At 43.3% G+C, this 141,485-nt stretch overlaps 7 protein-coding genes across 16 annotated transcripts; 1 reads left to right on the top strand and 6 right to left on the bottom strand.

The window, feature by feature from the left end:
• Nucleotides 1-25,833: 25,833 nt before the first annotated feature.
• LOC310846219 (vitamin D3 hydroxylase-associated protein-like) lies at nt 25,834-47,786 on the bottom strand. Of its 4 annotated transcripts, none has more exons than XM_083742432.1 (17): nt 47,555-47,786; nt 46,283-46,576; nt 44,013-44,279; nt 42,361-42,474; nt 41,169-41,312; nt 40,621-40,754; nt 38,952-39,158; nt 36,948-36,988; nt 36,296-36,420; nt 35,222-35,347; nt 33,925-34,022; nt 33,034-33,133; nt 31,742-31,785; nt 30,648-30,687; nt 28,766-28,874; nt 28,260-28,405; nt 25,834-26,373 (listed from the first exon to the last, which is right to left on the bottom strand). In XM_083742432.1, the coding sequence occupies exons 3-17, from the start codon at nt 44,220-44,222 to the stop codon at nt 26,239-26,241; spliced, it is 1,773 nt and encodes a 590-aa protein (XP_083598558.1). In that variant the 5' UTR covers nt 44,223-44,279; nt 46,283-46,576; nt 47,555-47,786; the 3' UTR covers nt 25,834-26,238. The 4 variants fall into 4 exon arrangements, 2 of the variants coding, with proteins under 2 accessions (XP_083598558.1, XP_083598557.1); XM_083742431.1 differs by lacking the exon at nt 47,555-47,786 and having other exon boundaries at nt 25,834-25,959; nt 26,204-26,373; nt 46,283-46,876; XR_014565202.1 differs by lacking the exons at nt 28,766-28,874; nt 47,555-47,786 and having other exon boundaries at nt 26,251-26,373; nt 46,283-46,876.
• On the bottom strand, nt 47,010-72,735 carry LOC310846215 (vitamin D3 hydroxylase-associated protein-like). 2 transcript variants are annotated; one of them, XR_014565201.1, is made up of 16 exons: nt 71,998-72,735; nt 70,249-70,362; nt 67,977-68,117; nt 67,302-67,435; nt 65,583-65,789; nt 64,343-64,383; nt 62,825-62,949; nt 61,358-61,483; nt 59,952-60,049; nt 59,130-59,229; nt 52,050-52,093; nt 51,730-51,769; nt 50,639-50,747; nt 48,760-48,905; nt 47,458-47,932; nt 47,010-47,410 (listed from the first exon to the last, which is right to left on the bottom strand). XR_014565201.1 is itself a non-coding variant. In XM_083742410.1 (15 exons), the coding sequence occupies exons 1-15, from the start codon at nt 72,403-72,405 to the stop codon at nt 47,798-47,800; spliced, it is 1,968 nt and encodes a 655-aa protein (XP_083598536.1). In that variant the 5' UTR covers nt 72,406-72,735; the 3' UTR covers nt 47,010-47,797. The 2 variants fall into 2 exon arrangements, 1 of the variants encoding a protein (XP_083598536.1); XM_083742410.1 differs by having other exon boundaries at nt 47,010-47,932.
• Nucleotides 72,736-72,837: 102 nt separating this feature from the next.
• LOC310846220 (vitamin D3 hydroxylase-associated protein-like) lies at nt 72,838-92,972 on the bottom strand. Of its 3 annotated transcripts, none has more exons than XM_083742434.1 (16): nt 92,644-92,972; nt 90,632-90,745; nt 89,337-89,480; nt 88,089-88,222; nt 86,281-86,487; nt 85,370-85,410; nt 84,570-84,694; nt 83,295-83,420; nt 82,253-82,350; nt 81,388-81,487; nt 80,930-80,973; nt 79,884-79,923; nt 78,975-79,083; nt 78,321-78,466; nt 78,024-78,198; nt 72,838-73,109 (listed from the first exon to the last, which is right to left on the bottom strand). In XM_083742434.1, the coding sequence occupies exons 1-15, from the start codon at nt 92,851-92,853 to the stop codon at nt 78,070-78,072; spliced, it is 1,767 nt and encodes a 588-aa protein (XP_083598560.1). In that variant the 5' UTR covers nt 92,854-92,972; the 3' UTR covers nt 72,838-73,109; nt 78,024-78,069. The 3 variants fall into 3 exon arrangements, with proteins under 3 accessions (XP_083598560.1, XP_083598561.1, XP_083598559.1); XM_083742435.1 differs by having other exon boundaries at nt 78,030-78,198; XM_083742433.1 differs by lacking the exon at nt 72,838-73,109 and having other exon boundaries at nt 77,289-78,198.
• A 939-nt stretch (nt 92,973-93,911) lies between these two features.
• Nucleotides 93,912-113,989, bottom strand: LOC310846223 (fatty-acid amide hydrolase 1-like). Its single transcript, XM_083742442.1, has 15 exons — nt 113,677-113,989; nt 110,317-110,430; nt 108,994-109,137; nt 107,866-107,999; nt 105,590-105,796; nt 104,926-104,966; nt 104,149-104,273; nt 102,640-102,765; nt 101,628-101,725; nt 100,355-100,454; nt 99,898-99,938; nt 98,514-98,553; nt 97,147-97,255; nt 94,252-94,397; nt 93,912-94,149 (listed from the first exon to the last, which is right to left on the bottom strand). The coding sequence occupies exons 1-15, from the start codon at nt 113,842-113,844 to the stop codon at nt 94,021-94,023; spliced, it is 1,722 nt and encodes a 573-aa protein (XP_083598568.1). The 5' UTR covers nt 113,845-113,989; the 3' UTR covers nt 93,912-94,020.
• A 3,546-nt stretch (nt 113,990-117,535) lies between these two features.
• On the bottom strand, nt 117,536-123,495 carry NSUN4 (NOP2/Sun RNA methyltransferase 4). Its single transcript, XM_083742465.1, has 6 exons — nt 123,059-123,495; nt 121,755-122,158; nt 120,554-120,708; nt 119,659-119,813; nt 118,523-118,647; nt 117,536-117,913 (listed from the first exon to the last, which is right to left on the bottom strand). Exons 1-6 carry the CDS (start codon nt 123,392-123,394, stop codon nt 117,637-117,639), a joined length of 1,452 nt encoding a protein of 483 aa, XP_083598591.1. The 5' UTR covers nt 123,395-123,495; the 3' UTR covers nt 117,536-117,636.
• A 1,990-nt stretch (nt 123,496-125,485) lies between these two features.
• On the bottom strand, nt 125,486-130,551 carry UQCRH (ubiquinol-cytochrome c reductase hinge protein). Of its 3 annotated transcripts, none has more exons than XM_083742586.1 (4): nt 130,324-130,551; nt 128,734-128,760; nt 126,797-126,958; nt 125,486-125,752 (listed from the first exon to the last, which is right to left on the bottom strand). In XM_083742586.1, the coding sequence occupies exons 1-4, from the start codon at nt 130,372-130,374 to the stop codon at nt 125,720-125,722; spliced, it is 273 nt and encodes a 90-aa protein (XP_083598712.1). In that variant the 5' UTR covers nt 130,375-130,551; the 3' UTR covers nt 125,486-125,719. The 3 variants fall into 3 exon arrangements, with proteins under 3 accessions (XP_083598712.1, XP_083598713.1, XP_083598714.1); XM_083742587.1 differs by having other exon boundaries at nt 128,734-128,757; nt 130,324-130,459; XM_083742588.1 differs by lacking the exon at nt 128,734-128,760 and having other exon boundaries at nt 130,324-130,436.
• Nucleotides 130,552-130,718: 167 nt separating this feature from the next.
• LRRC41 (leucine rich repeat containing 41) lies at nt 130,719-141,209 on the top strand. Of its 2 annotated transcripts, XM_083742364.1 has the most exons (10): nt 130,719-130,862; nt 131,071-131,157; nt 133,589-133,659; nt 134,746-135,943; nt 136,658-136,909; nt 137,484-137,648; nt 137,894-137,992; nt 139,409-139,531; nt 140,505-140,580; nt 140,941-141,209. In XM_083742364.1, the coding sequence occupies exons 1-10, from the start codon at nt 130,751-130,753 to the stop codon at nt 141,173-141,175; spliced, it is 2,418 nt and encodes an 805-aa protein (XP_083598490.1). In that variant the 5' UTR covers nt 130,719-130,750; the 3' UTR covers nt 141,176-141,209. The 2 variants fall into 2 exon arrangements, with proteins under 2 accessions (XP_083598490.1, XP_083598491.1); XM_083742365.1 differs by lacking the exons at nt 130,719-130,862; nt 131,071-131,157 and adding an exon at nt 131,182-131,525.
• Nucleotides 141,210-141,485: the final 276 nt, after the last annotated feature.

Genomic DNA, 141,485 nt, shown 5'->3' with positions numbered 1-141,485 from the left:
AAAGAAATTCAATTGTATTCATTTGAAACAGGCCACAGCATGATGCCATGTACCCAAGTTGTGTCTGTCTTAACTTTATGTAAAATTGCCTGTTTTCATATTCTGATAATAATAATAAAATGTGAGGGGAAATGGTTTGCAAGTTGTTCATCAGGATAATTTTTTGCTTTCTTTGACTAAAGATTAGGAGAATCTCCAAGGGCTCAAAAGAAAAGAAGCTGGATGGTATTTTCTGACCCAAGGAATTCCTCAAGTCAGGACCAAACAAGGTGTTAGGCGATTTACATTGTTAAGGCTTGCCTGAATGATGTTGGGGTTTTTAGGGAGGAAATGGCAGGTATAGGGGAAGGGTGCTGAACTGGAAATGTGACATGGCAAAAGGGCTTTAACTCTTTGTCTCTCTCATGACCTCAGCTGGAAAACTTCTACCACCACCCAGCAATGGAAGGGGTAGTGGCATATCTAGGTCTGACCCTCAGTTTCCTGAAAACGCAAATTTAGTCTGTTAGGGAATTGAAGTTATTAATGTTCATATTTTATAGTTCCTCAAATAATATCCCATTAATAACTTCAGTTTTTGCAAGTGTAAATACTGCTCCTTTTTCTGAAAGAATAAACAAACAAAAAAACCCTCATTGATCTCTCTCCAAAAAGCTGATCCCATGCAGAACAAATCCAGTTCCAACTATCAAGCTCACAGAAGCAGTACCTAGAGTACTTTTCCTTGGAAGAGGTATAATGATGATGATGATGATCTAAGAATTTGTGCCCTAAAGTGCCTTGTCTAATAGTGAAGATCAACTGATCATTGGTGCAACAGTTGGCTCTAGAGCAACGTGCTGACACTGACCTTTGCTGGTATGGAAAATCACGGCATTTTGCCAAAATCACAGCTAGCCCAACAAGCTGCAGTGCAGAGCGGGGAGATGTTACGAAGACTTGCTCTGAGCAATTCACAATTTAGAATTAACCAGCAGATATGGATAATTTACATCAAGGTAAGGATAAGATCATCTGAAGAAATATGTACATAATGGGAAAGGTATGGGGGAAGAATCAGCATTAATACTCTTCAAAGTACACTCCACTTGAGATTACTCGGCAAACGGTGTAATTGGGTGTCCCCGGCAACATGATGAAATGTGCCATAAACATCAGAAAACCGATGCTGTATTAAACCTGCTTTTCATAATCTTCTCTCATTTCCCAGACCTGAGATGCTTTTATTCAATTTCTCCTGACTAACTTGATATGTAAAGCCCCATAAACACAGCAATACGTAAAGCTCAGGAAAATGCACTTATTACTGATGTTTCTCTCCAGCGGCTAAGTTGCTGGCGCAATTGAGAGTAATTCCATTATTTCTAAAAGGTTGCCTCATTTCTGTGAAATGCTAAGTGGGGTAGCATGTTACAAATTTATTTTTGATTGCCAATCTTGATGCATCGTTTTTCACCTTGATCTGCATTGGATCCATTAAAGCCTGGCCAGCTGCATTAGCATCAGAAATAATAACCAAACAAAATTCACATTGCATAGTAGTAAAACTGTTATACAGGCTTTCCCCTGCATGCGCGGGATCAATTTGTGCACAACGGCATATACATTCGGTGCTGGGAAATAAATAAACAATTCAATTCATACCCAGAAATAGCAGAAGAAAGCTGGCAAATATGCTTGGCTTGTGAGGACACCCTCCCCAGAGCCTGGAGAGGATGTTGGTGAGGGTGGAGGAAGCCCTGAAGATACCCAAGGTGCAGCAGGATTTTGTTTAGGCTGCTCAGCCTTCCTGCCTAACACTGATGTGTGGGGTAGTGCAACAGCAGCGGCAACTGCGCATCCACCAGCTTCCTGCTGCCCCCAGAGCTTCAGGTCTAGTTGTGGATATTTTAGGATGCAGTATTTTTTGGTATAGATGATGAGAGAGCAGCAGAAAAGGAGTTTAAAGGGTTTTAGAGGGTGCTCTCCTCTTTATGTGATTTTGCTTAAAAGTGCAGGGGACTGGGACATAATCCCCACATAAATTGGGGGGGGGGTGCATGTATAAAGTGAGGAATTCAGCACAGTGCTATGGCAATGGTTTCATCAGCACAAGCTTCTCAGCTTGCCAGAATGACCCCTCTGTCCTCCGCCCCAAACACCCGTTCTGGGGCTTACCTCCCCCTTGAGCCTTGAGGTGGGGGAAAGGAAAGAGGGAAACTCATTGTTCTGGTAGGACCCCTTGTTCTGGCTGCTAGTAGTGGGACTTGTAAGTAGACTGGGATAGACAGTGCAGAAAGCAGAGTCTCTTAGCAAGCAGATGCTCACAGAAGATGTATTTTTGTAGGTTCTTTTCACATTAACAGCAGTGGAGCCAGCAAACGCAATCCTTCTCACCTTTCCGCATGCTATTTCTGAGTGAGTATGTGAAGCCTCCTATAGCTTGATACCAAAGGAGAGTATCTGAATAAAAACAAGTGGCACCTGCAACAAGATAATTTGGAGTGTCCCTAACCAGGATCCCAGCCACCCCATCCCATCTCCCTCCCACCCCGCATTTTTCCATTTCATCATAATCAGCATTCCACTGCCACTTAGCTCAGACCACATTGGGCTGTTTGAGGTTGCGTCCTCCATCTGCAAATCTCATACTTTTGTGAATTTGTGAATTTGTGCTGTGCCAGTCTGAGCACAGAAGTATCAAGATAGGGAAATGAGATCAGTGATAACAACACTCCAGCCCTGAAAGAGTGCCAAATAAATACTATAAGGGTTCTCTGGACCAGAAAGAAGCCTCGATGGCATTGTATCATTTGATGCCTTTGGTCAACCAGGATGTGAAGAAACACGGGAAGCTTGCACCAGAAATGCATGTGTGCATTGTGTTACATCAAAAGATTCCAAGATGTTTTGTGAACATTTGACAATGAAGTAAAATGACAAAAGCTTTTGAAATGTGTTCAAGGAGGATCTTTGCTTCACACAGATGTAGATCTTTCTTTTGGTGTAACAGAGACATGAGTTTGAGGAATATTGCAACGTTGTAGAATGTTCAGAGCTGGAAGGCCTCCAATTCCAGCTCCAGCCTCTAGGCAAGACCTGGAATGGAGGTTGCAACTGCTACATACCTGACCATTGGCTGTCCAGTTAAAATTGAAGGAGCACCTACCACCTCCAAGACCATCAAACAGCATTCAAGTGGAGGGAGGGGTGGAGGGACAAAACTCCCTGCCAACAGAAATGGCATCATAGTGAGGGGCAACCATCTGTGTTTTCGTGGCAAGTATAATGCAAGCCCTTATCTCCCTACCTGAGACCCTTGTCTGCAACTAAATGAACAATAATATTGGAAGTGCTGCTTTAGGGATTTTAAACTTTATAAAGCACTACATAAATGCTCAATACAGCTCGTTTTAAGGATCATCACATTTTCTGATTTTCATTAAAGATGGCAATAGTTTCTCAAAAGCTTATTTTCATATTATTCACCTGCAAATATCATCTTGCTCCATGGTTGTTTTCAGAGAGGATTTGCTGGCCAGCTCTGCACCATGATAATGAGGCTTCCCTGCCTTCAGCTGAAATTCATTATAAATGCATCCTGTTGCCAATACTAGACAAGATTGTCCCCGCATTAGATTGCACTGTATCCACAAGAAAACACATGGATGATACAATAAGCAGGAAATCATGTTTAATGCCCAGCCATCTCTGTAAAAGCTGTGCTTGTTTTAGTTTCTTTGCTGATTTGTAATTCCATCTTTAACAAATTGAAAAGGCAAGCTCATTCTTGGTTGGGAAATAGCTAAGGCATTGTGCAGCACAATTTCTTTTGAGAAAGAAAGGGGGGAAGTCCTCAGAGCCTTCATAAATTTTGGAACGTTTTGGTCAATATCAGTTTCACATTGGGCAGCTGACCATAGCTTCTTAAAATATAAAGTTCTGAGAATTTACATTTTCAGCAACAATAACAAAAGTTTCTAGTTTGCCCAGACAACAGCAAAACAAACAAACAAACAAACAAAAAACCAAGATTGCTTTGGTTAGTTTAATCCTACAACCTGAAGCATAATAGTTAAAGAGACTGAGCTATGAACCAGTAAGTCTCTGGCTTGAACCTGTCTTCTGCCAGGAACTCACAAGATGGCCGATGACCATCTTCAGTCCCCCTCCCACTGTGATATGGGAAATAATGATACCGACTTACCTTACAGGGTTGTTGTAAAGATGACTAGACAATGTGTGTGAAGCAATCTGGACACCTGAAAGCGCTATACAGTGTAAGTATTTATTTAGTCATAAAAGCTATTTGGCACAAGGAAGACAGTGGCATTGCCTCCATTGCCAAATCCCCTCCTATGCCAAATAGCAACCAGGTGCTTTGGGTCCAGATGATGCCACAAGAGAAAAGGATTATAGCTAGCAGTGGCCCATGGGGTGCGTTTATGACCCTGGCTTCCCAATGCCTTGAATCACTGCTAGAGACTGAGAGGAGAAGGGGCAAGGGAGCAGGAAGACTGGCCAGCAGATCCTGATCTACCTTCTGCCCCCCCTTCTAACAGACCCTGTTGCCCCCAAGCTTTCCCAGTCCTGTTCACAGGAAGGACCCAGAGCTAATCCATCTCTCAAGCACTGCTGCCACAGCTCTCCTGCTCCAGTCCTCTTCCAGTTCCAGACATGACATTTAAGGAAAGAAAAAATAAATGCACAAAGATAAATGCACAAAAATAAATGCACATTGCAAAAGTTATCCAGAGCTGAAATTTATCCCTTACAAAAAAGTATTATTATTATTATTATTATTATTATTATTATTATTATTATTATTATTATTTGTGCATAGTATTTTGTATTCTAGCTTGGTAATGCCACCTGAAGCTGTGTTCTGTTCACTTTTCTGCTTTGTTTTGTTGTAAATCACCAGACTGGAAATTTTAAAAGAAACAAATATATATATATTTCATAGCTAGCAGCCAGTATTTTAAGAAAACAAAACCAGCAGATATGGCCATGGTTTCACCCTTCACAGAGCTCTGGCAGCAGCAATATGGAGTTTGTCTTGCACTATATATGTGTTCAGGATGTGACCCTGGCAAGAAGCAGTGACCCTGCTGTAGGAAAGAAACCACCTTTCTATGCTGGCTGCTCCTGAACCACCATAAACTAAAAATACTGTAAACAACTCACAATGCTGTATTACTGCAGTCCGATGTATATGATTCAGCAAAAGCTGCAGAAAATAGGTGAATCTTCTCTTTAAGGCCCATATGAAAAATGTAAATTTTCTCTTGAAAGTTGAAATCATAGTTGAGCTTTAACAACCTTTTTACTTTCACATTATTCTCATTATTATCAAACCATATATCCGTTGGGGACGTATTTTCAAGTGCAGTTCAAAGCGCTTTCTATTTTCCACCCAAGTCTTGCAATATGGAAAGAAGGATGTCACTTTTCTCAAAAGGATATGTTTCAAATCAGTGGGGAGCTGATCAGAAACACTTTTGCTTTTGCTCACTGCACTTTGCTGTTTGACAGGAGAACATGAACGTACAATTCTCGACACAAAAATCAAAACTTATGAAAATTCGTCTCAGCTCCAGTTGATACACAAGAACCAATAGGACTGATATGCAGAAAATTCCTTCAGGGTCACACTTAACTAATACATCTTTAAACTATGCACTCTATTCAGAATTATTTTGTTTTAAATATTCCCCTTTCCCCCCCAGTATTCATGCCAAATTATAGTTGGCTCAGAGAAGATTCTAAACAGTTCTAAACCATAAAAGACCCCCAGATTGGTGGAATCTGCTTTCTGACATGTTATCGCTGATGCCAAATGAGACAGAAATACAAGTAATCTTGTAAAATGAAAGCCAAGGACAGACCTGTCCCTGTCTTAGATGAATAAGTATCCCATTACATTGAGGAATGACAGCCTCGAGCTATGATTAGGCCACTATTATATTCTAAGCATCATGGTTTGTCAGACTGAATACATTCTAGTAAAATAAAATAAAAAGCATCCAATTTATAGTCAAGCATATAATCTATTATTTTGCTTAATATCTCTTTGCTTGGCTTTACAGATTATTGGACAAAATAACACTATGTTTAAGCATGTGTTTAGAATCTGATATAATACATGCTCTCGCCAACCCTTGTACTTAAAAAGACATAAATAACCCCGTTGAACTCTATGAGTTACACTGGTAGGAAAGTCAGCATGAGGAAGATTACAAACAAGATCAAGGGTATTTGAGAATGATGCATGTACATTCCCCCATTTTGTTTATAGACAATTCCATGGAGAATGTTTCTTTAAATATCCCCCTGGTCTCATAGGCAGATGTGTTTTTTATGGTACACTAACAACAGCAAAACACAAGCAGAAACATTTCCATGTCAAGCAACTATTCAAAATACACTTCAATTTAAAGAGGCACAATTAAGCACACTCAGATTTCAAACTCTTTAATATGCCATTTTTGCTTTACAAACGAACTGCATGGCATTAAGTGAATTTATTCAGAAGCAAGCATGTAATAGATGCGAGCAAATAATGGGAGGCATAGAGTAGCATTGGGTTAAAGGATTAAGCCTTTAAAAATGTAAACATAAAGGGCATAAGGATATCTAGGCAATGATGTGCCCCCCAAAAACATGGTTTTAAAAAACCAAAGAAGATGTAGGCCACTAGGCATTCAAGCAATGGTACTGAAAATCTGTGAGATAGTATGTTGCTGAATGTCAGATTCTGAAATACCAAGTGAATGTTCTATAATGAGATGCTCACAGTTCTGATGAGGTGGATGGAGGGACCAAACATGGCAAACTTTGCTGATTTACATATGTTCACTCTGAAGAAGTGAAAGTAGAGATTTTGCCAAACCCTGTACTATGCATCTAGCCTGCCCATAAGTCTTTTATGTGCAAGAATCCCTGGCTCTGATGTACCAAAACTTCAATATGTCTGAGATCAGAACCCAGATTTATTACTGGCGCCATTGCTGTGTCTGCCCACTTTCCTTCAACCTAAGGCTCCCTGCCCATCTGTTTGTAAACAAAGCCTATGTGGGCCAATGAGGGAATGATGGCTTGTGACACATGATGTCAAGCTGCCCAGGGATGGGAAGGTGACATTGGGCTACACATGCCATGTTCCCAAGGTGCACTTCAGAAATGTGCATGTGCTAAAATTCAACCGTGGTTCAAAAGCTGAGAATATAGAAGAGAATGCAGAGAGATCCTGTACTAGTCACTGTAGACAATGTAGAGCCAGATGAACCAGGGGTTTGATTTAGTATAAAGCACTATCCCATACTTCTAAATGTTCCCAGGACAACTTGCATACAAATTTATGCAACAGACTCAGAAAATTGCTACTGAGCACCAAATTGCAACAGCAGTCAGGGCAGTATTCTGTGACCATGTCCTGTTATCATCTATCTATCTATCTATCATCTATCTATCTATCTATCTATCTATCTATCTATCTATCTATCTATCATCTCTATCTATCTATCATCTATCTAGATAGATAGATATAGATAGATAGATAGATGATAGATAGATGATAGATAGATAGATAGATAGATAGATAGATAGATATAGATGATAGATAGATAGATGATAGATAGAGATAAATAGATGATAGATAGATAGATAGATAGATAGATAGATAGATAGATAGATGATAGATAGATAGATAGATAGATAGATAGATAGATAGATAGATGATAGATAGATAGATGATAGATGATAGATAGATGATAGATAGATATAGATAGATAGATAGATAGATAGATAGATAGATAGATAGATAGATAGATGATAGATGATAGATGATAGATAGATAGATAGATAGATAGATAGATAGATAGATAGATATAGATAGATAGATGATGATAGATAGATAGATAGATAGATAGATAGATAGATAGATAGATAGATAGATGATAGATAGATCATAGAATCATAGAGTTGGAAGAGACCACAAGGGCCATCGAGTCCAACCCCCTGCCAAGCAGGAAACACCATCAGAGCACTCCTGACATATGGTTGTCAAGCCTCTGCTTAAAGACCTCCAAAGAAGGAGACTCCACCACACTCCTTGGCAGCAAATTCCACTGTCGAACAGCTCTTACTGTCAGGAAGTTCTTCCTAATGTTTAGGTGGAATCTTCTTTCTTGTAGTTTGGATCCATTGCTCAGTGTCCGCTTCTCTGGAGCAGCAGAAAACAACCTTTCTCCCTCCTCTATGTGACATCCTTTTATATATTTGAACATGGCTATCATATCACCCCTTAACCTCCTCTTCTCCAGGCTAAACATGCCCAGCTCCCTTAGCCGTTTCCTCATAATATAGATGATAGATATAGATGATAGATAGATAGATGATAGATAGATAGATGATAGATGGATAGATTAGATAGATAGATAGATGATAGATAGATAGATGATAGATAGATAGATAGATAGATAGATAGATAGATAGATAGATATAGATAGATATAGATAGATAGATAGATAGATAGATAGATAGATATAGATAGATGATAGATTAGATAGATAGATAGATAGATAGATAGATAGATATAGATAGATAGATATAGATAGATAGATAGATAGATGATAGATGATTGATAGATTGATAGATTGATAGATAGATAGATGATAGATAGATGATTGATAGCTAGATAGATGATAGATAGATGATAGATATAGATGATAGATAGATGTGGCCCCCAACAACACCACAATGACATAAACTCCATTGAACCCAGTGGGATTTTCAATAAACATGCGTAAGATTGGGCTATACACTGGCTAGCATCCTGGGTGGGGAAATTATTTGCAGCAACACTCACCATAAAATTTTACCTATTAACACAGCTGATAGAATTCCCTTTGGCTCCTTTGTAATTGCTGTCACCTCCCAGCCTTTCCACCTTATTTTAAGGAGAGGTTCTTTCCATGCAAAGCTGCAGCTATGACAACTAGAGTACATTACTAACAGAGCCCGAAGCTTCACTTTGTCTCGGTCCTGAGCCACAGGGGTAGGATTTGGAACAGCACATCTCTCTACTCCTGTGTTCCCTCGTCATGTGAAAGGGAGGGCAAAAGGCAAAATCCCCACCAGGACAAAAGGAACTTGAACCCCATTCAGAGTCTTGACAAGCGCTAGCAGAATATGATCCTAATCCCATTTCCAGCATTCTTCTTGCTGCTTGGCCTCTCTGTTCTCTGCTGTATTCTTCTAACTGTCACCGTGGCAAATCCCCCAAATGGAAATAACCGGGCAGATAACCATCAAAGGGAAGCAGAGAAATCTACAGTAATTTCACAGAGTTATGGGAAAGAAAAGTAAGTGGGTGGTGGAGTTGATAAAAAGATGGTCTACAAGACTTGCCTGCCATCCTTCTCCTATTGTATTCCCAAGCATTTTCTCTCTCTAAGCAATAGCGTTTGAGGCCTGTCTAGGATTATAGTAATATTTCATTAACAGTTGTGCATAGCTGCATAGGCTATCCTTGTCGGGCTAGAAGCACAGACACCAATTTCATTTTTCTCCTAGCTGGGCCCTTGTGTCTTTGACATAGGAAGAGCAGAAATCCAACAGGTGATGGTTTTCCTACTGCTACATCTGTGTGGAGGATGGCTGTGTGTCCTAATTTATGGCATCCTGTATTTCAAGGGCTGTCTGGTCCAATAAAATAAAAAATACTATGGGAGAACAGGAGGGGCCCTGAAGTTGCCCACCAACAGCAAATGCCAAGACAACATTTTGAGCACACACAGAGGTCATTTGGGCAGAGTATTCACTACAGTGAGATGTACTGAAATTCCATAGCTGTATGTAAATGAGTACATGAACATTTTATGCTGTCACCGTCCTATTTAGTATTTTTTTTGGGGGGGTGATGCATTTCCTCTGGGGGTGAAGTGTAGCACAAGCCACCTGATCTGCCTGCTAAGGAAAGCTTTGACAGCTGGATTTCACTTTGCCACATAAAAAGGTACCACAGGAGCCTTCCTAAAAGGTATGTTGGCAACCCTAGTGCACACACATTTGTGTGGTCATCATTTCCCCCTGACAAATGCCTTTAGAGGCGTGCAACACATTTATTCAGTTCATCCCCCAAACTCAGAGAGAACAGCTGCCAAAGCAGAATTAAACAAATGGTCCCAGTGCTATGGTAGGAAATTGTATGAACAGCTACCATGATTCAAAATCCAACACTCAGTGGCAGCTTCAACTTTAAGTAGAGAAAAGCAAACAAACCATCAACTCATGGCGCTTGAATTTTGTCACTTTCCATTTAAATTTGTCTTCAGCAGAGCTCCTTTAATCATTGCATTGTTGAGGTTTACAGTCTCTTTCATGCAGATTTTAATTTAGTTGGTTGTTTAATAGTTTTCTTAAATTTCAGCAATATAGTATTTTCATTGATAAAAGGGCATTGTCTCTGCTTCAGCAAGGAAAAACTGAAACATCAGATTTCCATTCTAGTAGCCTTATAGCCTTGGTGTTCAATCTACTTCTAAATCCTTCCAGAAAAAGTGCAAATCTTATCTATGCCCCATTGAGTTCAATGTGGCTACCTTCCAGGTAAGAGGCTCTAGGACTGCAGCCTCCAGTCACCCATCAGCTACCTGAGCAGAGAGCACATTCCGTTCTTTGGTGTCTCATGTTTCCCCATCAAACAGGCACAGCTAATCCTTCAGGACCCTTCCCAAAAGTCAAAAGTTCTCAAGGGGCTTGCGGCCTGTTTTGAATGCTTTCCTGAAGAACAGGGGAGGGAAAAGGAGGGAACCAAGAGATTTCATACATTCACATCTAAAAGGGAAACAAAAGGTCACCTTTTAGGGATGTAATTGACTGGAACAGTAAAAGTTCATCTCAAATCTTGACTCTTTGGGTGCCTATAGCCAGCAGAGCTGCAGGATCAGTCCTGCCCAGTTCTGAAAACACACTAGGGGCCTTTCCACACTTACCATTTATAGTGCAATGGTAACTGTTTGATCCAATGGTTTTAAGAGTGAATTTGCAGCTGATTGCCTGCACCCTTGGTATCCTATTGCTGCTATTCGGTGCAGAGTTTCCCTTTTACACCAGTTGCGTGTGATGCCCAAACTGTAAGAAAGTTCCATCCCTTGAATACCCTCCAGCCAGTAAATGTTAGAGTTATGAGCATGCACATGGGATAGCCTTTCTGCAACTTAAGAAAAATGCACTGTCCAGTACTGCAGAATTCTAATCTTGTTGGAGTACAGGAGATTGGAAGGAGAATTGCATGTCTGTCTGAGCTATTGGGATAAGATTTGCTGTCATGAGCAGTAATTGACTCAGTAACATCCTCTTTAGTGCCCATACCTCTCTTCTGAACTGAGCTCACAGATTGGCAGATCATACCAGTCAGAGGGAAGTGGCACAAAGTATGAGAAGGATCCTAAGAGTAACAGAAACATTAGGCACATTATCCAGGAGTTTTTGTTGCAGGATGTAGAGAGGTACTCCTTGTGGTGGCACAGATTTTGGAGATCTTTGAGCTATGGCTATACATTCACAGCACAGATCTTCAGCATCAATATCTTTGTTTCCATTGTGCATCAATGATTTTCCCTAACGCTTGCAGGCTTTAAGTACATCTTCAATAGATATTTTTGCTGATACTGTATCAACAGGAAGCCAAACAGGGAATCATATTGTTGCAGCTGTGCAGGTTGTATCTTCCACAGATTGAATGACTATGCCTAAATCAGCATAGCAGAAACTTACTTTGAATTTCTGCTTTGGACCTTGCAGTGCCTCTTCTTGGGTCTCATATTCAACTGTCATTTCTTTCTCCCTTTTCTAGCTTGTTCTGTCTCAATTTGGTAGTATTTCTAGCTCCCTTGCAATCCCAGAAGTATCTACGAAAGCTCTCATCACACATGCAGCCCACAAATTAATTCTTGGCTATTTGCAATTGGCTTGCAGCTGAATTTAAATCAGCTTCCCTACTTTTGTAGCAGCTTGCTTGTAAAGTTGACTTCAAAATGGATGTTCTACTATGTAACAAGGCCTACCACAAACTTGAACTTACAGATTGTGTCATCAAGGGCCTTTGCTTCAATTTGGGAAGTATTTCCAGACACATCTTTTCGATTTGTCTCATCAAAGATCTCCATTAAAGCATCATATAATCTACCAAGATGCTATCTCGGTGGTTTCAAAGCATCAATCTGTCAAAGCACTGACCAGTCCAAGAAGAGTTTCTGACATAAAGGCACCTGTTGTCTCTTTTAGTGGAACAAATCCCAAGAAATGGCACAAATCCCAATAGCCTCAGATGTTCCATGCTGTATCATGCTACCTAGTTGCTTATTAAGAGATCCTGACAGCAGATTGGTACAGGCATGCTGCTGCTGCAAGTATCAACACACTGCTTCTTCTATTTTTAGGCTTGCCACGATGGAGGAGGAAAAGGCAGCCTCAGGTAACCTCCAAAGACAGGTGACCAAAAGCCCTTGCTTCTGATTGGCCCCTTCTTCCTATGGCTGCAAGTAGGCCTATTAAGCCTATGACTGTCAGGTTCTAATTCATCTCTTTAATGTTGTACAGTGGGAGGAATGTAGACCCTCTGCTGCGGTGTAATTTCACACTGAGGAGTCTGATGGGGTCCCCTGCAGTCTTATCCTTTATGGATCAGAAAGCCCACTTTCTCTTTGTGTTGGAGAGCCCACAGATTATCTCCTTAACCCTTTTTGTGCCAGAACGAGAATGAACCAGAGGTACTGCTCCTTGCTTTTGACAAGCCTCCTACCTTGTGGGTGCTTTTAGGTGCACTTCATGGAGGGAGGGTGGGCTCTGCGCATAACAACTTTATTTCTCCCAAGTTCTGAAAATCACAACAGCATGCAGTTGTATATTTTCCCCCACTGCATTATAATTCAGTCCCCCCTCCCCAATCTACATATAGTCAAACAGGCCTTCACTGAGAATCATGCCTCCCCCCACAGTAAAAATCTCTCTCTCCACAAACTACTACTGATATCCCTCCTTAAGCACCTTAAGACCTTTTTAAGCCTTGTTGGCTTCCCAGATGTGCTTCTCTTCCTCATTCCTTGCACGGGTGCTCTTCTCTTGAAGATAAAGCTGTAGCTCAGCAGCACAGCACAAACTGAGAAAGGCTCCTGTCTGAAACCCTAGACAGCCAGTCAGTGATGTTATTGAGCTTGATGGACCAATGGGCCTGACTCAGTAACAACAACAACAACAACAACAACAACAACAACAATTTATTTATTTATATGCCGCCCATCTGACGGGGTTTCCCCAGCCGCTTTGAGTGGCGTCCAACAAATTAAACACATTAGGCACGGTAAAACACCAAACATTAAAAGCTTCCCTATACAGGGCTGCCTTCAGATGTCTTCCAAAAGTCAGATACAGTGGTACCTCGGGTTAAGTACTTAATTCATTCCGGAGGTCGGTTCTTAACCTGAAACTGTTCTTAACCTGAGGCACCACTTTAGCTAATGGGGCCTCCCGCTGCTGCCGCGCTGCCGGAGCACGATTTCTGTTCTCATCCTGAAGCAAAGTTCTTAACATGAGGTAATATTTCTGGGTTAGCGGAGTCTGTAACCTGAAGCGTATGTAACCTGAAGCGTATGTAACCCGAGGTACCACTGTAGTTGTTTATTTCATCTTCCTACATTTCTTTCTATATTTGTCCTGGAGACAAAGACAACCATACACTAAGAGTGCCCTGTAGGGTGGACACTTTATGGCAAGTCAAGCACAATAAGCTCTCTCTCTCTCTCTCTCTCTCTCTCTCTCTCTCTCTCTGACACACACACTATGTTTACTTGCTGTGGCACAAACTGCTATTTACACTATGGAAGCTAAGCCTGGTCCTAGGATGCACTCACAGTTATGACTCAGCATGCTTCCTGTGTGGTTGATGGAATAGAGGAAGTCAAACTGGCCCAATAATTATCCTGTGTTAAGCCAATCCAATTTGGGTTTTCAGGGAGAGTACTTGACTTTCAGCTCTAAAAAGCATGCAGTCTCTCACAGTATACGGTATAGAGGTTAAAAAACCTTTTCTATAAGCGGAAGTTACAATCAACCAGCCAACGCTCATAAGTGTGATACCTTGAAATGCAGAGGTATGCCAACATCTCCTTTCTCTGTGCACCATCCTAATGTCATTAGCTATATCTGCCTCCTGTTTAGGGATGGAGGAAAAATTCAATTCAGTATGCATTTAAAGCCAAATCTCTCAAATCCACACTTTTGGAGGGCAAGGGAATGTGAACAGAAGCACACACATCTTTGAAAGTTAATTTAGAGATGCAGTCTTCCCATCAAGCAATGTTTATAAAAATATTAAGGGATTTGTGCATAAAAATGTGGCTATTAGTGAAAATAAAACAAAAACACAGTATATTGAAGAAAATGTGTACACTGGTCAAAACTGCATCAAAAAAATTCTTTATTAGGAGAAATTTGCACACACAAAAAAACCTTTATTTAGAAGCATTTATTAACTACTGGATATTTTTAAAAAATCTCTAAGCAGCACACACTATGTATGATATTAAAACAAAACTCATTAAAACAATAGGGTTGTCGTGTGTGCTTGGTTACAATGTATGCCTGTGATGTCCATAGCATTTTCTCTGCTTTGCAAATGTGCCCAAAGGCTCCCAAAATCCTGGAGTTGGCCCTGCTGTTAGTTCATATGGACTAGTTCAAAAGACAGGTAAACGGAATAAAAGAAGCAAAAGCATGTGTGATAATTTATCAGAAAGAAGCAGGCAAAAGGAAAGAGTGAAGCACCTCATCTCCACACATTAACTTTCAATGAGCATCACTTGACTTTGACCCTTAGGACAGAGGATTCCATAGACATTGTATTCTTTCAGTCATCGTCCCGCATCTATGTCATGAAGGGTGACATCACATAGGCCAGTAACACTGCAGCTTCTTAAGGGTAATAAAAATAAATTCACACATCTTGATCTTCTATTGGCTGAAACAGCTCAATAATTTCACAGCTCTCTCAGGCTTGAAATAATCCACCCAAATCACCAGGGTTGGAAAATCCGTCCCAGCTGCTTCCCAGATGGATTAGGCACTGTCGCTATGTCCTAGTGTCAAGTATCAAGTGTCTCATTGGAGGGCTTGGAGAAATCTAATAGGAGCATGTTTTCTCTTCCCTATCTCTGCTTAGACCACATAATCTGCTCTGCCTTTTCCCTTGGTACCAGAACCAACTATGCAAGGCATCTGCATCAAGGCAAGAGGTGTAGCTAGTACTCATGAAGCTGAAGATAAGCACAGTCACTGAATGCGTCCAACAGGGCTGTTTCCATCTCCAACCTAGTTTACATTGGTGGAGCTGGAGGAAATGCCATTGTCTATTATTCTGCAAATGCTACTTCGAAAACTTTATACTAAGAGGATTGTAGGAGTGGATTTGCTCATATGCCTAACATGCTTCCTTTCTTCCATCACTATGCAAAGGTGACTTTCAAATATAATATAAATTTGTTCCAGTCCTTTTGGGATGCTTGGTCTCATTGGTTCCGCATTCTTCTCGTCAGTTTTGCTAGATCCGCAAAGTCCATCATTTTCATCTGCCTCTCTTCTTTGGTTGGTAGCTCCTGTTGTTTCCATCTTTGGGCTAACAAAAGTCTTGCCACAGTTGTTGCATATAAGAACAATTTTTTATCTTGTCTCAGTATGTCTCTCCCCACTATACCTAATAAAAAGGCTTCTGGTTTTTTTAACAAAGGTGTTTTTAACTCATTATATATCATTTCCCAGAAAGCATTTACCTCTTTGCATGTCTGCCACATATGTTAAAAAGTACCTTCCTTTCCCGTCTCTGCTTTATCCTTCTGGATAACAGAAAGTCAATGGATATGTGGACATTTTTAGAAGAGAAAATAATTGGCCCGGAATGCATGTTGCATTGCAACCATGAATAAATTGGGAAAGGGGCATTGTGCTTACTAATTATTACTGTCCATTCTATTTGGGACACACAAACACACAAAATGAACAAATTAAACATCAGGGGATATTACAATAAGATGGCCAAGAAATAAATCATGTTAAGAAAGGTAAGGGACGCAGGTGGCACTGTGGGTTAAAGCCTCAGTGTCTAGGACTTGCCGATCGAAAGGTCGGCGGTTCGAATCCCTGCGGCGGGGTGCGCTCCCACTGCTCGGTCCCAGCGCCTGCCAACCTAGCAGTTCGAAAGCACCTCCGGGTGCAAGTAGATAAATAGGGACCGCTTACCAGCGGGAAGGTAAACGGCGTTTCCATGTGCGGCTCTGGCTCGCCAGAGCAGCGATGTCACGCTGGCCACGTGACCCGGAAGTGTCTCCGGACAGCGCTGGCCCCTGGCCTCTTAAGTGAGATGGGCGCACAACCCCAGAGTCTGTCAAGACTGGCCCGTACGGGCAGGGGTACCTTTACCTTTACCTTTAACAAAGGTAAAGGTAAAGGGACCCCTGACCATTAGGTCCAGCCGTGACCAACTCTGGGGTTGTGGCACTCATCTCGCTTTATTGGCTGAGGGAGCTGGCATACAACTTCCAGGTCATGTGGTCAGCATGACTAAGCCACTTCTGGCGAACCAAAGCAGCACACAGAAACGCCGTTTACCTTCCCGCCGGAGTGGTACCTATTTATCTACTTGCACTTTGACATGCTTTTGAACTGCTAGGTTGGCAGGAGCAGGGCTGAGCAACAGGAGCTCACCTCGTTGTGGGGATTCGAACCACCAACCTTCTGATCAGCAAGTCCTAAGCTCTGTGGTTTAACCCACAGCGCCACCTGCATCCCAGTAACAAAGTATGCCCCCAAATATTCAGACCATTATACACATTCAACAGGAGGTGCTGTAGCTCCTTGTGGTGTGATACACTTTGACTACAATCCACAGGAAGCTAGGTGTATCTACATCCCATTGAAATCAGTGGGAGAGGAGACAGTTCTCTTCATTTCAGTAAGATTTAGGCATGACTCAATTGCACTCCCCCTGGATTCCAGTCCTCCCTCTGTAATCCAAGACTGACTACAGCCACAGGCTGATGGTACAGCCTAGTAAGGCCTGCTCTCCTTTCAGACAATCATCCGCCTCATCAAATTAATGCTTACAAAGCACTTTGCAGCTTGCCCAAAGTTCTGGAAAGCCCCATCCCATTGGCCAAAGGTAAGACTGTTTGTTTGGGCCTATGTGGCTTAGCCAGCTTTGCTCCAGACTTTAGTCTCCCATTTTGATAGGCTCCTAAATGAAAATCCAATAATATTTTAAGCAGAATGAGTTCCCATGAAAGACATTTTAAATCCCTTGGCTCATCATACCTGTCGAGGAAGCAGAGAGATAGAGGGAGGAGGGGGGAAGAGAGAGGGAGGGAGATAAAAGCACCACACTCTCTTCTCTTCCTAGAGGGGTAACTCTTCCTGTAACTGTAGTTTTACTCCTCTGAGCAGAATCCGTCCCTTTCCCATCTTGCCGATGGAGGACAGCGGCGGCTGCATCCCACTTAATAATGAACATGTAAATAGGACTATGGGCTTTTGAGTGGCATAACCCCTAAGTCAGGGAAGTTCTCCAAAGCAGCTACAGAAGGAATAAGACTTTATTCCCAGCAGTGAGAATAACTGATAGGGAACTGAATGAGAGCAGCTCATGCAAATGCTTTCCGAATTAAGCTCCATCTGAAGTTAGAAAGGACGGATGATAAACACCCTCAGCTTTAAAATGGCAAAATATGCTTTGCAGGCATGAAGCTGGAGCAGTAACAAAACAATCTGACATAATATTAACAGCAAAGCATTTCTTAGGCGCTGGGCTGCGGTTACCTAAAACTAAAGTCCATTAAAGAGCCCTAACTGTTATTTACACTTCTAAATCTTAAAACCATTAACAAAAGCCACTTAATTCAATTACTTTCCCAGGGCACCGCCATTATTACATTATCGGAGCAATGCTGGGTTACACACTCTGTGCGCGTGCAGGCGTCCCCTCCTCCTCCCTCCCGCTCCTTCCCTCCTCCCACCGCCCAGACCCTGCTTCCCCTTCTCTGCTGCTGTTGCGTCGAGCTAATGGGGTAAAGTGAAATGATGCCTGTCCCCATTGACAGGTTTATGAGAATTTAATAAAGCGTGGTATGGATAAAATGAGATATTACAAGGTCGCGCAAAGCTGATTGTCTCCGACACGTCAGCATTTTTATGCCCAGATATTGGCAATTCCCAGCCTAATCAGGCTATTTGGCTGGAAATATGTTTTTTATTATTATTTTATTTTGTGTGCTGAAGGGGCTTCTGGGCTTTGCCCATCCTTACTGGGGCCTGGAAAGTTGGAGAAGGGCTGCACCTCAGCAGCAGAGAGCATGCTTTGTGTGTAGAAGAGGCAGCATCTCCTGGTAGGCCTGGGAATGTCTGCTGTGTAAAACCTTAGAAAGCCACGGTCAGTCAGTGCATACAAAACTGAGCAAGGTGGACCAGTGGTCAGCCTCTAGTCCTCGCTATATTGTCCTTGAAACTCTCCACAGGCCACAGTTCCTCTTCAGCTAGGCCTACTTTGCAGCCTCCATCAGTGGTTGTGCCTGGCTGGAATATGTCCTTGAGCCTCTTGCTTGTCTGGATGGTGAACACTTTAAATGTTGGGATGCAACTCAAGTTTGCATTGGAAGCTGATGTGTCTGCATAGAAACAAGTAGACAGGGGACCCTCCAAGTTTTCTAGACTGCTCTTTCTGACTGAACTTGTGCTGACCTTTCTAGGGTTGCTGACCTCATTTTTTCCTTCCTTCCTTCCTTCCTTCTTCATTCTTCCCTTTGAAGAGGTGACATCTTGCTGAGATGCAAGAGTGAATACAGTTCAAGGTACCTTCCCCTTAATTAGCTAGAACTAGGATATTTCATGTCAATGCATTTCCCATAATGAACATAGATTTCTTATTTTCCTAAACTCAGAGTCTTGGTGTGATTATACCCAGAGTCAAGTGTCCCCCTCCAAAAGGGATTCAATATTAAAATGTTCAGCAGAACAGAACTTAACTCCAAACTCCAACACATAAAATGTAAAAGTACCAAGGGGCATTGCTTATGTCCCAATCGCTGCTGCACCTGACATCCCTTAAGTGTCCAAGCAAACAGAGAAGTCTTTGCATGAAGCTGCAATGCCCAAGGTATTGGCATCACATGGGCATAGCCAAGGGGGGCAGCTGCCCCCAAAATCAATACATATCAATACAAATATGAGGTTCTGCCCCCTTAATGAAAGCCTGTACCCCCTAACAAAACACCTGGCTACGCCCATGTGGTATGAGACTATTTTCTGTGCCTCAGTGCTATAATACTGTGGGAAATGAAGCTGGAACCACAAAGAGATGAGAGACGAGTTTCTCTCCCAGCCCCACGTGGAGATACGTGGGACTTCCTGCATGCAAAGCAGATTACCACTGAGCTACTGCCTTTTCCTAAACTCACTCCAGCCTTAAAGTGCTTCAAGTGTGCCATCTGTACATTTAAAGAAGGAATACTTGCAGCTCTGTGTAGTGCCAGTTTATAATAAAGCAATCTAGTCTTATGTTCTCCCCACTCTTTTCATATATGCCAAATTCCCTGGGATGGAGACTTCCCCTCTACCAAAAATTTAAAATTAACACCCCCTGCTCCATTAACAACTTTTGTTCAGCCCTTCTTCAGCAGACAGCAATTCTGGAAGGAATTTTTTTTTGTTTTAGCAATTCTGAAGTTTGGCAAGACTCGCTGCACAACCTTGTTTCATTTCAGAAACTCAAGTTCGCCCCCTAGTGATATAAATTGAGAAATAACTCCGTGCTTTCTGAGTATGAATGAAAAAAGTCTGTGCCCTTCCCTCAGTGAGACGGCCATTCATATCTTTCAGCATCACACAGATATGCCTATAACGGTGTGTGTTTTGAGAGTGGGAATAACCATGCGAATATATTGCAGCCTCATCCTATGCTATAACATGCACTTCTTCCCTTGCCTTGCTTGCACTGGGGCATGGAGCCAATCTATATCCTTGCAGCAGCAGCAGCAGCCTCATAAAGAACATCAATAAGAGCCATGCTGTAGACTAGCATCCTGCTTCTCATAATGGCCAATCAGATCCCCAGGAAACTTGCAAGTCGGACTTGAAGGAGAAAGTCCTCTTCTGCTGTTGCACCCCAGGATCTGTAGTTCAGTCTCAGACTGCTTCTTTAGCTTGGAGCATTAGTGCTGTTACCCCACCAGTGGGGAAAAGGTGCTGGAGCAATGCTATGCAATGGGCCTGGGGTGGGTGGGTGTTCAAATGGGTGGAATCACCAGCAGCACCTTTCAGTTTGCATTAGAGCCTAAGGTGGAAAGATATTGTAGCAAAGGACTGTTGGCAACAAGCAAACAATATAATCTGCTTCTGACCCCTTGCATCATCTCCACCCTTTAAATCCACATTTAAGGAAGGGGTTGCTATTCAAATCCATTATAATAATGGTGAAACATAGAACCAAATTAATAATAAATATCTATTATTTATTTTGGATCAATGTATGCAAAGGATTAGATCTATGAAAACCAAGTCATACACACAAGGGGGTATGCTACCAGTATTTGCAGGTAAATCTATGAACTATATTGTATGGTAAGGTAAAGGACCCCTGACCATTAGGTCCAGTCGTAACTGACTCTCAGGTTGCGACACTCCTCTTGCTTTATTGGCCGAGGGAACCGGTGTACAGCTTCCAGGTCATGTGGCCAGCATGACTAAGCCACTTCTGGCTAACCAGAGCAGCGCACGGAAACGCCGTTTACCTTCCCGCCGGAGCACTACCTATTTATCTACTTGCACTTTGATGTGCTTTCGAACTGCTAGGGTGGCAGGAGCAGGGACCGAGCAACTGGAGCTCACCCCGTCACAGGGATTCGAACCGCCGACCTTCTGATCGGCAAGTCCTAGGCTCTGTGGTTTAACCCACAGCGCCACCTGCATCCCATATTGTATGGTAGTCATGAGATAAGCAACATTATTATATAAGAATACACATCAGTTCTATGCGTTAGCACGTAGAATTGATGGCAACAGTTTTACATGAGAAGAGTCTGAGCAGATCATTGTCTCTTATCACATTACCCAACTGTGTGAACTGGAAAGTGGCACATAAATCCACCTTTTTAAAAAACAAAATAAAATAAGAAATTGTTAAAAGTTATAAGAAATTGTTGGTCTCTAGACTTGATCTTTGATTGGGATCACTTGCTTTTTTGTTTTACTAATTAGCAGATCCCATACGGATCTCTTTCCCCCCATCCCTCCAGCTAATAGGAGCCAGAGGACATTTTGATTGGGAAAATGCTTAAACTCCCTTTTGCAAAGCTCCACTCCCACATTTTTCAAAGCAGATGCCTGAGGCTAAATAGAAAGGGAGAGAAAGAGGGCGAAAAGATTCTAATCTTGCATCTCCAACATAACATCTAGTTTGGGCAAGTGCTGCCAAGTTGCGGGTGTTTCCAAGTGTCAGACTTGCTAGAATCACAGGCCTGGTGCTTGCAAAACACTCTGAGATGGTGCCAACTCCTATGGCCAATAACAGCAAGCCCAAACAGGCCAGCATGGTCAACAGGTGTGGCAAAATGCCAGCTGCTCCAAACAAGCCAATAGTGTGGCAAGTCCCTGTGCTATAAAATCTTCTTCCTGTTGGTACTAAATCCTTAAAGGTGCTGCCACCTGGAAACACCTGGAAGGCAACCTTTTAAGACGGTTTCACCTTAGAAAATTGATGTTTAGGACTTGAATGGATGCATGCAGTATTTTATGCTGAAGTACCAGCTATTCCATCATTCCCTGGGGCCAAAGATATCAAAGTGGAGCTAAGCCACTGAGAAAATGTTTAGGTGGTGTTCTTAACATGCCGTCAGAGAAGCTTTTGCTAGATCAGACTAAAGGTCCCCCTGCTCCTGCTTCCAACAGCGGCCATCCCAATGCCTTTGGGAAGCCTTCTCTCATTTGTGCTCCCTGTGCGAGGCCAAAGCCCCCTTCCCAAAGCTGGTTAAGGGAGGCATCAAGCTGGGAAGGAAGCACAAGGCTCTGGCAGGGTCCTAGAGCCCTCCTGCCTCCTTTCCAAAGCTGAACAAACACTTAGACTAACTAGACTTTGGGAAGGAGATGAAAAGGCACCTCCTTGGCACCTCTGCACCCTGTGCAGGGGAACCGGTGCTGCCATAAAACCACTTCCACTGGAGGTCACTCATGGCAAATTGTGGATCAGTTTCTTCTTCTCATAGAAATTATGCATCACTGTTGAAAATCTACTCAGAATGCATCCCAGAGATGGCAAAAGCAAGCCACTCTTGCATAGATTCCACCAGCATTCTAGGAATCATATCATAATAGCCATCTCATCCTGAAAAAAATCTGCTTCCCGCATCTTTGTCTGCTTCACAATTAAAGCCTTTAAATTAGGTTCTCCTTTTCACTCATGCTTTATCTTGCCCAGCCCAAAGGGAAGTAGTCAAATTCTCCCTGGTTTAAAGGTTCAGAAGGGAGAGATAAGTAAGTATGTCTTGACTTGCAACATAATCAGCTCTTGCACCCGATCAGCCTTTTGGAATGTAAATGTATGCAAATCTTCAGCAATAAACCATCTCCGCCCCTATCTCTTGCTCTCTTTGGAAGGAGAAAGCAGGAGTAATCACAGTGCAGTGGTGCTGGGCAGAGCATTTCTGCTGATGAATGCAGCCAATAATAACATAGTTTTATGTATCATTAATTCTCTCTGCATTCAAAACAATAACTTTCTCTGAGTGCAGATAATGCAGTAATCACTCACAATTGCCAATAGAGTTATCGGCATTCAGCTGTGTAAAACAACGTCCAAAATGTGTTTCTTAGCCACTTAAACACACACACCCCAGCTCTCACTCTTTAACATTCACATTAAATGCAAAGCTGCACAGAAGCCTAACTCAACGAGTCAGCGGCGGATCTTCAAATGGGGGCGAGCAAGGCAGACCACTTCATGTGTTCTCACATAACCACAAAATGGAAGCTTAGGGACTGTAAATCAGTCTATTCACTTGTTTATTGCATTGTATATGACACCAAGAATGGGTCCCTAAAATGTTGACAAACACTGTAAGAAATCCCTACTGATTCTGATCTTTCTGGACAATTGTTCTTCCAGGCACACTCCCCAAACTGCCCATTGCTATTTTTAATCCTCACTTTTGTTCTGGTCAATGTTGCCTGACGATCACCAGCAAAATGTGCTGAGTGTCACCGCGCTCTCTCAATGGATAGTCCATTTCACTTGTTATACATGTGAAGAGGGGGTCTCTGCGACCAAGGTGCAATAGGTCCCCACGGTTACATGGCTTCCTTTGACACCACTGCTCACATGTTAGGCATGGACACCAGCAGAGGGAAAGCCAAGGCATGTAGGCTTCCCCTGGACCTGGGACCCAGAGAAATCAAGTGTTCTATTCCTGAGAGGTCTACATGCATAGGCTTTCTCCCTGCAAGCATCCAAGTTTAATATGTTCATGGCAAGCAGTGAGGAAAGTTGTATAATCTCAGGGGTGGAGCCAGTGGTATATAATATGTGAAGGCAGGAGAAGAAGTGGAGCTGAATGGTTCAGCAACTGCACTCTTAATACAGTGGTACCTCGGGTTAAGTACTTAATTCATTCCGGAGGTCCGTACTTAACCTGAAACTGTTCTTAACCTGAAGCACCACTTTAGCTAATGGGGCCTCCCGCTGCCACTGCGCCGCCGCTGCACAATTTCTGTTCTCATCCTGAAGCAAAGTTCTTAACCTGAAGCACTATTTCTGGGTTAGTGGAGTCTGTAACCTGAAGCATATGTAACCCGAGGTACCACTGTAAACTACCATCTTATGTGCTCAATAAATGCCCCCCCCTTGCATAAGAAAATCCTTTCTTCTCTGACTTTTGACAATTTTTCATTCAATCTATGCAGGTCAAACCACTTTCAAGACAATAAAGCTGTCATAGCTGCAAGCTAGATTGTTGTGTCATTTCGTAGAGAGCTGGATAATTCACATCCTAGAGAGCAGGTGGCAATTTGGCTCAAGCACTGCTCTAAATACTGGAAGGCATCTAAGAAGCATCTTAAAAACTTGAAGACTTGGGATTCCACTCCCACCTCTGCTGCAGCCTTAGGTGCAAGTTACAATCTTGTAGTGTTACTTTGCCATTTCTAAAATGGAAATAAAACTGATTCAACACACAGGATTGTTGTGAAGGCAACACACAAAGTTTGTAGAGCATTTTAGACACTTAGTACTCTAGTTGTATGTCATTGTTCCTTCTACTTGATGGGAATAAAAAAGAGGGGCATCCGTAGAAGAGGTCTCCTCACGTATGTAGAAAATGTTGGCTTTGGATTTTTAAAAAGAAAAGAGGGGAGGGTGGCAAGAGGTCAATGAGAACTGAGCATGCTCAGTGGCCTGCATGTGCCATGAAATGTTGAGAGCAGTTCAGCAACAGTTGAAGAAGAGAGAGAGGAAAATAGCCAGAAAGAGGAAATGTGAGGGAAAGGAGGGAGGGAGGAACTAGCCTGTTCAAATCCCAGCCAGTTTGTAGAATGACTGAATAACAATAGAAACCATGGTATTGTTATATAAATTATTAAAACACTGAATAAACAGTTTCCCAGCATTACTATTTTTCAAACGTATATATTTATTGTTGCAATGAATAAAAAGTGAATTCATTTAAAAACATTCTTGTGTACTGACTTCATAACAGTTTTCTGTATTTTCTCAATTAATGGAGCCTAACATTACAATGATTCAGTTACAGATAGGTAGCCGTGTTGGTCTGCCATAGTCAAAACAAATTTTTTTCCCCTTCCAGTAGCACCTTAAAGACCAACTAAGTTAGTTCTTGGTATGAGCTTTCGTGTGCATGCACACTTCTTCAGATACACTGAAACAGAAGTTTCCAGACCCTTCTATATAGTGAGAAGGTGGGGAGGGGTATTACTCAGAAGGGTGGTGGGAATGGGTGATTGGCAGATAGCTGTGATGAGCCTGTTGACGACTCTTAACGACTGCAATAGGTCTTACAGGAAAAAGCAAGGGGTGAGAAGGTGAAAAATGGCTTTGTCATGTATAATGAGATAGAATCCAAGGTCTTTGTTCAGACCAGGTGTCTCCATGGTTTTAAGTTTGGTGATAAGTTGCAATTCAGCAGCTTCTCAGAGAAAGTGTTGCATAGTTTTCTTGCATATTCAGTGGGATACGTGGATTGTAGAGGGTTCTTAATTCTAAGACCCTTGGGTATAATGTCCAGGTTCTTGCATTTAGTAAGAAAGAAGATATCAGTCTGTACCTGTGCAAGTTTCTTGGTGAGGTTGATGGAAGAGAAAGTGTTGCATAGTTTTCTTGCATATTCAGTGGCATAGTTTTCTTGTATATTCAGTGTAAGAGAAGCTGCTGAATTGCAACTTATCACCAAACTTAAAACCATGGAGACACCTGGTCTGAACAAAGACCTTGGATTCTTATCTCATTATACATGACAAAGCCATTTTCACCTTCTCACCCCTTGCTTTTTCCTGTAAGACCTATTGCAGTCGTTAAGAGTCGTCAACAGGCTCATCACAGCTATCTGCCAATCACCCATTCCCACCACCCTTCTGAGTAATACCCCTCCCCACCTTCTCCCTATATAGAAGGGTCTGGAAACTTCTGTTTCAGTGTATCTGAAGAAGTGTGCATGCACACGAAAGCTCATACCAAGAACTAACTTAGTTGGTCTTTAAGGTGCTACTGGAAGGAAAAAAAAATTTTGTTTTGATTACAATGATTAGCATGGGAGAAGGCACAAAAAATTGAGGTTTGAAAGGAGTCCACATTCTCTTAAAGGTTGAGAACCCCTGCGGTAGACAAGACTGAGCTAGATGGACTGATTATCTGCCCCAGTATAAGGCGACTTCCTGTGTTCATTTGTAGAGAGAAGGTGATGGTAAAAAGAGAGGGGAAATAATATTAGATACTGGATAAACGTATACCCTGTGAATGGACAGAATACAAAAGCAGTATGCAGCTAATCAAGTCAGCCTACTACTGATCTCTCTTCAGTCAGTTGCAGAAGGTCAGGAAAAAATGTAATTCAAAGGAAATGCTGGAACCAAATGTATGTTTTCTTGATAGTCCAGATTGCTTCCCTGAGACAACTACCTTCTTTAGAGGCTAATGATCTTCTGTGTTAGGGCTCAAATGGCTTTCTCCAGGCTCCTTTGGTGGGACAGCATCTCCACCTCTTTCATGAAACGAAGGCATAATTCATCCTGCCATGGTAAGGCCACACACTGAACTGCCACAGGGAGCCCCACAGCACCTTTCACAGCCTGCAAGAGATGTTCAAAGAGCAGAGTTACTGGGAATGCTTAGGTTCTGGGTCTCAAACTTTCTAGAGTGATGCACAGGCCTGTTTCCTCTGAAGTAAATCCCACTGACTTCAGTAGGGCTTACTTCCAAGTAAGCATGCATAATAAGGCAGAAAACTTACAGTCACAGACTTCACCCTCTGAAGACAAGCTGAGGTCAATCATCAAGCTTTGCCCATCTATCAAACGGTAGACTCCTGATCTCTCTCTCTCTCTCTCTCTCTCTCTCTCTCTCTCTCTCTCTCTCTCTCTCTCTTTCTGCTGCCTTGGGGGCTATTGGCCAAAAGACATTTTTAAAAAGCTGCTATTGTGTGTCTGCATGGACAGGGAACATCAGGACAGCTCTCTGACATTGAACTGTAGTCAATATTCAGGGTAAGTTGGTCTGTAGTCAAGGTTCAGGGTAAGCTGGGCTGTTAGCCAAATAATTCACCAGTGCTGCTATCCCCTGTCTTTTGCTTAAAGATGGATTCAGACAACCATTTGTGCCCTGATGGTCACTTAATATGCAATGAACAAGTTTTAAGGATTGCATTATTTGCCTAAAAATGTTGTAATTTGACCCCCCTTCCTGTTACAAAATGAACACAGTCCTGAATGTTGCCGCTGTTAGACCTGCAACTCTTGTCTCAAGTCTCCTGTCATAAACTCTTCCTTCCTTAAAGAAAGAGGACAGAAGCAGTCAGTTGGGATCAGAGAAATGTTGCTATGATTCTCTATTTCTCATGTACAGTATTTCACCTAAAGTTGAAACAATTTTGCATCAAAACATTATACAGTTGTACCTCGGATCCCAAATGCCTTGGGAGTCGAACATTCTGGCTCCCACACAATAAAAAACTGGAAGTGATTGTTCTGGTTTTCAAATGTTCTTTTGGAAGCTGAATGTCCACCGGGGCTTCCACAGCTTCCAGTTGGCTGCAGGAACTTCCTGCAGCCAATCAGAAGCTGTGCTTTGGAAGTCAAACATTTCGGAAGTCAAACGGACTTCCAGAACGTATTCTGTTCAACTTCCAAGGTACGACTGTATAATGAATGTCCTTTTGCAATTGTTCCTTCTCCAAATATCCTCTGGGTATATACATTTGCTGTTTGGCAACATCATCTGACAGCCAATGATTGTGCAGTAGTAATAAACGTGTGGCAGTATTTCACAGGTGACATGCAGTACTAGTCAGTATTTCAAAGCGACATGTAGCAGTCACCATTTAACAACCGAGGTCCAAGCAACATTACCTTAAATGCATGGCCACCCCAAATCCACATCTCCTGTAACTGTTTAGTTGCAGCATATGTGGGGCATGTCATCATCATGCTCCGTGTTTCTCCATTTCCATTCCACATCATTGGATGTTGCTTGTGAAGGATATGAAAAAGCTGAACATGATGATGGCATTGCATCATTCATGCCCTTACAGCAGTTAGTATTGGACAGTTTTGATAGATGACTTGCAATAGTATTTATTTAGTAAATTTATATGTTATATCATCTTAACTGATTTATGCAATAGACAATTTCAGGTGTTGATGTCAAAGTTCGATTCTGAAATCAAATGCCACATTGTGGGATCATACAGTTTGACATAAAAATCCAAGTTTTGAAAGCCACTGAACTTGAAATGTTCAGCTCAGACATTGCTTAAATCCAAACCCCTGTGTTGCAATACAGAATAATCTCCTCAGATACAGCCGCAACATGTGACTAATGAATATAGTAAATGTGTTATTACTAGTAGTAGAATGTCATCCAAAATTTACAATTCATCAGCTTCAAAATAATATATATATATATCAGTCCATAGCCAAGAAGTAGTCAATGTATTTGAACCGCTTAGATCCAGACAGACCTCTTTCAGGCTCTTATCCCAGGGGTCACCAAAGTGTCCTCGGTGCTGTCCCAGCTCCTCTTCATCAGCCTCTGTAACGGTAGTGACTGGCACAACTCCAGCAGGAAAGTTCAAAAGATTGTACAGCATGGTATATGAGATGGCAGCTGGGGGAAAAGAATACGCAGAAGAAGCGGTCTGATGGAATCCAAGAATTAATGACACATACACAGAGAGAAAACTATCTCCGACCTACAGCCTGAAGTGGTAACAGGTTAGCCACATTAGTGAAAACGAGGCCCAGTTTACAGACCCATCCCAGAAAATCAGGAATAGCTGCACTACCTCAGTGCCTCTATTTCTCCATTTGGCTTATAATGGAGAATGGCAAAAACAGATTCTGGGCCTTACTGCAAGTCCAGTCCTATTTCAGAATGGTCCTATTTCTTGACAGATATTCAATAATCTTCATAATTATTTTTTTAAAAAGTGATATACATACATACTCTGTGAATAATGAGGCTTACCCAATAGTTTTGAGGGATATCTAAGATTAAAGGCAGGTCCCAGAACTGGACAGAGGACAACATCAAGCTTGCTTTTCTTCCACTGGTCAACAAACATTTTACGATAAGCCTGAATGTGCAGTGCAAGAGCAAGTTAGAGTTTAGGTGAGCAGTTAGAAAGAGTCTGGAAACTGCAGGGGTTGTTACCTGTTGAGAACAATACTGCCAGCATAATCCACCTTATTTCAAGTGACATTTCTCCAATGCATAGATATATCCATTAAGCTCCATACAATATCTCTATTGAAAGTGAATTAGTTTGGGTGCAGCTGTAAGAGGGAGGTGTCTGTAAGAGTCTCTCGGGTACCTTGGGCCTTGGTCATTTAAAATTTTACAGGTCATACTCCCTCCCAACCTGCTGGGTTGCTAAAGTGCAAATTTAAACCCTGATTAGATGTAGGTCTGTGAACCAGATTTGACTGAATTCTGAACCTATTTGGCCCGATTTGCATCCTGTCCAAATTGGGTTGAAGCAGGTGCAAAATACTACCAGTCTGATTGGCTTGTCACAAATTGATTTGTAGAGATGTGTATAGATAGATCTGTAGCAGTAGTAGTAGTAGTAATAATAATAATAATAATAATAATAATAATAAATTTTATTTATATCCCGCCCTCCCCAGCCGAAGCTGGGCTCAGGGCGGCTAACAACAGTCAAAATAGTTCAACATTCTAAAAACATTCATTATAAAATTAATTAAAATCAAATTAATGGCAACCATCAAGCAAAATTCTGTGTAGGTTGCCAGAGGAGGGGGTCAGGCTGCGCCCTGACCAAAGGCCTGGTGGAACAGCTCTGTCTTGCAGGCCCTGCGGAAAGATGACAGGTCCCGCAGAGCCCTAGTCTCTTGTGACAGAGCGTTCCACCAGATTGGAGCCGCGGCCGAGAAAGCCCTGGCTCTAGTTGAGGCCAGCCTAACCTCTCTGTGGCCTGGGATCTTTAGGATGTTTTTATTTGCAGACCGTAAATTTCTCTGTGGGGCATACCAGGAGAAGCGGTCCCGTAGGTACGAGGGTCCTAGGCCGTATAGGGTTTTAAAGGTTAAAACCAGCACCTTGAACCTGATCCTGTAATTTGTACCCTGCCCATCTGGCTGGGTTTCCCCAACCATTCTGGGTGGCTTCCAACAAAATATTAAAATACAATTGTCTGTTAAACATTAAAAACATGTAGCTCAAAACAGTCTCTCAGAAAGCCAGACAGAGTGTCTCCAAAGTGTTGCAATTGTTAATTGCAACAACATATAAGGAGAACACAGAGATGCCAACTTCTCTGGAGGATTGAGAGGACCGGCTTGCCAGATGGCAAATGGGTGGGACCCCTTTCTCAACTCAGTGTCAGAAGACAAAGCCAGTGTCTGAAGTAGAGCTTTAGGGTTGACTATGATGTGACCTAGGGGAAGAAAGGTTGCAGGCTGGAAAAGAGAGCAAGCTGAAGGCTGATTTCTGTTTGAATCCAAGGCTGCAGCTATGAGAGGCCCTTTTGGGTGTTAGTGCTGTGAACCCTCCATTGTAGGCTCAAGTTGTATATATGTGTAACTAAACCATATATCATAAAGACACCCCCGTCTCCGCTGTGCCTCATTCCTAAAGGAAACACAAACCCTGGGTAAGCACACCTGGAGCCCCTGGAATCTTGAACTGCATTAAGATTGGGGTGGTATGCAATAATATATTCACAGAGATGTGGGCACTACTCTTAAAACTGGTTGCAACCCTTGGAGTGAAATTTATATAGGACAGTTTCTGTATTAAAACTGATTTCTCAGCCCAGATTAAGCTTTGCTTTTTATCTGTCCTCCCACCACCACCACCACCACCAAAATTTTTTTAAAAATGTTACCATCACTTTGTCATTCAGCTCCCACAGACAATTCACAGACCTGAAACATGCAAGACATAATAAACAGCTGATAATATTAAAATGACAGAAAACTGTCACTGCAAGATCATAAGCATGAGCTGAGGAGATTTCACCCCTCCCATACCCAAGAATCTCCTAATGATCTCCTGATGGTCTCTGCTGACTCTCCAGAGAGGAGGAGGCGTGTTCTGCTATCTACTTATTCTGCCCCAGCACCACATCTGTGTGTGTGTGTGTGTGAGTCAGTCAGTCAGTGTATCGGAGAGAGAGAGAGTGTTAGAGATCGTGTCTAGAGATAAGGTTGCTGCTAAGAGCAGCTGCAGACTCTCAGTGTAGCATTGATTTATGCTTAGAATATTCAGCTCTGTATATAGTTTTGTATCATAGTTGTAGTTATAGAATAAAAGGAAGATATTCTACAGAGCTGCTCTCCGAGTGGTTTATACTCTGCAAGACTCTGCAAAACTCTGCTGCGCAACGACTGTATTATTGAGACAGTGAATCCGGTGCTCTCAGCTCTAAGCTGTGAGTCCACAGCACTGTGACCTGTTCCTGTGAGAAAGGTGGTCTCTGGCAGTGCTACCCAGCTCGCCTAGCCCAGTCGGGGTTGAGGTGCATGAGTCCAGTTGGTGCACTGGCTCAAGGGCGATGCTGACATGAGCAAGATCATAAGTACCTAGACAAGACAAGTTTGGGGCTAGCCAAGACATCCTTATTGTACAGATTATCATTATCCCACATTCTAGAGCATCAAAGTTCTATTTAACATAACAAATGCCTTTTATTTTCAGACCTCACATCCAGCTCCAAAGGGTTCCTGATTTTCACAGTGTTATCTGGCAATGTTCATTCCTGGAATACCACAAGCAAGTGCTGCTGAATCTGAAGTCATACTAGCTCAAGGTTGCACAATACTGATAAGACTTTGAGTTAACTACAGCAGCAGGAAATCTAGTTCAGAAGGAGGTTGGGGAAATCAACCTCCCCGCCCCCATCTTATGTAAGGCACCATCCCTTACATCGTGTGCAGGCCTCATTTATGTATGTTTGTCAGAATCTATTGCACCTCTTACCTTACTCCACACAGTGCATTGAGATGGCTGGCCAGTCTTGGAAACTAGAATGTAAACAAAACTGGATCCATTAGGACTAGTAGACTCCCCCCCCCTTCATATATATATGATGACGAGTGAGACCTCGTCGAAACGTCGCCTAGACACCCCAACTTTTACACGGGAAGACACCCGAGGACACCAAAACCTGCATTCCTGTACCCGTGAAAATCTACGAAAGCAAATATATATATATATATATATATATATATATATATATATATATATATATATATATTGTTTTTGGGGGGGATCCCAAAAGTACTATCTCTAATCTTGGAAACTGATGACATTAGAAATCTTTCTTTCTGGATCAACTTTAATATATGCAAATATACTAGCCAGAAGTTACTCTTGCTCATGGGCCATTGGAGTCCCGTCTACCAGTGCTACAGATTTCTATAGGCTATCTGGCTCCAACAGAAGGTCTACCACCTCCTAAACTAAGCACGATGGAGGATAGAACTAGCGATATCTGGCCTGGGATGAACAAACCAGGTGTCCACCTGGACTTCCCTTCATTTCAAAACTGCAGTTGGAACAGAGTCTTAACAGCCAGTTACTTGGTAGATCTGCTATTCTTATTTCTGTCCCAGCTGCTAAATTCTTGATTCCTCCTGTGTACTAGATTGACAAATCTGCTATCTTTCTTTTCTTGTGCCTACCATCAGAACCTCTGTCCCTTTAGTTTTACAATATTTCCCACCCCTCAATACCACCATATCCTGAACTACAGTGATAAGAGTTGGCACGGTGATTGTTCCAGATAATAATGGAAGAAAGCAATTATTTATTAATAATAATAATTTAATTATTAATACAAAATTTGTTTGCAAAAGTAAATAACCACCTAAAAGTGAATAGCCTCCTAAACCAGGTCTTTGGCCCTCCAGATGTTGCTGAACCACAACTCCCATCATTCCTAGCTATTGACCATGGTTGCTAAGGGTGATGGGAATTGTAGGTCAGCAACAACTGGTGGGCTAAAGTTTCCCCACCCCCAATCTAAGTAAAATGGTCGGGCCCTACAATATCTCAGAATACATCAACTCTAAATAGCTTCTGTGGTACCTCTAGTGGGAGAAATGCACATAAATGACGCACCCATTGTAGCTCATTTCTCATTTTACACACAACATTTTATAATAAGAACATTGTTCCAAAATGTTGTTCTGAAACTTCTCTCTGGAGCAGCAACAGCAGCAGCACGAGATTAGTAATATAAATGAAACCTAGAGAGGTCCAAGACTCACCCAGGGTTTGACAAACTTGGCCAAAACTTTCCTCACCAATTTTGGGATTCTAAGATGAGCCACTTGGGGTTTCAAGCATGGGTCGACTATATCTCTTTCACTGGAAGGCAACAGAGGAAGAAGGTGAGATAGGGCAATCCAGTTCTCTTTCACACAGAAAACATTGATTTCTCACAAAAATGTACTGCAGCATGATGATGATGAAAATCATCATCATCATCATCAACAACAACAACAACACGATAAAGCATCAAACATTAAAAACTTCCCTAAACAGGGCTGCCTTCAGATGTCTTCTAAAAGTCAGATAGCCGTTTGATTAACATACAAAATTTGCTCTCCTGGAATGTGGTGACTACAGCCATTCAGTTAGATGGCATTAAAGGGGGGTTAGACAGATTCATGGAGGACTGGACTATCAAGTTGCTACTAGTCCAGATGGTTAAATGCAACTTCCACATTCAGAGACAAAATACAACTTGCTGAGGAACAGTGGAAGTGGGATATCACCCTCATGTTCTTCATTTGGGCTACCCAGAGGCATTTGGCCAGTTCCTATGAAAACAGAATGCTGGGTTCAATGACCCTTTAATCTGATCTGACAGGATATTTCAAGGAAGTTTCCCATGTTAAGAATGCAGTATTAATTGGCAAGTCCCTTTCCACAATACTGTTGAACAGTGAGCTAATTTGACTACTTCAGAGTTTGACTCTGAAGGTTGAGACGTACTATGCGGCAGGAAGTGACATCATTGGCTGCTCCTCCCTCAGGCAGTGAAATGTCTTGAACCAGCCATGCTTTGAATACCTGGACAGCATTATTTGATTAGGGTTCTTGTCCTCCTCTTTGCTCTTCTCTTGTAATGCCGTTTAAGAGTCACAGTTACTTACAACATAGCCAACAGAGTTGAGCCTCCATCAGCAAAAAGGCCTTTGATATAAAGTTCATCTATGGCATAGTCCACTGAAGGTGGGGTGAACGGAACGAGCTGCAAAAAAAGGGTTGGTCACTGAGCAAGTATCAGGTGCCAATTCATTGACTCAAAGTCTTCTTTCACAAGCACATCCCAACTTTCTGCTCCAGACAGAGGTCAAGATTAATTCTTTCCCCATCTGCTGTTTGTCTGCTCGGAATGCAGACACATGCACAGAACATCTTTCCTCCCCAAGATATACAAGATACAGGAGCCTATGAGCCAAATTTGTAGTGTGCAGTCCACCTCCACCACCTTCCCCTGCCACTAAGGGTGGAGCATCATAGAGCAGTAGAAGACTATGCACGGTGTGAAGAAAGTGGTAGAGAAAAGAGTTTCTTCCTCTCTCCTAAATCTAGAACCCATGTGTGTCCAATGAAGCTGAATGTTGGAAGATTCAGGACGGACAAAGGAAAGTACTTATTTTGCACAGGGCATATTTAAACTATGGAATTCTCTTCCACAGGAGGCAGTGTTGGCCACCATCTTGGATTAGACAAATTCATGGATAATAAGGCTATGAATGGCAACCAGCCACAATTTCTCCCTATGTTCTCCCTCCACTGTTGAGGCAGTGTGCTTCTGAATACTGGTTTCTGGGAGTTGCAAGTGGGGAGGGTGTTCTTGTGCTTGGGTCCTGCATGTGGGCTTCCTATAAGCAACTGGTTAGCCCCTGTGAGAACAGGATGATGACTTGGTTGGAGGACTGCACTGCAAGATTCAGAGAAGTGCAAATTTCAAGGATGGCTGTGTTTCAGTTTATGTATTGCTGCAGAATTAGCTAAGTCCACCTATAAATAAATGCAAACTGAATTCATTCCTTAGGGTAACAATGCATTTACATTAAATGTCTTCTATTTCTTTTGGTCTTTCTTTCTCAATTAGCTATCCAAGTATGTGTGTAGTTAGGACCGGTACTGTAGAGAGCCAGGAGGGAATTAATTACCTCTGAAACGCTATTTACCCCAAAATGGAAGGCATCGTGAAGCTGACAAAGACCTTTTTTAGATTTTTCCAAAGTACCAACTTCCAATAAAACTGTATTCTGCAGGCTGAGAATTCTGTCCTCAGCGCTTAACAATAGCCATTTATAGACTGCTTCCAGAACTGGATTGAATGTGCTGTGTAAGTAGAGCCAACCATCTTAAAATTAACTTTCTTTGTACTTGGCTACTTATATAAATGCAAAGGGCAACAGTCCCAAAGGTACACACCGTATGGCCAGCTTCTTGGAGAAGCTTCTTGGTTTCATGCACAGCCCGCCTCATACAGGGAGGGAGCAAAAAATAGCCATCAGTGTCATAATAGCCAATCCGAAGTGGCGTGGAACTAGAGTATACCTAGGAGAGAAGAGAGAGAACCTTCAGGAAATGTCATCAATGGATAGATAGATTTGGAATCAATTTGTGGAAATCAGAATTGGTGGCAGGGGAAAATTGCTTTCGTACTGTACATTCAACTAGATATCTCAAAGATCACAGAGCTGCTACCAAAACCAGCAGTCACATAAACAGTTAAACTAGAGCACTAGAGTAGAGTGTTGGTTTGGGATTAGGGAGATTCAGAATAGTCATGACGCCATGAAGCTTATTGGGTTATCATGGGCTACTCACCATTTTTCAGCCCAGGGATGGGGAACCCTTTTCATCCTAATGTCACATTTCCTTCTGGGAAATCTTCTGAGGGCCACATACCAATGGTGTACAGAACCAAAGTCAAAAGTGGGAGGAGTAACTAATGTGAACAGCAATGTCTGTACACAGTAGAGTAGTTTCTACACTCACTCACACACCTCTCTCTATGCTTTATCCCAACAAGCAGTAAGTATTCTCAGAGTTCAAGGACACAAAAACCAAACCCTTAATTGTTATCAGGAACTGAAATTTATAGCAGAGCATATCCTTTAAATTGAAAGTTGTTATATAAAATTGCTTGGGCTTGCTTAACACTCATGGGCAAAGCTCCATTATTTGTTCAATGTATGAAAGAGCAGGATAATAATACTATATTATGGAGCTGTTTACTTTCAGTGTATGGAGAAGTTTTGGAGCAAAAGAGCAAAGCAGGGAATCAAGTTAATGCAGAACGAGTAAAATTAATAATAGGGAAAGGGGGAGACAGTTCCTAATGCAACATGGGTTGCTACCAAGGCACTTTCTACAATGACTCTGGCAATGGCTACCAAATTCAGGAACAGTGTCTACAGCTACAGGAGCAATGGGGTTCTCTAAAATATCACCCAAACATTCCCACACACTGAACAATTCACAATGTAATCTTTTATGTACCTCTTCATTGAAAAACACAGGTGGAACGAAGGGGTCCAGCTGGAACATGTCATCGCATAAGAGAGCCTTCATGCACAGAGCTAGACTTTCCACATCCCTTGCCATTGGGCCCACTGTTCCTGGAACTTCAATTTGAAAGAGAAGATGAACATGGTTGCACATCATGCACAACCCATAGGATATGGGGTTGTCAGATATGGAATGATGACCATCTAACAGAACGACAGAAGTGCATTTTAATCCCTAAACATTTTTTTTTTAAGTTTGCATTTTTTAAAGGCAAAGGGTGAATGAATGAGTGAACATACAACTGCACCAAATAAATGGGTAAAGAACCCAGCTGAAGTATGGTGGGGAGAGAAAGTGAGAGCAGGTTCCGCTTTTAACTTGCTAGTCAAAAACAATATAAGTTTCAAGCTGGAATGATACCTGGGCCAGACACTGTTTAATTTTTACCCAACATACATCACTTGGAGGAGATAATATCCTCACCCCACCAATGTGATTGAAAGGTGTCTTTCAACTACATATTCAACCACAGCACCCACCCAATAATCATCTGCCATAGCACATACATGCACTTTTTGCATTCAATCAAAAGTGATCCTTCAGATCTTTCTGAATTTGGATAGAAAAGGAAGAGGTCCTTTACCTGTGAGTATTCCATCAATGGGGCCCCTTACTCCTAAATTGCTGTAGAACAGAGAAATGTCAGAACATGCAGCTGGGAAAAATGTAAATCTGATACATGGACAATTCTGCTGCCACCAGAACTACTGCCAGCTTCTTGGAGGATGGCCACCCAAACAACACATTATGTTCATTGCATGCTCAGACTGGCTACTTTTGTTGAAAGAAAAGCATTTGTGGAGCCCTAAGCCATATCAAGGCCCTGCCTTAGTTTCCTGTCGAAAATCGCCCCCCAGCTATTTGCCCCAAAGGTGCTATTTACCAGACATAAAAGCAATGCCATAAACCAACTTTCCCCATGCTGGTGCCTTCCAGATGTTTTGGACTATAAATAACTCTCACGACCTGATGAAACCATCTGAGGTTTTATTCTGTGGTTAGTTGTGACAAGAAAGATACAAGAATAATAATGAAACAGAACCTAACCTCTTCAATGAGGGGAAAAAATGAAATCAGTTCACTATCACTGAATCAGATAGATTTCCCCAATTATTAATTGAATTTATATCCTGCCCTTCCTTCTGAAAGAAAGGATATACACAATAATTTATCAGAAGAAGTTTTCTTAGCAGCAAATTTATGCAAATAATGGAAAATTGTCTTTATGTAGGCTGCTGAGTCAATTAGTTCACACTCAGATAGGCGAAATCAATGTCCATTTGCCAAGCTTCCCCAGCTGCATAAATGGGTTGTTGCCCTGGATGTGTGTTTAGTTTTTAAATATATCTGCTGGGTTGTTGTTGTTTTTGTTGAACTTTTAACTGGTTTTAAGCTTTTTTAAATTGTGCATCACCTTGAGATGCTTGTGTGTAAGGTGATCAATAATAATGAACAACAACAACAATTATACTATAAGCTGAACTATGCACAGTAAATATTTTTTAAAGGGAAAGGATTTGTGGGATTTGAGAGAGGCTGGCAAGTCTGATGAGTATTGCAATCAGCATAATATTCACATACATTTGCTATGCTAAAACCACACCAGATAGAAATGGGAGTAATTTTATGGCTTTAAACCATGCTTAACCAGGATTCCTGGCTTAGCATGGCATCCGAATCAGGGATAATTATGTGTTTTGCTTACACAAACAACAACAGATAAGCCAAAACACACCTTAGCTTAACATCAAAGTTTGTTTGGACGGAAAAATCCTATAACCCCCAGTTTGGACATAACACACCTTATTATGTCAGATATTATGTTGCAAACTGTCTAAAGATTTTGTGAATATAGCCATGTATACTGTTAGTCCTGCTATTGTTTAATGTAATCAATATAATTTGTGGGAATGGGAGAAGGATGAGTGACTTTTTGGAAAGATGGTTTTGCAAGATTATCAGAATCAGGAAAAGCAAATTCCAATGTCTAATAGTGATAAAGAAGAGATTGTTTAACATTAGATTGAAGGAAAGCCACATTCCTTGGGAGATAAGGCTGCACATGCCAATTTGCTTAGACCCTCAGAGCACCAGGATGAGAACAGAGATTATGATCTTTGAGTTATGTAGCCAGAAAAGGCTTTGCATTTAGATGGGGGTCTGAAAGATGCAAGGATCTTGCAATCTCAAAAACTTTCCATGTCAATCTTGCAACACAGACCATATCTACAATTAAGACTGCACCACATAATCAAAAGACTGAGTTGATGGTATAAGAGTTGTGGCATCAGAACAATCTTCGAATGAAGATCACTGCAACTGCCCAAGAAAGGTTCACCATGGTCCAGCTCCACCAACTCTTGAAGCATCTTCAAGTTCACAATAAATATTAACTATGGTTTACCACGCTTTTTAAACTGTGCCATCAAGCAGATCACTCCCCTAAGAAGTTCGAGAGCTACTCAGGAAGTCATTCATCATCTTTCCCAACGAGGTCTCCAATATTTATATTATGAGAGAGAATTTTCATGCTTCGTAGCAACGAATGCCATTCATTTGCACAGTAGGCGATATTATCAGTACATACCTCAGTCTGCCTGCTGTTGGCTTCAGCCCACAAAGACCACAGAAGCTAGAGGGTAGACGGATACTTCCACCCAAATCTGATCCAAATCCCAAGATGGACCCTCCTGCAGCTATTAGGGCACCTTCCCCTCCAGATGATCCACCAGGGCCTCTCTTATGATCACAAGGATTCACTGTCTGGCCAAAAGTAGAGTTGCTGCAGTCATAGCTACAAGACGGTAGAAATACAGCAGTTACCCATTTGTTTGTTAGAAGGCAATCAATGCACTTGCTAAAAATAGATGCCTGTTGAACTCACAATGGAACTGCAGATAAGTAGCATACAAAATACTATCACCCTGTATTGAACATGTGCCATCAACCAGACTATAATGGGCTGAAAACAGAGGGCAGGTACAAGCAGCCATATCTTGGCAACAAGTTTAGGCAGGCCCGGCCCACTGACAAGGCAGGGTGAGGCACTCACCTTGAGCCGCAGAAGACTCAAACAGTGAAATAGGTTATACCACCCTTGAATTTAGGCAATTTTTTTAATGCCCAAACAACAGAACTGTGGTACTGGCCATATTCGAAAGAGCAAAAATACTCATAATACTAATTTAGCCTGGAATTTCCAAGAATGCATTCCATTGTAGAGCTACATTTCACAATAGGCTACTAGGGCTGTTACCCAGGTGCTAGAATGGTTGACAGATCCAAATAACGGCAGACTTTGCAAAGATAGTGGAATGGCCATTATAGGTTGTATTCAACTAACTTTTACTGTGAAGAGGAGACACATGGAAATTAAGGAACCTAAATTAGTCATGGTCATTAATCTCAATGGGTCTACTCTGAGTAAAAATTAGTTAAATGTAACCCATGTGTCTTTCTTCGCTAGAGGCCTCAGTGCAACCTGATACCTGACTAGCACTCAATGCAGCTTCATCTGAATGTCTGTTGCCCTGCTGCATCTTAAGATCCTTCAACCCAGATCCCTCTCACCTATGCTAGATACAGAGCCAAAGGCTTGTCCCTGTTTTACATCACCATCATCATCATCAGTTTATTTATTTAATTTCTATACTGCCCTATACCTGAAGGTCTCAGGGCGGTCGGTTCACATAAAATAACAAATACATAAAATCAAAACAAAAGCAACAACCCAATTTAAAAAACCCCAAACATTGTTACTATCTACACTCTTTGTGTCAAAGATGACTGCAAACTCCTGGAGGAACAAAATAAACACAGATTCGCCATCTGAAAAGATGGTCACGTTACACTTGGTGGCCAAAACCAAATCATTGGCATTGTCCAACACTTCCTCCAGCTTGCTAATCTTCTCTTTCTCCTTTAAAAAGCTACCATTTCCAGAAGTCTTCCAGCTGCTCACCACCCAGAGCAGGCAGCACTGTGGGACTTTCTAGGGAACAATGGGAGTTGATGATGTTCCATCACTCTTGGAGGGAATTGAATGGCCAGCCTGGGTGCCCACAGTGTTCACATGGTACATATCAACCTATCTCATACCCATCACTGGTAATGAATAATGTGCCTCAGGATCTGACATTTTGAGTCAGTGAAAAACTTTTACATGTATGATTTCATTTTGTTAAAAAGTCAGAGTGAATTGATTCAGTACACAAGGTTGACTTGCACCAGTACACAAAAAAGCATATGCAACTTACTTCAATAAGGATTGTGGGACATTGGTGATTACAAATGGATTTGCTCCCTGTCTTTTTAACACCTCGACCAGCACACTGTCCTCTTCTGCCAAGGCACCAAGTGACTGGACCAAGCCACATGTTGATAAATGACCCTAGAAGCAAAGGAGCTTGTTAAATGCCTGGGTGGTTGTGGCTGTTTTTCAAACTATTAGAGAAACAGTTCTAAAACAAAACTCTGAACTAGCTCTGTATTTTGATAACTATCCAACACCATAACCTGCTTACGGGCATTTTCTGCTAGGTATTCTAACAAAGAATTCTGTGCAACTTGAAAGCATTCTTAATAATAACACACTTTGCACTGCCATCTCAGTATACGCTGCAATATCAAATAGCTGGACGGTCAACAGTTTTATGTTCTGCTCTGTTTTGAAGTTCTAACCATAATCTTACAAAGCTTTCTTATATGAATCCCAGATTTGCTGCCCTAGGCGTTTAGTAGTCCTACTTTGGTCCATCTGCACCCAACTCTAGATAACCATTGTGACTCAGAGAAATGGAATCACCTTATATGCAATGTGGTCCTTGATGCTGACAGGCACACCATACAGCAAGCCCCTTTCCTTCTGTTTCTTCAGCTCCTGGAGATGTTGCTCACATTCTGGAATAAAATGGCGCACGCAGTTCACCTCCTGGTGAACTGCTAAAGCCTTTTCAGTGAAAAGCAAGGGAAACATGGTGGAGAATGAATTAGTAATAGATATGTGTCCCTTTGATACAGTGTTTTGCATTCTTCAAATATCTAAATCCAAATGAACTTCTCTGCTACATCAACCCTAAGCAAAACTAGGAGTGCAGGGGAAGCCAGACATTCCAACCAAGATACCTTTGGCGGGGCTGGGGACATAGTGTGTCTGTGGCCACACAAAAGCTTACTAGCCTGGAAGAAGCAATAGATTCTTACAAATGAGCTACTGCATACTCTGATTCTACAAGAATGCATCCAACAACAGATTACCACTATTAATATTAAAATACTGAATCCTACACAGGACCAGCTCTACCATTAGGCAGAGTGAGGCAGCAGCCTTGGGCAGCAGATGCCAGAAGGTGGGGAGTGACACCAAGGATTCAAAACAGAGCTGGGTATGTCATGTGGCCTGCCTCGTTCACTCTAAGCTACCTTGCAGCCTTTAGTAATAGTGGAGAAAGCTGTCCCGTGAGTGGTGTAACTAAGGTTCAGCTGCCGGTCCAGTTAGCTTCTGTATATGAAATTTGAGAGGGAAGAGGAAAGTGCCGTTCTTTCCTCAACCTCAGACAGCAAACTGTCTTGGATTGGCCCTGACCATACTCTTGTTGCTCCCACAACCCCCAACTTACTGAAGAGTAATGGATCTTAACTGTGGGAAATCCAGAGAGGGAGAGAGAGAGTAAGTGATCCCGATCTGGCAAAACTATGCTTTAGACCTGAAAGTGCAGACTGAGACACCCAAGAGCCCAAGACCTAAATAAGTATTCCTAATTGTAAGAGGTGGTGTTGGGAATTTCAACTAAATTAGGAAAAGCAAGTTTGTGCAAATTTACTGAAACAATTCTGATTGCATAGCACAGGGCTATGTCCAAATGTTTTGGCTACTGTGAATATGGACATTTTTGTCCTAGAGGGACCAATTAAATAAACTATGTATTGATTTATCTGAAATATTTCTATACTGCCAAATACATTTTAAAAGTATCAAAATGGTGAAGTCTTCTCACCTTTTCCATATAAGTGTAAAGGACGCTTTCTGGAGACAAGGACCCTTCCTTCAGCTTCTCCACTAGCTCTACCAGAGGCAGAGAAAGGACATGAGCGGCTTGTACCCCAGGATTCTGTGGAGACAGCATACCGCATGGCAATTCTCATGGACTATGTGGAGAGGGGATGGGGAGCTGAGCCCTGGGACCTCTCTATCCAGCCCTCAGAACTCACCTCCTCCTTAGGCCACACCCCTCTCCCAAGGCCACACCCCTCACTGGCACTGAGCAGCAGTCTCCTCAAGCGCTCTTGCATGGCACTCATCTGTGCTTGAACTTTGACAATGACTTCTGCATGCATGCCTGGATAAAGACTGGAGAGATGTCAGGGGAGTGGGGTATATACGCTTTTGATGTTTTGCATAGCTGGAGTGCAACCTACTGCTAAAAAGGCAGGAATCATATCCCTTGCTTTGTCTGCTCCCCAACTGCTTCTCCCAGCCTGCCTTGGGCATGTTGTCTCTGGAAGGTTGCCCCTAGGGCAGTGTTTCACAACCTTTTTCTGACAGTGGCCCCCTTCCAACCTTATTTCTTTCGTCCCCTGTCCAGTAGAAAGGTAGCTATTTTGTTTCTAAACAAAACATGTTTTATTTAAATTTTTTATAATTATATAACTTATATAATTTCACTTGTGGCCCGCTTGGGATATCCTGGGGGGGGGGGCAGTGCCAGATTTACGTATAAGCTAAACAAGCTATATCTTAGCGCCCCACTCTCTTGGAGGGTCCCCAAAAAAATTTAAGGGAAAAAACTGGATGTACATTTCCAAAATATAAGATAAAAAACAAATAAAATAAAACATGCATACAGCAACAGTGTTTTATGTAGGCTCCTATGATGTAAGTAATGGGCCCCGCCTGCTCGCCAAAATATCACTGGTTTGCTCATTTCTATATATAGGGTGCCTACATTCTGCATGGACTGACTGCATGGCAACATGTGCAAATGGCTTTAGATACCTATTAGGACCATAAATTACAATACAGTGGCACCTCGGGTTAAGTACTTAATTCGTTCCGGAGGTCCGTACTTAACCTGAAACTGTTCTTAACCTGAAGCACCACTTTAGCTAATGGGGCCTCCTTCTGCTGCTGCGCCACCAGAGCACGATTTCTGTTCTCATCCTGAAGCAAAGCAAAGTTCTTACCCTGAAGCACTATTTCTGGGTTAGTGGTGTGTGTAACCTCAAGCGTGTGTAACCCGAGGTACCACTGTATAGCATATATTCAACACAAAAAACACTGACAATTTGTTGTTGACAAAGGACAGCTGGACCAGTAGCTGTGGGCCTCATCAAACTTAAATCCAGCCCTGCTGGGGGGTCCCAAGGGGCCATATCCCTGCCCCCCCCAGTTGAGAAACACTGCTGTAGGGAATGAAGTCTTTGGGCTAATAAGAGTTGCCCACTCCTTCTGTAGAGTTTTGTTAATGTCAAACATTTACCAGGCTTTCTATTTCAGTTGTTCCCAGACAACATCAATCCAAATCTGATCATACTAAAAATGTGATTGTTCACTGAAATTCTTTTCTTTGTCAAACAATTATTCCAACCTGTGTCACTATAACAGAAGTCTACGGTGGGAATATCACACACATATCCAAGAGATGTATACCTGCTGTTTAAACTCCTGAACAACTTTTTCCATTTGACCCAAGCCATGGTCTCTCTTCCTTCTTGCCTCTTGTATTTGTTTTTTGATCCTGTTCTGGCCCATCCATCTGAATGCCAAGAAAGCTGCAGCTGTGCTGCTGGTCAGAGCAAGGACAATGTGAATGTCAATCTTAACCTGAGGCCATGACTGCTTCAACCATTCGTGGATCATAGTGGAAGCACTCTGCAACTTTCTAGAGTCAGATCAGCAGACAGTATTTGTGGGGTTCTGAAAAGACAGCACAAAAATAACGTGAAGGCCAAATAATTCCATCAAGCTACTCTATATGCACTGTTCTCCACTAGCTGCAGTTAATTTCATATGTCCCGAAATGCACAGGAACACATTTACAGCCTTCACCTCAAGCGAATGCTGACAATGAATTTGGAGAGCAGGACCGACCCAAGACATTTTCCTCCCTGAGGCAAAGGACAATATGACACCCACCCCCCACAATTCCATGTACAGAAGCCAGCTGCACCAGCAGGCAAACCCTATAGTTCTTTCAGTAGAGCATGAGACTTTCAACCTCAGGGTCGTAGGTTTAAACCCTATGATTCAAAATTGATGATGGCACAGTGGTGGACTTTGGGTCATTGCTGAAGCACCCCTGTGGTGCACTCTTGGCTCGGCTCTCAGTGTGGGTGAAACAGTCACCCTCCACTAAACCATAGCTGTCAACCTTTTTTGCGGGAAATTCCCTTATTCCAGCCCCGTTTCCCGCTGCTATCCCGGATTGTTAGATATCCCATAGACTGTCCCTGGGACACGTGAGGCTGCTGATCCCTTATTTTCAAATCTGAAAGTTGACAGCTATGCCCTAAACCTGCCTCTGGATGGAGCCGAATCCTCCTTTGCACCTGAGACAGCAAGCAAGATTAGATGGCTCAGGACAAGCCATGCGGCAAGAGAAGGAAATGGCTGGGGAATTCAAGAATGGCTGCAGGCTTCCGCTGCCCCGCTAGCCTCTGCTGCTGACGGACACCTCACTTTGCCTAATGCCCTACTTGGAAGTATGAACTTCAGGTGTGATTCTGTGTGGCTGAATGCAACAATAAGCAAGTTTCTTCCTTCTTCCCACCTCTCTATCCCTCTTGCCTCAAACACACACATTATGAGCATATTTCATATGCTCAACCTATGCTATTTAGGTGAAATGTAATGAATTTTTAAAAAACATTTTCAAAATAAGCAATTTTAAAAATAAAAGGAAATGCCTCATTTGGGTTAGAGTTCCACATAGTGATAGGAGGGAAGCATGTTTTTCTACATTTTAAGTAGATAGATAAGGATGGAGACAGTTTAACTCTCCCCTGGAGGCCCTCTGGAAAGATTCTCTGATAGCCTTTTCAGTAACTCATGCCTCCTTTCAGTGGAACAAGCTAAGGACTCTGAATACAGAGGGCTTGGCATGGTCCTACAGTTTCACTTCCCTGTACCTACCAATTGTAAAGTGGACACAACTAAGGCAGGCTCACCAAATACATACAGAATTAGGTGCTTTCTCCTCAGTGAAATATTATGGAGTTAATTACTACATGTGCCAATTTAATAAAAACAGGATTTTAATGCATTTAAAAAATAAATAAACCTAGCTTTCCTGCCTGGATAGTGCAAAGTTGAGGACCCTGTGGCCCTCCCGATGTTGCTGGGCTGCAACGCCCACCATACCATTCTGAGGCTGATGGGAGCTGGAGACCAACAACATGTGTAAGACTTCAGGGTCCCTATCCTGGAATAGTGAAATCATCCAGTTTCTACCTCCTGCCTAGCTCTGGACATATATGGGCAGAGTTGGACATACATACATACATACATACATACATACATACATACATTGTCAGCATCCTATGCACACACGAGAGAAAGATCCCAGCATGTGCACATTGAAAGAAACAGCACAACAATGTTATGCATGCAGTAGATTCAACATTAAATCTTTAGCATTTCCAGATTGGTTCTAAAATTCCAGAGAGTCACTGCCAATCAATATACTGGACCAATGATCTGACTCAGTATAAGGGAGTTTCCTATGGACTCCTGGAGACACCGCACTACCTTCCTTCTTCCAACGACACTACCCTCCCTTTTCCTTGCATAAATGTGTATCAAGTAGATGTGTTTTCCAGACTCTTGCCCAAATGCACAACCACATAAGTCAAATTCTTAAATCTCACTTTGTCTTTCTCACACTCTCTAATTTTCTTCCCTTACAAAAAAGCCACACTTACCTTCTCCTCTAATCTCCTTCTCTTTTCTTGAAGCTAAGGAATTGCCCAAGCTGTTCAGCATTCGGAGTGGGTGGCTCCAGGGAATGCAGCCAATGGGGTAGGGGTTCAGCAAGTGATCTTTTTCCTTCTCCAGGAAGCACTACATGTGTGTTTGTTTCAATCAACTCTTATAGCAGAAATCCAGTAATTTGATTCATGAGGAATTACAGTGCAAGGTTCTTGTTGTTTGACACAGGCTCAGAATAGTTCTGGGGCTACTCACATAGTACAGACTATCCTACAGGATCACCATTTCTAACAACATCGTAAGGTAGGAGGAATTCAACAGCTGAAGCTTTCCCAGTTCAGAGATGCAGTAAGAGGGAAACAACCATATGCTGCATTTCTGCCTGCTGATGGGGGGGACAGGAGGGATGGGACCAGGCCTTAATAGCCTACCATTCCCCAAAGCAGGAATTAGCCCTTGCAGTGTATGTCAGGAGTGGTGTGTTTTTTTAAAGGAACTCTGATTTGATCTGTTATATATTAAGAATCCATTTGCCATTGGGTCAGCAAATATGCTCCAGTGAGCTGTGACAGAAGTGGGATGGGAAGGTATCCAAGAGGGTGATAGCAAATTGGAGAGGTATAGTCTGAAATTTTATGCTGTACTTGTATTTGTTTGGTCATTCTTTGTTATGGTAAGATGGGAGCGCTCAGGCTGCTTGTTATTGTCAAAGAAAAAAAATCATTTTTTGCTTCTTTATTTTGAAATGTTCTACTGTGCCTTCATTCAGCCATGGATTCCACAATGGTATACATTTTTTTAAAAAATGAAATATTAATGCAAGAATAAAGACAAACAATAAAAAGCAACGTACAATAAAATCTAAGTAATTAAAGTGTGGTGTTGATGATACAGACATGGAAGACCCAGGTTAAAATTCTGCTTAAAAAACCCCACCACTGGACAAGATGTTAACTTGCTCATAACATGTTTAAACATAAGAGTTGTGTTGCAACTTTGTAGACTGAGAAACACTGCCAAAATTATTGATTTATATTTCCTGTAGGGAATTTCCTGTAGGGATGAAGAGGCAAATTCTGCAGAAGACCAAGAAGTACAGGGCGAGCCCTTTAAAAGTGGCCCTGTGGATACAGAGTACACATGTTCCATGGGGCCTCTTTTAAAAGACTCACCCTGTACACTATTGCACTATCCAAGTCTAAAAGCAAATGGAGTAGAAGAAACCAAAATACCCACAGTGGGGCATGAGGCTAGTCAAAATATACTCATAGAACATTGGGGGCGTGTGCATCTTTTAAGCATTCCTCTTTGCATACCGTCGTTGAAGGTTCACTGCTCACTAAGTTACATATTAACATTCTGACATCCTCTTCAAAACTGTTTTCTAGAACACACTGATAAAAATGTAACTGAGCAGACCAAGCAATGTCCAGTACACATGCAGCGGTACATCAAAGTAGTCAACAAAGCAGATCTTTTAGCAGATGCAGTGCTCCTTTCTGACAGGATCAGATTTTCCTCCTGCCCCTCCTTTCATGGGAGACTTTCTCTACCTCCTTCATGAACCGAAGACACAATTCCTCCTGCCACGGCAGGGCCACACACTGAACAGCCACGGGGAGCCCAATGGCGCCTTCGACAGCCTGCAGGAGAGATACAAAGGCAACATGATATCACAAAGCATATTTCATTACTGAGGGAAGCAGCCAGTTTGAGCTTGTGGCTTTCAGACTTCTCCCTGCATGTCTCCCTTTTGAATTGACTGAGACTTTCAGGATCTACTGGGCAATAAGGAGGCCTATTTTCAACAGGATAATGGAAATGCTCAGAATAGATTTCCAACATGACTGTGGGGGTTTAGTGTTTTGGGTTAGGAGCTGCATCCCATGCATTTGTTTATAAAAATGTATTCCTACACATGTCACTTGTGTTGGAATATTGCTAATAATTGTACTCTATGACCTTATGGTTGCGATTTTTTTTACCCAGGTCAGAGATTTGATGTCAAATGCTCTTATAGGAAATAATTTAATGACATTAACCAGTTTAGAACCTATTCCAAATAAACACACTTAGAATAAGGCTGTACAAGTTACTTTTAAAAAGTAATTTTGTCTGGCAATAACTAAGATCGTACTCAAATCAGAAGCCGCCAATGAAGGTATATTAGTGAAGCAGTTCCAGCTTTCCAATTTAATGGGTGGTGTTAACCAGCTACAAAACCTCTCTAATTTCAGGAGGGAAGCAAGGAAGGGTCAATTTGCTACAATTCTGTATAGCAAACAGAGCCCCAATGACATGCGGTGGGGTTGAGGAAACTCCAATCAGTCTCTACACCAACCAACATGACCAATAGACAGGATGGATAGAAGTTGCAGTCCAACAACATCTGGGTAGGTGGGTGTCACAGGTTCCCTATGCTTGATGCAGCAGCTAGGGACTGTCCTTGCCTTGGTTGCTATTGACTGACCTCCTTCATCCTCTTATCCCAGGGGTCTCCATAATGCCCTTTGTAAAGCTTCAGCTCTTCCTCATCTGCCTGTGTCACTGTAGTAACTGGGACAACTCCGGCCGGAAAATTCAAGACGTTGTATAAATGGGTGTAAGTGGTAGCAACTGGAAAAGACAACACACAATACTTCTCATTTTGTGGTACCAGACCTTTGTTTCATGACACCAACATGCAAATGCAATAAGAGTGCAGTGCATACTTCTCTGCACACACAATAAGGAAAAAGAAAATGATCCTGACATGGCAGAGCACTGCTGGATTGTCTTGTGCTACTTTATCAACTAATCTAAAATAACCTTAAGAACTGTCGCATAACTGTTCAGGGGAAGGAGCCTCAGAAAGGTGTTGATTGACTCAAGTCTTTTCTCAGATATTTGCCTAGATGCATCCACATCAACAATGCATACACCCATGGAATCAGCCCAAGAGGAACTAGGTTTTCCTGGTTCGGCTTCAAGCATGTTGAGAACCTGAATAATTAACTTGATTAAAGCCTGAAGCCTTGGGGAAAAAAATAGAATACGATTGAGGGTGCTTTCTTATCACTTCTAAGAAAATATGGCATTTGCCTGCAGGCACATTCTTCCTAACTGTACAAGCAACCACAAGAGATCTGGTCAAGCTGAAATCTGTTGCAATCTTCTTGCCTTGAAGTTTTTAAAAGGCGATGAGACTTAATTCACTTAATTTTGTTTTGTGGGATTAATAATACTGGGTCCAGAGAAGAGTGAGCAGAACTCCACTCAGGAAACAAGATTAATATGGATTCTTTCACCACTAGTTTCCCTGTGGTCTCCTCAAAGCAGCTCCATCTGGAATGGTGTGCGACCAGGTACTGTAGGGGCCAGCTAAGAAAATGGGGGGGGGGGGTTGCCACAATTCAAGGGGGCTGCCTTGCACAGGCAGAAGTTCCTTTCCACTCACTCAATACACCTTTTGATTCCAATTATAAAATAATAGTGATAATATTTTTCTCACTGGCACCGGTTGAAGGAAAAGTACCAAAGTATAAGTACAATTTCATGCAAGATAAATATTGAATAATCAAGGAATTAATGCATCAGTCAAAAAATCCCATCTACTCACAATAGTGTTGGAAGAAGGGATGGGTTGTAAGACTACAATGCAACCCAGCTACAGTTCTGCTAGCAGTACCTTACAGATTCACAGTATATTATGTCCTGGGTGGAGCTAGACTAATGCCTTAGCTATACCTTAGTTGGTTAAGGAGTCCATCCCAACTGGTATGGCATGATACAATGTAGGTGAATCTACAATGTTGCCATATTGGTATCCTTCAGGTTGAAAGGTAGATTATAAATACAATAGATGGTGGTGATAATAATAATGGGACATGTTCTGTAGTAGTGTGTTCCTGCTTCACAGCCCTGCTCTACAAATCTTTCTCACCACTTTTCAAATTCATTATGCCCCTTGAAGGAACCAGAGCTAAATGGATTAATAAATAATTTCTTCCTTTTGCTTGATTACTACTGAGCAGGAGACAGTTACGTATTAGTGGATGGATGTTCTAACATCCATCTCCTGCCAAGTTGGGATCATCTCCCAGGAAATATGGTAGATATCAAGGAGGGCACAATGTGGCTAGATGGGCCCATATACCCTCTCTCCACAAACTTTTATAAATATTTGGATCATAAGGCTGGGAGAGAAAGATGGTCATCATCTATTCCTCCTTTGCTCAGAGCAGGATGCTCTACAGGTCAGCTCAGAGAAAGCCACATAATTTAATCCACAGTATGCAACAAGCCAAGGGAACAGGATCAGTATAAGAGCATGTATACTGGAAAATCAGATAAGATGTATTATTTGATACCAAATAGCTTGCCAGCATATCCCAAATTAAAAGCTGGTCCCAAAGCTGGACAAAGCACAACATCCAGCTTCAACTTCCTCCATTCTGCAATGAATTCATCACGGTAAGCCTGGGGAGAAATACAAAGAGAAGACAGTGGCTATTATGTACAAAATGCCACCATCAGTGTGAACTGATTAACAGAAATGCATTTATATCCTTACTTGTTGCTGATCAGCACAAAACCTAAGAAGCTCTACAGTGTTCTAGTCATTTTAGCTGTGGAGAAAAGGCTGAAGTGTGCTATACCTGAAGGGGTGTCTCCACCCACATTGTTCAGCCCAGACACTGAGGTCCAGCTCCAAGTACCTTCTGGTGATTCCCTCATTGCAAGAAGTGAAAATACAGGGAACCAGGCAGAAGGCCTTCTTGGTTGTTACATCTGTGGAATGCCTACCTATCTAATGTCAAAAAGTTAAATAACCATACTACTACTACTACTACTACCACTACTACAAACGAATCAGGAGAAGACTGAGACACTCCAAATGCAGAAGAGTTGGGAGATGATAGACATGCTACTGCTGATCTCCATACCCTCAGCATGAGTCCTATTTTTCCTCATTCTCTCATGGCTCCTGCTCACCCATTAGTACTTTATCATCAGCTCGACCTCTGTCAAAAATGCTCTTTACTTCATCATTTGGCCCAACCCTCTCTGGTCACTTTAAACTATCTGCTTGTGTACATAACAGCACACCATAGCTCCATCGGTTCTATGTTAACATAGACCAGAACTGTGGAATACAGTATTAGCATAGGTCAGCATCATTGATGGTGCTGTAGCTGGAGTTCTAGGGACCATATTAGCTTTCAATTAACATCAGTCTCTAGAATCAAACCATATAGGATTGTGAGGTAACTATTATTTGCATATCTTGCTCTCAGTGATAAAAGGCACAAAAACTACCCAATAGGGAGACTGTATGCACACTTTCCCAAGAAACTGCCCTTTCTGAACAGGTTTCTCTCTGATGAGCAGTGATTGGAGGCAGAGAAAATCTGAGCACTTGCGCACTTTTCTTCATCTTTTAACAAGAAAACAAAATTACCATCCGGTCAACGTTGTTCTTCCAGAAGTTTTTCACTGACCTAGGAAATTTGCAGAAGGCATGCAGATTAGAATTCATGACAGTAACAAGAGAAAAAAAATCCTCAAAGAAAATTAACTAAAACTGCCCATTTTGGCCATATAGTCACTTTTCATCACAGATGCAGTCACACAGTACATTCACAATGATGGAAATATCATTATTCACAACAGTGGTTGTGAAGTTTTAACAACATTGGTATTCCACACAAAATTCCCATCATGATTATATTTAGTACTTCACAATGAATCCATTTTAAAATCGTATTAAAATTAACTTACCCTACTCCAATAAGGGCATTCAGATGTCGAGAGATTCGTGGGAACTGGGAGAGGGAATACACATTATTATTATTATTATTATTATTATTATTATTATTATTATTATTATTATTGCCACCTTTTCTTGTTAGGAATCCAGCATGCTTTGATCAAAAGTCATAGCTAAATTCAAAAATATATCAATGACTGAATTCTCCTATGTGTCTGATTAAAAGCAGGTTTGAGACAAAAAGTCCCAAGAACAAATTTACGCTTCACTGCTATGTGTGCCCAGGGATGTACCTGGAACTATGTCACCAATTGCCAGGGCCCAGAATAGACTACCATGCACACACCAATGTATCTCATTTGTTCCTGTGTGCAAACTGTTAACTCCTGTGGGACCCAAGAATGACTGAAGAGTGTGGCATAAATATAAGAAAGGAAGGAATAGTAAACCTATACATATAGTCCCACATATATCCATCTGGATGCTATCTTCAGAGCAGCTTTTAGAAAAGTGCCCAAGTGATAAGTTGCAAATTACAGCTGATGGGGTTTCGATGAGAGGTAAATCCTCTTCGTAAATTATTCATTGGAGCATGCTACTAAAGAAACTGATGGACTTTCTGTCTTATTTCATTATTCAACTAAAAACTAATGATCCACAGGATTTGTCAGTGCACACAAATCATGAGCTCCCAAGGGGTGTTAATTCACACTCACAATATTTCTACTATCACTAACATCTTTAAAAAGCTTTTGTGCAAGTTCCCCAACTGGTTTTTTGAGGGGAGGTGGAAAAGCAGTTTTGTGGAGGTACTTTGTAAAAAGGGAGACTTTCAGAATTACTTTAAGTACATTCACCCAAATTCAACTGTGATCACATCCCTCCAGATATAAGCCCAGGTCCCTTCCAGACAAACTTCACATAACAACATCATTGTTTCTACTGATTTTATCTGTATAGTTGTTTTCAGCCACCCTTGCCTCCTTCAGGAGGAAGGGCAAGATATAGGAATAAAAAGTAACACTTGTAATTTTTTTATTAGTAAGAACAATTGTAATATTTTTACTACTTTTAGTTTACTCTGGTAAGTGCTTATAACCTTAGCATCTACTACTTTTTAAAAGTTGCCTGATATAGATTAAAATTTACTGGCATTGCAAAATTGCACTGTTTGCAAAGCTGTTTTGCAACTTATCATCTTGTTGTTATGTATTCAAGTTACACAACATTTTTCTCCCCTCACAGTTGGCTGAAATTTGTCACATGTACCCCACCTACCCAAAATGCATCTGCTCCCACTGTGCTTAACATGATGAAGAAGTTAAGGTCAAGTAAAGGCTAAGGGTTTCTTGTGATCCGACCAGCTCTCAGGCAGCCATGCTTTTTACAGAACCAGCCTTCCCATTAGGCAGTCTTTGTTATGCGGGTGGAGCTGTGGTCTAAACCACTGAGCCTCTTGGGCTTGCCGATCAGAAGGCTGGCGGTTTGAATCCCCAGGATGGGGTACAAGTAGATACCGTATTTTTTGCTCTATAAGACTCACTTTCCCCCTCCTAAAAAGTAAGGGGAAATGTGTGGGCGTCTTATGGAGCGAACGCAGGCTGCGCAGCTATCCCAGAAGCCAGAACAGCAAGAGGGATTGCTGCTTTCACTGCGTAGCGATCCCTCTTGCTGTTCTGGCTTCTGGAATTCAGAATATTTTTTTCTTGTTTTCCTCCTCCAAAAACTAGGTGCGTCTTGTGGTCTGGTGCGTCTTATAGAGCGAAAAATACGGTAAATAGGTACCACTGTGGCTGGAATGTAAACAGCGCTTCCATGCACTCTGGCTTCCGTCACAGTGTTACATTGCGCCAGAAGCAGTTTAGTCATGCTGGCCACATGACCCGGAAAGCTGTCTGTGGACAAACACTGGCTCCCCCAGCCTGAAGCGAGATGAGCACTGCACCCCATAGTTGCCTTTGACTGGGCTTAACTGTCCAGGGGTCCTTTAGCTTTTTGCTTTTTGCTTTATTTCTTTTTAGGCAGAGTGAGAAGACCACTTCAGGCAACAGATGCTGGAGGGCAGCAGTGGCTCCTCCAGCTGTTTCCCTTCAGTCCCTGCCAGCCCCAGCTTCTGAGCTAGGGCTCTGCCAGTAGTGATGCTTGCTTGTTGCTGGGATGAGCCTGAGCTGTCTGACCTTGTCACCTTCCCCTAATGCAGCCTTTCTCAACCTGTGGGTCCCCAGATGTTGTTGAACTACAACTCCCATCACTCCTAGCTAGCAAGGCCAGAGCTCAGGGATGATGGGAGTTGTAGTCCAAAAACATCTGGGGACCCACAGTTTGAGAACCGCTGCCCTAATGGATCACAGACAATGCCATTAGGAGAGGGTCTGACTGAACAGGCCAGAACCAGGAAGCCAGCCCAGGCTATTCATCCCGGCAGGCCTCACACGTGCCCAAGCACTGGTCTACTCATGTGATGCACACTGATGCCACAAAGACATTGCAGCATTTGTCTGAGCAGGTAGCAATCAGGCAAAGCAGGGAGTGAGCTGCAGTGCTGGAGAACTGAGCTGATTAGGCCATGTAGCCTATTCTGCACCCCCTAAGCTGGCCTGTTGCTCTCAGGTGCAGTGAGGGGCTGGTTGGTAAATCTGTCAATTTCAGTTTCTCTCAGTTTCTCCTTCTTTAGTTCTTCACATCTCCCAATCATTTTCTGAATTTTTTTAAGGTCCTCATGAAAATTCATCAGAAAATTTGTGGGAATTTCACCTAATGCATGCATCTTTCGATGTATTTTTGCCTAATATGCACATTTCTGCAAGTCATTTCCCACTAATATAATGCATTTTTCATCTATTTTTATTAATATTTGCATTTCTACGCACACTTTAGTATATGCATGTTCATACAGGTGACTTGGCTGAAGAACTGGATTGCAAAGTTCAGATAAGTGCGGATTTCAGAAGTTGACTGTGTTCACATATTGCTTGGGAAAGAGCACTTTTAAATGCAAACTGAATCAAATTACTCTCCCATCTCTGTGCTCTCATCATCAATATTTACATAATATTCAGTTATCAATCATGTTGGCTTTTATGCATGCCGCAAAATCAGAATGGCCCTTCTTTCATACCCTCCCTATCATTTTGACCCACACTTTGTGGATAAAAGCTGAAACTGATAGAGACAACTTGGTAAATTCATGTCTGTGCAATTCACAAACAGCCTCTTAAAAGCAACTGTGCTCAACCCAGGCAAAGCTAGTTGCACTAGTTTCAAAAGAAGAGGGTAACACTCATGCTTAATTCACTTAATGAAATCAGTGGGACTTGAAAGTTCACAACTATAGCTGGAGTTTGTGTCTATCTTGTTTCTTTGGACTATCAAGAGATTTTTTGAGTGGATAGTCATGATAAAAAGAATGTATTGTGGCATATGGGAAGAAAAAAGTTATTGCACGGGGGGGGGGGGGAGGGAGAGATTTCTGGCAATTCTATTTTCTCCACGTTGCTTTCAAACCTGATCGTTTTGCAGAGGATGGGCTCATCAGAAAGCAGCATATGAAAACCTGAGACTGGCTGCATCAAAGTCATTATTCTTAGATTATGATTTTCCACCTTGGTTATTCCGCTTTATAAGGAAGGCAGCTAGAACTTGATTTCAGTTAACAAGATTGACTGAGGCGACCGAGCTCTAAACGAAACAGTCATTTCTGAGACATTGTATGAGGGAAACAATCAAATATACTAGTTTGCATTACGATTCAGCTTGGAAGGAAATGGAACATGGCTTGCTCTAAAGATCCAGAGCCACGTTCTGATTTAAATATAACAATAGCAATCAATGCAAATAGGGAGTCATAAGCTTCCTGTGCCATTAAGGAACCTGTAAGCAATCTCATTTTCAGATGCATAACAAAGGCTTCAGCATATTTCCAAGAATGCTAGAGCAACCTTGCAGATTTACTCCCTGGCAATCAAGATTCATCATAGGCATTTTTGGAATATAGGCCAAAATATTAAAACAGAAGCATTTTCTGCCCTGGATCTTGAAAATCCTTGCCCAGCAGTCTCTCCTTTCCATCCTACCTGTAGTACAATCCTTGGCAAGTCAACTTAGAAGTAAGCCCACTGAGTTCAATTGGAATGGGATAGCTCAGTTGGTAGAGTATAAGACTCTTAATCTCAAGATTGTTGGTTCAAGCCCCATGTTGGGTAAAAGATTCGTGCATTGCAGAGGGTTGGACTACATGACCCTCATAGTCTCTTCCAACTCTACAATTCATGATTCTGTGACTTAGTCCCAGGTAAACATGTACAGTATATGACTGCATCTCTAGTCCCGTGGCTTGTCATCTCTTGCAATCCCTGCCCCCATCTCTGTACTTTTCAATTTCTTATGATTTACTGTCTGCTCATGAACCTAGGCTCACTTCCCTTCTCTGGACTAAATCAAACCTTGAGCATGAAGATCTTTGCCAAGTAGAGCACCTAGTCTTGTGGCAGCCAATGGCTTCTTTGCTGTACTCCTAGCTTAGGCTCTCAGCTCCCACACCAGGCCTAGTTGTAAAGCTAGCCTCCAAATATTCAGCTCACAGAGGGTCTATCAGCCTCCCTCTAGCTATCTGGCAGCATCTGAGGTTTTACATGATCGCATTACCAAGAGAAAATAAAACACACAAGAGTGTTGCCAGCAATCCCAAAGCTGCACTCCCTACTTCTGCCTTACGACCTCCTAGAGGTGAAGGATTTCCCTCAACTTTTCCTGCAAAAGTTGGCTGAGAATCCTGTTCAGCAGAAACTGGTGGAACAGTGTGGGTATTACTCTTCCAGCTTCCCAACACTGTGCATCATTACTCAGAGAGGGAGATGTAGAGAACTCATCAGGGTGAAGCAGCACGGATAATCTGATGCTCCTGCCACCACAAGCTGCACCACACTGATCTCCCTGTACCTCTCCTTCATGGGAAGCTGCAGCAATGTGCAATGTTGGGAAGCTGCACTCCACCAGCTGCTACTGATTCTACTGTTAATCTCCATTAATCTATGGGGAATGATGATGACCCCGGACCGCAAAAGAGGAGGTGAACACCACACAGGGACAGATTTAACTTGGAGTGGTTTGGGGCACCAGGAAAGCCCCTGTAGCAAGATAACCTTGGCACCAATATGGAAAGGTACGTGGGAGACATATAAATGAAAAGCAATATTGTTGGAATAAAAAGGGAAAGGGAAAGGACTCCTGACAGTTAAGTCCAATCGCAAACGACTCTGGAGTTGCAGCGCTCATCTCACTTTACTGGCCGAGGAAGCCAATGTTTGTCCGCAGACAGTTTTTCCAGGTCATGTGGCCAGCATGACTAAGCCGCTTTTGGCGAAACCAGAGCAGCACATGGAAACACTGTTTACCTTCCAGCCGGAGCGGTACCTACCATATTTTTTGCCCCATAGGACACACTTTTCCCCCTCCAAAAATGAAGGGGAAATGTGTGTGCGTCCTATGGGGCGAATGCAGGCTTACGCTGAAGCCTGGAGAGCGAGAGGGGTCGGTGCGCACCGACCCCTCTCACTCTCCAGGCTTTGCACAGATCTCCGCAAGCCGTGGGAGCCCGCGCTGGGCTCCCGCAGCTTGCGGAGAGTTGCCTGCATGCCACGCCCTGTTGTTTACCGTTCCGGCAGGGAGGGAGGGAGAAACGGGTCGGGCGGGCGCACGCAGTTCAAACCGCCCCCCCCCCGCCTGGCGCGAGGCGCCCGCTCTCCTTCCCACCTCCATGTTGTTGCCTGAGGGGAAGATGCCGACGCCACAAGGAGGACGGGAGAAGGAGGAGGCTGAGGCGGCTGCTGTCCCGTGCACGGCGGGCCTGAGGGGAAGGCAGTGGGGGCGGGCAAAGCCTCTGGGGCGCCAGAGATGGAGGAGGCGGCACCTGGGACTGGCGCTGACAGGGCGAGGAGGGAAGGCGAGCGGGAAGGCGGCTGCTGCTGTTGCTGCTGCTGCTGTGGCACAGCGCGGAGCCCGGCCTCCTACGCAGGCGCTGCCTCCCCTTCTCCCTCCCCCGTTTCCTTCTTCTTTCCCCCCCCCTTTTCCACCTCCTCCCCCCTCCCTCGGACTCCCCCCCCCTCAGAGCTGCATCGGGGAAGGAGGCGAAGGAGGGATGAGATAATCCCCAAGGGGAGGGGGAAGGACAGGGCCGGAGGGGGCTTGATTAGGGGAGGGGGTCTTTGGGGGTGGGGAGCACATCTTGCTCCTCCTCCTACTGGAAAGGGGCATTTTTTTATCTTCTGGCAGAGGGGGGAGGTAGGTAAGTTTAGAGATCTAAATAGAGGGGGTGGAGGAAGGAAGGTGCTGCCTCCAGATGAGGAGGGGGGTCTGAACCCTCTTTTTGGGGCAAGGGGGTTTGGGGGGAAATGAGAGATCAGAGGCACGGTTTGGGGGGGGGTTATATGTAGGGTGTTTTGAATTGGGTTTTTGGGGGGACGGGTAATACAAAGCCTTGGCTTTGGGCTGAGTGCGAGTGGGGTGGGTTTTTTAGGGATCAGCTCAGGGCAGCCATTTAGGAGGCACAGGACAAATTGGGGGTTCTTGAGGGGGTGCGAAGGTGAGCCGCCGCCATGACCCCTATCTGTATTTTCTCTACTGCTGTCCTGAGGTTCAGGCGGATAGCAGCCTGCTGCCCGGAGCACGGGGCGCGCTGAAGCAGTGCGCCCCGTGCCTCGGGCAGATATCCTTTTCTCCTCTAAAAACTACAGTAGGTGCGCTTTTAAAAGCTCGGGCTTCCCCCACAGCTGGGGGGGGGATAATTTTTTCCCCTTTATTTCCCCCCCAAAAAATTAGGTGCTTCCTATGGGACGGTGCGTCCTATAGGGCGAAAAATACGGTATTTATCTACTTGCACTGGCATGCTTTCAAACTGCTAGGTTGGCAAGAGCTGGGACTGAACAACGGGAGCTCACCCCGTAGCGGGGATTTGAACTGCTGACCTTCTGATCGGCAAGCCCAAATGGCTCAGTGGTTTAGATCACAGTGCTACCCGCGTCCCTTATTGTTGGCATACACAAAGGTATAAATGGAGAAAGTCTGTGTGTCTGTTTCACAAGTTGGAGACTCACCAACGGCATTAAAATGAGAGCCAGGATCCTTTTCAGTAAATTTGGCAACCGGTAACAATTTATCTGGTTTGTCCAAGTGGAATCCACAAACTCTCCATCACTGGGAAAGTAAAAAGAGGAAGAAAGCAGGTTCTATGCTGTACAATAATGTCTGTAAATGCTATTTACCTGTTGCAATGACATGCCTATGCTACAGCTACTATCCTTGCAGTTAAAATCCCTGATAGACAAATGCAGAATCTGAAACTTAAAGCATGACTGAGGGGCACATAATCAACTCCTGAAGGAAATGGAATTTTCAGTAATTCAGCAAAGAGCATAATTTAATTTAAGTCTCTCCCCCCCGTTTATCAGTTTTATTAAACACACTATAATTCAGTTCCACAACCTATTGTCATTGTTATCTGCACAATACTTGTATACATAATAATACTACAATTAAAAAATATATTTTATGCATACATATTCTATTGGCATTTGTTATTCCAGAACATAATAAAAAGTGTCTGCTGTTCTAAAAGCCATTCCAGAAATGTGTTTTGGCCATTATTTCCTCTTCTATAATATTTGAATGTTATAATTACTATGTTACACCAGATTTTTCAAATCAATCTGAAATAATTATTATAAGCCTCTTTTGTTGTTGTTATTGTTAAATTATTAATAATAATAATAATAATATGCCTCTTTTGTTCCTAATCGTTTCCCACTAAAGAGCCTTAATATCTCTTCTTCAGAAAGTTTTTGATATAACTTTAGATGTCCTCCCGTAAACACATACATACACTACATATGTGTCTATACATCTTGGTATCTACTTACAACTTTTCCAGTAATGTTGAACATCCATCTGCATAGAGGCCTTTGGTGAAGAGCTCATCCACCAAAAAATCAATTCGAGGAGGCGTGAAAGGTATAAGCTGAGCAGAAAAACAAGGTAAATATTTAAAGGCAACAAAAATATATAATAAATATATGCAGTTATTCTGCCTTTATACGTGTGATTCCTTGCAATCAGTAAAAGGAAAGGAGGACCTATATATTGCCTGGATATACATTCTTGGCGGAGAATGTTATTGTCTAATCTCCACAGGCCTCTATTTACTTTTACTTTTGTCTAGAATTGTCTAGACTGCAGCCCAGTCTATAGGTACAGGTGCAGCCACAAGCTTGAATAAGTACCAGAAAATGTCAACTTAGCAGAACTCTGGAAGCTGCAAAATTTCTAATGTCAGAAAACTGGAGATGTAAGTTTCAGGCAGTAGTTGGTAACTGGTATGCAGACATAGGGCGGTATTCAACTAAATTTTACTCAGACTAATTAGAATTAATGACCATTACTAACTTCGCAGACCCTCCAAGTGTCCCTATTTTCCAGGGACATCCCTGATTTAGAGATGCTGTCCCGGTTTCTGATTTGATCCCGGAAAGTCCTTCTTTTCCTTAGAATGTCCTGAATTCCATTGGAGAAATGTTGGGGGGGGGTGGAGCTATCTGACCCCTGAGCCGCCTGAAGGCAATCCTGTGTATAGGGAAGGTTTTTTTAAAAAAAATGTTTAATATTTTGTTATGTTTTTATATATCCTGGAAGCTGCTCAGAGTGCTGGGGCAACCCAGTAAGATGCGTGGGATAGAAATAGTAAAAATTATCATTATGGAATGGGACATCCCTATTTTCATCGGAGAAATGTTGAAGGGTATGACTTGGGCCTACTAAATCCAATAGATATACTCTGTGAAAGAAAGATGAATACAACCTAGGGTGTGTATACTCAAAAGTCAGGTGTATGTTATGTGCAGCAATCCAATGAGTACATTTTCAGTGGTGACAGGCATCTTCTAAAAAACAATGCCAGTAGACCAGCATGGCTCTAGAAAATCATGAAGAAAATACCTTACTTTTATTATCCCCTTCTGCTTCCTTCCCATAGCAACTTTTCGTCAAGTTTCTTTCTCCTTTGCTCCCCACATCTTCCACTTGCTATTTCTTTTTTTCTTAATTAACAAATAGCACATTACACTGCATCATTTACAAAAATCAAGAATCAATGTTCTCGCTGGCAGTGTGCATTGTTTCTGCATAAGTAGCCATCTCTTATTATTATTGATTTGTTACATGTATTACAAAACCCAATAAAATTAAAGCAATGAAAATGCAGCAAACAAACTCAATATAAATTAAAGTTCAGGCAATGTAAGAAAAAGCTCTCCATGGGCCCAGAGCTTACCGTGTGTCCTGCCTCCTGTAGCAACTGTCGAGTTTCCAGCACAGCTCTCCTCATGCTGGGAGAGGGCTGGAAATAACCATCTCCATCATAGTAGCCAATCCTGAGTGGCTGGGAGCTAGAGTAAATCTGCAGAGAGCAACCAGAGTAATCACATAGTGCTCGTCACCAGAGCAATGAGAAGAAGGTGACATGGCTTTTCACAGCTCAGGTGAGGGTAAAAGCTAGGAATCAGGATACCTGATGGACTGCTCATCTCCCCATGTATCTGTGTGCTAAAATCTCCATCATAGGCCCTTCCCTGGGTACTGCTATCATATGAGGTGTGGCATTTTGACTCTGCTTTGGTTTTAGAATGCTCTTTCCCACTGTCTGATTTGTTGAGCCCAGCCATCTTGTTAACTGAATAGTTGTTGACACAGTGTCAACATCAATCAATTCAGATCACATCAATTCAGGGACTGTAAGGGATGGAGTATTCACCTTGTTCCCCTTAGGTGCTGACCTTTAATGCCCTAAACAGCCTCGGCCCAGTATACCTGAAGGAGCATCTCCACCCCCATCATTCAGCCCGGACACAGATCCAGCTCCAAGTGCCTTCTGGACGTTCCCTCACTGCAAGAACTGAAGTTACAGGGAACCAGGCAGAGGGCCTTTCTGGTAGTGACACTCACTCTATGGAACGCTCTCCCATTAGATGTCAAGGAGATAAACAACATTCAGAAGACGTCTAACAGCAGCCCTGTATTGGGAAGTTTTTTATGTTTCGTGTAGGTCTTACTATGTTTTTATATTTTGTTGGAAGCCGTCCGAAGATGGATGGGGTACAAATAATAATATTTCATGAAGCAACCTGAAAATTCAGGGCCACATTCTGAAGAACCAGAAACCTCAGCTGATACCTGAAGAAGAGAGAGTCCTGCTCCTGTCTTAAACTATTCATGTAGCCATGCAATAGGTATCATTTATTCAGCTCCTCTTTGTGGATAATATCAGTATGTATTTGAGTCACTAGGTGGCACTAGACTTAGTGCTCTGCAGGTGGAGTCAGAAGTTTCGTGTTGTTGTTAGAGAGATAACAAACTGACTCATGGTTCTCCTGAGCCTTTAATTTCTCTTACCTAGATGTCAGATCTGACTTCAGATTTCTCCCTCCTGACACCTAGACCAAGCTCAAGTTTTTCCTTCTTTCGTTGTGAAAGGGTTTCAGACCTCAGATTTCAAACAAGCTTCACCCTGGGCCTCCATTTTGGCCTTACCCTTTAGACCTTTCCTTCTTCCCTGGCTGACAGCTCCACTCACTGCTGCTATAGAGTGTAAAATCCCCATAGTGACACCTAGCATGCATGCACTGATATTTCAGCATTGACAAAAATTGAGATTCCCCCACTAAAAAGGAAATTTCATTATGCATTAAAAGCCTATGGTGAATCAACTACTTCAGTGTGCTGTTGAACACACTTCCATTACCTCCTCATTAAAGGGAATTGGGGGCACAGATGAATCCAGGCGAAATAGTTCGTCACACAGGAGGGCCCTCATGCACAGAACCAGACTGTCCACATCTCTTGCCATTGGGCCTGTCACGGAGATGACTGGAACAAAAGAGGAAGACTTCTGAACATGGGGAACAAGATAGGAGTGCTAGTAGCTTGATTTCCATGCAGTTGCCTTCCAGTTATTAGGGTTTCTACGTGCACAACAATGCCAAAGGGCCATTTCTGAGGAGGAAAAAGGACTCTGGAATTACTTTCTCCCCAGGCTCATCAGTTTTCACATGATGATCACCCAGTCATCCCATCCACAAAAACTGCCAATTATTCTGAAATGTATCTACAAATATGCTTTTCTAGGATATGGTGGTAACTAAAGATCTCACTGGGTGACAATGCGTTCACAGATTCATTTCACCACATGAAAACTGAGCAGTCAGGTAACCAAAAGAAGAAAGTAAGTTTTAAATGTGCAACCACGAATTCTGCAGTATGAACGTTAAAAAGAATTGAGTTGCAATTTTTGCACCCATTTCAGACATGCTGTGAAACCATGGCTTAGCACAGCCATCTGCAACCTTATAACTTCCACAGCTTTTGGACTATAAGTCCTATCAGGGACTGTATTTGTGTGCAGCTATTGTCAGAAGGTTGATTTCTGGTGATTTGAAGTAGATCTGAACCCCCCCCCCCCAATTGTTTAAACAGCAACAATATAATGACTTCCCCTTGATACTACTGCACCGAAGAGTGTTGGGGATGGGGAGAGGATTTTTATGTGCAAAGACCACACATTCTGGATTTCAAAACAAATTGCAGAGCTCAGAATATCTGTTGCACCTGGTTCTGTGGATCTCAGGGTTCTAGTAAAAATAAATTAAGTAGATCCCACAAGGCCTAAGATCTACATACATTTGCATAGAGTATTTATGTAAGCCAGAGGTGCCAACCTGAATAAAATATTTGGGGGGCAGGTAAGCCTCATCCTGCATAATCAGTCACACGACATGGTGCACGCACACCCTTTGAATGGCAATGCCCATCCGCTTTGGGGGGGGGGGTTAGCAACCTCAAATATTTTATTGGAGGGGCAAAGACCTCTTGGCCCCTAGGAAATGGCTCCTATGATGTAAGCTCAGGCACAATGATCATTTGACTTAATTTTTTTTACTGTCACAGAATCTTACAAAATTAAATGAATTTTCAGGTTGCAAAAGAAATGCGCACCATTTTTTCCTTACATATAGCCAGCAAAAACAGTTAAGATACATCTGATCTTCGTTAAACAAATCAGAAATTACCATTAACACCTGGGCCTTCTCAAAGAATGACATTTGCATTTGTTTGTTTTTAAATGAGCCCAAACTCTGAAAGTTTATTGCTTATCGGAAAACCGCAGTCTCCATCAAAGGGCTTGTGCTTGTTTAAATTCTCCCATGAGCTAAGTAAGACTTTCAACTCTCGCTTATATTTTATCAGCAATAGACTTGCTCACCTGAGTTCATTCCAGCTACAGGAGTGCTAGCACCTTTGACGCTGCACAAGAGCAAACGGGAAAAGTAAATTAATGATGGAGAAAAGCCAAATGACAGAAAGAGCCAAAGAGACCCAAGCCATGAAATGCAAGTGACATGCGTCAAAGGATGTTCCTAATAGCTGAAAGCCATTGGAAAGCCATTGGAAATTCTGTGCAAAGTACCTTCCTTTTAAAAATATTTGATAGGGAAATGTTACAGGCACATTTCATTATCCCTAATTAACTTCCGAGCCTCTGTAAAACTACACAGAGGAGGGCAGAATCTGATGTCCACCCCTCACTGAAGTAGAACCTGATATTTTAACTATGCAGCTTGCATACACTGTGGATTCAAACAATTTCACTTCCCTTCTTAGAATTTAGACCAGAACTAACAAAAATTTGCAGAGAGATTTGAGCTTTAAGTGAAAACAGGCTCTGGATCTTCCCTGTGTTTAATACTTTCTGTGGCACTGCCCACTTTTTTTTAGTCCGGAAGTCAGGAATTATGCTACTAATGCAGTTCCCTTCCCCCACACCCACCCCTCTTTCACAGATATAGTCACGTTTCCTGGAAAACTGGCGTATCCTCATGCCTCAAATACTCTGAAAGTTTAGTTGACTACATCTCATAAAAAACAAATGTTACTTGCCAATAACCCAAGTTTGCTTAGACAAAGAGGAGCCCTTTACTGCAACCTCTTTTTGGTGTTATTTATTTACTTATTTAATTTGTATATCACCCTATACCCACAGGTCACAGGGCAGTTTACAACATAAAAACACAAAATATATATTAAAAATAAAACCAATGTGACTTCAATGTGAGCCAAGACTCCACAGGGCATAGCCTCAGAATCTGCTTTTAAAAAAAATAAATGCCAAAACACAGGGGTTCATTGAGTGAGAAGTTGTCCAATTAGTACAATAATTTTGGCCTGCACAATGGGACTTCTATATGCCCCCACTCCACATAGAATGAAGAACTGGTGCTGTTCTTAAGGAGACCCTGAATGCCAGGTGGGCCTTGGCAATTGCCAGATCACGTTAACTAACAGGGATTATGTAATGTTTGTCACCCAGAGAACGAGTTTCCCAGGGCTCTCTGTATCAAGACCTGTATCAAGAATGTCTGCTTTTAAACTGCAATTCTGCTGCTCTTCACTTGGTTGATTGTACATGATTTATGGATGGATGGTTCCAAACCTGTGAGACCTACCTCAGCCTATAGCCGGTGGGTTTTATTCCACAGATCCCACAGAAGCCACATGGCACTCGGATACTTGCAGCCACATCGGTCCCAATCCCAAGAATGGAGCCGCCACCTCCAATGAGTGCAGCTTCCCCTCCGCTAGAACCTCCGGAGGTTTTCTTGTGGTTGAAAGGATTCAAGGTTTGTCCAAAGAGTGTATTGCCACAGTCAATGCTGAATGGGATGGAAAAGGGCTAGTAAGTTAATGCTCCAGTAAGGAAGAGTACACAAGCAATCCTTACAGTTGTTAAGTACTGCAGCAAGGGTATTTCTGAGAGCAAAACTATTATCAAAATCCTCTAGTGACTGGGTACCACTTTCTCCTGTGAGACGATAGCTATTCAAAGTGAAAGGCCCAGTGTTTAATGGAATACTTTTGTCTGTCTTCCAGCATTTTAGCTCTGTTGTACTGCACTTGTGGTCCTGTCCTTGGAGGATTCTGTTGTTGAATGTATGTTTATCCTATATATCTGAATGGTGGAATCAGGTTGCAAAGACTGCTTTCCTTGGTAAAGGTTGTCCCTTAATAATCACGTACCAATTCCATTAAAAACTGGGCCTTTCACTCTGAATAGCTATCATCTTACAATAGCTATCACTTTGAATACAGCTATCATCAATATGTTAGAATTCCTGCTCCGTGATTGCAGTCATAGGATTGTTGTCTTTCACATGACAATATATGTTTTGACTCCGCAGAGTGGGAAGTGACAGAGACAGGATGTTTGTGTTACTGTGTTCCGTGAAGTGGGACTATTGTCCTTTGTTCTTTCTCTTTTCTGTCTGATGCTAGAGAGAGAGGGAGCCATGTTGCAGTGTTTCATGTGTGTTTATATGTAAATAAAGTAGATTAGCCAAAATGCTGAGTTGCATTCTTATGTAAGTGTTGGAATGAAGAGGTGCTTTGTACAGTCTGTTCTTATCTGCTCAATTCTAGCATCTAGAAAGATTGGCTTGAAGAAGCAGCCCAGCATGCTTTGGGTTTCTTGGATTCGGGGGCCTCAACCAGTTCTTTGTTATGAAAGCAGTAAACCATGTACTGAGATGACACTTGGAAATCGATCTTCACAAACACACCGTAGTTCTTCAAACTTCTCTCCTTTCTGCCTAGAAAAACAACCCTAAAAAGCAGGGATGGTAACCTGTGGCCCACCAGTTGTTGTTCAGTTGAAACTCCCATAATCCCTTGACCACTGGCCATGCTGGCTGGGGTTGATGGGAGTCCAGAACCATCTGTAGCTCCTCAGGTCTCCCAACTCTATCATGAAGCCTGACTTGGATTTCTTCCTGTTGAGTGAGAGTCAAACTGTGTCTGTATGGCACCTAGCTGTGATCTACCGGGTGCATCATTTCCTGGCATGGGGATAAAGTCAGTGGCGTAGCGTGGGCTGTCAGCACCTGGGGCAAGGCTAGTAATTTGCGCCCCCTAACCCGTGGATTTTAGCAGGGGGCAGAGAGCTGCGAGTGCGAGCGAGCGCCCCCCCAGATGTTGCGCCCGGTGCGGCCGGGGCCCCCCTGCACCCCCCACGCTACGCCACTGGATAAAGTGATAGGAAAAGGTCGACCTCTTTATTTTCTGTGTTTTCAGTTGCTGTAGAGCCACCAAAACTGTCATTATTTACCTGGACTGCTAAGGCCCAGCTGCTGCCTTGAAGAATTAAACAAATGAAATAAACACACACGTACTTCACTATGGCCTGTGAAAGGTTGGTCTTTACAAATGGAATTGCCCCTTGTTTCTTTAAAACTTTGACTATCACAGAGTCCTCCTGCTCAGGATGGTCTAGATATTTCACCAAGCCAAGTGTATTGGGGTACCCCTGGAATTAGAGAAATAAAGTGAGATACTTATCCTTACATCTGTGGCCATATCCCAAAAACACCACCCAAAACATTAGACGAGAAAGTAGAGGTGACATTTATTTTAAAGAAAACAACCACAGTCCCTCCAGTCATTAGGTAATATCATCAAATTTCACTTAAGAGTGAATTCATGCTTATATTTAGAGGGAATTAGGTTAGTCTAAGAAGCATTTGTAGAGCTTTAAATATAACACAAATAGCTTGAGAAATTAGCGTGCCCTCTCCTTTGACTTTCCCTCCATGCAGATGCCCATAACTAAAGGTAAAATTTGTGATGCTTATGGGAGAGGAGCAGTTCCACTGTAGTTGAGCAAAGCAAAGGGGCACCCGCCCCCCAGCTGGTGACCCACATGGCTGATTTAATCATATTATATAAACAAATAGAAATATAAAAATATACATATTCCTCTTGGCTTTTAATTAACAAGCTTCCTCTGTTGCAGAGCCCTCCTCATCTTACCCTCATTGCAATTATTCATGGATCATGGCAGAAAGTACCTTGCAGGCCACATCTTCCTTAATACTGACTGGGACTCCATAAAGCAATCCTTTCTCCTTTTTTTTGGTCTCCCGGAGCTGTTCCTCACACTCTGGAAGGAAGTTGGTCACACAGTTGATTTGCCGGGTTACCTCCAAGGCCTTTGCGTGAGCAAGAAACAAAACAGGGGGAGAAGAAGGCAAATTTGTGACAATATGCTCTCTTCTTGACTGTTCACGTTGTGAAGGTCTCTTTTCCACCTTGCAAATGCAGTGTTTTATCTGTGATCATTATGCAAGACAAGCATGCTAGTAGAAAACTGCAGCAAAAGGGTGTGTTCCAACTTCCGTTTGTAGCATAGGGTTCACCTATCAGTTCACTATGTCGAAACTGGATATATGCTGGTCCTATTAGGATCTGGTTGGCTTCAGCTGTTATTACAGAAACCACTTTGGGGTCACCAGGTGTCGAAAAGCAATGTATAAAGAAACACCCAAACAAACCACTCTATTTGAGGGCGGATCTGCTGCCTATTCTCAGCACCACACAAGATTGCATACACTTCTGCAGCTGGCATCTTCCAGCTGCCAAGCAGGCGCCGCATTCACTCGATCCACTTAGCAAAGCCCCTGCTCTCCTCCCTAGAAGCCTGAAATCCAAGTCGCTCCAAAAATGGAAATCCCTTGTAGCTTAGCTGCTAGGGACCATAATAAATCTATCACGGCTGAAAATAACTACGCAGATCATGTGGTATATGAAAGGCCTGAGTCCATTACATGCCCTAGATGTAGGGTGGGGGTGGGGAGGAAGATAGTAAACTCTCCCATTAAACCTGTAACTGTGACAGGCCTAGATGCGCTGTTAGCACAAATAGTGCAGGTTGCAAAATTTGACTTTTCTTGGAGCTGGATTCGAATTAGCTTGGCTGTGTGTGTGTGTGTGTGTGTGTGTAGAGGATACAAGAACTTTGGGATAAGGGAATAGTGTCTTGTTTATTTGGTCTAAAGAGCAAAAATGGTGAAGACTTTTAATTTTTTTTAATTAAAATTCAAAATTATTCTGTGCACTAAATCACCTTAATTCAAATGTATTAGACTAGTAATGTGTAAGTAGGGATGGGTGAATTTGTCAGTTTTAGTTTCTCTCGCTAGCTCATTTTTCCAATCTGAAGTTCACATCAGTTTGCAGTTTTAAAAAAACCCATCCTCCTCAGTGTGAATTTTTCCTAATATTCATATATTTGTATGCAGTTTTGCCTAATAGGCACATATTTGCAGAGCCATTTCCCCTGCTATAATGTATTTTTGTGTTTTCTCTCCCCACTAATATATGCACTTTTTTGCACAATATTACCCCACCATGTGCATTTTGGATGGAGCATAGTTTGGCTGGAGAATTGCACCACAAAACTGTGCACATTTTGAAGAACAGCTGTATTTCAGCTAGCATATTGCACATCAGTGCCTTAAAATGAGCACAAGAGACATTATGCTGAAAGACACAACTCATTTGTAGTGTGTCACTTTTGAGTTTGTACAGTGTGTATCCTGCCTCACTCCAGTAGTAGTAGTAGTAGTAGTAGTAGTAGTAGTAGTAGTAATAATTTTATTATTTATAGCCCTCCCATCTGGCTGGGCCTCCCCAGCCACTCTGGGCGGCTTCCATAGAAACCAAAAATACAGTAAAATATCACACGTTAAAAACTTCCCTGAACAGGGCTGCCTTAAGATGTCCTCTGAATGTCAGGTAGTTGTTTATCGCTTTGACATCTGCTGGAAGGGCGTTCCACAGGGTGGGCGCCACTACCGAGAAGGCCCTCTGCCTGGTATCCTGTAGCTTTGCTTCTCGCAATGAGGGAACTGCCAGAAGGCCCTCGGCGCTGGACCTCAGCATCCGGGCAGAACGATGGGGGTGGAGACACTCCTTCAGGTATACTGGACCGAGGCCGTTTAGGGCTTTAAAGGTCAGCACCAACACTTTGAATTGTGCTCGGAAACATACTGGGAGCCAATGTAGGTCTTTCAAGACTGGTGTTATATGGTCTTGGTGGCCACTCCCATTCACGAGTCTTCTGGATTAGTTGTCGTTTCCGAGTCACCTTTAAAGGTAGCCCCATGTAGAGTGCATTGTAATAGTTCAAGCAGGAGATAACCAGGACATGCACCACTCTGGTGAGACAGTCTGCAGGCAGGTAGAGTCTCAGCCTGCGTACCAGATGGAGCTGGTAAACAGCTGCCTGGACAAAGAATTGACCTGTGCCTCCAGCTGTGATTTACCCATAGGCAGTCTTACCTTTTCCATGTAGGTGTAGAGAACACTTTCTGGAGACAATGAGCCATCTTTCAACTTTGCAGACAGTTCCACAAGGGGAAGAGCTAGGATTGGAGCAGCTTTCACTCCTGGGTTCTGCAGCAGGGAGCAAACACATTGCTGGCAAACTGCTATGTCATGTGCACTCACTTGCTAGACCAGCATTGCTACACAGCATTGTGGACACATTGCACTTTCAGACATGCAAAGCAGGCTACAGATTGGCCTGTCAGCAGCAGCAGCACATGGGTGCTCAATGACTATATATCTAATTAGTAGCAAAATAACAGCTCACTGATGACCAGGAATGGGTACTGACCCCAGGCTTTAGCAGCTAACTTGATCTCCACCCTGCTTTGCATGGCAAGTCACAGAGATATGTTATATGTGACTGTATCTGACAGCTAAGATATCATTAAAAAGATGATAGAACTGAACAAGAAAATTTTGAATTTGAAATATTGACTTAAAAATATTGATTTCAACCAATTACGCACTTCTTCTCCTCTGCACTGTGGTCACCAAGAGTTTTGAAACAGTTCTGTATCACAAGCAGAGCTTGTAGGTTGGAATAGTTTCTCCAAAGAGGTAAATATATGGTAACAGATGCCCTCTGCATCCAAAGAGAGTTCTGGGCTGTATTTCCACAAAGTGCAAGTAGGAAGAGTTAAAGCTAACAATGGACATTGTAAGTCCATTGAGGATTATTGTGTTAGATTTACTGGTTGTGATGCAATTTATAGCATTCATTTTACACTGTGATGCCTTGTTGTGTTATGAAACTGTGGCTTTTTGTTCAATATACCACCATGGCACACTAAATTAGAAATGACAGGAAATAACTGTATGCTGGTATACTGCCCCAAGTTTTGACAATGCAACTCCCACTGTTTTCTGAGTTAATGAGGTTGCAAGAGGACCTCCAGTAGATTCCACTAGATTTCCACGCATAGCTTTTACATCGCAGGAAAGATCCCATACAATATGAAAATGAACAGGTAAGGAACCATTGTGAAGATGGAATAAAGTGCTGTATAGATATGGCCAAAGTTCTCTCTGGGAAGATGGCTCTCTTCACCCACCCCTGTGCATAATGAGAGACAAGTGGGAAGGAGTTGCTCCTTCTATCCAGAGACATACCAGGCCCTAGCATGAAAGTGCAGCAATGACCTTGACAGGCACCAGCAATTGCCAAGCAATCCTTAGGCTCAAGTATCTTTTCTTTAATGACAGGTGATTTGTTAACAGTCTGCTAATAACGCAGCCAGGGACAGCTGCATTCAGGCTGCCAGTTGAAATGCAGCAAGAGGAAAAAGGGAAAGCAACTTTATACCCTCTTTTCCATGACACAAGATTTGCCTCAGTTGCAACAAGTTCCTAAAGTTAGATAGGGTGCATAAATCGGGGGGGGGGGGGGCTCCCATAATAAGCTTAGCTGAAGGAAACAGAGAAAGCATGGACTGCACCATCCTACTAGATTTATAGGAAAGCAAAGCTTTCAGGGGAAGAGCAATCATGTTAAATTCAACATACACATATTGGGAAAGTATATTGTCATCACTGTAAGACTACCTAGAAATAATTGCCATCTTTCATGCTATTAGCACTTTTGCAAACCTCATCAATCAACAGCATCTCTGCAGAGAGTACCAGAAGAGACCCACTGAAATTTTGATACAAAGGGGAAAAAACCTTTATCCAAATGATAGGAAACCTCTAAAATATATTCACCTGTTGTTTAAACTGTCTTGCTGCTTTCTCCATACGTTGAAAGCCAAGCTCTCGCTTGCCCTTGGCCTCTTCAAGTTTCTTCTGCACCCGCCTCTGATTCACCCATTTTATCACCAAGATTGCAGTGGCTGAACCACAGAGCACAGCTGAGACAATGCGGACATCCACCTTTTCATCAGGCAAGAGAGACTTCACTTTATCTAGAGCCATAGTAGGAAATCTGCTCACAGCTCTCAACCAGTGGGAGCTGCTAGAGCTGTGAGTTCCTAATAGCAAAGACGGCAAGGAAGGGAAGGAGGTGGTGGTGAATTTTAATCCCACCCAGGAGCTATCAATTCCAAGCCACTGGGAAACAGAAGCTTGTGCATCTATGACTGAAGAAAGTTTATGAAAGTGTCTCACTAGCATAGCCAGGCACTGATTGACAGAAACTCCACGTCATTTGCCAATCGTCAGTGAATCCTCCCAAACATTCCAACATTCTTCTGAGCTCTTAATCTTAGCAGTACAAGATCCACCTGTTCCTTTCCATATTCTAGGGTTTGTTTGTTTTTATTTTATAAAAAAAACCACCTTATCATCTTCCCAGGGGTGTGTGAGCCTGTGGGAGACAATTGCAGGGTAGTAGAGGACATCAAGCCCAACTCATCAAATAAGATTGTGAGAAAGTGGAATTAACTTCCAGGGCAACATGTGATGAAAATCTATATCTGCCAAATGATATCTGAGGTGCTGGCTGCAGTTTTAGGAACTGTAGAACTGTACAAATGGACTGTAGATAATCTAATAGGCACATCTGGGGGATGGATGGATGGATGGATGGGTGGGTGGGTGGATGGATTTACTTACTTACTTCTGAAGATCACAGAGTGGTTTACAATATAAAAATACATACATACTAATAATAATAAACAAAAACAATACCCCCCACACACAGTTTAAGAGGCCATAGATTGTTTAATTAGCCAATGCCTGGGAGAAGAGGGCTGTTTTTGCCTGGCACCTAAAATATGCAACAAAGGCACCAGGCAAGCCTCCCTGGGAGGAGCATTCCACAAACAGGGGGCCACCACAGAAAAGGCCTACACTTGTGTTGCCGCTGTCCAGACATCCTGCAAAGAGAAACACGACAAAGGGCCTCAAATTATGATCACAGGGTGGCTTTAAAACCACTACTTTGAATTGGGCCTAGAAACTAATTGGCATCCAATGCAGTTGGACCCGGATTGGTGCAATATGCTCAAACCATCTTATCCCAGTGAGCAACTTGGCCACTGAACAGTGTACCAGCTGAAGTTTCTGAACTGTCTTCAGAGGCAACCCCATATAACATTGCATTAATCTAATCTAGATTTACTGAACCTGAGCTACAATTCTCAGAGAGGTTTAAATAATCCTAAAATCCTGGGAAATGCAGTTTGGTGTGGGGAATGGGGTCTCTCTCAGCACCCTTCACAAGTTACAGTTCCCAGAGATCCTTGGAGAAAGGGGTTGTTCATGCTGCTTTAAATGTAGGGTGCAGGTGGGGCCTAAATTGAGGTATGGCAAACTGTTACCAGAATCTCCATATTGGGGGGGGGGGGACAAGAATCCCTGTGACCCATATGTGTCGGGTAAATAACAAAATGATCCCCTGGATTCAAAATGCAGGGCTAAACTCACTCTCCAGCAGGAGAGAGCCCCCAATAGGCTTTTCAGATATCATTTAGTCTGTAGCAACTCTCCCCTCTTGCAATGAACAGAGCACATAATGCTAAGTAAGTTTAAAATGCTTTACTTACAACATAGGCTTACTATGCCTTTGTGGGGCCACCATTTGCTGCCTAGAGCAGCGTGCAGTGGCCCAGGAGTCGGGGGAATGAGAGATCACATCGCACGACTGTTTGTGTGTGTGTATGTGTGTGTGCAAGACCTCCCAATCCGGCTGTGCATTTCCCGCTGCAAAAACCAGCTTCCCAGACAGTCAATCTGGTGAGCGGGGGGAGGGGGACTGAGCAAGGACCAGGACCACCTCTCCGCTTTAAAAGGGAGCAGTACCCAGTACCCAGCCTCTTACCTGCATGGAGCCTCCTGCCGTTCAATCACCCACCCACCCTGTTCTTGGTATGCATGGACCAGCCTGGTGATGAAATCAGAGATTGAGAAAACCCTGCATCACAGTGACATGTGGAATGTGAGCCAGTGGTGAGAAGGGATGTTGAAAGATTAGTAAAGCTGAATTTCACATATTTATTCAAAATAGGCCGTCTAATCTTTCCGAGAGACTTCCAGAAGAGGAAGTTCACTGTGCTTGGGAACAACATTTTATTTTTTATTTTTTAAAAATCATATATCCAATTTAGTGGAATAAGTTGGTCAGGCATTGTACCTACTACCTAGTGAGATAAGAGACTTCTTTGTACTTCCCTCCTGCCTTGGCAAGTCTCTCCCCCACCACATATTTTGCTCTTTGGTATATAACTTTTAAATGCAGGAAAGGAAAACATTTTGCTGATCCAGAGATAAGATTTAATGGATTCCTAAAGAGTTTCTTTTAACAAGCCTATTTAAACATAATTGAAATAGTTTAATCATCTTACTGCAGACAGGTGAAGGAAGACAGTTTGGCATCTTGGGCAGAAAGTCCTGAATACAAGGAATGTTTTGCTGGTGCTCATGATGAATTTTTATTTTATAGTATTTTGCACATAACTAAGAAAAAAACGTAGCCATGAAATACAAAAGTTAATGCCTTTCCCCCAAAAACATTAACTGGTTTAAAGATATGTTAAGAGCTCCTTTGACTGTGGTCATCCAGCAAAATTACATGATTAAGCACAGTGTTGACAAAAATTGGCAACATCCACATTGGCTTTATATTCTTTTCACTTCCAGTATTCTGCATCAAAGATTTTTGTGCCACCTTAAAGGCTTAAATTCCTTGTTGTTTTTGCTTCTATAGTTATCACAGCTTCTGTAGTTTCTCCTCTAAGAACTGTTACACTACAGCACAGTTAAACAGTATATTTTGAGAGTTGAAACTAAAAAACATCAGGAGGACACGATACTGACTGCTCCTACTGTAAGAGAAGGCAACGGAAGACTTTGACCTATGTACATCCATACTTTGCTCTAAAAATTGCATCTTCTTTTTCCCAGACAGAAATGCAGCCAAGGATAAAGATTTGACCAGCCATAGACAGCAGGAATGGCTGAACTTTGGCCCTCCAGGTGCTACTGGACCACAACACCCATCATCCTTGTGTGGGATGTAATCCATTGGTACAGTAAAATGCAACTTTCCTTATTTCCCTAGAGTGGGCACAGGCAGGCGGACATCCAGTCAGTGTAACATCCTGTTCCACTGGTCTGGAGCTTCCTCCCCCTGCGTGTGATCTGGGAGATAAGTGTGGCTCTGGCTGACTCCATAAAAAGAGCCGAATCATGCAGCTATTTTCTCAGTCTTGAAGTTGCCTTGCTCCAGTGTTGTCCTGTTCTATCTTTTGCAGCCATGCTGCTCTCCAGCAGCCATTTTGTTGTCTTAATGTAATTTTGCTGTCTTCTGGCTCTCAGCCAGCAGCACATGAGTTCAGTCTCCCTATGACACGAACTCACACAGTTTCTTTGTGTAACTACCAAGTAAAGTCTGCCTTTCAGGAATCAAACCGTGAACTGAAATGTGAGTAAACTTTTTGTTACTTTACTCAGAAAGACTCTTGAGTCTTTATTCTTTTAGGAGGGATAAAAGGGGACACCAGAAAAATAATCTTAAGTAAGAGATTCAAACGAATCTGCAAACTAGCTTCCAGCTGTATCGAGGGTAATCTGCTGCTCTGCTACATCACTTACTAGCATGAGTGAAGGAAGGATAATACTTATTAAATATATCCTTTCCTACAGTCCTTAAGATCCCCACACCTTGATCACTGGCCAAGTTGGCCTGGGCTGGTGGGAGTCCAGCATCATCTGGCAGTTGTATGATTACAGTTTAGGGTGTTTCTGGCAGCTACCCAATCTTTGGCCCATTCGGCAAGGGGGGTTAAATTAAATTACCTTCTTGTTTCACTAACTGATGCCACCTGCAATAGAAACAACAGAGAAAGAAAGAAGCAAACTAATAGCAACTACCTTTTTAAAAAGGTAAATAGCACCCAACTGCCCACAGGTCCCTATGTGAACTGCTCAACTTCACGATACACCTCCAGTTAATTCTCTTATACTTGATGCATTTATCAATTTTCTTCATTGTACTTGTGGCCCATCCTTCAGCAAACACTCCCACATCCGTCCACTTCTACATCTTGGTCATCTCAAACTAAGCCCATTGCTTTGCATGCGGAAAGCTACAAAGTGGCATGGGAGACAGAGAGGAATGCTGGCCACTGCTATGAAATGGGTAGGAAGCCACACATCTCACACAGTGGGCATCACACAGATAAACAATTTCCCAAGATAGCCTTCATTAAAACATGGGTCCAAAGCAGGGCAGAGGATGACACCGTTTCAGTTTCCTCCATTCAGCAAAGAATTCTGCACAGTAAGTCTGTGAAGAAAATTTTGGTGAAGCTGCAAGTAAGAGAGAGATTCTAGACACCCCTAAACTTTGTTTTTTTAGGATGATTACATTGCCACCTTGTGGCTGATTCTTAAGAGTGCACAGTTTCGAAGCAATATCCCAGTAGAAAAGTAAGAGTCCCTTAGTGCATTTTAGAAGCAGAATGGAAAATAGACCATGCGCAGTGGCACGTGAAGAAATATTTCGGAGGGGAACCGTTAGGTACAGAGGCACCAGCTTGGGACGTGCTTCACTGTGTAGCCTTTGTTTGGAACAAAGAGAGAACTGCTTTTTTATACATTAGGATACAACATTATCCATTTCCAGAATCCACCGCCAAAATCCAGGTTTGCCTCAGTGTTGTCCTCTTCACATTAATGGAAGAAGCCAGTAGGGCCAGAGTAAGTAGGGAAGTCCAGATTGCTTGCACCACAATTCCAGGTTGATCTTCACACCTCACATTTTCAAGCCCCACCCTGAATCTTTCTTCTTGGCTTCCAAAAGCAAACACCATCCACACAAGCGTGTCTATTCTGATATGTGGTCACTAAGCAGTTGCTAAGGATATTTGGCCTTGATATCAAGGGAGCTACTAATTTTCAGTCTATCTGAGTTATATACACTTAACTTTAAGATGAAAAGATAGGGTAGAATTAAGAGGTTTGTTTTATATCATTGTAATAAAGAATGGCTATATCACAAGCACAAATGCCTCTAACAAGCATTGCCTTATTAGATTGCCCAATACACAAGTTGCCCCTGGTGCTGCTGCTTTATTAGGGTGGCTGTCTTACTAGAATCATGTTTAAAGAATACAAAACACATTTTAATCACAACACAAGGGCCAAACAAGATGTAACTCTAGCTTTTTTCCTTAATTGAAAGCAGACACAGTGGGAAGCCACTTACTATTGGGCATCAGGTGAAGGAGGAGAACCTTTTCTTCCCCTGCACATTCCTCAAAAATAATCTTTCTTGCTGCCATTAATCTCAGGAACAAAAGTTCTCATTTGGTCTGTGGGAGTCTAGCCTAGTTTTCCCCTTGATATGCTAGTCTGTATCTTGAGAAGTTGTTTGTTCACTATGCATTTGGACAATACTTAAGATATATAATAACCAAATTGTGCATAATCGTTCCTTAAATCAGTAACAGATTTTTGCTTATGCTTCATTTCAATTATATGCCATTTTGAATCAAGATGGTGGACTCAACCTATGAAAGCTTAACTGATTTTTGCGTTGCTTATAATTCCTGATTAATGCCGAGTATGAGGTCACTGTATTCTATACATGAGAGTATATTCTGAATATAGAAACATTTGATCATGTACAATCTGAAGTAGTACAGTGCAAGCATGACTTCTGCTGTTTGTGAGAACTAGGCCTTAGTCATAAATAGCCTCCTGCTAAGTAGGATGTTGGATTTCACAAATAACCATGCCTTAACCTGCATTTTAATATATTTCAAAAGTGAACTTGGAGATGTTCTAACCCTCACTGTGGTAGGTTGCATTGCTCCATTAGTATTGATGCTATAATCATTTGGGAGTTCTCCTCTCACGAACAAGAGTCTCCACCTCCTTCATGAACCGAAGACACAGCTCCTCTTGCCAACACACAGCCACACACTGGACAGCCACAGGGAGCCCAACAGCATCGCTGACAGCCTGAAAATGGAAGGGCAAAAAGACAGGACAATCCAACAGCATTAGAAACCTTCAAGGTATAGTTAGGTAGCATAAGGACTAGGGAAAGGCAGGCGGTTTTTTTCTGGTAAATGTGCGCCGACCTCTTTCATGCGCTTGTCCCAAGGGTCACCATAATGCCCTGTGTAGTGTTTGAGCTCTTCTTCATCAGCTTGGGAAACAGTGGTGACTGGCACAACTCCAGCAGGAAAGTTCAGGAGGTTGTATAAATTGGTGTAGGATGTAGCAGCTGAAAGTACAGAAAAGCTATAAATAACGTGATCTGGGTTTTGTTTTGTTTTTAATTTAAGCAAGACTTTTGCTGCTGTTTAGAACTACTCTGGAAACCAAAGCTAACTGGGATTCCCCCCCCCCATTTAAATTAAGCCTAAACCAGGCAAAACAAGGCAACATGGTGCCCTCCTGATGATGTTGGACTACAACTCTCATCAGCCCCAATCAGCATGAGCCAAACTGCTCACAGGTCCATGAGTGAACTGCTCAACTTCACGATATGCTTCCAGTTAATTCTCTTATTTGACGTGTGTATCTATTTATTATTTGCACTTGTAGCCTTCACCAAATGGCCCCACATTCGTACATTTCAACCCCTTGGTCATCCTGAGATAAGCATGTTTTTGGCATATAGGAAGATACAAAGGGAGTTGAGAAACAGACGAGAATTTATGTTACTGCTATGGAAAGGTGGGGAGGCCACATGTCACCCACAGTAGACATTACTGGGACACAGATAATACCAAATAGTTTCCCAGGATAGCCCTCATTAAACGCTGGACCCAAAGCAGGGCAGAGGATGACATCCAGTTTCAGTCTCCTCCATTCAGCGAGGAATTCTTCACGATACATCTGTAAAGAGAATGTTGGTAAAGTTGGAAGCAAGAGAAATTGTGAACACACAGAAACTTTCTTATTGGAATGACTAGATTGCCACCTTTGTTCTATTTATTATTTATGAAAATATTAATACCCACAAAAAAAAATACCAAAAGTGGTTTACAGCAATTAAAATACCATAAGAACAATCCAAAAAGAGATGCCTTTAACAGAATTATTTTATTATCTGAAGCATCTGCTTAAGTCTGGCAGCAAAGAAACAACTTTAGCAAACCCTTGAAAGTCAATACAGAAGGCACCTCTCTACTGGAGGAGCATGCCGCGAGAGTAGGCAAACAACTCTGAAGGCTCAGTTTCTTGTCAAATGAGTCTCACCAATTTGGGGGGCAAGAGATGATGCTTCTACATCCTCAGTGATCCAGCTGGGATATAAGCATTGTAACTGGAACAAGGTCTCTTCTAAAAAAAGCAGAGTCTGCCACAGCCTACAAACAATACCCCAGTAGAAAATACACTACCCATCAAGTATGAAGGGTCTCTTAAAGCATTTTAGAAGTGAAATAGAATTAAGACCCCCTGCCCTTCATATCTGAGTTTAAAATGTGGTGTTTCTGTTAACAGCCAAATACAAAAGATCTCAGGTGAAGCAACTCATAGAGCTGTTTTATATAGTATCATTCTTATATGGAAATCCATTCTGTGTCCAAAAAAATATAGCATCTGTTGAACATCCATATATGCATAGCTCACTGGACAAGATTAGATGGCAATCTAGTTATTGTATGAAGCCTTAATGGTAAGCATAAACTCACCGCTGCTGCCACATGGTGGTTCCATAGGTTTTTTGCTGACCTGCAACATTGGAAATAATGAAGAGTTGACTGCCTAGCAGAAAGAGAAGTACTCAAGAGTGCTGCTTAAAGTGTGTCAGCATGAGTAGGGGAAAAAATGGGATGGTTCCACCGTGGCTCTGCAACAGTGTACAAAAATTGGATGCCGCCCACCCTGTGCTGGTTAATGTTCGTTGGCTATGTGGTAATTCACAATCAATCTCTTCATAAGAGATCAAAAGAGGACTGAGTCAATCACTCCGTGGGACTGGAAGGGATGAGGAACCAGACTCTCCTGCTTTGTGCCTCATGACCTCTGCAACACTTTGCAGCCTCCCAAAGATGCCTGCTGTCATATGAAAGGCATAGCAGAATAGCACTGAAGCTATATACATATTGTATTAACCTTAAAGTTGCCTGCCAAACTATAGAGATAAATGGGACCTGAAAGCATCCAGATTTCCTTACAGACAGCATTCCTATGTGACTAGAGCAAAGTTGCCAACATACAGTCCATTTGCTGGGCACTACACTCTCCCTTCCATCTGTACTTCCTGATAGCCAGCAATAGGGAACCTGCAGCCCACCAGATGTCATTAGATCCCAACTCCCATCAGACCCAACCAGCATGTCCAATGGTCAGGAATAACAAGAGTTGCAGTCCAGCTACATCTGGAGGGGCCAAGCATCCCCATTGCTGCTGGAAGGTGATGAAACTTTACATTTCACAGGAGAAGTGGTCAACCTGTGGCCCAAGGGCTGCACATGATCCTTGGAATAACTTCATTTGAACCTCAGCCTAATTACAAATACTGTCTGCAAGTGATCAGTTCCGTCCTCTGAGAAGAGCAGATCTGTCTCTTCCCTGGCAGTCTGCTGGGCAAAGAGGAAGCAGGATAGAAGAGGGTGTTGGAAGAGGAAGAGGAAGGAAATGGCAAGAAAAATACCCGCAGTTGCATGTGCCCCCCAACAGATTACCCCCAAGGCTAATGTCACCAATGATAATCTTTAAACCAGATGTTTCTTACCCAACTCCACATAGTGCATTGAGATCTCTGGCAATCCGAGGGTACTGGAGAGAAACACAAGTTTAGTTTCATTGTGAATCCCCAACAATCACATCATTGGTGTTGAATACAGTGGTACCTCGAGTTACAAATGCTTCAGGTTACAAACTCCGCTAACCTGGAAGAGTTACCTCGAGTTGAGAACTTTGCCCCAGGATGAGAACAGAAATCTTGTGCCAGCGGCACAGTGGCAGCAAGAGGCCCCATTAGCGAAAGCACACCTCTAGTTAAGAACAGTTTCAGGTTAAGAGCAGACCTCCAGAACAAATTAAGTAACTAGAGGTATCACTGTTCAGAGCAGTCACTTCACCATCTCTTTGACGTGTACTCACCTTACTCTATCCAGCCATCCTACCCTATGCTTGTCAGCATCTTAAAGTACGTGCAGTTGCAGTGAAACAAAGGAGCCAAATACTTACTATAGGTTTCAAGAGGAATGCAAAAATTCTCTTCACTAGAATGGGAAGACGGTAACAATTAATCTGGGATTTCAAATTTGGGTCCACAATGTCTCCTTTGCTGGAAGATGAAAGAAGAAGAAAAGCAAGTTTTTCAGTTTTTATATCTGAAGTTGCATTGCTCAACCTGGGAAAGAATTTAGGTTCCTGAGAATTCCAAGTGAGAATAAACTTGGAATGAAGCCTTCCTGATTTCCTGACTTACAGATAGTTTAATAGTGCACCTGCTTTGCACACAACAAAACAAAAGTTCAGCCCTGATATCTACATTGAAAAAGTGCTCAGGTAGCAAGCCTGTGAAAAGACCTTTGTTACCTTGGGTAGTCTTTGCCAGTAGCACTGACTTAGAGGAACCAATAGCCTCATTCAGTGTTGTAGCTCATGGCTGCCTAACTTCTTATATTGCAAAGTTTGTGAAGCCAAAGTTAGTTTATCCTCTTGGCTCCATTTGGCTATGTGTTTTGCATGGTAAAGGTAAAGGTAAAGGGACCCCTGACCATTAGGTCCAGTTGTGGCCGACTCTGTGGTTGCAGCGCTTGTCTCGCTTTAATGGCCGAGGGAGCTGGCGTACAGCTTCCGGGTCATGTGGACAGCATGACTAAGCCGCTTCTGGCAAGCCAAAGCAGTGCATGGAAAAACAAAATGAACTTTTCCTATCCCTGAGTTTTCCCTTGCATTAAACATACTCTGATGAAAATCTGTTATTTATTAATGTGCCAATTATTATCACAAAAGCTATCCTGGGCATCACACTTTTCCAATGCATGGCTATAATAGCAATGCTATCAAACAACAGCCATGTTCACATATCAGAACGTCTACTTACAACTTGTCCAGCAAATTTGCACATCCATCGGAAAATAGGCCTTTGGTGTAGAGCTCATCAACCACATAATTAAGCCGAGGAGGAACAAAGGGGATGAGCTGTGAGGAAAAGATAACAGCTTTTATTTGACAGCAGGCAAAATTATATGAGCTGCACATAAGGATTATGGAATCCACCCCACTCTTTAATAGATTCAGAGAGCTCTCTGAAAGTGTTGAGGAAAATGAACCAAACTTCTAGTAAAGGGTTGGGTGGTAGAAGTGCAATAGGAATGGGAATTTTCTATGCTCTCTCCCCATTTCGCAGCTAATTGCCCCAGAAATTATAAGCCCTGGGCCTATTATGTTCTTCATGTATACCCCAGACAAATTTTGACCACCATACACAAGTGTTTAAACAAAATGTCACGCAGATACATTCTGAGGACCAGGATTAGCAGCCGTTTCTTATGGAATGTACTCTCTAGCACTTGCATAGATTTGTTGAGTTGTGTGGATTGGTTTCCAAAATTCCAGGTAGGTTGATATTAAGGCCAATGTATGTGCAATAAATTTCCCACATAGGAGGTTTCCACACTCTCTGTGTATAAAACTGTGTGTCCATGTGAGCAACTAAATATGTGTTAGAACCAAGTGTGCATATGTGGTGAAAGATATTCATGTTAATCGAACATGACAGTATGCAAGCATTTTTCCTGCACAGAATTCCTAACTGTAGAGAAATGGCATATTTTAATGGCATATTTTTACAGCTCTTTTGTTATACAAATGCATACATAAGAAATCTAATATATTTACAATTGCCCAGTTCACATACTGTGCTTGTTTTCATGAATATATAGCAGGGAAAGGCAAGGAGAATGTCTGGATGGACAAGGCATGGTGTGAACTGGGCCTCATTCCCCCACCCAATAACAAAAACTGAAAGCAATGTAGATCTGACAGTGTTCATCACATGACCATAGTAGCTGGGGCAAAGTGTCAGAGATACAAACAAAATCCTAGAATGGAATCTGGGTGAAGAAATTAAGAAACAGACATACTGTATGCCCTCTGAGTTGAAGAAGATTTTTGGTTTCCCGAACAGCCCTCCTCATGCTGGGAGATGGCTGGAAATAGCCATCATCTTCATAGTATCCAATCCGTAGGGGCTTCGAACTGCTGTATATCTGGAAGATGATGAAGAAAATAGGAACTTCTATTTACAGGTGGCCATTGAAGCATAGAAATAGCTTCCAACCACTTTTATAAACCACATCATGGATCCCTGCAGTGAGACTGTTTCTTCAACACTGATCAAAAGATTTGGAAGGTGACAGAATACAGAATGCCTTGAAGGTTTTCTAGATTTCCAGGTGAAGATTGCTACACGTAAGGCTGCTTGTGTCCTTGAGCTCCATGGCCTGTTTAAATTTATTTTTATTTTGAATAGTTTTAAAGTCAGTTGGCTCAGCTGTTGATGTTAATTGCCACATACAAGCAATGAGCATATCTGTTTTATCTGTTTTACTCTTATGTGGACTTAAAAGCCATATATTTTAATTGGAGGACAAGCGCTGGGAGAACAGCTGTTTTGATTCAGTGTTTAGCATTCAGCTGATAAAGAATGTTCGGAAGCTAATCTCCACCAAAGGAGACCCTGCACTTTTAACAGTTTTAATATGGTTACCACACAAGATCAGACCAGCAGTGCTTCAGATAAATCATTTGGAACTCTGTTGCCAAATTTAGCCCAGAAATCTATGCTGGACTATTGTGAATCAGCAACTGGAGCAGCTGGAGAAAGGGAGGAAAAAGTAACTACAAGGCTATTGCGGCAGGATGAAATTAATTTGTCTTATATGGATAGCCCTGGTTCTTCACATAGCGAGAGTGCAATAAATGAGGCTGGAGATGACTTATCCCAAGTAAGAAGTTTTGCTACATATTACTCCAATGAAAGCTTAGCTAACAGATCAATCAGTTCAGAAACTTTTCTTCCAAATCTTTCATGTGCCACAAGAATAATATTGCAAAGTATTTGAAGTTGATCAAAATAATAAGTGTTACTGAAGAAGCTATGGGACACTGGGTCTGTGGAGCAGTTAACGGGCTGAGTTTGAACTGATATGATGAAATTGATGCACCAGGATTCAATTAAATGGCCAGAATATTGGCAGACACAGAACTGCATCAGATCATACATTCTCAGTGTTACGATCATTGTATAAATTATTTGAAAGGGTCTCATGGAAAGCATCATTCATTGTTGACCAAGGGGTTGTGCTGTCCATGGTGCTGAATGTTTCAGCTTCTCCCTCCTCACTGACACCACTTACCTCCTCTCTGAATGGCATAGGTGGTATTGAAGGATCAAGGGAGAATAACTCATCACACAGGAGTGCCTTCATGCACAGAACCAGGCTGTCCACATCCCTTGCCATTGGGCCAATTGTTGCTGTAACTGCAAAAAAAATGGAGACATAGGAGGTGGAGGGGATATTGCATGTGGACTTTTAATGCCCTAGTCTACATTCCAATAGCCAAGAAAGGGGGAGGAACCACACAGGTCAGTGGTAGAACACATGTATTACACACAGAAGGTCCCAGGTTCAAACACAGGCCCCTCCAGTTAAAATAGTCACATAGTAGGGGATTTAGACAATACTGGGCCAAATGGACAAGTAGTGTAACCCAGAAAAACTATTCTTAAAATTCCCAAGTTCACTTTCACTAAGTCAGGCACACAACTCCACTGAAACACAATGGAATTCAGTCTGAATAGGATGCAGCTGTGATCCCTGCTCTTATTACCAAAAGTTCAAACTTTACGCAATTATTTAAGTTCAGAGCTACTATACTAATGATTTGGTTGGTAGGGATAATCAACATGGTGAGCAGATGATGCTGGATTCCAGCTCCCATCAGCCCCATTCAACATGGTCAACGTGCAGATGGTCAATGTGAGATTATGGAAGTTGAAGTTCAAAAATATCTAGAAGGACCACAATTGCTATCCCTCATTTACAACAAGGGGACTACATTATTTAAATACTCTCTAATGTCACTGAAAGGACATGCAAGTTCCTAGCATAGTTGCAGGTTCTTTTAGTAATCTGAATGGGTAAAAATTACTTACCCGACTTCATGCCAGCAATAGGGCTAGCAAGACCAAGTGTGCTGGGAGTGATGCAAACGAGAGAAAATAGTGGTAACTATCAACACAGTAGAAGATGATCCATGTTTCAGTTGCAAATCAGATGCAGGCATTCAGAAATGATACTAGAGTTCAGCTACACTGGAGTTAACAATTCATTCAGTTATGATTTGCTGGCATGGTAAATATTACCATGAGAGAATCAAGTTTGACTTTAGATGTAGCATGATATTAACAGAGCAATCACATGTTTCAAACAGCCAGGTGCAACTTCTATAACGTGAATGAATGTATAGCAAAGAAATTATGTAATAATAAATTATGTAATAAACTAAAATTTAAAGTATTGACTTAAAAAGAATAGAATCATAGAATCATAGAGTTGGAAGAGACCACAAGGGCCATCGAGTCCAACCCCCTGCCAAGCAGGAAACACCATCAGAGCACTCCTGACATATGGTTGTCAAGCCTCTGCTTAAAGACCTCCAAAGAAGGAGACTCCACCACACTCCTTGGCAGCAAATTCCGCTGTCGAACAGCTCTTACTGTCAGGAAGTTCTTCCTAATGTTTAGGTGGAATCTTCTTTCTTGTAGTTTGGATCCATTGCTCCGTGTCCGCTTCTCTGGAGCAGCAGAAAACAACCTTTCTCCCTCCTTTATATGACATCCTTTTATATATTTGAACATGGCTATCATATCACCCCTTAACCTCCTCTTCTCCAGGCTAAACATGCCCAGTTCAATATGCAAATTCAAAAAGCACTGGTTGTTTCTGCTCAAATGAAGCATCTCCCACTAATGCTCGATAAACACATTCCATTAGCATTCACCTGTTTGACTACTGTATCTGCCAGCCCAGGACCAGTTAATTGAGTGAACTTTCCAGGACCCACCTCAGTCGATTACCAGTTGGTTTGAGTCCACAAAGCCCACAGAAACTTGATGGGAGCCGAATGCTTCCAGCGACGTCTGTCCCAAAGCCCAAGAGGGACCCTCCTCCTGCAATGAGTGCCCCTTCCCCTCCAGAGGAACCACCGGGACTTTTCTTGTGGTTCAGGGGGTTGATTGTCTGACCGAAGATTAAGTTACTGCAGTCATAGCTGAGTGAAATAGAAAGCAGGTTGACCATTGATGTTTTATAGGAGCTTTATGCCTTATACTCAAACAAAGCATGAGACAATGGGTTGCATCCAACATAGGGCTAAACAAAACATTCCATCAGCACAAGAAGTTCTGCTTGTGCAATGAAAAGTTCCCCCCAAATCCCTCCCCTAAATCTGTTCTTGGTTCTGGAGCAGATTTGTGGACTGAGCAATGTATGTGCCGGGTTGGGGGGGATTCCATTATGCTAACACTATTCCTTCCAATAGCACAACTATTAAGTTGAATATTGCCCAGTAGGTAAATAATAGAATGGAAATAGCATCAGGCAATTGAGAAATACAGGGAATGCACTTGAATGACACCATAAAGACTAATGCAAGGTAACAAAATAAGAACCATCTTGCAGAATCACTCATGGTCATTCATATGCTGCAGAGAAATGCACAAGAAGGATGTAGTGGAAATAGCTTATCCCCTCTTCTGAGATGTATTTTCTCTGAATGTAGATGTTTCATTTAGCATCGTGGGTAATAATAACCAGTGCTAATGTAGACATCCTGAAGAAAAAGTTGGTAGAATCCTACAGTTGAAGAGTTGACTGTGCGTGGGGAATGCCACTATTAAGAACATAAGAATAGCTTGCTGGATCAGACTAATGACCCATCTACTCCAGCATCCTATTGTCACAGTGGCCCATCAGATGCCTGTGGGAAACCCACACAACTGAAAAAAAGTTCATTAAAAAGTTACCTGAAAATAAATAACTATTCAACCAGGGGGAAAGTTCTAACTTGTATACTCCCTGCTATGCAACATTTGATGTGTGGGAAGCATTTAAAAATACCACCAACCACCTGCATTCTGGTAAAATCCACTCAGCCACTTCATCTGCGTCCTTTTAGAGAAGGAGTAGAGAACTTATGGCTCTTCCTATCATGTTGGACTCCAGTTCCCAGCACCCAAGCTAGTATGGTCAATAGTCAGGGATGATGGGAGTTGTAGCCCAGCAAAACCCACAGGTTCTTCATCCCAGCTCTACAGCCAGTGGAGATGCACATGTGAGTGCAATGAGGTACATAGCAAAAGCCCTGCCCCCTTCACTACTTCCAGTCTGGGTAGTCAAACTGAGCTAGATGGTTCAGTGATCTAACTTGGCAAAAGTTTATCTACTCGTTAAGCGAGTGGACACTATTGGGGCAGGGTTCGTCTGCCATAACATATTATAGAAGTAAATTCCCTATCTTAATTGTGAAGATATGCTTCCTATTTAATAATTCCTCCCAAATCACTCTCCCCCACATTGATCATAATCTATCAAACTCTGCAGTGCTATTTTTCCAGAAAATATGCCATAAACAGTTGCCTCATTCTCTTACAATGGCAATGGCGCCCACCTGAAAGGTGCCAGAACTGAGTTCTGGTGAGTGCCATCTGAAAAAAGCCCCAAATCTCTGTAATGTCCCCCATAGTGTTTTTTGCTACATTGGAAAGCCAAACTACTCACAATTTTTATTTCTTTTTTCTTAGTCCTATGGTATATTTGTAAAAAGAGAAAGCAACAGGAAGTTACAAAAGAAGAGAGTGTGCTAAAGTATACTTAATCATGCTTTGGGGAATGTTGGTCTTCACAAATGGTATTGCCCCTTGTTTCTTCAAAACTTTTACTATCACACTGTCGTCCTTTTCCACTTTGCCGAGAAAGTGCACCAACCCACACGTGGAGATGTGGCCCTTTGAGGGAAAACCAAACACAGTCGATTTAACATGATGGGGCAGACAAGTCTAGAGCTATGTAGCTTGGCCCAAGAATGAAACTGTTAAGCCTTGTTGGTAAAATAGATGCCATGAAACAAAGAAAGCTTTCCCAGATCCCATGGGGATTGGCCCTGATAGAAAACTTTGATTGACTTATTGATTGATTGATTGATTGATTGATTGATTGATTGATAGATGGATGGATGGATGGATGGATGGATGGATTGAATTTCTACACCATCCTTCATGTGAGGATCACATGACAACATAGTAACAAACATACACAACATAGTAACAAACAAACAAAATACTCTACCCACAGTTTAAAGGGCCATATAATATTTAATTAGCCAATGGCCATATGTTATTTAATTAGCCAAGGCCCACCCTGATGGCCTGCCATGGACTAGGAACAAGTTTTTAATAATAATCATAATCATAATAATATACAGAATTAGAATGGATTCTTGAATATATTATACCCTAGCACCCAATTACAATTCTCAAACATTCATTCATTCGATTTATTATATATCCCATCTTTCCTCCAAAGGACTCGCAATGGAACAAAATGACTCTCCTCCCCATATTTGTCCACCCAACAATACCTGTGGGGTAGTTTAGGCTAAGAGACAGGGGTTGGCCCAAAGTGAGCCTCACAGGTGATCAAGGATTTGAATTCGAGTTGCCTCAGCCATACTCTGACATGCTAATTCCTACACCATACTGGAGTCATTTTAAAAAGAGCTTAACATTTGTGCATTCATAGTGAGCAGAACCAGGCAATCCATGTAACATGCACTCATATCTGTAGATGTGCACATGTGCACACAATTATGTACGCCAAATTTGGAAATGTATATATATTTAATTGGAATGTAATCATGCTGTACTCCATTTCAGTTATCTCCCTTCTCTAGAGTTCCACAATGGCCAAAATTAAATGGGCCATGCCCTGTATATTAGCTGAAGCTGCTGTGAGAGGGGAGAAGTAATGATTACGTTGAACCAATCAACATCACAACTGATGCACAGGCAGATCATCATAAGGAAAGTGGGGACCACATTTAAGGGTAAACGGGGGATTAACCTTGCATCCAATGTGGTCCTTAATGCTGACAGGAATCCCATACAGCAGGCCTTTCTCCTTTTGCTTCTTCACTTCCTGGAGCTGTTCCTCACAGCCGTGAATAAAATCAGTCACACAGTTCACCTCCTGGGTCACTTCAAGAGCCTTGCCAAGGAGGAGGAGGAAAAATAAGGAGAAAGAGAGCATTCACATTATAAAACAGGTATTTCTGCAGTGAGTTCAAACGTCAACATTGTCAAAAACCTTGGAAGGTAGAAGACTGTTAATTTGCTACTTGCAGCTCCTAAGTTTAACAAACTTAAAACCCATGTGTGTCATTTTGGCCCAGTAAAAGCATAATTGAGATTTAGACGAACCAGAACTTAGTACAAATTCATTAAGAGTTGAGCCAGTGCAGGCTGGGGGACCTCTGTAGCTTGAGGGCCACATTCCCTCATGGGTAACCTTCCAGGAGCCACATAGGTTGGGTCAGAGTCAAAAATGGGTGGAGCAAAGTATGTGACCTTTGTCCACGGCATCCCGTTTTGGGTATAAAAGAAGACACACATCTCTCTCCATTCAGGCAAGAAAAAGGCATGATCACATTTCAATAACTCATTCCAGCCAGATAAAATCATTTGAGCATGGAACAGGGCCATTGCGATGTGAATGGCCTGGGGAGAGTTCTAAGGGGCGTGACAGTGGTCTGGGATAGCAGCAATTGGTCCAGGAACCAGAGCTTACTCACTCCTGCCTAATGGCACAGTCACAGCCATGCTCTGCAGCATCAGGTGACAGGCATTGTTCTCCTATGAGCTCCAATACATTTCAAACCTTCAGCACTATCTGTTACAGTGGTACCTCGGGTTAAGTACTTAATTCGTTCCGGAGGTCTGTTCTTAACCTGAAACTGGTCTTAACCTAAGCTAATGGGGCCTCCCACTGCTGCCACGCTGCCAGAGCACAATTTCTGTTCTCATCCTGAAACAAAGTTCTTAACCCGAGGAAATGTTTCTGGGTTAGCAGAGTCTGTAACCTGAAGTGTATGTAACCTGAAGCGTATGTAACCCGAGGTACCACTGTACTTGATTTCCCCCTCCCCCTATGCCCTTTGTAAAATGAGGACATTGGAAAAGGTTTAAAGGGTGAGGGGGGGATAGATATCCCTATAACAGACACACTACACTGACAGAGCCCCTGGGACCAAATGAGTAACAGGCTACCAATTAGTACATAAAAATGGTGCATTATCTGGAAAGTCACTTGGTTGAACAGAAGTATGTCAGAAGACTTCCTGCTGAAGCAGTTGCACTCACCTTCTTTACATAGGTATACAGGACACTTTCTGGAGAAAGTGTCTCCTCTCTAAGTTTCTCTGCCAGTTCCACAAGCGACAGGGAGAGAATAAATTCTGATTGGACTCCAGGGTTCTGCAAGAGGAGGCAGCTGTGTCAGAAGGAAATGCTTATCCACACACATTGGGAATAGCTCCGAATTATAAAAGTCGCTTTGGTCACAAGCTCAAAATTGTGAAACCAGAATGCAGTCCCATCAGTTGTTGTTGTTTTTAAATGGTTAATTTTTTCCATGATAGGTCCAGGAAACAATAACCAAAACAAAATAGCAACAAAAACTAAAGTAGAATTTACAGACATCGTACATGCATCTGTCATAAGTTCCTCAAACAGTAAACCAAGGAGGTTGAGTGCCTATCCATTTAGAAGCAATCCCTAAAATAAGGTAAAGATTTCTATTTCCTCAGGGAATTTCTTAGTCAAGCAGAGGTACATAGATATATTAAGGAAGAGAGAAATACATTTCTAAAAAGGCACCCAAAACAGCTCAAGGTCTTCTGCCATTTCACACCTTTTTGTCTATTGGGGTCTGTATTATCTTTGCCAGAACTTACTAAGGCTGTGGACATATTAGCTGTGGACATGGTCACAGCAAGAGAGGGTGGGTCACTCTGTGTGTGTGTGCTTGTGTGTACACACACACAACCAACCAACCAACCAACCAACCATTCATATCTATTTATTCACATGAACAAAGCCTGTCTCTGGTTTCTCGGTTGCAGAGTTCTGAATGAATGGACTCCAAAGAATGCACTACAACAGTTGGTAGCAAAGTCCCACTTTATCTTAAAAGTACAGAATTTGCAAGGTCTTCATACAATCCTATTACAATGTTGATTTCCCAGTGAGTGCTATGATGATGCAGGTGATGATGCAATCAAAATGGGACCTGTGTTGCAGATAGGGACATTGATGCTGCCCAACTCCACATTTCAATTGTTTCTCCTATCTTGATCTTGCTCAAATTAGTGTGTACACTGAAGTCAGGAGCTTGAAGCAATGTTGGAATATGTGCCAAATCTGTTAAACACTAATCTACTGTCCTCTTGAGAGTCACAGTCAAACCCTGGATCACCAGCTTGTTATTCCTGTTTATTTATGGGATTATGAACTCTTGAGTAAGTACAGCAGAACTATCACCATCGGCAGTGGCTGGGGAAGCAGCCTCCCAACTTTTAATGCATCTTCCTTCACCCACAAATGCAGGACTGAAGCCTGCCAGTGACCAGCAGTTTCAGAAAAGAGATTTGCTGTTAAGAGACAGACTTGGGATACTGCTGCAAACATCATCATGCCCAGTCCGTGCTAATCCTAACAATTTGGGCACCGAAATCTTGGGTTCAAAAGCCAAAACCGGCCCGCATGGCCTGACAGACCCACTCTCAAGCTAGTATTGGAAGAATGTGGGAGATACTCTGGTGACTTTTAAAAGTAGGGTTTCATTTTGAATGGTTATGGGACTGGATTATGCAGTAAAAATCCATTTGTCCCAAAACTCTTTTTAAAAAAAAAACAACTATTGAAGAGACCAGTAACTTGTAACTGCTGCCTCCTGCTGAATTAGCAGCACCAAAGTGACTTATCTGGGGTCAAGCCTAGACAGGAGGCCCTGGGCTGCCAAGACGACAAGACCCCCCCCCCTCTCGGCCTCACTGATGTGGTCCAAAGGAAAGGAAAGGAAAGCAATACACTGGGCACCAGCTTAGCTGCAGGGAATTGCCAGAATGAGGCACACAAGATGCTGTCTGTCTTAGGGACTAGCATTAGCTCAGTGCAGCAGTGCTTGCTTTGGATCCAAAAGGTCCCAAGTTTTATTTGAACTGCACAAAGTGGACACGATCCCTAGCAAACCTGACTGGAGTGCTCTCAGCTAGACATGATCACAGCCATTAAAAGTGTTGTTTGAGAAAGATCTCGTTTTCAGAAGAGGCCTCCATCTCTTTCCCCTGCACCCCACCCCAAGTAAAAGTTACCTTCTGTTTAAATTTCCAAATCATTTTTTCCATTTGTTCCAAGCTGTCGTCTCGCCATTGCCTGGCCTCTTCCATCTTCTGCAGAATCCTTTTGCGGGCCACCCATTTCCAAACCACAACCGCTGCTGCCGAGCCACAGGCAACAGCAAGAGCAGCCTGAGGATATATTCCATCCCTGGGCAGGATCTCTATCAACTTCTCCTGGATCATGGCAAAGCCCTTCTCTCTGTCTTCTCAGTTTGCCCCTCTCTGACACTGGAGGAGGCTGGTGCTATTTAAGTATCAGTTCCTGAGCTATTTCACATTCCAAGAGACCATCAACATAGGGGCTTCCAGAAAATTGACCTTTGATTTGTTAAAACAGTAACTCAATGTTGTTTTCCTGCTGGAGTCGACAAAAGAGTCCTTCCAATTCTGAGCAGTCTCCTTCACATCAGATGTAACAAGCAACTACACCATTGTTCGCTTCTTTTTTTAGGAGCAAAATAGTCATTATGATGACAACTTATTCCTTGTAAATAGAGCCTGTACATTACAAGGATCAGGTACATAATTTTCCTCCTCTCAGTGGAAACCAAGCCATCTCGCATATGCATGAAAGCACACACAAATAATTGGCCTGACCTTTAGAAGCTTGAAGAAAATGGCTAGGAGATGGACAGACTTTGGTCTGTCTTAGCAAAGTAACAGTTACTCATTTCCAAACTTAAACTCATTTGCAGTTTATAAAATACTAACCTATGCTGCTGAGTAACTTACTATTGCATTTTCAACAAGCTCTTCTCCAATACCCACCACACAGCACTGAGGGTGAACCAGGTTCTCACACACTTTGCTCACAGTTAGCAAGCTATAAGCTCCCTACCGCCCCACTGGGTTGTGTGTGGCTATCTCCACAGTATTGGCTAGTAGATTGCAAGAAACCTTCAAATGGAAGAATTCCCAGAAACACAATGCAGTCTCTACCATGGTGAACAATGGAGCGCTCCAAACTGTGCCACAATTTACAGATGTTAGGTTGGCAGTGGGAGTCTAGAAGAGAGCATTTCCCATTGTGCCTCTCCCCACTTTTCTTGCTCTGCTTTTGTCAGCAGTTAACTCTGGCTTTCTGACTGCTATGGTTTCACTGACAATTGTGGTTTTCTAGTTTGAACCATTTTGTTAATTTGTTACAAACGAAAAGCAGTGTACGAAGTTTTGAAAGAAGATGAACTATCACCTCTGCTGCGTTGTTGCAGCAAGCCCACAAATGACCACCAGACACAAAAGCACCTCAGTTATTTAATCAAAATAGGCACAGACAAGTCCATGGTTATTATGGGCCTTCCCAGGCGCAGGCCGCAGCTTCCCGTCATATCAGTTTCTGCAATATGTCATTCAATTCTTGTTTGATTTCTCCCGGGTCAGTTTCTCCACTTCCTTCATGAACCGGAGGCACAGCTCATCTTGCCATGGTAAAGCTACACACTGGACGGCCACAGGGAGTCCCACAGCCCCTTGCACTGCCTGCAGGGACAGAACAAGGCAATAAGGTTTTTTTCCTACCAAATAATGGCTTCTGATGCCCACTACAAAGCAGTTGCTTCCAAACACAACAGGGCGACAAACCTTCGCAAAGACCTTGTCCCACATATCATTATAGTGCCCTCTGAAACTCTTCAGCTCCTCCTCATCCTCCTCTGTCACCGACGTGACAGGTACCACCCCGGCGGGGAAGTCCAAGTAGTTATACAAGATGGTGTAACTGGCTCCCACTGCAGAGACAAAAGGACAGGTTAAAACTTTTAAGTATAGATAAGGGCACCTGGTCCAATCTTTTTGGCACTTTATCTAATCCCTCTACAGCAGAAAGTGCTATACGATTCACCACTACGAGTCCTATGTGACAGATTCTCCTCCTCTTACTGGTGAAAAGACCGACTGGAGAAGTCAAGACTTCTCTCAAGCAATGAAACATGGACCACTTCATATAGGGACTTCTCCATGCCAGTGGCCCTCAATAAGAGACTGCAAAGTCTTTCTGGATGGGATCAATCCCCATGGGATCAGATTGGCCCATACATAGTAAGGCCCTGACAAATGTTACAGGGGAAGCACCCACTGAACACATGAGGGGATGTAATCAATGCAGCGCTAAGCAATTGCTCCATCAGCACAAGGGTTCCTCCTTGTGCAACATAATATTCTCATTCTTTCTCTTCCTCCTTCCCCCAAATCTGTCCTACGTGTTTCCCCAACCCTCCAGGGACTATTTCAGGAAGGTGCATGGAGCAAGAAGGGTGAGAAGTCCCATTGCACCAGTGCTCATCCTCGTGCTAATGCAACAGGTTTGTTGAACACCACCAAAGCTGAATTACACTAGCACTGCCACCATGCAACTGAGACAGGTGTTTGACAAGAACATGGGCCACTACTGCAAACTCTCGTCTACACAATTACTCCAGCACACAAGTACACTTGCTCTCACAAAAGGGGTATAGATTCGCAATTATTCTAAAGCCAGAGCTGGCATGGGAATAACCCTCCCACCCATCCAAGCCCAGCTGCAATCCTTGTGACAAGTTGCTGTGAACCCATGGGCTTTCACATGCTGCTGGATTCCAACTCCCATCAGCCCAAGTCAGCATGGTCAGGGATAATGGGAGTTGTAGCCCTACATCTAGAGGGGCACAGCTACCCCACCCTGCCTTAAAGCATGCTGCTACACAATGTCTTATTAGCACAGCTGACTTGGCCTGGATCATCTTATTGCATTTTTACATTTATATTTGGAGATGGAGCAATATCAGATGCACTCATAGCAAAGGGCTTGGTAAGGCCACTTCTGCCATAAGAGGTGGTGGTGTTGTGGGCTCTCACATCCCTCCCCGTGCGCAGAGGGTGGGTGGCCAGCCCTGCGCGATTGGGGTTTCCTGGCTGCGTCAATGGCTGGGCCAGCCAATCCAGTCGGTCAGGGGGTGTGGCCTGCCCATTAAAGGCAGGGCGCAGCCAGGAGATCTCTCTCTTTTGGCTTCCAGTGCTGCACATCCTGGCAACTATCCAACTGTTTTGACTGCTCCTCAGTCACTGATGTAAGGCCCAGCTGAGCCCTGGGCTACTTTAAAAGAAAGACAAAGGACAACTGTTCTTGGGTCTGGTGTCTAGCAAGTTTCAATCAAGGAGTGGTTAAAGAAAACGGCTTACAAGCAAAACTGGAGCAAAGAAACCATTTCCCAAGGTTGCATGAGAAAAGCCCCTCTTCAGGCATCCTACATTAGGGTTCAGTCAACAGGTGAGGGAGGACAGCAGCAATGACCAGGTTAGCTATGCTCACCTCTGCCTGGCTGCTGTTCCAGTCACCTGCCATGCATTGGAAGCCAAACTTCAGAAGCAGTGAGCCTCCTGTACTCAGATAGGCTCTCTGCTGCTTTTTAGAAGCTTTGACAAGCAGGCTCTCTGTTACCATAAAGCACCAATGCGGCAGCAAGCAAAGGCTCTAGCAGCTCAGTCAGCTGCTGGTGGCTGGAAAGCCAAACAGGATGTTTGTGACTGTTGCCATGGGAACATAGGGGCATTCCATTCTGTACTGAGCACTGGATGTTAGCTCAGTGTGTGTGTCATATGACCCGTACTGGAAGTACATAGGTGGAGTTTATTCTTACTGCTGTTGAGTGCAGACATGTTTTTCTGTACTGCTGTAAGAGACAGAAATAAAGGATGTAAATAGATTTCTGTCTGCTTCTTTCCCCTCCCTGCAGATACCAAAGGGGAGAGAGAATGAACGGTGTGTTCTTCTCACACATCTGGGAAGAATCGCCGAGACCTCGCCTGCTTATCTGCCGGGAGTAGCAGCAGGGAGGTCGCCAAGGAATATCTGCCAGTGCCTACGCTGTGGCACATTCCTCTGACCCAGGCAGAAGTCCAACACTCTCCACTCTGGAAGTTCACTCTCCAAGCTTGTGGAGGGGGGCAGAGCTAATGACCTCCCTTGAGTGTTCGCTTAACCACTAATGTAGAATGCTTGAAGACAACCAGAGAGATATTTGCTCTCCATTATGTTTTGTTTGCAATTCCCTACTCAACAGTGACTTAGAGAAGAAGTACGGTACTAATACACTGAATGTATTTCCTATCAGGGTTTTTTATTATTATTGCATTGCTCTCTTGTACATTCAGTTAGAAGTACAGAAGTACCATCAACCTCCTCCTCAGGTTAAGAAGATCTTCTGCCAAGCACATGAATGCCACTACACATCACCCAAGCATATGTGCCTTTTAAGTAGGAATCTATTGCTGCTAAGCCACACTGACTCATAAAAGGGGGTTAGGTTGTGCAACAAGATATACTGTACATCCAGTCCACAGAGTATTGTCTGGACAATAAAGAGGCTTCTGTGAACACAAAGGTTGGCCATTCTTGGCTTAGAGCATCAGAATCCAGTGCAAGTTGCTGTATACATGAAAGTACTCCAACATATACCAGTGCCCTCTGGAGACTTCATTTCCCATGCAATGTGGAATTACCTGACAGTCTCCCAGGGAACCCAATCTTAAAAGCAGGACCCAGGGCAGGACAAAGCACCACATCTAGATCTAGCCTCCTCCATTCACCAATGAATTCCTGGCAGTATTCCTAAGAGGGGAGAATAGTTAAAAACAAAAACAAAAAAACAGCAGCAGCAGCAGCAGCAGCAACAGGCATACTTCAGCATGAGTGGCTGGAATCTAACCGGAAGAATTAAGCATGGCCCGACCCCCAAAATTCCTGTTAAGTGAGTGGCAGGATCCAAGCATCAAATCAAGCATGAGCATAATGACATTCTCTTCAAGGCAGCAGAAATGGGGATGTTGGGGAGAGGAGAGTACCCTGGAGCCGCACAGAGTTTGAAGCAGGAATCAACTGCTTTGGGCTCGCTTGCGATAAAAAGCAGCAATCAAAAGCCGTACTTAAATAAAGCCCCTTTAAAGTTGCATGTTTCTAAAATCCTCTGCAACTGTCACTTCTGCTGCAGGCACATGGAAAGATGACATTTTAAGGGGGGCTTGGAAAGCAGCAGCAATTTCTGATAAGGAATCATCAGCAAGCCATTTTGTTAGTGCCCTTGCAGCTTGAGTCCTCTTCAAGGACACAGTTCAGAACTCTGGAGAGCAGCCAACACCTGCCATATTGGGATCAGCCTCCATAGGTCCTCTCCACCCGATTTCTTCTCTACCAGATGTGGCCACAGGAGCAAAATATGCAGTCCCTCTTCTCTGCACATGTTCACATTTGGATGTAAGAACATAGGACGGTGCCTTAGATTAAGTCAAGCATCTGGTCTCACCCAGCAGTGACACTCTGGGGCGTCAGACGGGTGTTTTCTCTCAGCCCTACCTGCAGAAGTCAGGGATTGAGTGTGTATTCTGTTAGAGCTTTAGAACTTTTAAAGCTCTGGGGTGGGCCAAGATGATATAGAGCAATTCAGATCCCAAAGTGACCAAATGAAGTTCATGACTAATAATACACTGCAGTTGTAACTCTCAGTTATCTCCAAGGATGTTCTTTGCATGACAGACACTCCAGTAATGTCTTTTAACACTGATTTCAATGTACAGCATTATTTAAAATGGAAGGAAGATTTTGTATAAAGCTATGTCAGAACTAGACCTCACTTGGGTACATTACTGGGGGAAACAGCTGCAGAAGGCTATGTGAGTAAGCCTAGAAAGTTGGCTGGATTTTCATATTGCAATCTGAAATAAAACAGATATTGTAATATTTCTCATAGGATGGAAGATTTTGGTTCAAGGCTGACAAAGGTTATAATAGCCTTTCCCATAAATTTCTTGGGACATTTATGGTGCTTGAAATACTCTTAACAACAACAACAAAAACCCTAAAAGGAAATCACCTCAATTTCCGTGTGAAGTTCCCAAAGCTCTTTCACAGACCTGAAAATTCAAAAAGAAGCTGCAGGTGAATGGGAAATTGGTGAATTCAGCCTTTATGCTCATTGTTTGTACCAAGATGGTGCCTTCCAGGTGTGGCAGACTACAACTCCCATCAGCATGGCCAAAGGTGATGATGAGGTTGTAATCCACCACATGAGCTTGTCACGGCCTATGCTACAGGCAAAACTACACAATACCCAAACAATATTTGGTTTGCTAAGGTAGAATATATGGGACTGAGGGGGCATTCGTAAGGAAGAAGGGATGAATGGTACAAAACCCCATCCATGCTCATGAATCCACCTGTGCCTCCATCAAACTAGGTCACACATCCACACTCCAGTGACCAGGGTTGCTTCCCATTTTAAAGATTTGCTGAGGAGGAATTAAAAAGTAACCAGGGAGGGTTAAGCACCTTCCTAGGTCCCGCCTCAGTTCCCCCCTAAATGCACCAACCTATATTTGCACCACAAGGGCAGCAGGGAGCAGCGATTAGAAACTGCATTTCACCCCGTTAATATACTACTGTGCATTTTTAAATTTTAAAAATTAAATTTATTACGCTTTTTTTCAAAAGGCAGCTATTGTACATTTTAAATTTAGACTGCATTTTTCCAGAAAAGCTAAAGGAACTACTTTTCAGTAGGCATGTACAGAATTGCACTGCTAAGACTCCTGCACCAGAACTCAGTGAGGCCATATGAAAAGCCAACCCCAATCTGCTTTGATCTATGCTGAAATTTGCAAGCACTGGAAACTAGCCATCACCTGGACCTTCACAGAAGTTACTTAGATCAGGTAGCATGTGGGGAGGGGGGAGAAATCAGTGAATGCTCCTCCCAGCCATTCCACCCTCAATGACATCTCCTGACTCTTTGCTCCCGGGTTGTGTGGCAGACCAGGTGACCTGCCTGCCACAGCAGGCAGGGAAAGTGGAGAACCAAGTTCAAGGAGGAAACAAGTGGTAATCGTTGCCGTTCTCGTCTTTCCACTGCAGTTGGGGGTTCAAATGGGACATGAAGAAGAAGAAGAGTTTGGATTTGATATCCCGCCTTTCACTCCCTTTAAGGAGTCTCAAAGCGGCTAACATTCTCCTTTCCCTTCCTCCCCCACAACAAACACTCTGTGAGGTGAGTGGGGCTGAGAGACTTCAAAGAAGTGTGACTGGCCCAAGGTCACCCAGCAGCTGCATGTGGAGGAGCGGAGACGCGAACCCAGTTCCCCAGATTATGTGACTACCGCTCTTAACCACTACACCACACTGGCTCTATGAACAACATAGCTGCTAGCAATGCTAGCATATGAAAGCTGTAAGCCCACCACACCGCCATCCTGAAGCCTTACCTCTCATTTAAGCTTTTCAGCATTTTGGAACTACGAAGGCTCTAAGGAAACAAAGAAAGGACTGATAGGCTTTGAGCTGAAAATGCCCATTACATAAACACATTATGCTCAAACAGAAGTGTACCTTCCATTTAGGAGGTATAACATTCTTTTTTATTATTGAGTAAATGAATCATCCTTCACTAGTGGGTCCCAGGGTGGGTTACATGAATTAAAAATGTTAAAAACTGGTTTTTTAAAAAAACTGCAGTCACAGGAATAGAGTGGATCCTGAAAGCACACAAAGTCAAAGGTAAAGGAAGTGTGTCATCAGCATTCCATTGCACTGAAATGCAGTGCTAATCAGAACTGTTGCCCATTCACCAGGACTAAAAAAAATCCCTCCTCAAAAAATGCCAACAGCCATAGGCTGCCTTCTTCAGCAAAGCAAGACAGGAGCTAGAGAAGGGGAACTTACTATTGGCTTGACAATGCAGGACAGGAGGCTTCGAAACCAATTTGGCAACTTTGCTAGAAGCACCAGTTCCTTTGCTTTGGGATCCACAGACTCTCCTTTGCTGAAAGGCAACCAAGACAATTAGGTAACACAACCCTGAGTGAATTTTATGTTATCCAAACCTTCCGCCATTTCAGCTCCACAGAACCATCAGCCATGGCTACTGATGTTCAGAACGGAACACTGATCGCTTAACAAAAAGATCCCTTCCTGTCTGGCATGCAGAGGCAATCACTGTAGGTTATATGTTGCCACGTGACCCGGAAGTGTCTCCGGACAGCGCTGGCCCCCGGCCTCTTAAGTGAGATGGGCGCACAACCCTAGAGTCGGACACGACTGGCCCGTACGGGCAGGTGTACCTTTACCTTTTATATGTTGCCTGTAGCGTATGTGACCATTCAAAAATGTTTTCAGTGGTCCTTAATGTTTTTGTTTTACAGTGGTACCCCGGTTTTTGAATGTAATCTGTTCCAGAAGATCGTTCGGCTTCCAAAATGTTCAAAAACCGAGGCACAAAGGGCTGTCTGCAATTTCCATTGAGAAAATTGAAAAACACGTAGCAGAAGCTGTTTGACTTCCAAGGTGCATTTGAAAACGGAAGCCATTACTTCTGGGTTTCTGGCATTCGAAAACCGAAATGTTCGGCTTACGAGACGCTTGAAAACCGAGGTACCACTGTATTTCTGATCACACTGTTCTCCTGCTCTGCTGTTTGCCATCCTGACTCTTGGGAGAGAAAGGACAGAATGGAAATTAAAATGCTGCACAATAACATTTTAAAAAAAAATACTTTTATTTGCATCAGGTAAAAATCCTGATGGTTTGCTTTTTTTTTTTTTTTACTATGTTTTATATATACTGTAAGCTGACCAGAGTGGTTGGGAAAACATATCCAGATGGGCTGGGTATAAATATTATTATTATTATTATTATTATTATTATTATTATTATTATTATTATTATTATTCCCCTTGTCCACCATGCAGCAGAAAGAACTCTGAAACACAGCAGGATAAAGAGAACAGAAAGGAAAGAAGAGGCAGTGACCTCACCAAGAAAGGTATGAGCGACCAATGCGAAAAATGGAAGCAGGATCTTGCTGATGAGTACACGATGGTGAAAGCCTTTGCACCCAAAGTAAGGTAAGTAACCAATCTTCTTCTTCTTCTTCTTGGGGTTTAATGGTGTGGGTGCATATACACATGCCAGCATTTATACATACAGGAATACTTACAAGCCTTCTAAAAAAGTGGCACAGCCATCAGCAAACAAGCCCTTGGCAGAAATGCTACACATGAAATCATCTGTGCGGCAGGGCTTAAAGGGGACCAGCTAGAAAACGAAAGCGAGAATGCAGAATGAGAATCTTTCTCTCTGTAATGCCATACAAAGGTAAACTTCTGACTTGCAAAAAAAAGAAAATCACTCATTCATTCTTCATGGAAAACATTTTGCAAGAACAGCAGCCAACTTTCCTGGCAGTGACAACTACAGCAAGATCCAGAGAAGGAGGCAGATGTTGTTTCTTTCAAACAACCCTCAACTGAAACTATTTCTTGCTACCCAGATTCTGGCATTCTAGAGAAGTTGGAGAAGTTTCAAAATTTTCTCCCCAAATCATGTGGTGAAAAGAAAAGAAGTAAAATATCCATCCCCACTTAAATGAAAGATTTCTATATGCGGCTATGCTTGAGGTTAGAGTAGTGAGGAATACCGAGTCTAAAGCCAGACACAAATAATCATCATGCATTGTCCATGTTCAGGTCTAGGATCAGCAGATAAGCTTAAGAAAATGGGAGGCATTAAAGTTAGCATAGTGCAGCAAGTCACAACCAGTGGCGTAGCATGGGTTGCCAGCACCCGGGGCAAGGCAAGTAATTTGCACCCCTTAACCCGTGGATTTGCGCCCCCTAACCCTAACCCCCAGATGTTGCGCCCGGTGCGGCCGGCCCCCCCTGCACCCCCCACGCTACGCCACTGGTCACAACCCCACCTTATCATGGCATACTGGTCATTCTGAGTTCTCATTCTTTAAGATGTAAAGCACCAGAAAAAAAGGGAAAAGGAAAAAGGAAACACATTTAAGGACTTTTTTCTTCTTCATTAAAATATGACTGACTTTCTACTCCTTCCTTTCTACTTCTTAGCCACCCCATCTTCTCTTGCCCAGGACATCAATGGAATTCCTTCAATAGGTGGTGTTGGTGGGGAGGGCAGTGTTTGTAGGTGTGGAGACAGATACATACCGTGTGGCCAGCCTTTTCCAGAAGTTGCTTGGTTTCTAGTACAGCCCGTCTCATGGAAGGGCTTGGCATAGTGAAGGAATCTGTGACATAGTAACCTATCCGGAGGGGCTGAGAACTGGAGTACACCTAGATAAAATGATCACAAGGTTAAGAGAACAGTTTGGAAATCAAAACATAACAATCATTTTGGAGTCTTTAAAGACAGATGCACTAGATCAAGCTTTTAAGTGTCGACATCTTATCCTCCAAAGAATCCTGGGGGCTGTAGTTCACCAGCCACTAAACTACAATTCCCAGGACCCTTAAACTACAGCTCCCAGGATTCTTGGGGACGGGGTTGTGCTTCAAATCTATGGTCTGAGTGCAGCCACATTCTCTACTAGTCAATGATATTTCTCAGAATAATCCCATATCCATGCCAAGAGAAAGCATCTTGAAAATCTGAATTCCCAGTGTACCTTAAGCAATGATTGCACTACATCTGCACAAGTCTACTTTTCACAATAGGTGATGTTGTGCCATTTTCTACCCATTTCTGTAGGAAGGAATGTATCTGAAGAACACCATTATGCAATTTCTCATGTAGGTAGGACCCTTCATTTTCCCTCACAAGCTTGTGGGAATAGGATGAGGACTAGGGAGGCTTCCGGTCTGATCCAGAAGGATTTACATGTTGTTCTTAACCTCTTTCACCCCACAATACCCTTGCCCTCAGCACAGACAGTCAGGAATACAGGTCCAATGTTCACAGACACACACCCCCAGACTGGAATAGACTAATGAACTGCACAATCTGGGATGGCAGCAGAACTTAAAATATGAGCCAGAGCTGCCTGCTAGATCTTACTTTAAAGTGCCAATGCTGTGTGAGGTACTACTATGGAACGCATCCGAGTGTATGAAGAGAGCCTGTTGCATCTCATCACAGCACACTCCAGCACACCTGGGATTAGGGTAAATGTTTCTAGGGCAGAGGATATAACATTCCCCATAGAAATGAGCACCAGAACCTCCATTTTGTGAAGCTCAAGGTTTGCACTGCAAGGAAAGCACTCTTATTCCTCTCAGACCTTAGTCACCCCAGTTCTTTCAAGGTACAAAGGGGGTCATTCCAACTAGCCTCGTCTCCTCCCCATGTCCAGCCTGGACATCTGCAGAGAGGCAGCCCTCATGCATATATAAGCTGCGCCCATGAAGGATCACTCACTGCAAATGTTTGTGCTGTACACACAGATCCCAGGTTTGGGGCTAGTCATAGAATCATAGCCAGATTGCACGGGTAAAGGATTTAGACAAACCCCTCCCCCCAATGTTCAGCAACTAAATAAATGTGTGTCTGTCAGCAGTGAATACTGTATGTTAAACTCTTGAGCATCAGTACAGAAGGTGTTGTTTTTTTATCCCACATATTGGAAGTGGCCCAAAAGGAAGGGCAGAGCAATGTTACTGCTTTCACCATGCATCTGATTATCATAAAAAGGAGGGTGCCTTTTCCTTCAGCCCTCTCACCTGCTCATTGAAGGGGAGGGGAGGCACTGTGGGATCCAGCCGGAACATTTCATTGCATAAGAGAGCTCTTAAGCAGAGAGCTAAGCTGTCAACGTCTTTCGCCATTGGCCCTATGCCAGCAGTCACTGGAATAAAAAATAAAAGAGAACAACAAGTCTTGAAAATAGGATCGTCTTTCAAAACAGAGAAAGCACTTCTGGGAGCAAGGCATCATGGGGATCAGAGCACTAACTGAAGTTCTTTCACCACAGAAAACAAGTAAGAAGAAATCCAGTAAAAGCTAACTCATAACAAATTGCCCTGCTGTCTAACACCCCTTTAGAATCTCTTCACCATTCAATAAACAATGAAAACTGAAGCCTTTAAAAATAACCTGTGATATCTGAAAAGCAAATTAAATACTACTGTAAAAGGAATTATGGAAGAAGCTGGTCAGTTATTTATTACATGCAGACCTCAGCTCAGAAACCTTTCTTGCTAGAATTTCCACATCTGCTGCCACCCAAAAATCACTTCAGTTTTAAAAATAGCTTCTGGTCCTCAGGACTGAAGATTTCTACTTCAACATGACAGCAAAATATCAACACACATCCCTAACAGCATGTTTTTAGAACTCATTTTGCAATTTTTAAAAGGATGACACAATAGAGTGTTGTTGTTGTTGTTTTAAAAAAGTGTATAAAGTTGGGTTAACCCATTACTATGTAAGAATTCAAAATGACCACATTTCCACCACCTAGACATCTCACTCTTTCCAAGCAAATGATAATCACCAACCTGATTTCTGCCCACGAATGCTTGGTATAATCCCTTTTTTGCTGTGAAAAGATCACCAGAGAAGATGTTTCAGCACAGCTTTAAGGGTTGCTGGTTTCCAACACCTAAGTTTCCATTGTGTTCTAACAGGGAATCTATTCCCAGCCCCCAGCAGAGATGCTGCTTCTCAACCCTTTGAGGGTTCTCTCCACTGAAGAAGGGATAAATCTTAGCCAGCAATCTAGTGCATCCCATTAAAGAAAAATCTCAAAAGGCCTTTTGTCCAAGCAGGGAAAAGTTGAGAGACTGGCAGAGTAAATCCCATTAAGTTCAATGCAACTTACTCACAGATAAGAGAGCATAGGATTGCTGCCCATTTTGAAAGTGCACATCAGTAAAAAAAAAAAGAAGAAGAAAGAAAGAAAGAAAGAAAGAAAGAAAGAAAGAAAGAAAGAAAGAACTCCCCAACAAGTTTAGTGCCTGTGCAAGAACTTAAATTTGTAGCTTTCTGCTCCAAGGGTTTTAACAGCTTGCCTGATTTTTGGGAGTCTTCTGCCTTTATGTGTACAATGAGCCTAGATCCTGCGAAGAACAGCCCCCACCAGCCCCCAAGAAAGGCTTTAGATTATATATATATATATTAAGCTTAAATGTTGTCTTTTAAGGCTGCAAACTTGCACTGTACCTAATTCGGCCACCTGTGGCTTTGAATCCACAAATTCCACAGAAAGCAGCCGGGATACGAATGCTGCCTCCTATATCTGTACCAAAGCCCAGGATGGATCCTCCGCTTTTAATAAGAGCACCTTCGCCTCCTGAAGAACCACCTGGACTTTTGGAATGATCCAGAGGATGGACCGTCTGACCAAAGATCAGGTTGCTGCAGTCATAGCTAAAAACACAAGAGAAGGCAGTCAGGTGATTAAGCCACAGCTAAGTCAAACATACGTTGCCGCCCCCTATCCCAGATAGGATCCGTGACATGGCTGCAGCTCCCTTGCCCAACCCCCTATATAAATATATGCATTTACTTATTTCATAACACTTATGCACCACTTGATTGGATAAAACCCTCAAAGCAGTTTACAAAAAAAGGATAAACTCATCCATAAGATGAATCAATAACAATCTAAGACTTCCAAAAAGTAAAATAACAATAGACTAAAAACAGATTAAAACTTGCATCAACTTTCTAAACATCCAGGTAGGCTTGCCTAAACAAAAATGCTTTTCGCAGGCACCAAAAAGGGTACAGTGAAGGTGCCTGATTTATATCAATAGGCAGGGAGTTCCAAAGTGTAGGTGCCGCCACACTAAAAAGTGAGGAAGACTAGGCCAGAGGGTACACAGACCATCAGCTCCTGATAGAACCAGTAATGGCCTGAGAGGCTTGTCAGGGCACCTGATTCCCACCTTTCCTGGGGCTGCTGAAGACCCGTGTGCACTGAGGGAAGGCAGAACTGAGGGAGACGAGGCCACGGAGCACACATACCACTGACTCAGGTGGCTCAAGAGGATTCTGCCACTGTACTTTTTATATAATGTAGTAGTTTTAGTGTTTTAAAATTGTAACCCACCTCAGGTGTCTTGGCAGAAAGGCAGAATTAAAATCCAGTGCATAAAATAAACAAAGCCTGTCATTATGTTCCAGTCTCGGATATTACCCTGCCCTTTAATCACAAGAATTCACGAGGCACCTAACAAAATATGGAGTCAGAACAAACCCTTTTAAACACCAACAAAATGAAACAATCAGGAATTGTCTAATAAAGCGTGATACAAGTTACCAATCCTCTCATTACCACAGAGCTGCCCATCACAACAAAAGGGTTGGGTGGACAGTGGGTTGAGAGAGAATGTGGGGTCATTTACCACTTGACAAGCAGGAAGCAACTATTCCACAGCTATTCAGAGGCTGATTTCAAGAGAAAACAAAGCTATAGAGAGCTCTGGAAAAGTCTTGTTGCCTAGCTAACAAAACCACTTGCCACACTCCACTGCAATCACAACAATGCCCAACAGTTTAAATGCCTAAAAGAAGGGGGGGAAAAAACCCCACATTTGTGATTGTTTCTAGAAGGTCCATTTTAAACCATATGGGTGCAGTTTTGCAGCATTCAGTTCAAAACTTCTGTCTGACAGCATTTGTTTCATCTTCTATTTATCCGCAGAAAAGTGCTTTCACACATCACATAGTCATCCCAGGCTTCTGATGTCTGAAAACACCTATTGAGTTTAAAGAATCAGAGTAATCTAGCCCAACCTCTTGCCAATGCACAATATCTATAGACTGGAGTTATTGATATTAGAATTCTTGACACTCACAGTATTGTGAGCATGCAAAGTAAGAAGTTTCCTCTGATATATGCACCATTCAGCAGACAAAGGGAGAGAGTATAAATTCCCTCTTTTGCTTACTCTTCTTCCTAGAGTAACAGGCTCGAGCAAATAAACTGAACGAAAGCTACTCTCTGGCAAAAGGAACAGAAGCAAGTGTAGTTTATAGTTCCTTAATGGAGGCTCAATTAACTTACAAAAAATAAACTTCATTAAAGCATAGAATCAGAGTTGGGAAGTATCTCAAAGGTCATCTAGCTGCCCCCTACTGATCAAGGAAATCCATTGCTACCTGGTTTTTTAAGCAGTCTAGGGAAGGCAAGCCCACCCCCTTTCTGAGGCCATCTGTTCCACGGATGAATAGCTCATACCATCAGGAAGTCCTTCCCAATGTTCAACCAAAATCCTCTTTCATTTAATTTGAACCTGTTAGCTCTGGATCAACAGATAAGAAAAACTTTGCTCTACGATCTAAAGTATGTGACTTCAAACATTTGGCTGTCATGTTGCCCCTGAATTATTTCTTCTTCAGGTGAACCATATTCAACTCCTTTCCTCATAGTATTTGTTATTTGTGTAAATGCCCACACAGAAATATAACAAAGGGGGCGTTATATGATTTACCTCAATAAAGACTGGGGAACATTGGTTTTTACAAATGGAATTGCTCCTTGATGTTTCAACACCTGAACGACAACCGCATCTGTTGTTGCAGGCAGGTTGAGATGCTTCACCAGGCCCAGTGTGGAGTCATGGCCCTGGGGGTAGGGTGGGGAAGAGAACAGAGTTAAGATATCTGGTTCCTACCCCAGATCCTTCAGATATCAATCAGTAATGCTGCCTGCAATATAAGTCACAATGCTCTTTCCCATATGAATTGGCTAGTAATATTCCTGATGATGGAGAGTTTTTTCCATGGAGAAATTTGAAGCGAGTATCAGTTGTATCCAACATGGCTACGTTCATGTCAACATGTACACTAGAAGGCTAACAGGTCAGTCCCACTGCCACTGTTCAGTAGGGTTTCCCCTCCACACAGGATTCTAGCACAGCAATAGGTTTTGTAAAGGAATTGACCCAGCGAAAGATAATGCCCCACAATGTGCAGGAGGGCATTCACAACTAAACACATGTCTCCTACTACAATGCAACTTGAAAGAGGATCTTCTGCAAGTGATGGGGCTGGATCTTGACACATATGAAAGCAATTAGAAGACTGATCATCACATCAAATTATGGAAGCTCCACTATGCAACTGCCATGTCACACTGAAAAGCTGCCCCCAAATTAGGAACAGCACATCATCCTGAATGAATCAGACCCCAAGAAATGGGATCCAAGTAGGGTTGTCATACATTGGGAATTTCCTGGACATACCCAGAATACTGCAGTCAGAAGCAGTGTCCAGGCAGAAATCAGCAGAAATTTCCAGGAAAATCCAGACGTATGGCAACCCATTATTTGTGCCGCTTTTCCTTAAAAATAGCTTTAAAATGTCAAGAACTTTGGCCAAAAACAACAACCTTTGTTCCCTGATCTTAACTTTCTGAAATATGGCAACCTTAGATCCAAGTCTCATTTCTGCAAAAAGTATAGACATCATGCTACATTGCCAGTCCCACCCTGCCCCTCAGATTCTGCTAAATAAGAAGTTTGCCTCAGCAATTTTTCTAAGACATGATTTCTCTACAAATTTACTGGTTTGACACATGAGCACAGGACATTGTTGCCCATGGCCAAGATTGGTGGTACCTTGCAGTCAATGGAGTCCTTGATGCTGATGGGAATGCCATAGAGCAAACCCTTCTTCCCCTGACTTTTCACGTGCAGAAGCTGAGACTCACAATCTTCCAGATAATCGGTCACACAGTTGACATCTCTAGTCACTTTCGAGGCCTGTGAAAAGCAGGAAAAGGCAATCAGTTCAACCCACCTTCTGAAGCAGTCTGTTCTACAGCTTAGTACCTCATATAATTAAGACATACTTCCCAATGCTTAAGTCAAAATCCCCTTTTATGTACTTGGGAGTTTGGGTTCTATCCACTAGAGCAATAGAAATAAAGTTTCCCCAGCCCAGAGTGGGGTAGAAGTATTATTATTATTATTATTATTATTATTATTATTATTATTATTATTCCACCATCTATGCAACTTATCAAGTTTAATAAACAAAATGAAATAATGTGTTTGTGTGAAGGGGAGGGGTTATTGTTTTATTTTATTATGTATCTTATGCTCTCATTTTATATTTTGATGTTGTGAGCTGCCCTGCTATCTTCAGATAAAGGGCAGTGCCCAAATTTAATTAATAAATAAAAATATTTGAAGACCACTGTCATATTGCCTCTTAACCATCTGTTCTCCTGGCTAAACATAGCAAACTCTTTCTACTTTTCCTCATAGGATTGGATCAACAGGCCCCTCACTATCCTTGTCCTCCTCCTCTGGACTCTTTCCAATGAAAGTTAATTTTCAAACCAATCGGTTCAGGGTTGGAATGCAAGGGAAATCCATGTTGGCACACTGAGCAGCAGACCGAAGTTCAGACAAAGGATTTACAGTCTGCTATGTAGCATTTATTTGCTTGAGTGACAAAACCACTTCCGTTCCCGCTGTAGTACTAAGTCCCCAGTGGCCCACAGGGAACAAATTAAGTGCAAAACATTGTGGACAATATTGGCGCTATATGAACAACAATAACACAGATGCAAAAACCTTCAAGCATTCAACATTTACAAAGCACCTAAAATTTTCTAAGCACTGTACAGGTATCATAATATACATTATACAGTGAGTCTGTAGGCAGGGTCTCATAGCCAGGATACAAGAAGTGGGCAGGGAAAGAAACTGGGGCAAATAAACAAATCCAGAAAATAGGAGCAGAGTGATTTTTCAGGCAGGGAGCAGGAACACAAGCTCCTAGCAGCTGTCAATAGTTGGGGTCAGTTCCCTTTCACCCTGGATTCCCTTGAACAAAGGGCACAGTTTACCAGCCAAAACTTCACTCTGGCCATCACATTCCCTTCCCCACACTCATTTCCCTTTGCTTTTGGTGGAATGTCAGCCACACCTCACCTGGTCCATGTAGGCATAGAGGACATTCTCAGGTGAGAGTGATCCATCCCTCAGTTTCCCACAGAGTTCAGGAAGAGCCAAAGACAAGATGGGTTCCAGTTTATGACCTGGATTCTGAAGGAGAAATAGTAATAATAATAAAAATTTTAAAAACTATCAAGTCCAGTGGGGGTTTTTTTTTTGGGGGGGGTACACATACCCCTAAACATTTTGTGAATCTAAGTTTGGCCTCATTGAGGGGCAGTACTTCAATATGAGTAGGAAAATGAGAATACCCCTAAACACTGATCGAGTCCATTTTATATATATATATATTTGGCAATCATACTACATTACTGACTCACACCACATCATAAAAGCAAGTGCTTGTGTTTCAACACAGCAAGAGGAGGGATGCTGCTAAAACTATTTTTGTTGCACAACCTAACGCAATCTTCTGGAAAGAGTACTTGACTCGATCTGAAGATACTGATCAAAAAACATGCTTTCAGCAACTCTCAGATGCAATTACTCATTGGCTGGTAACATGGGAGCAGCCTCCTTTGCAAGACTGATTCAGGCTTGACTGCATCCATTTCTTGGATAACAGCAACCTGCTCCAGCACTGGGAATGGCATACATCCGGGGGAGTGGCTGGTGCGCGTCCCAGGGGGCATGGCTCACTACCCGTGGGGGCGTGGCATGCATTGTGGGGGTCACATTGAGCGGTGTGCGGCCCAGGGCGTGTGCGGCAACCACAGGCGTCCCAGGGCGTGTGTGGTGAGCACCAAGCATCCCGGGGGACGGGGGCAGCCGCGATGGAACCACCCCCCTGATGGCACCCGGGGTGGCCCACTCCCCCCACCCCCACCTTCGTCCACCAGTGCTTCCAACACTCCATCACATTAAGATTAACAGCCAGTGGAGCACTTGATGACATGGCCTGATGAATTCCCCTCTCTCTCTCTCTCTCTCTCTCTCTCAAATCTTGATTACTTGGAGACTGGACTTGTTGTGGCCACATTGTTTCTTCACTGTTTCTTCCATTGCGCTCTGGGACAGGTAGGTGGGTTGCATTTCAGGGTCTTGTACTGTCCTAACCACGCTTAGCGAGGGAATCACACTCACTCCAAGGCCACTTGTTGAGTGGAACAGTGGGTGGGGTGGCCCACACTTCCTCCCCACTCTCCCTGCCCTACCACTGAGCACTTATGGTTGAATTTGCAACCATATGTTTAACACACGTAAGATGTGATTGTGATGTACCTCTGAAAGTACACTGGGAACTTTCCAATTCTTTGACCTAAGCTTTCTTGAGCTTGAAATCTACAACATACTTTAAAAATCATCATTATCAGCGTTGTGTAATGGTTAGAGTAGGACCATGGAGACTAAATTTCAAATCTCAATTCACTCAGGAAGCTCACTGAGCAAGTCACTTTCTCTCAATCTATTTTGAACTGTTAATTACGGTAAATAAATCCAAGCCTTTGATTGGATTGTGACACCTCAGTCACCAGCCCAGCCCAACTCGCATAAGTTTAGCAAGCAAAACTTTCTTCACCATCATTCTACCACATTTCAGTGCTTGGCTGTTCTTAATGCCACAAACCATGGTAAAGGACCCCTGGACCACAAAGTCCAGTCAAAGGTTACTATGGGGTGTGGTGCTCATCTCGCTTCAGCCGAGGGAGCCAGTGTTTGTCCACAGACAGCTTTCCAGGTCATGGGGCCAGCATGACTAAACCGCTTCAGGTGCAATGGGACACTGTGAGGAGTGCCAGAGCGCACAGAAACGCCGTTTACCTTCTTGCCACAGCGCCGACAGCCGGACCTATTTATCTACTTGCACTGGCGTGCTTTCGAACTGCTAGGTTGGCAGGAGCTGGGACAGAGCAACAGGAGCTCAGCCCATTGTGCAGATTTGAACCGCCAACCTTCCGATCGGCAAGCCAAAGAGGCTCAGTGGTTTAGACCACAGCCCCACCCGCTCCCACCACAAAAAACCATGGCAGCAGAGGCAAATACAGTGGTACCTCCGGTTAAATACTTAATTCGTTCCAGAGGTCTGTTCTTAACCTGAAACTGTTCTTAACCTGAAGCACCACTTTAGCTAATGGGGCCTACTGCTGCTGCCACGCCGCCGGAGCACGATTTCTGTTCTCATCCTGAAGCAAAGTTCTTAACCTGTAGCACTATTTCTGGGTCAGCGGAGTCTGTAACCTGAAGCATATGTAACCTGAAGTGTATGTAACCCGAGGTACCACTGTAGATTTCTGCAGGCACAAGCTTTTGTAGACTAAAGTTCACACTTAACATGTTTGTGTCTGGAAGTTGCCACAAAGTACATGGTAATGAGTCAAGATCAATCTAGTGCAGGGGTCTGCAACCTTTAAGACAAAAAGAACCACTTGGACCCGTTTCCGAAGGGGGAAAAAACTGGGAGCCGCAAAACCATTGCGGCATTTAAAACAAATATATCTCCGGAGCCACGATCTGACAGCGGGCAGGAAGGTGACGGGCGGGACGGTGCGTGACGAACGCCATGCGACGTCACAGCCACAGTGCCCGCCACAGTGGGGAGTGTTGGGGCGCACAATGCGCCTCCTGCCCTCGCTAATATCCGCCCCGGAGCCGCAGCAAAGGTGTAAAAGAGCCACATGCGGCTCCGGAGCCGCGGGTTGCAGACCCCTGATCTAGTGGGATGTACTTCTGCCCACAAATGCAACTGTTGCACAGAACAGAGTCCATGCAGCTTCTCTCTCTGCCACAGCACTGTGAAAAGGCACAGCTCCCTTTTAGGAACCCTTAAGGCACGGGCAAGCGGAATCAATCTGGGGGCCGCCATCCCCTTCTGGGGGCCACGTACCAGTGGTGCACAGATTCAGAAGTTAAAGTGAGCAGACCAATGCATGTAAAAATTGCTTTCATACAACAGACTACCTTCAGCGCGCAACACACAGACACACCCCTTCTCCAACTTCCATCCAGGAAAAGTAATTGAATATCAGAGTCCAAGGACACCTTGCAACGGGAGAAGGAGTACACGCACCCACACACACTCAATGAGATGCTGAAATAGGGCCAATGGGGGGGGGGCGGCTGGGAAGAAGGAGGCTTGGTGTGTGCATTCACACACACACTGAGGACAGAGGCTTCTCACCACAGCCTTAAAGTTACAGGAGGAACCTTCGACGTTAGGACTGCAGCTGCCTCTGCCCCGTGACCCTCCAGGGGGACAAAGCCAGCCGGTCTTTCCGCTTCGGGGGTTTTCCGACGACCCTTGCTCGGTGCCTCCAGCTGCCCAGTCCCCACCCACCCACCCGAGGCAGGAATCAGGTGCGCTCAGCGAGTAGCCGCTTCCAGCCCGACGCCACCTACTTGCTCTTTGAACTTTCGGGCAGCTTTTAGCATTCGCTCCAGCGCGCGCTCTCGCCTTTCTTTCGCCTCTTCCACCTTCCTCTGGACTTTCCTCCGCCGCCGCCATCTCAGCAGGAGCACCGTCGCCGCCGAGCAGCACAAGAGAGCCGAGACGAGGCTGACGCTCATCCTCGTCAGGATCCCGCGCGGCTATTGCTTCGTCCGCTGCCTCCGCGGCCAGCTGACATCTCCGGAAGGCGCGGCCCCCGCAAAGGGCGGAGACTGGATTCAGGGGCTTGGACTCCCGCACGGATTTCTCCAAACGCGGCGCCCCGGAAACGCACTCTGTTTTCATGCCTACCTCCTACCCGCACCGTTAAAATCCGGGTTTCCCGGATATACAGTGCTGCTGCCCGAGAACACCTAGCTGCGATTTAGAAAGGGACAAGTTTCTGGTCCGTAACGCGGAGGAGGATGGGAAGCTCTGGTGGCTGAGCGAGGGTCGCAACATGCCAAAGAGGACGGGGCTCCTGCGCCTTTAATAGTTGGGAAGAAGGAGGGATGTCAGCGGGTGTAACTCGCGTGACAAGCCCCAGCAGCTGATGTTCACCCTTCTACGTTAAAGGTGCAGCAACCCCGGCCTCTTCTTCTCCCCTGGTCATGAGGATGAACGTAGTCTAACTTTCCCCATCTATGTAGATATCCTATGCATCCTAGAGGTAAGGTCTACGACAGGGGTCAGCAAAACAAAAAAAAATTCCTTCCAGTAGCACCTTAAAGACCAACTAAGTCAGTTCTTGGTATGAGCTTTCGTGTGCATGCACACTTCTTCAGATACACTGAAACAGAAGTTTCCAGACCCTTCTATATAGTGAGAAGGTGGGGAGGGGTATTACTCAGAAGGGTGGTGGGAATGGGTGGTTGGCAGATAGCTGTGATGAGCCTGTTGACGACTCTTAACGACTGCAATAGGTCTTACAGGAAGAAGCGAGGGGTGAAAAGGTGAAAAATGGCTTTGTCATGTATAATGAGATAAGAATCCAAGGTCTTTGTTCAGACCAGGTTTCTCAATGGTTTTAAGTTTGGTGATAAGTTGTAATTCAGCAGCTTCTCTTTCCAGTCTATTTCTGAAATTCCTTTGTAGTAAAACAGCTACTTTGAGATCTTGTATAGAATGTCCTGGGAGATTGAAGTGTTCTCCTACTGGTTTCTCTGCCTTGTGATTCCTGATGTCCGATTTATGTCTGTTTATTCTTTGGCGTAAGGTCTGGCCTGTTTGTCCAATATAGAGAGCTGAAGGACACTGTTGGCATTTGATGGCATACACAATGTTAGACGATGAGCAATTAAATAGTCCCGAGATGGTATGTGTGATGTTGTTGGGGCCAGTAATGGTGTTGTCTGGGTGTATGTGGCAGCAAAGTTGGCATCTGGGTTTATTGCAGGCTCTGGTGCCAGTGTCCGTGTTAGGTCTGGTTGTAGTATTATTGTGGATTAGGAGTTGTTTAAGACTGGGTGGCTGTCTGTAGGCAATGAAGCTCTGGGGTCATCCTCCCAGAGCTTGAGAAAGAGAACTGTCATTGTCCAGGAGAGGTTGTAGATCTCTGATGATGCGTTGTACTGTTTTAACTTGGGAGCTGTATGTGATGACTAGAGGTGTTCTGTTATTTTCTTTTTTGGGTCTGTCTTGCAGCAAGTTCTCTCTGGGTATCAGTCTGGCTCTGTTGATCTGTTGTCTAACTTCATCTGTTGGGTATTTTAGTTCTAAAAAGGTTTGCTGTAGATCTCAGCAAACTTTTTCAGCAGGGGGCCGGTCCACTTTCCCTCAGACCTTGTGTGGGGGGGGTGGACTATATTTTGGGGGGGGATGAACGAATCCCTGTGCCCCACAAATAATCCAGAGATGCATTATAAATAAAAGCACACATTCTACTCATGTAAAAACAGCAGGCCCTGCAAATAACCCAGAGATGCATTTTAAATAAAAGGACACATTGTACTCATGTAAAAACACACTGATTCCGGACCGTCTGTGGGCCAGATTTAGAAGGCCATTGGGGTGGATCCAACCCCCCCCCCCAGCCTTAGTTTGCCTACCCATGGTCTACGATGTACAGTGGAGAAGTGAACTTCACAGGTGTGTATAGCAGTGGTTCCTGATCAGCTAAGTACTGTGGACCCCGTTTTTCAAAAGCCAAGCCTTGGACTTTGAAAAAATATATATTTCTATTGGTAGCTTTTGTTATGTGAATGGTGCAACAGACCCCTAGGGTCTGTAGACCACCAATTGGAAACCACTGGGTTGTGTGTATAATCCACATAATGCAACCCCTCTACACTTCCAAACACAGCATGCTGAATTCTGCCAAAAAGATACGCACTCAGAATACATGAAAGCTGAAAGCATGCTAAGTAACCACTTGACATTTTTTCCCCCTGGCATCTGATTGCCACTTTCTGGTTTTCAACATGTCTTGGATTCCATCATAAACACTTTCAAAGTAATATGTTTGTAAAAGCACAATGTGTACTAGAACTAACATTTTAATATACCATTGTTTTATATTTGTAACCCAGCCTTTTAAAGAAATGTCCACCAAAAGGTTATACAGTGGTACCTCGGGTTACAGACGCTTCAGGTTACAGACTCCGCTAACCCAGAAATAGTACCTCATGTTAAGAACTTTGCTTCAGGATGAGAACAGAAATTGTGCTCCAGCAGCGCGAGGCCCCATTAGCTAAAGTGGTACCTCAGGTTAAGAACAGTTTCAGGTTAAGAACGGACCTCCAGAACAAATTAAGTTCTTAACCCGAGGTACCACTGTATTCCTGGTTTGAGCCACACTTCCACTGTCCAGCAACCAACATCCACCCTCACCTTGATCAGAGGTCAAAATAATAAGAGTTAAGAATGGAAAAATTATTTCAAGGAAAAATCCTTACGTCTCACTGACCCCTAAATAACAAAACAGGCTGATAGCTGGACAGATTAAAAAACAGGAATCTTATCCTGTCTAGCTGCTAAATTTTGAAACAAAACTTGGCTAAGAACCCCCCCCCACACACACACTTCAATTATGTCCAAACCAGTCCAGTCCCATGCTGAGAAATACATGTGCAAGCCTGCCAGCAATGCACTGCTTCTTCCAGCCTCTCTAGTACGAACAGCACCAGCCTGAACTCCCGGGGAGGCTGGAGGACTTTCCTCTGAAAATACATGCAATAAATTTGATGGTGCAATTATATTATGCCATCCACCAGATGACAGTTTCAAGCAGCCATGTCTAAGATTCCAATGACATCATGTATATGACCTCTTTCCTGCAGTAGCCATTGGTTCCAAAGGTTTTAAGTGGCGGTTGAGCAGCCTACTAAGTCATTATGGACAGGAAGAAAATACCCAAACACACGGTCTAGATCAGGTAGTCAGTTCTCAGAAAAGTTTATCAAACATTTAGAAAATGGACACTCCAACAACATATGTCTAATATGCAAGATGAACTCTGCAAGGTGCACACTAATTAGTCTTCCTCCTCCTGCGAAGTTTGTGTAAAGTATGCAAACAGAAAAAAATTTACAATTTTTGCAAAGCAAATTTTTATTCTGTGCTTTTGGGCTCATACTCTTCTATCTCTTGAGTGGTTTACATTCCACTTGCAGCATATCGGTTTATGCAAAAAAAATATTCCTATGCAGCCAATATACATGGCAGAAATCATGGGTGGTATTCAATGATAGTTGCACACATCAAAGAATTGTACACCTAACTTCCACCCATCTGTGGAGGGAAGAGTTTGTTTGGTAGCAACCACAGACAGTGAGTAATGTGGGGTTTTTTTTAATGGCACACAGGTGTGGGGTCAATTAAGCAAAATGCTGGTTTTTATTGCAAGCTGCATCATAGTCTTTATTCAAAAAGACAGGTGTCAAAGGGAAGTTGGAAATATCCCAGGTCACTTTTCGTGCTGTGGCATGCCCATTCTAATTCAATCTGTGCAATTTGCAAAAATACATGGGTCCAAAGTTAGCTGTGAGATGGGGGAGGATGAGTTCCCCAAGTCTGCAGTCAGGATAGAATGAAAATGTGTTCTGGAACCGCTTTCGAAAACAGCTCAAGTCTTCAACCTGGATGCTAATGTCATGTTGGATTGCTAGTAGCTCCACAGCTCTCTCAACCACGTACTCATTCTGGAGCTGAGACAAGGAGCACGTTGAGTACACGACGTCTCCCCCAGGCTTGGCAGCAAGTATCCCAGCCCTGGGAAAGGAACAGAAAGAACTTTTTATTTATTTAAAGATTCACATCTCAAGGCACATCAGCTTCACAAGACAACGTACAGAATAATTACACAACAATGCTTAAAAGAGCTCCAGCTGAAAACAACCATCATACTTTGGGATAGACTTAGGAGAATCTAACTTAGCATCAGGAGATTACTGGATAAGTACATTAAAGTAAGGGTTCCAATTTGGCTAGAACTCCAGGTTTTTAAAGAAATATTTTCCTAGTCACCAAATCACCTCCAGAAGAGTAGGCAAGGAAGCATTACTGAAGTTGGATCCTCTGAATTGTATTTAATTAACCTACTCAGAGCAGACCCACTGAAATTAATGGGCCTAAGACAATAATAGCAATGAATTTCAATGAGTCTACTCCAAGTAAAACTTAGTTAAAAGCAACCCTTTGTCTTTTAAGCCACAAGAGCCTTACACATTTGTATGTGGGCAGGATGGCAGGCAGACGAGCACTTTTGTAGAGTTTTGTGGACTCATTTGCAATGCTGTGAATGATTTAATAAAGCCCTAATGTGAAACCCTGGTGTAGCTCAAAAGTTAACATGTATCACATAAGGTGAGGATCACTTACACAAGCAGCTCCACCTGGAGCATTGGCAGCATCTGACGCTCCCCCTTTCTCATTTGATTGAACATATTGTTCTCCTCTTCTATGACTGAGTGACGGTCATTTGTGCATGGTACATCCACGAGCACCTGCATGGGATAGAGGGCAAATATTCCAATTAAACTCGGTGGATTTTTACCTGTTTGTGCCCTCCCACACAGCTTGTCCCATATCACACAGCTTCTCATCAGGCTCCTTAAGGCACTACTGGATGATATCTTGGAGGTCATCTACTGCCATTCACAACTGCAACTGTTCTTAAGCCTCTTGCATGTAATACTCATACAGCCACTGTGGTGTAGTGGTTAGAGTGCTGGACTAAAACCAAAGGAAACCCAGGTTCAAATCCACACTCAATCATGAAACTGCCTGGGCAAGTTTAGGCTCTAGTCACCATCTTGCTGTCTACCCTCACAGGGTTGTGAGGAGAAACCATATACACCACCTTGAACTCCTTAGAGCAGGCATGGCCAAACTTGGCCCTCCAACTGTTTTTGGGACTACAACTCCCATCATCCCTACCTAACAGGACCAGTGGTCAGGGATGATGGGAATTGTAGTCCCAAAACAGCTTGAGGGCCAAGTTTGGCCATGCCTGCCTTAGAGGAAAGATGGGAAGTAAAAATAGGTAGATGGCATTCAAAGTATCCCAGAACTACACATTCTGATAACTAAAATTATTATTTTCCTATATCAAAGAAAAGGCTTGGGAATCATTATTTTTAATGGCTGGGTGTTTACAATAAAAATGCACTTCAGCTGGACTCTCTGAACCAAAGTTACATACGTTACCAGTAAAGGAGTTATCAGATGTGGCAGAAAGCACAGGTCTTGCCTATAGACACACCAGATAATATTCAACAAAGTATTAACTCTGAGTCCATTGATTTCAGGGGGTCCACTCTCAATATGACTAAGTTCAGTATCATCCACTGTCACGATCCTCCCCCCGCAAGGTGCAAATATATTCTAAAGGAGCAATCTGCACTCTGTAGAAGTGAGGGGGGAATGGAAGAGATCATATGTTCAATAGCTGCAGGCGCCTGCTGGCGCTCTTCTAATGGGTTACTCCTAGTAACATTATCTACAGCAATGCTTACCCTATCGTAAGTATTCATCTCCAGGTCACCCCACTTCCTTCCATCCCATGATGTAATCCTCACTATCTCATTGAGCTCTTCCGGAAGGTAGCTATGGAGAATTTGACGCAGCCGACGAGTGCGGGAAACAGAGAGGTCATTGGCGGCCAGCTGTCCTAATGAAAGAACAACAACAGCATACACCAAGGGCAGACAGATTCTCGGAGGCTCCAAATCAACAAACCAAAATTTGCACATGACTGAGAAACGATGAATATGTTGCCAACCTCCTTAAAAGAAGACCCCATCAGTTTTGGCAGTGTGTGAATGTGTGTATGTGTACACACACAAACACATTCCCCCCCACAAAAGTATTTTTTTTTATTGTCAGGATTAACAACTAGCCATACTCCGCCACCACATAGACATCTGGGATGCTGGGGGAATGAGAGAGTCGCCCCATGTTGACATATAATAGGAAATTATCTTTTATATGTTTAATGCAGACATAGTGCTGGGTGGACATGTGATCGTGTGTGCCTTGAATATGTGTGTGCTCTCTGTGTGCGTGCATAAGAGTGTGGGTCACACCCACTCTTGGCATGCGGAGCCTGGAGAGTTGGCCAAGGGTGAATGTGGTGCTCTTGCCACTCCTGCTCTACAGAGAGAGAAGGAGCTGTTGGAGCTGGAAGAGGCCAGAGAAAATGTCCTGCTACCTTCCCTGAGACGGCCTTCTGGAGAGTAACCTGTGTAATCAAAATTGCACTGCACCACAAGCAGAAGCAAACATGATGCATCACACCAGACTATCTTATCCTTTCAACTCTTTCCGGATAGATATAGTAAAAACAGTTTTCACTAACTGGTCCTGTCTACACCATTTGAGCACCACCTGCAGCAGAAGAATTCTACTTACGACAACATCCAGTCTGTAGAAGGGCCAGCATCTTTCCACCTGGTGCTGCGCAAAGGTCAAGGACCAGGTTGCCAGGCTGCACATTGAGAGCCAAGACGGGCAAGACAGATGCAGCATCCAGAAGATAATAGCCCAGAACTCCTAACATGTCTGGTCTATGAAAAAAGGGAACAGATGAAGTTTAGCGTGACAGGCACAGGAAATTTGAGCCTCAATTAATTCCTATTTAAAATGCACTGGCAGTATGGAAGGGCTGCAGCTCAACTGTGGAGCATACGCTCTGCATGCAAATAGTTCTAGCTTGAATCTCTAGGTAGAGCTGGGAAAGACAAATGATGGAGAGCTGCTGCCAGTCAGTGTAGGCAATACTGAGATACATGGACCAACGTCTAACTCAGTATAAGGCATATGACATTCATGCTCATGCACCCGTGCACGGTGGGGTTCTGCCAATAAGAGAAGAAGAAAAAGAGTTTGGATTTGATATCCCGCTTTATCACTACCTGAAGGAGTCTCAAAGCGGCTAACATTCTCCTTTCCCTTCCTCCCTCACAACAAACACTCTATGAGGTGAGTGGGGCTGAGAGACTTCAAAGAAGTGTGACTGGCCCAAGGTCACCCAGCAACTGCATGTGGAGGAGCAGAGACGCGAACCCAGTTCCCCAGATTACAAGTCCACCACTCTTAACCACTACACCACACTGGCACAATATAATACCAGGGGCTTTGACACCATCTAGCTTCCCTTCCATCTATTCCATATTTTCGTGGGAGAGAAGACTGTTCCTACACTCAGCTTTACTAAGTGAAAAAAGTTAAGAAGCAAGAACTAAGCACCTTAACAACTGAGAGACAAAAGATCCATTTGTTGTCATTGGCAGCAATCAGGTATTTTAGACGTTTGCAAGTAATGGGCAGTATTCAACTACTGCTGCCCATCAGAATAAGGAGTTCCACTTGTGTAACAGGACTCCCCATCCTCACCCCTCTGTATGTGCCCTGTCCTGACGCTTCCCCAAATCTACTCCGGTGGATTGTGAGAACCCCAGAACAGATTTAGGGGGGTGGGGAGGAGAACATTTCAATGAACAAGAAGAAATCCATGGGCTAAGTTGGATTCTGCCCAATGCAATTATTTTTATCTTACAAATGCTGAAGAGCACCCCGACACCCACCTCCTCACCCAAAATGAGCTATGTACCTGGCTGGATGAAAAAGGCTGATATCTCCTTTGGGGAATGTGTAACATTTTATGTTGGGACTGATGGATATGAAAGGAGAATGAGGAGGTTGCGCTTGGGGCTCAGAGGATTCAGTCTGAGTTTCTGAGGATGAGTCAGGCTCACTGGCACCTTGCTCAACTGCAGAATCCAGGTCCTGCTCTACTTTTCCAGATTCCCAGATGAAATCCGCTGCCTGCATTTCTTCCAGTTCCTTGGTGACCTTCTGTGCATCACAGTAATTGTTGATAAGAGCTCCATATTTTTGCTCCGAGAGAAGACCGATGCGGATCGAGGGCCAGAGGCTGCCAAACTGCACACCATAGGTCATGTCGAAGACCCGCAGAGCCCGTCTGGTGCAAGGCACGCGAGGAGTAGTGGATGCCTTTACATGGATGAAAATGTGAAACAGGTAAAATATTAGTGCTGATAATGTTTGGGCATTGCATGCACCACCCACCTCTTGACCATGATGTGGCCCTACAGTGCTTGGATGTATGAGTGCACAGTGAAATCAAAGACCAGGGCCAATGTCGCTGGCATTTCCTAGCCATCCTGACATCAGGGACGGACCCATACAATGTCCTCCACCCACATCCCCGTGAGATAGCACCAGCAGGGAACAGCTCCCTTCTTATGGGCACACACACTCTATGTGCGTTCTACCATCAGGAGGTCCATATTCTGCACCTTACTGATACAAACTAAGCTATTTGTTCAGGTGAAATGCCATATTTTGCAACAGCCTCGAAGCTGTTTGTCACAACAGAAGAAGGAAAACTACAACTCAAGGAACAATGCAGGCTGGGGGCCAATGGCAGTTGGAGTGCAACATCCCTATCTAGATTAGGGTTTCCCAAACTTGGGTTTTGGACTACAATCCCCATCATCCTAGACCACTGGCCCTGCTAGCTAGGGATGATGGGAGTTGTAGTCCAAAACCAGCTGTAGTGCCAAGTTTGGGAAACCCTGCTCTAGAGAATGGGCTCCTACCAAGAAGCCTTCTCTAAAAGGGCCAAGCAAACACGCTAAATTAATTTGACGTAACGGAGGCCACGGCAAGCGAGGCGGGAGAGAGAGGCCGGATTGCAGAGCCGGGACAAAGTGCCGAGGACTGGACGGAGATCGGGGTGGGTAATAAAAACACGGGGGGCGGAGGAGGCAACGCAGCGACGAGGACCCTCTGAAGGGCACGGGGCGGGGTGTCCTTTGGGGCTTCACTGGGCTGGGCATGGGAGCGCGCCGCAGGAGCTGTGGGTCGGGGTCCGCGTCCCTCGCGCCTCACCCATTTCTTCTTTTGCGCGTGCCGGTGCCGGCGGGGAACGAAGGCGAAGGACGGGGCCGTCGGCAAAGCCGCCTCTTTCCGCAGCAGCTGCACCAGCAGCCCCTTCCCGCTTGCAGTACGTGCAGCCGCCATCGCTCGGCTCCAGCGCCAATGAGGACAGCCCGCCGGCCGACGCAGAAGCTCCTCCTCCTCTTCTGCCAAGCGTCGGGGCGGAGCGGGCATCTTTTCCGGTGGACGCCGGGTTGCCGGAGCCTCGTGCATTTTGCGCCGCGCATGTACCGCGAAAGGTATCGGAGAATTCGCTCTTGCCGAGACGCGTGCCGCCGGAGGTTTCATTTCAAGCAGGTCGTTTCGGGCACAGGTTACCACGTCTTGCTACCTGTAGCACAGGCATGGGGAATATGTGGTCCAGGCCTTCTGGGTGGGACCCCAACACGCACGGCCAGTGGCCTAGGTCTGCAACAGGGGCAGCCGACGAAGTGCCTTTCACTGCAACTCCCAGCAGCCCAGGCACTATGGCTAAGGGCAGAGGATGGTGGGAGCTGTAGTCCAAAACATCTGGTAGGCACCAGCAAGTTTAGGGTGACAGAGCCTAGAGACGCAAGTTTTCCATTTCTGGCTGCATGGGTCTGCATCTGCTCTTCAATTATGTGAAAACCAAATGAGGAGCTCATTTTTTCTTCCCAATTTCAGCTTGCTAGCACTGTGGGGCTACACCATGATGATGTGTGTGATGTGCATAGTGCCCATAATAGAGCAGTCGCAAACATGGAATGTTGGCTCATCAGAATTGATATTTTCAGTGCTAAATTGATATGTAAGGTAACCCAAGTTTGTTTATGACATTTAACAACTCTTCCTTAGTTTAAAGCAAACTCCTACTGTGTGATTTTAAAAGTCCCTGCAAGCCACCCTGGTGAGGTATGTCCTTGAGTAGCCAGGGCTGATGGATGTAGTCCATCTGGAGGGGACCCAGTGTTGAGGAAGACTGCCCTAAAGTACAGTGGTACCTCTGGTTATGAACTTAATTCATTCCGAAGGTCTGTTCTTAAGCTGAAACCGTTCTTATCCCGAGGTTTGCTTTATTAATGGGGCCTCCCACTGGAGGCACAGGATTTGTGTTCACATCCTGGGGCAAATTTCGCAACCAGGAGCAGCTACTTCCGGGTTAGCAGAGCTCATAACATGAAGCGTTTGTAACCAGAGGTACTACTGTATATCTGCCATTAAAAGGTAATTCACTGGTCTCTCACATGAAACAATCACACCTTCAGGAATCTGGATCCTCAAAGTGGAAATCTACCCTAGAGGTTTTCCGTAGGATATTGTTACCTCAAATTAGGACACCTATCCTTTTTAGCAGTTGTCTGACATTCAAAAATTAGTGGCTGAAGTTTCTCCCAGTTTGTGTCAAGATGTCTGCAGGTCAGGCAGACACTAGGTTGTTAAACTGGCTTCTGATCAGCTTCCCTCCCCTCACACACTCCTGCCATTCCAGAGGTCCGTGTATCGTAAGAAAAGGCCTGACACTGATGAGACTGTAGCTCTGATGTTAAGAAAGGAAAATGGGGGCCCATGGTACAAAACGACAAAATAAGCCTTAGTAGCTTGCCTGAACATGTTGCAAACTTGGTACCATGGTCATCAGAATTGTTTGAAATAAAAGCAGCTAGTGTAGGCACTCAGCTGATTTGATTCTGCGTCCATCTTCCACAGTGGGGAGTTCTTTCCTTCCTAGGATTCGTTCAATGTAAGTTTGATGTTGGTATAGGAATGTCTCCAGCTGTACAGGCGAACACAGTTGCTAGGCAGCTGCAAATACAGCTGGGATAGACACCACATAGGCACCATGTGTAGCATGGGAAAGATTACATATAAGCTTTCAGGTTACATGTGTGACTATGTAGACAGAATGCAATTTAAAAATATATCTCACTAAGAAAGGTTCCGCTCATATTATTATTATGTAAACATATCTACATGATCTCTTCTAATCTGCAATCTCTTCTAAATTTTGGATTCTATCTCCCACACTTACTATAAAAGAATAGGAAGATGCATATTATTGAGAGAAAGAAATGGACATTGTGGAAAGAGGAGGTAGCCAGCAGCACACACAGGACTATATTGTTTAGGACCCTAAAACCACATACTGTCCACACACACAACCTACCTAACCACCTACATCCTTTCCAATATTTCTTTCACCTATACTATACATACTGTTCTGACCTCCTCTTTGGTTTCTCCCTCACAGTTACTATTAAGGATATTAGTTGCTGTTTTCTGAAGATCTATATGCAATTTAAAGTTTTCAATGTCATGAAAAAATGGATCCTTTGCATTACTAAATTGCCTAATTTTTTATGTTTAACTTCCGAGCATGCTAAGATGTCTTGGCTGTCATAACAAGCAAACATTTTCACATTTGACAGGAAATATCTTTAATATCAGAAGTCTACAGAAACACTTTGTTAAGCAGCCACAAATCTTCTACATAACAGATGTATCCTGATGGCAACTCTTAAATTCTCCCAGAATTACTACAGAGCTAGTTGCATTCACTTTCATATCACATGTGCAGAGCTGCATGTTTACTCAAACTGAACACTCAGGTTTTCATCAGCTATGCATGAGGACGACACAGGCTTATATTAACATTTATTTCAATTTGCTGAAGAGTTTATGAGCCACCTGAAAAACCAAAAGATGAACAAATTAAATTAACAGGAGCTTCTTTAGCAACAGATACATTAGTCCTAATATCCTTCTTTAGGCATTATACCCAAGAGAAATATGTGATGGGGGAAGCTGGAGTGAATGTACTAGCTCTGTCCCTTAACTTTTCCCATCTCCCACCAATTTGGGGAGGGTGAACTTTTGAAACAGGGAGCCTCCTGTGCTTGTCGAGACTCCACACACATTTCAGAACCATGGAAAACCAGTGTTCTAAAATGCACACAGTGCAAAAGGCTCCACACTTCAGGAATTTATCTTTCAACTCCCACAGGCAATCAAATGGAATGGAGGGCAAAGCTAGCACATGTTTTATTCAGTATAACACCTGAGGAGGGCTACTGTTTTGCTCCCTCTGGGAACCAACTGCATTCTTGCACAATATATTCTTGCCTACTTACAATCAAGAAAGCTGGTTACAGAAAAATGTACTTTAGAAGCAACAAGCCAATATTTCACAAACCTCTGCATCGTTATTACGCAACACTCCTTTGTAATGTTTTATTTTGAATTTTTTTAAGATACTATTTTAGGATATTGTTATAAAAATCGCGTAAGTTTATGTTTTCTTTTTTCTAGTTTTTCTTCTTTTGTCTTATAATTCTTTATATTTTTAATAAAGAATATTAAAAAGATAATATCTGTTTCCTCTTAGTAATGTTGCTTTGAATGTATACTTTATATTTGACCTTCAGTAATGTTTTATTCTGGATTGTTTTATCTGATGTTTTAATGCGGTGTAAACCGCTTTTGAGATTTTCCCTTTAAAATATAAAGCTGTGTAGAAATGAAATCATTAATAATAACATTTCTAAAAAACTAATTTATAAAGCTGACAGTGTAATTCCACACCCACAAGATAAATGTCAAAATAGTACTTCAATTCAGTTATTCAATCTATATTGACGTTCAATAAAGTGTCTGTGGCTCAACACTGAAGAAATAAGGTATTTGGCCACAAAATACTGTTCACACTTAGAAATTACTCTGAGACAAACTTACACAATGGTCTCTAGCATGCAGGAAGTCAAAGAGTTCCTCTGTACACTTCTCCTCTGTATGGGACTTGGATGACACTCGAGCATTACACTCCTCTAAACGTTCCCGAGCTTTCACACATTTCTCAATCTGTTCACAATGCTCCCTTAGAGTAGTTAAAGGATCCTGGACAAAAAGGAAGATATATAATAGGCACAGTTAATGCAAATGAGCGATTGCTAAGAGAGAGGTTCAACTTTACCACCACAAGCTAGAATATAAAAGCTTGCTATAATTTGTCCTGGATAGATGATAATGACAAGCATACAAATGATGAGATCTAAAATGTCAGGCGTTAACAGTCCTGTTGTCAAAAGATTCTGCCTCTACACTTCCAACTTTAGTGTTAAAGGTAAAGGTAAAGGTACCCCTGCCCGTACGGGCCAATCTTGACAGACTCTGGGGTTGTGCGCCCATCTCACTCAAGAGGCCAGGGGCCAGCGCTGTCCGGAGACACTTCCGGGTCACGTGGCCAGCGTGACATCGCTGCTCTGGCGAGCCAGAGCCGCACACGGAAACGCCGTTTACCTTCCCGCTGGTAAGCGGTCCCTATTTATCTACTTGCACCCGGAGGTGCTTTCGAACTGCTAGGTCGGCAGGCGCTGGGACCGAGCAGCGGGAGCGCACCCCGCCGCAGGGATTCGAACCGCCGACCTTTCGATCGGCAAGTCCTAGGCGCTGAGGCTTTAACCCACAGCGCCACCTGCGTCCCCAACTTTAGTGTTACAGTCAGGTAAATTACAATCATTTTTCTAAGGTAGAACCAAGAGCCACAACAGGATTATAAATAAGGAGCATGTGAACCAAGCCTAACTTAAATGAGGTGCAGAACCTGTATATGGATTCTAATCCAGATGGCTTTCATTCTTGCGCTAGACTGTGGGGGAAATGTTATGGTTAAGTTACATACAAAACCAAGTTGTGGGTGTTTGAAAAATATCCTCCTAAACTGCAGTATTTGAAAGTAGAGAAAGCCTATGATGCAGCACTACACCACATCTCAATATATAAAAGGTTCAAAATAGATATGGAGAAGAAACAGCACTTGTATCACACTTGACAAACACAATTTGTGTATTGATTTATCATTTTGTGACTTATCAGTGCCTAGGAAACAGTTATATACTGTTGGGAAAGCAAGTAAGCTACACCCAAGTTTGCCAGAATCAATATGTACTCCTATGCCAGTAAGTATACATATGAAGAAACTGTTGTGGGACTCCAGAGATATTCAAAACTATTTAAGTTGTCACTATAAGTATCACTTATTAAACATTATGATCCTGAAGACAGACAGGATGTGAATGGCAGTTTCTGTATGGCAAAATGTGATGCAAATAACCTTTCTACAGCCAAGTAGCTATGTATTAAAACTTAACTAATGCACTTTCAGTTCTGAACCAAAGTACAGGCATACCTTGGAGATAGTGCAGGTTCAGTTCCAGACCACCACAATAAAGCAAATATCGCAATAAAGTGAGTCACACAAAACCATTTGTTTCCCAAGTGTATATAAAAGTTATGTTTCCACTATACTGTAGCCTATTAAGCCATGCCCCCGCCCCCAACTGCAGGAGCAGGAGGGGGGAAACCTCAGTTCCAGCCCTAGCTAGGTCCACTCCTGTGGCCTGAAGAAGGTCATCAGGGGGCTTCCTTCCCCTGGAAGTGGTCAAGCTGCCTGCAGCTGCACCCAGGTCCTCATAAGGAACAGTATCTGTGAGACGCAATAAAGCAAATCTCAATAAAACAAAGTATGCCTGTACTTCCCTACCCCCAGCCTTTTGTACCTTTCCCTGGTTTTCTAAATACAAATAAGACATTTTATGGACTAGGATTTAAGAAGTCTGCTGCTCTCAAAGGATTAATCTTTCCCCATTATCATTATAATAAAGTTTACCTACCACAAGCTCTTCCTCCTCCTCCTCCTCCTGGACAGAGATGCAAGAAAATAAGAATGGACTCGTAAGTGTCATGATTATTTCCATAATAAGAGTATACTTAACCATATCAAAACCCATTCCACTTATTTGCATTTTCGCTATGTGGTACTGTACAACTTCTATTTCATAACACATATATATGTCTGTTATAACAAAAATGTCTGATATTCCTAGATATTTATTTAAAAGGGTCCCTTCAAACTGATATTCAAAACCAATGTATATGTACATTTTAACAGGCTGGACTTTAAACCTTTCACTAGGCATCTTTCTAACCTGTTAGGGACTTGGTGGCAAGAGGTATAGTGACCACAGTATTGTTGTGGAAACAGGCCCCCAATGCTGAGGGGAAATTATGGCTTAACTAGAACCAGATCAAAACTCATGGGAAATGCTCCAGCTCTTCAGGCACTGGAGATATCCTGACAAGGGTGGGTGTCAAGGAGCAGAATGGAAATAAGGCTAAGCCTTATTTAAGAAAGCCTCTTAGATATGGGTAGAACAAACTGAGAAACGGATGTGGTAAAGACTGATCGGAGAGTCAGAGGCAGCAGTATACTGAACATATTGTGAAGCAACATAATATGGGACAGGATAAATAAAGGACAGTCAGACACAACAAGCATACAAAAACAGTAATAGTGGAATTCAAGATATAAACTGTAGCAATGCTGAAAAGAACAGCAGCTGTATAACACTTAATATTTGCAACCAGAATATTACATCAGGCACTGGGCAGAACACATATATTAAACAGCAAGCCTCTGGCAGAGACCACTTATTAAAAAGAAGGGGTAGAAACCGCTGATCTCTTACTTGAAGAGCAGAACACGTGTGTGTGCACGTATACACACGGAAGTCAGGACCTTAATGAAAACCTGTTAAGTTTTAATTTTCACTGTACTCCATTCTGGGCTTCCTCTGGCAACGGAGAACAGATATTTGGCGCTATCTGTTATGATGGTGACTAATAAATATAAATAAATGAGAACAAGCAAGATGCGAGGAGAAAAAATGACTCGGAGAAGGGAAGGATCGGGGGGGGGGGGGAATAATAAAAAGAGGGCCTCTGGCACGAGAGAGAGAGAGATTAACCTGCGAGCATCAGGAAGAAAGCAGGGGAGTGTCGACAGGAGACACAACGAAGACTGAATTCTGCCTCCCGTCATGGGTCAGCTCTGTAAAACCCAGAAGCCGGTGGCGAGTGAGGCACCTCGTCCACGGCTGTTTCTACCCCACCCGCTATGGCACTCGGACCGTTTAAGGAAGGCCCACTGACAGGGCAGGCCCATAGGCGTCTACTCGGAAGCAAGTACCATTGCGTTCGGCGGCGCTTGCTCCCGGGTAAGTGCGTTCAGGGCTGCAGGTTAGGCTATGAGCAGGTCTCCAACGGTCGCTCTGTGAGGAGAAGAAACGAAAAGGAAAAGAAACCCGGAGGGAAGAGAGGGAGGCCCAGAGGTGGGGAGGCTGGGAGGAGGGGGAGGGAAAGCACACCATCCCGCATCCCAGAGCAAAGATGCTTCGCCTCGCCGTCTCCCGGGCTGCGCTCACCTCGGGGTCCCCGCTCCGGCCCTCCAGCGCCTTCTCATCCTGCCGCCCCATCGCCGCAAATCTCCCTCAAGCCTGGCTCCGCTTCCCCAGAAGGACGCCGAAGGGTCACCCGCAACCTCGGCGGAAATCCCGCCCACTCACAGCGCGCTTTCCGACGGCGACGACCTTCTTCAGATGGCTCCCTTTCTCGACGTACGCAGGCGAGGTGGCGGCGTTGTCCTCCGGCGTACACATTGCTTTTCGTGACTCTACCAAGATGGCCGCCGCCAGTTCCGCTAAAATGGCGCCGAGAGGGAGGAGGAGGGGCAGGGAAACAGTCGACCCGCTCAGTATGGCAGCATCATACGTCCGCATAACAATGAGTGACCTTCCCAAGATGGCGTAGCCCATCCCTGTTCTCGCTGAGTAGACCAGGAGCCTGAACAGTATGGAGGCCAAGTCTGCGGAAGAGATCTCTGATCGGAGCCCCCTCAGCCTGTTTGAGCTCAGCGCGGCGGCAGTCAGCTCCGCCATGGGACGCGTGGAGAGAGAGGTTTGGGGTAAGGAGAGGAAAGGGAGCCAGCTGGGACCGGCTCTGATCTCTCCCGAATTAGGATTTACAGGGAGTTACTGTCTTGGCGCTCTTAAATGTGAGGGTCTATCGTAAAGGACGCTAGGAATCGGGGCACTCTAAATAGGCCGCGTCACCTGAAACCCCTCCTTTCTCTAACTGAAATTCAGCTTTCTCTTGATTTCTCCCCGCAAAAGCACTTCCAGGCCCGATCCTTCAAGGAATCTTGCCTCTGCTTAACATCTACTACCTGGAGCGAATTGAGGAGACCGCTGTGAAAAAGGGTGAGCTACTTTGCTGGTCTGGAGGACAGGCGGGGATACAATAGTGCTAGCAAACTGTTGTCTGCTATCCTAGTTTCTCTCTGGTGCATTTAAAAAGTTTATTTTGTTCACACTTCACCAAGTGTGCTTAATTCATTTTGTGGTTGAGACAAATCCTTGCTCTCCATATTCCCAAGTGTCTGTTGCCCTGGTGTCAATAAACTGGGTCAAGCGGTTTTCCCCCCATTCTTGTGTTGAATTGTATAATATGTGCATGTTTACTCTGAAGTCTGCTCTACTGATTTCGGGGAGGCTTGCTTCCAAGTAACATCAGAATCCTAGGTCTACTCAGAAGTAAACTTATTGAATTCACTGGAGCATACTTTCAGGTAAGTGAGGGTTAGGATCACAGCATAAGGCCATAGGATTGCAGCTTCAGGCAATATACTTACTGAATTCAACAGCACAAATAAGCTACACCGATCAAAAGCAGATGGGTTTCAGAACATAGTTTTTAGCTATTATTTTTTATGGTATTTAAGAGCTTTATCAGAACCTTTTGAGCACCAGACAACATACAGTACTTTATTTTAAGAACTCAAGAAGTACAGTAATGAAGGGATTAACTTTCCTACTATCTCAGGGTTGAACATATACAGAAGGTCCCAGATTCAGACCTGGCAACTGGACGTAGGGTTAGAAAATGCTGCTCTCTGAAACCAGAGCTATTTTTCTAGCTCAGTATAGCCTATAAAATGATTGGCACCAGCTTTCTGAAACCAGAGTTTCAGAGAGTTGGTGTCAGTCATTTTATAGACTATACTGAGCAAGAAAAATGAAAGGCCTAAATCTATATATGGCAGCTTCCTATCCTATATTCCAACTAAAACCATGTCCAAATCCATGGTCACAGGTTTGGCAGTGGACTAGTCATTCTCTCAGCTTCACCATCTTCTCAGGCTAAAAAGTTAGTCTGAGCTCCATAGGCCAAGGGCAGATATCAAGTACAGTGGTGCCCCACAAGAATAACGCCTCGCAAGACGAAAAACCCGCTAGACAAAAGGGTTTTCCGTTTTGAAGGCGCTTCGCAAAACGAATTTCCCTATGGGGTTGCTTTGCAAGATGAAAAAAATCTTGCATCCCCCTGCGGGTTTTTTTTTTGCTTTTTTTGCCCTTTTCTTAAGCTGCTAAGCCGCTTATCAGCTGTTCCGCTGATAAGCCGCTTAACAGCTGATCGCTGGAAGCTGCTTGATAGCTGTAGCGCTAATCCGCTAAACTGTCAATGGGCTTGCTTCGCAAGACGAAAAATCCGCTAGACAAATAGAATCGCAGAACGGATTATTTTCGTCTTGCGAGGCACCACTGTACCATATTTTTCGCCCCATAGGGCGCACCGCCCCATAGGACGCACCTAGTTTTTTGGCGGGGGAAATAAAGGGGAAAAAAATTATTTCCCCCCCCCCAGGCACGGGGCTGGCGCGGGGGAAGCCCAAGCTTCCCCAGCCCCCAGAACAGCCTGCTATCCGCAAGCCTAGGGAGCCCAGCAGGAAGTCGCGCTGGTCTCCCCAGGCTTGCAGAGAGCTGCGCGAAGCCCGGGCGCACTCTTCAGCGCGCCCCAGGCTTCAGAATGCAGGCAGCTCTGCGCAACCTTTGGGAGCCCGGCGCGGCTTCACGCAGGGCTACCTAGGGTTGTGCAGAGCTGCGGGTTGCGCAGAGCTTCCTGAAGCCTGGAGAGCGAGAGGGGTCAGTGCACACCGAGCGAGAGGGGTCAGTGCCTGCATTCGACCCATAGGACGTACACACATTTCCCCTTCATTTTTGGAGGGGGAAAAGTGCGTCCTATAGGGCGAAAAATACGGTAATTTATTTTCATTCTGCTGCCAGATTTATTTCAGTTTGATTTTGGGAATTGTTGCAACAGGAGATGTTAGCAGATTGGGCTAGATCATGAGCTCCCTTACAATTTTGTAACCTTTGCTGAAGAAATCAAATATTCCTATTATAATTTAATAAATCCCACTTTTCAAGATACACCCTTTAAAGTATCCGGATAATGATTCTTAAGGAATATATAAGGCACCTTAACATGAAGCCTGTCTTGATTCAAATCTCAATTTGACTGAGGGCTTGCTGGATTGAGTAAATGTCATTTCAGCATAGGGTTCCTGTGTGCAAAATGGAATAACCTAACAGATAACTTCTATAATAAACGAAAAACCCTATGCAATAATTTCAAGTCTCAGTGTTTACATTTGAAGCCTAGTTTTGACACTGAATTTGCAGCTTCAGCTATTCTGAAGTCTGGTGCTTTCATCAGAGATGGAATGCTTGCTTTAATTATGTTACAAGTTATGTGTAATTAGTTATGAATTTTACCTGTATGCGTATAATTAACGGTATAGATTTACATTTTAATAGTCAATTTTTAAAAGTATGTGTTATGTTTCCTCAGGTCTCTCAACCCAACCTATATGGTGCAAGCTCTGGTTTGACATAATGAAAACAAGACCTTCTAGATTAGAGGTAGGTTAAGGAGGCAAACTACAAAGCTGACATACCTGAGACGACCAGGTTTTCCACATTCATGGCTAAATGGATTTTATATCTGCCAACTGTGATGATGTTTTGGATCAAGCTTAACTGGTTTCAATTAGACTTACTCCAAAATATGTGTAAATGGGAATGCAATCTAAACCAGGGGTGGGGAACCTTTTCAGTCCAAGGACCGCATTCTGTTGTGGACAATCTTCCAGGGGCCACTTGCCACTGGCAATATTTTCACCAGAGCAAGAAAGTCAGAAAGAGGAGGGTTGGTACCTGGAGCGCCTGCCAGCGGCAGCACCCAACTGGCAGCTATTCTTGGTGGCCATTCCCCAAGGGAAAGGCCAGCAGGGCAGGGTGTGTTGGATGTGGTTGCTGGAAGGTATGGGGACAGGGAGGAGCTCCCTGGAAATGTCTGCTGGCTGCATGAAATTAAGTGGGATGGGGAGGCGCATCTGGGCCCAGGTCAGTTTGTGGAAAGCAGAGTAAACGAGAAGTTAGCCTCTCAAGTTGGGTTCACACTAAGAAATTAAAGAGAAGGATTTGATGAACATATGCAATTTGTTTACTAAGATTATTAGGAGCCCAGGACATCTGCTGCCTTCTAATTACTACAAAATTAATGTATGGTTTGGACTGTCAGAAGCTCACACAATTTTGCAACGTAACTGCAGTGAGAATGTGATTTACAGGCACTCCTGTAAGTCTAGCTTTTAGATTCCATTTTGTTTTTACTTTAAAATACTTAATAAGATTTCCTTTTTCCTGTAAATAATATGAGGTTCTCACTGAAGTAGTAAACCTGTACCTAGGCTACACTACTTCAGACTAGAATGAATGCCCCTCCATACAAAAACATCCTCACCCACAGATAATTAGATGTCAGGGAGAAGAATTTGCGCATAGCTTTTTCTCAGACTTGAGTGTTTTCCATCTTCAGGGATTTCCCCCCTATGTATACCATCACATGACCCCCCCCCTACCTTTATTATGCACATCAGCAGGAACTGTGATGTAAGACACTGTGGTGCAAGGAATTTATCACAGTTTGGTTCAATTTGATTGCAGAGCATCAAGTGTTGGAGGAAGAAGTTCATTGAAACTTTCTTCTCAAATGTGCTGCGTGGCATCCTGGATGTGTCTTTACACCAGCGCCTAAGTGACCCTTCCTTTTTGCCCCTGCTGCACACTTCGCGGCATGTTACCCAGCTTACCATCTACAACATGCTTGAGGGAGTGTCAGAACTGATGGCCAAACACAATCAGAGCGTCCTAGAAAACTTGGCTGTCTCCCTCACATCCCTGACATTCCGTCACCTCCTCTCCTCCAGTCTGTCTACTAGGCAACAGTTGAGTGCGTTCCTTCATCGCCTAATTCATCATGGGGCTGTGAACCACCTCTCTATGTATTCTTGGCCTGACCCTGACCCAGCACTTTTAGCCCTCATTCTGAAAATGAGTGCTGGGGTTTGGCACCCTGGAAAAACACTGCTGGACCAAGAAAACCTTTGCCATCTGTGCAGAGAGAAATGTGTTGACCAGAGCCAAAAGCTAGATGAAGAGCCTTGGGGTTCAACGCAGCTATTTCAGAGATCAGTCAGTGGCCAACATAATAATAGTGATCTGAGGAATGAGAAACTGTTACCTAGTGTGCCTCAAGAATCTCTTCCGGGCTTTCAAAATGCAGTAGAATTGGCCAGAGCTAGCAGCGAAACTCTAAAAGCCCCGGTGGGATGCAGATTGGGTTGCAATTCTAGGCAAAGCAAAATGCAGCAGAGCTCATGTTCAGAAAGTTATAGTGCTGAAGAGGGATCTGTCACTTTTATCCCAGCAAAGACATTTCAAGATGTCCCTACTTTGGAAAAATATCAAAAGAGGCGTAAAGTTGTAACAGCAAAAAAGCGCAGCTGCCATCAGAGGAGCAGCAAAGTCCCTGCAGAGTCAGAAGACCTTTACGACTTTGTCTTTGCGATTGCGAGGGAAGAGGAGGAGAATACACCGTGTAGCGAAAGAAGGAATGCCAAGGAGGAAGAAAGCCTTGCTAGCTGTTCCCGTCTCTCAGAAGAGGCTGCCAGTAGTTCTGGTACAGTTTGCACAGAGGGAACCCGATCTGCTGGGATGCCTTGTCTGAAAACAACGGGTCATTTCCGAAGTGTGTCCACGCTGGAAGTGTTCTCCATCTCTCTGACCAGGAATACGTGCCAGATGCTGGGGAACCTGCTGAGCTCTTGGGTGTCTTTAGAAAAGCTTGTTCTGTCTTTGAATGGTGAGTGAGAAACCAAACATTTGTCTTCCAGTGTTTTTAGCAAAGCAGAGGCAGCTTTCTTTCTTTCTTTTGAGAGCCACATCAACCCATATTTCAGGGTGTATCAAAATGAATTGTAAGCAAAGTGTAAAGGGGCGCATGGCGACTTCATTTCTCAAGGCTCCTTTCCTAAAGATTTCCCCATCATTTTTTCTATCCTGTTTTAAATAGTTTTGTATCATTCATTATTAAATTCAGATAATAAATAAATAAATAAATAAATAATCCATTTTATTTATTCATTTCTTTAAAATCATGCACCACTTGGGTTGTAGAAAGAAAACCTCAGAGCAGTTTACAAAATTTAATGGACAGATATGGGTGAGGCCTTGTAGGCGTGTGAAAAACCTTTTGGAATCAAGTATCATAGTGGGGTACCTACAGGAGTAATCAATAAAAAGCTTTCATTTTTTGAAAAAACCAAAACTCTATTATTTTAAAAAAACTTTCTAAAAATAGAAAATGGGAAGCTTGAGAAACACAAAAACCCTTTTTACTTCATGGCATCATATCAGGGGACTCACTGGAGTAGTCAATAATCCATTCTTTTTAATGACAATTTTGGGAGTGGGGGGCTTAAGGACCACAAAAACCTTCAGGGGATGATATATGATGTAATAATCTTGCTCTGTGTTTTCACTGCCTATTCCTGCCTCTTAAAATTGTGTTTTCCAGGCCTGGGCCCCGGCATCTTCAGTATCCTCTCTGGGCTCCGGGCCCTGTCTTGCCACAGCGATTACCGCCTCCGTGTGGTGCGCATCAGTGACATGTTCTCGCATGTCCCCTGCATGAATCTTGTTCATGCTTTCCTGAGTGCTGTGCCATTACTTCAGACCCTCTTGGTCAGCTTTGATCTCAAAACCGCAACAGAGCGGGGCAGGCCGGAAGAGAGCTGGGACTCGTCACCCTTTGAAGAAGATATTCCAGGTAATGCACTGACCAGTTCCGGACAAACATTTTATCATTCGCTTTCCTTTCCTGCATATGTGAGATCATTTAATTTTTCATTTATGCACTGCAGTGGCTGCCTAGTCACTTCAAATTTGCTGCTTATCTTGCAGCCTCTTTTTAAGGAGGCTCCTGCCCTCTCAAAGAGCAGCAAAGCATTTCATTTTTGTACTGTCTGCACAGTCAATGCAGTGGATGCAAACAGCTCCTGATTGTTTTGGTACAACTGCTGAGATAGAACACCTTGGCCTGCTAGAGGAAGTGAATGATGTTAGTGATGCAGCCTGATTTGGAATCTGCTTCTAAGTCTTCTTACCTAGGTTCATTTCAAATCCCATCAGTCCCAGCCAGCATGGCCAATGGTCAGATATAATGTTGTAGTCCAACAACATGTGGACAGGTTCCTCGCCACTGCTTCCAACCATGGTGTGGTGGCTCAGGAAAAAGCCAGCTTGCGTTCTCCCTCTTCCCCTCACTTTATGTGCCTTAATTCATTACTTCCTACTTTAATCAAACCATATTATTGTTGTTGTTGTCCGTCCCCCCAATCTAGAGAGCCATTTGGAACACCTTGAAATCAGATTCCCTAGAGAGCCTCTTCAGACAAGTCTCCTGGTGCCTGTGTTGAAGGCCTCAAGGTCTCTCCAGAGTCTCTCTCTAGACAGCGTTGCAATTTCCTGTCCTCAAGAAGTTGGGCTTCTCCTACAGGCACTCAAAGGTATGATGGAAGCAATTTTGCCTTTTCCACAGCTGCTCAGCAGTGGTAGCAATTTGCCAGGAGATAATAACATCATTGGCCCTCAGTCAGCAAGGCATACAAGATTATTGTGTGAACTGCAGGCAGAGCTAAACTAGTTTAAAATATTCTTTTCAATATTTTCAGCATACATGCTACTGAACAGAAAAACTGTAAGTAGCAGGGGGCTCCATGTTTTTTCTCTGAAGATCCTGTTTCTCTTGCAGAGTACAGCCCAAGCCTGAAGAAGCTAAGCTTTCATGATGTCAACCTTTCTGGCCACTCAAAAGAAGTCCTCCTCCTGCTACAGGATCCCATTCTTCAAGGTACATTAAATGCACTTGCCTTCTCCAAACTGGTATTGGCTCTTATCAGCGACCACCGTTGCAGGCAGTCAAGAAGGAGATTTCTGCAGAGGCCTGTAAGTTTTGTGGTCATCCTGTTTCAAAAACTGTGTTGTTTCAATTTAATAGTTTTGTGAAGAGCTGGATTTTGCCTCATTCTCCATATAGCTCTACCTGATGGAGGTTGAGTGGTGTCATAAAAAGAAAGCTAGCACATTGTGACGGGAAAGTTACTTCACACCTAAGGAGGTGTATTCAAAAGGGGTGTAAAGCTTAGAGAGAAAGGAAAAGGGTGCTTATATACACTGTCCATTAGTAATAATAATAATAATAATAATAATAATTTTTTATTTATACCCCGCCCTCCCCAGCCAAGGCCGGGCTCAGAGCGGCTTACAAGCAATAATAAAAACAAGATGAATGATTACAAACTTAAAAACAAAATAAAACACAACAATTAAAATAATGGAACATTAAAATATTAAAATGTAGCCTCATCGCAGGAGGAGAAGGAAAAGAAGGGGAAAAAAGAGAGGGGGGGGGAGGGAGGGAATCAAACTGGCTCCAAGCCAAAGGCCAGGCGGAACAACTCTGTCTTACAGGCCCTGCGGAAAGAAATCAGATCCTGCAGGGCCCTGGTCTCATGAGGCAGAGCGTTCCACCAGGCCGGAGCCAGAGTTGAAAAGGCCCTGGCTCTGGTCGAAGCCAATCTAACTTCCTTAGGGCCCGGGACCACTAGGGTGTTGTTATTTATGGACCTTGAGGCTCTCCGTGGGGCATACCAGGAGAGGCGGTCCCGGAGGTACGAGGGTCCTAGGCCGTGAAGGGCTTTAAAGGTCAAAAGCAGCACCTTAAATCTGACCCTGTACTCCACCGGGAGCCAGTGCAGCTTGAAAAGCACTGGGTGAATATGCTCCCATGGCAGAGACCCCATGAGGAGCCTCGCTGCAGCATTCTGTACCCGCTGGAGTTTCTGGGACAGCTTCAAGGGCAGCCCCGCGTAGAACGAATTACAGTAGTCAAGCCTGGAGATGACCGTCGCATGGATCACTGTGGCCAAGTCAGGGCGGGAAAGGTAAGGGACCAACTGAAGAATTCAACTTCATTCTTCAATGAGTGGTAGAATGGGTTGCACCACTTCAGATTGTACATAGGAGCCTCATTTTAAAACCCTGCATGGCAAGGAACAAGTTGGGTCAGAACTTTACTCACCAATGTGATGGTGGGTTATTAGCATGTTTCCATGGCAGAATATTAAAAATAGTATATCCTTAAGTCTCCTTACTGGATTATAACTCTGCTTTCACTCTGTGGTGCTGCCTTCATTGGGCTATGCATGCAGTGAATCTAATTTCAAACCATAGACAGGAGGAACATTTCATTTTTCTCTTGCAATAGAAATCACCTTTTCATTCTGTCGGCTGTTTGAAAACTGCACCGCTGAGCTCCTGTCCGAAATAATAAACGTTGTGAAGAAGAACTCAACACTGAAGAGCCTCAGACTCCCTGGAAATAGGCTGGGTATGTACAGGAGGGATGCTATGTTATCAGGAATGTTGGTACTTTTGTCCCGTCCTTCAAGCCCAACTGGCATAGGCTGAGGACTTCAGGCACAACTATTTTTTGACACATGTAGCTTCTTGCTTACCAAAATTCAGGCCACACTAAGTCGATAAAGGTTGCCCAGGGCACTTTTTGTCCTTTTCCAGTTCACCTGTTCAACTAGCCACCCTTTCTAATTTGCTTCCTGAATGCTCAATCCTTCAATATGTGAGGGCTTTTATGTTGTGTGCTTAAATCATTGTCTAGTTTCAGAATGATCTGAAACAGAAATGGTGCTGAATTATGTCTGCTGTAAGGTTAGTCTACACATGCAGCAGAAATAAGTGGAAGAACTCAGTGCTTCACTGGCACAGAAGGAGTCATGCTTCATGAGAAGTATTAGACTCACTACTGCACCCTTTCAGGGCACTACAGAAGGCTAATGGAAAGCCACGCTTTACTAGCCTTGATCATTTGAAAGAGAAGATTAAGAATAGACTAACTTGCACTGAGACTTTGCAAATGACTGCCAAAGGTAAGTATGCGTTCTCACGTTGCATGAGATTAAACAGTCAGTGCTTAAGTAGCTATTTAAGGAATATAAGCCACAATATAGAATTCAACTTCATTCTTCAATGAGTGGTAGAATGGGTTGCACCACTTCAGATTGTACATAGGAGCCTCATTTTAAAACCCTGCATGGCAAGGAACAAGTTGGGTCAGAACTTTACTCACCAATGTGATGGGGGGTTATTAGCATGTTTCCATGGCAGAATATTAAAAATTGTATGTCCCTAATCTCCTGCCTGAAGGGGTGCAGTCTACTATGGCATTGTGCTGCATGAGTAGACTAGGCCTGATTGCTGCTGCTTCACCATTTACCACTTGCAATTATGTGCTTTATATGTTCCCTAACATTCATAGTTGGTTTTCTTCCACCCCTCATTATTAGGAAATCACAGGCTTGTTGCATTGGCTGACATTTTTTCTGAAGATTCATCATCTTCCATCTGTCATCTGGATTTAAGGTAGGTTCCACTTCCTCTGAACACAAAGCCCTATTGGGGAGGGGGCATGGGGGAAAAGAGGGGTATGTCTGTACTAGGATCCAATGCGCAATTGTATTTTCATTCATTCACCAATTACTTTTAAAGAAAGATGTCAATTTCCAAGGAAAATGACTCTTCCTAGTATACTTTTCTGAAGCTGATGCTGGGAAGTATTTATACTTGAGTACTTGAACAATTTAATTGTTTAATGTCTAATTCATAGTAATATGAAACCAAGTGTTTTCTTAGTGTAGTTACTGTGATGGGAGAAGAACCATTATTCTATACAAATGTCATCTGCAAACAGCAATGGACTAGTCTAACCCTATTTTCCTACAGCTCTAACTGTATCAAACCTGCTGGACTCCTGGAGTTTGCCAAGAAGCTGGAGAATTACATAGCCCAGCGTGGAGAACAAATCAAATTCACCAAGCTGTGCCTCTATCAGAACTGGCTGGACCAAGATACCGTAACTGCTCAAGAGGCTCTTTGGCGGCTAAAAGCTATGTGCAGCATAGTCAGTGACACATGGGATTCATCTCAGGCCTTGGCTGACTATATCAGTGTGATGTGAACTTATCTACTAATAAAGCTGCCTAATCAATTTACCAGGATTCAGTTTTCCTGTTTTTTCTAGGCAGGCGCAACCATAACTGGGCTTACTTGAGTACGAACACGCATTTTTATAGTCAGTGTCATCTAGGGAAAATAATAACAGAATGCTTAAATGAATTATGGGAAATGGGTTGCAATAAAATATCAATATTATAAAAAGAATGGTACTATTTGCCAGAGTGTATTCTGTTCGAATCCCTGTGACTGCATGAGCTCCCATTGTTCGGTCCCAGCTCCTGCCCACCTAGCAGTTCAAAAGCACGTCAAGC

The sequence above is a fragment of the Podarcis gaigeae genome, assembly GCF_964106915.1.
Source record: "Podarcis gaigeae genome assembly, chromosome: 6".
In the NCBI taxonomy this organism is placed as follows: Eukaryota; Metazoa; Chordata; class Lepidosauria; order Squamata; family Lacertidae; genus Podarcis; species Podarcis gaigeae.
This window is presented reverse-complemented; position numbering and strand designations above follow the sequence as displayed.

Coding starts and splice junctions, on each gene's coding strand:
- LOC310846219 (XM_083742432.1), bottom strand. CDS start 44,222: ATGATCCACGAATGGTTGAAGCAGTCATGGCCTCAGGTTAAGATTGAC. Junction 31,786..33,033: donor CCAAGTTTGTCAAACCCTGG/GTGAGTCTTGGA, acceptor TTTACATTCTAG/TTTCCAAGACTGGCCAGCCA. Junction 30,688..31,741: donor AATGCACTGTGTGGAGTAAG/GTAAGAGGTGCA, acceptor TGCATGTTTCAG/GTCTGTGAATTGTCTGTGGG.
- LOC310846215 (XM_083742410.1), bottom strand. CDS start 72,405: ATGCTAGTGAGACACTTTCATAAACTTTCTTCAGTCATAGATGCACAA. Junction 61,484..62,824: donor CAATTCCCTTTAATGAGGAG/GTAATGGAAGTG, acceptor TGCTCTCTGCAG/ATTTACTCTAGCTCCCAGCC. Junction 60,050..61,357: donor TACAGGAGGCAGGACACACG/GTAAGCTCTGGG, acceptor TTTTCTGCTCAG/CTTATACCTTTCACGCCTCC.
- LOC310846220 (XM_083742434.1), bottom strand. CDS start 92,853: ATGATCCAGGAGAAGTTGATAGAGATCCTGCCCAGGGATGGAATATAT. Junction 84,695..85,369: donor TATTGCTGGCATGAAGTCGG/GTAAGTAATTTT, acceptor TTTTTTTTGCAG/TTACAGCAACAATTGGCCCA. Junction 79,084..79,883: donor ACCACCATGTGGCAGCAGCG/GTGAGTTTATGC, acceptor TTCTCTTTACAG/ATGTATCGTGAAGAATTCCT.
- LOC310846223 (XM_083742442.1), bottom strand. CDS start 113,844: ATGAGCGTCAGCCTCGTCTCGGCTCTCTTGTGCTGCTCGGCGGCGACG. Junction 108,000..108,993: donor AGGACTCCATTGACTGCAAG/GTACCACCAATC, acceptor CCCTACCCCCAG/GGCCATGACTCCACACTGGG. Junction 100,455..101,627: donor GCCACTTTTTTAGAAGGCTT/GTAAGTATTCCT, acceptor GTTGCCTTTCAG/CAAAGGAGAGTCTGTGGATC.
- NSUN4 (XM_083742465.1), bottom strand. CDS start 123,394: ATGAAACCTCCGGCGGCACGCGTCTCGGCAAGAGCGAATTCTCCGATA. Junction 122,159..123,058: donor ACGCGCAAAAGAAGAAATGG/GTGAGGCGCGAG, acceptor ATCCATGTAAAG/GCATCCACTACTCCTCGCGT. Junction 118,648..119,658: donor AGATGAATACTTACGATAGG/GTAAGCATTGCT, acceptor TATCCCATGCAG/GTGCTCGTGGATGTACCATG.
- UQCRH (XM_083742586.1), bottom strand. CDS start 130,374: ATGGGGCGGCAGGATGAGAAGGCGCTGGAGGGCCGGAGCGGGGACCCC. Junction 128,761..130,323: donor GCCGGAGCGGGGACCCCGAG/GTGAGCGCAGCC, acceptor ATCTCTGTCCAG/GAGGAGGAGGAGGAGGAAGA. Junction 125,753..126,796: donor TGCATGCTAGAGACCATTGT/GTAAGTTTGTCT, acceptor TTGGTTTTTCAG/GTGGCTCATAAACTCTTCAG.
- LRRC41 (XM_083742364.1), top strand. CDS start 130,751: ATGGAGGCCAAGTCTGCGGAAGAGATCTCTGATCGGAGCCCCCTCAGC. Junction 135,944..136,657: donor GCTTGTTCTGTCTTTGAATG/GTGAGTGAGAAA, acceptor TGTGTTTTCCAG/GCCTGGGCCCCGGCATCTTC. Junction 139,532..140,504: donor ACTCCCTGGAAATAGGCTGG/GTATGTACAGGA, acceptor CCTCATTATTAG/GAAATCACAGGCTTGTTGCA.